Below are 141,811 nucleotides of genomic sequence, written 5' to 3' on the forward strand. Positions count from 1 at the left end.
TAAATAAATATGCTTCAGATATGAAAGTAAAGCAGGAGTCCTGTGGCACACAGTGGTGAGCGGCAGTACTGCTGTCAGAAGCTCTGCTCACAACCTGAGTTCAGTCCCGACAGAAGTGGGTTTCAAGTAGCTGGCTCATGGTTGACTCAGCCTTCCATCCTTCCGAGGTCGGTAAAATGAGTACCCAGCTTGCTGGGGGTAAAGTGTAGATGACTGGGGAAGGCAATGGCAAATCACCCTGTAAACAAAGTGCCAAGTAAACGTCGGGATGTGATGTCACCCCATGGGTCAGTAATGACCCGGTGCTTGCACAGGGGACTGTGTGTGTGTTAAGTGCCATCAAGTCGCTTCCGAGTCATGGCAACCCTATGAATGAAAGTCCTCCAAAATGTCCTGTCTTTAACAACCTTGCTCAGGTCTTGCAAACTGAGGGCTGCGGCTTCCTTGATTGAGTCAATCCATCTCTTGTTGGGTCTTCCTCTTTTCCTGCTGCCCTCAACTTTTCCTAGCATGACACAGGGGACTAGCTTTACCTTTCCTATCATACACAGGGGACTACCTTTACCTTTTACAGTGGCACCTTTAACAAAATTTGTTTCATGAGTCAACGCTTGCTTCATCGTATGTGAGAGGTGAACATCCGTAAGAGTATCCTTATTAAAGGATGCAAAGAGACGTTGGCTTAAAACCAGATCAAATCGAAGAGAAACCAGGTGTTCTGGCTCCAGTCTTCAGCCTGTTTCATAGGGTAGCCGTGTTAGTCTGTAGTAGCTCAATTCGAGTCCAATAGCACCTTAGAGTCCTATAAGGTTTTCAGGGTATGAGCTTTCGAGCGTCAAAGCTCCCTTCGTCGGATACAAGTAGGAATGGAGATCCCTGAATCCTGCTTGTATCTGACAAAGGGAGCTTTGACTCTCAAAAGGTTATACCCCCCAAACTGAGCTTTCCTACAGCAGACCGATGCAGCTGTCCTCTGAAGCTGTCATCCTTCTGCTGTGGGTAAGAGACAGCTGAGGCTCAGAGTGAGTAGTTCACCTAAGGCCATCTGGTGAGTCTGTGGCGGAGGTGAAGATTGGAGTTGGGATGCAGGGCTGAATGTCTCCCTTTGAATGGGGACTCAGAGTTTTGCCTGCTTCTTCCAAAACCCTGGCTGTTCATCCATGAGTAGTTTTTCTTCAAATAATGACAATCAGCAAACCCTTTGTGGGGATTCAAATGTTACCCACGATACCCCTGGACAAGACCAGACCTGCTCTTGTGTAGAAATGAAGCAGCTGTGTGAGAGAGAGGCTGATTTTGGCAGCTTTCCCCATTCTTCAGCTACTTTGTGGGGGGGGGGGTCTGGATGCTTCTGCCTCACAAGGGCGGCAGGATCTTTCCACAGCAAATGGGCGGTCTTCGATCACCTACATTCATCTAGGCAGCCATTTATCAAGGAAGACCTCAGCAAATATGCAAGGTGTTCAGTAAATAACGCTCTGCTCATCTGCGTTTTTTTATGATAAAAGGGTGGAAATTTATATGCAAATAGGCCTTAGCCCCTGGGGTTCTGGAAAGATGCCAAGGCATTCTGTCTCTTTCCCACTGCCGATTTGGAGTTTTAGCCTTGGCTGCAGGAGCAAAATTCACACCTCTTGCAAGGCAGACAGATGGAATCTTTACCACTGAGACACTGCTGCTCGCTCTGGTACATCTGGGGCGAGCTTTTCCAGGCAGAGGGGTTTGTTTCCTTGTTTCAGAGTTTTTCATGGGCATATAGGGCATTTTCATGGGCAATGGGGCTCAGCTTTCCAGCATGAGAGAGCACCCACTTTGATGCACTTCTCCGTTTCAAAACTTTCCTCGTTTCATTTATTGCGACATCTCTGCTTAGCCTGACCTCTTTACTAGAGTCATGTGGTGCTTAAAACTCATTATTTCCCCACTGAAACAAGAAGTTAATTAAAAGCCCTCTATAGGTTAAAAAAAAAGTTTTGATGAGTTGTCAGCAGTCTTGCCGAGCTGGTGCAGAGATAGCACTAAATGCAGAGAGGGGAGGGGGCTGTGACTCAGTGGCAGAGCATCTGCTTGGCCTGCAGAAGGTCCCCGGTTCAATCCTCCGCATCCCCACTTAAAGGGATCAGGTAGGAAGGAGGGGACAGGAAAGACCTGCGCCTGAGACCCTGGAGAGCCACTGCCAATCTGAGTAGACAGGAGTAACCATGATGGACCAAGGGTCTGATTCAGTAAAAGGCAGCTTCATGTGTTCTTGAGGGTTAGAAGGGGATAAGGAGGTGCCCACGCTTCCCCAGCTGGTGGCAAGATAAACCATTTGCCCACCCTGTGACCTCCTTGCTGCCCGTTGTTCCTTGTGGTGGGACTCAATCTCAGCTCCTCATCTGCAGCAGTCATGCTGTGGGTTCACCTTTCTGGAGCTGCAAATGGAGTCCTCCATTCTAGAAACGAGGAGCTTGTTGCCCTTTAAAGACATGGAGAAGCAAAAAAATAATAATCACTTATTATGCTGTGTGAATGGCAGGTTGAGCTTACCTATCTGTTCCCTAGCTGGGCAAATCCTGGGCTCTCCTCTCCAGCGTGGTGTAGTGGTTATGAGCGGTGGTTTGGAGCAGTGGAGTCTGATCTGGAGAACCGTGGTTGATTCCCTACTCCTCCACATGAGCGGCGAAGGCTAATCTGGTGAACTGGATTTGTTTCCCCGCTCCTACGCATGAAGCCAGCTGGGTGACCTCAGGCTAGTCACAGCTCTCTCAGCCCCACCCACCTCACAGGGTGTCTGTTGTGGGAAGGGGAAGGTGGTTGTAAGCCGATTTGATTCTGCCGTAAGTGGTAGAGAAAGTCGTCATATAAAAACCAACTCTTCTTCTTCTTCTCCTGTATCCCTGGCACAAGGTCTTTTCTCTGACCAGCACATCACAAAGCAGGTCCGCTTGCCAGCCAGCTCCCTGGCACTCTCTCCCACCCCCTTCACATCTGTGATTTCTGAGCAATCTTGGCTCAGCGGCCCAGGAAGCAGGCTGCTTTCTTGGCTTTGCCACCTGGCACTGGCCTTCTGCTGCCTGGTCAGTCTCTGACTGTCCCCCTATAAGTGTTGTGTGGCAACAGAAGACTACTTTCCTCAGGAGGTGGTGAGCTCTCCTTCCCTGGAGGTTTTTAAGCAGAGGCTAGTTGGCCATCTGATTCTATGACCTTAGGCAGATCATGAGAGGGAGGGCACCTCTGCCATCTTCTGGGCATGGAGTGGGGGTGTATGGGGGGAGGTAGTTGTGAATTTCCTGCATTGTGCCAGGGACTGGACTAGATGACCCTGGTGGTCCCTTCCAACTCTATGATTCTACACCGAAGCTAAACTGTGGCCATTAACGCATGGGTAGAGAGTCACTGGTTTGTTCCTCTCACGTCTCACACTTTCCTAATCCAGGAGCAAAAACTGAATGCATGAGAGGGACTTCAGTGGTCGGATGGGCGGTACAGGGCCTGGCTGCCGAGGAAGGCCATCTGGCAGCTGCCAGCCAGCCCATTTCCCCCAGGTGTCCACCGCTGCCTCTCTCGGCCTTCCACCTTCCCTCCTCCTGCTCTGGTGCCACTGCCTCTCTCGGGGTGCATGCAAACAGAGACAGGAGTTGTGGTGGTGTTGCTTCCTACGCACGTGTGCTACCAAACAAGGGTAGCTCTTCTTGCAACCCACCCGAGAGCCCCGACTCCTGGGCCGGAGGCCACTGGGTTAAAGGCCTAGAAAAAGACGGTTCTCCAATGCCCGAGTAAGGCCACTGCGATGACAGAGGAAGATGAGCTGGAAGGAGTTCTGGAATCAGCCAAGCTGCACAGAACGAATTCCAAAGCTACGGCAGAAATTGTGCCTTTGCAACACAGGGACAGATGGAGCTGTAACTCTTGGCAAGCGTCTCTCCCCCCGCCCCTGCCGCCCCCCAGCACTGATGGCCGCAGCATCGCACAGGAGACAGCAGGCAGACAGGTGGTTGGTTGTCACCCGCTTCCAAAACACATGCGCTCATCCTGAAACGAGAGCCAAAGAAATCCTTAGGTCTTTCAGCCACAATCTGCTCACCATGGGGCACGTTCTGTTATAAGCGGGCAAGGCCCTGGCAGATGCGGGCATCTCCCTGGCACACCTCTCCTTTCTAGGGCAGCTGGCCTCTGGCCCCCCTCCCTGGAAGAAAAGGGGTGGCAGTGTGGGGGGGAGAACACTTTCTGCTGGAATGCCCTGAAACAGAGGTTGTGTGGGAAGAAGTGGGTGAACCCCTGGGGGGCTGCTTACTGGCCAGAAGGGGGGCCAACTCAGGGAAGGAGCAGCCGGGGGTCAGGTGCCCGAGCACAGGGGAGAAAGAGGCCCTCTTGGCACGTCAAAGCAAAAGCATGGGCATTTCCCAAGGCTTGCAGTGGCCTTCTGCCAGGAGGGGCCCGGAGCCCCCCAGGGCCTCCCCTCCATGGCTCTTCTTCCACGGCCCCAGCAATACCGGCCCGCCTGTCTGCAGCCGAGTTCTCCCATTCATAAAACAATCTAGCAAAGCCCAACTCCTGTAGGAACCCTGGGGGTGGGGAGTTTGAAGCTGATCCCCCCCCCCCAAGACTTCCCTGCCAGCTCAGAGCATCCCTCTGGGGAAAGGCTGCCTGTGCTGCAGGCGACACACTGCGGAGGGGGGAGGGTGTCCCTCTGGCAGTGAGAGGGCCTGGGTACTCTTCGTGGAACAGCTGCAGTCGCCCCCCCTCCCCCGCCACAAGCAGCAGGCAAGTCGAGGGCGCGACTTGGGGCAGTGTGTAGCAATGGGGAGCCTGGAAAGGGGGGGAGTAGCTTCATTGCATAAAAGCGGCGGGGGGTGGGGAGGTGAACCTCCTACCGGTGCTTTCCCGCAAGGTCTGCCAGGCAGCTTGCAAAGCGGTTTCCAAGCAAATGGAAGGCAGGCAGTTAAAAGTAAAAACCCTGTCATTGGTGGGGCCCTGGCTCTGGTAGAGCATCTGCTTGGCAGACAGAAGGGCCCATGTTCAATCCCCGGCATCTCCAGTTAAAGGGACTAGGCAGGTAGGTGATGTGAAAGACCCCTGCCTGAGACCCTGGAGAGCCGCTGCCAGTCTGAGTAGACAATCCTGACTTTGATGGACCCAGGGTCTGATTCAGCAGAAGGCAGCTTCCTGTGTTCACTCCCATCAGTCACAGAATCTCATCCTTAAAACAGACCCCACCCCACCCCCAATTCGCACGTCGTATTATAACTAAATCGAAGTTTAATCGGCGGGGCGGGGGCGCTCGCTCCACCCCCAGCAACGTCCCCAGCTGCCCCGCCCGGCCGCCGCGCTCTTCGCACGCTCAGAAGCCACAGAAAGCCAGGGCGGCGCTTCCTCTGCGCCCGGCCCCGCCCCCGCCCGCTTCAAAGGCCGGCCGGCCCCGCCCCTCCCGCCGAGTATCCACCTCATCCGGTAGGCGTGTCGCGCGGACGAGCGGCGGGCCAATCGGGGGTCGCGGCCGGGCGGCGCTCGGCTCCTCGGCCACGCCCCTTTGGAACGCTCAGCGGGTTTGATACATTTCTGGTTCCATTGAGAAAAAGAGGGGGGAGACGCGCGAGGGCTCCGCTCCAGCCGCGGGGGAGAGAGGAGCGGGGCCGAGGACCCCGGGGTTGCACCCCCCGCCCCACCCACCCACCCCGGGGCCCGGACCCAAGAGGGAGTCGCTGCTGCTGCTGCCGCCGGCCGGAGAAGCCGCGCCAGGCTGCCGCTGGCCAGCCCCGCTCGCCCGGCGCCGGGGGGGCATGAGCGCCGCGCGCCTCCCGCTGCAGCCCGACCCAGCCGCCGCCGCCGCCCCGCGATGTCCAGGAGGAAGCAGAGCAACCCCCGCCAGATCAAACGTGAGCGCCGCCCCCAAGTGCATTGCTCCCCCCTTCCAAAGTTGGTGCCCCCCTCCCCTTCCCTCCCCTCCCCTCCCCTCCCGGCTTCTTTCCCCCTTTCCGAAGCAGCCCCTCCCCACAAGGGGGCTCCGGCGGCTCCGGCACCACGACCCCCCCACCCCACTTCACCCCCGTCCAGGGCAGAGCCGGGGAGCGGCGGCGGCGGGGTCAGCCAAAGGGGACCCCCCCCCACCGGGGGTCGGTTTCGGGGGAGGGTCGACGCTCGCCCGCAGCCTTCGGGGCGGGGGGGATCCAGAGGGGAATCGACTGGGCTCCCCCCGTCCCGAAGGCTGCGAGGGGACCGACCCTGCCCCGAAACCGACCCCCGGTTGGGGGGGGGTCCCCTTTGGCCGCCGCCGCTCTCCGGCTCTGGACGGGGTGGGGTGGGGTGGGGGGTCCCCCGATGGGAGGCGGGCCGGGCGCGGGGCGCTTCCTCGGGCTGCCAGTCCCGGCCCGATAAGATCGCCCTGTCGGGACGGGCTGAAATTGCGATCTTATCTGCGCTTGACTCACTCCCGGCTCTGGCGGGGGGGGGGGGGAGAGAGAGAGAGCGCCGTCTCCGGGGACTCTCGTGGCGGGGGCTGGCGGGGGGCTCCGCGCTGGCGCCTCTGCAGAGGGCCTTCCTGCCCCCGGCGGGGTTGGCTCGGGCGAGCCTCTGCGCGTCTGCAGAGTGCCTTTCTGCCCCCCCGCGGGTTGGGCTCGGGCGGGCCTTCCCCTCTCCAGCCGAGCTCGGGACCGGCGTCGGGGGTCCCACCCGCGGCCCCCTTTCCCGGGCAGATGGCAACCGGCCGTCGGAGGAGGAGCTTCCCGGACGCGCGTGGCCAGGAGCCGCGCGGCGAAAGTGCGGAGCCCGCCCGGGCCGGCCCAGGACACGTGTGTGGGATTCTTGACGCCTTTCCCCTCTTCCCTCCCGAGGAAGAGCGTGGGGTGCCTTTGCAAGGGGGAGCAGGGAAGGGGGGGTTCTATGTGTGTAAAGCTTGAGCGACCCCCAGGCCTTGCTACAGGCTGGCCTGAGCCCATTTATGCACGGGAAGTTTTGCCTTGGATTTGCCGCTCTCTAGATGCGCATTTTCCCCATCCAAATTCTCAAAACTCAACAATAAGCCCCCCCCCCATGCAGAGTTCTGAGAATTAGGATGGGGAAAATGTGCATCTAGAGAGTGGCAAATTCAAGGCAAAATGTCCCACGCATAAATGGCCCCTGTCTGGAAAAACACCCCTGTCTTGAGTGTGTGCTTGGGGGGGGGGGGGCGGAGGTCCTGGCTCACTCTGCTAGATTGTGTTTGATTTTTAGGTAACCACCCCCCCATCCAAAGCTTGTGGCCCCTTTTCTGTCCCCCTCCTTGTCTGTGCTTGGGCTGGTTCTCTCTTCCTCCCACCCCACCTATTTCCAACCCAAATAAGATTCTGGAGGGCCTGATAAACATCTCCAGGTTGGAGCTGGATCAGCCGGCTCCTTCTTTGGCTCTCCCCCAGCTGATAATGGTGTCCCGGATTTAAATCTTCAAGGATCCCAAATTGATCGAGCGCGGAGAGTCCGGTTTCAGTGCTGGCGAGGAGACCAGTGACTGCTGGGTTTGTGAGCGTGCTTGGGGGGTGGGCAGGGGGGGATTTTATATCAACGGCAGGAACTTTTCCACTGGCTGGCTGGGGCTGCCTTTGTCTTCCTTCCCTTCCTCCCTCCCTTTCCTTCCTGAAGAGATCTTGGCTCCGATAAGGTTCACAGAGAGATGCCCGGATAGCGCGGCGGCCCCTCCTGAGCTAATATTGCTTTATCTTTTCTGGGAAATAATTGCCATCCTAAGCTGCATCTACCTGTTTGCCTGCCTGAGGTGATTTCTTCAGCTGATAAGGCCACAGCAAACTTTATTTTTTGAAAAAAAATTGGATGAAAGTTCTTTTCTCCAAAGAGACATTAACTTTTCTTGATACCAAACTTTTTGCTAACTTCGTCTCTGCTTTTGAAATTGGCGACTGTGTCCTTGCTGGGGGGGGGGTCTTTTAGGGTAAGAGGCCCACCTCTCTCTTCCAGGTGTCTCCGACAGGAGAGATTACCCGTCATAAAAATGGATCGTTCTATTACATTTCTAACCTTTCCTTCACCGAAGGCTGAGAGTGGAACCCCTCTCTCTTCTTTCATCCGTGCTGCTTTCACAATAGCCCTGCGGGGGAGGTCACACTGAGAGTGTGGTCACTTGGAGTAAGTGGGGTTTGGATCCAGGTCTCCCCCGATCCTGGTCGGACCCTCGAACCACTACCCCCATACTGGCTCTTGGTTTGCACAATATGACTTTTATCTGTGACAGGCAGGAAGCAATGATTAATTGGAGCCACGATTCACCAAAGTTCCTCACCCAGCTTTGCCCAGGGTCCTTCTCTAGCATATGTCTTTATGCCAATGTGGGGGTCTCTTCCCCCACCAGGAGCTGGCATTGGGAATGAGAGCCCCCAGGTGAGGCTTCCAGGTGGGACTGAGCGCAAGTAATTCTTGCACCTCTGCATGGCCTTCAGTTGTATGAACAGCCTCTGAATGGTCTCTGGTGAACTTGTGATTCTTGTGGAAAGAGCAGTCACATTCATGCAGTGCTTGGGAGTAAATTTGGCTGGGAGTAAATTTGGGGTTGGGGGTAATTATCCAGCTGACAATCTGGAAACAGGTGTGAGGCTTTTTGATAAAGGGGTGTCTCTTATTGCTGTGGGGAGAGCAGGGCACCCTACAGTTTTCTGCCTGGCAAAGTTGAACACAAGTCTGTTCCCCCCCCCCCCCCCCGCGGCCTGGGATTTTTTCAGAACCTCTGGCCCTTCTCCCTGGCATTGGTGCCGCAGGCCCAGCTACAGTTCTGTGAGCCTCTTCCTTTTCACTAGATGTGGTTTGTTTGGGTGGTGCGTCTCGCCACTCCCCCCCCCCACTTTCAACTTTCCACCCTGCTTCGTCTTGCAGGAGTTGTTAGGTCTTTGTGAGCGGCTGTTATGCATTAATTCCCGGCTCCTTCCTTGTCACCCCTCTGCGACGTCCTCTGCTTAATAAGGAGCCAAAGGTGCTCTGAAGATGGATTGGGGTATTCCCAGGGATGGGCAGCTATCGGAATGCATTAACTGGCTCCAGCTTTCTGCAGAGATGTGAAGAAACGATACAGTGGTTGGTGGGGGGAGTTGATCTGGGGCCAGATGGAGATGGCCAAAACTGATGAGCGCCGGAAGATGGAAGACGTGGAGGCTGTCCTCTGTGTGTGCGTGTGTGTGTGGGCATGAAAATAGCCATCTGAAAGTATGCAGGCAAGAGAAATAGGTGGGTGTTTAAAAAAAAAAAAAAAACCTGTTCTCTTTCTTATTTGGTTTCTCCGGAGGGGTGGTGGAGGAAAGAATACACCAACTGAGGTTCTTCTAGCCCAAGGCGGGACCTGTTTTTAACAAAACAGATGACTGGCAAATTCTGTGCTGGCCATAATTAGACGAGCAAATGGAGAATAATACTGCTGATATCATACTGCCCTTGTACAAATCTCTGGTGAGACCACGCTTGGAATACTGTGTCCGGTTCTGGTCACCACACCTAAAAAAGGATATTGCAGAGCTTGAGAAGGTGCAGAAAAGAGCAACCAAAATGATCTGGGGGCTAGAGCAACTGCCCCATGAGGAGCGGTTAAAACGCTTAGGGCTGTTTAGCCTGGAAAGGCGGTTAAGGGGAGACATGATAGAGGTCTGTATATTTGGCATGGTGTGGAGAGTGGATAGGGAGAAAATCTTCCTCTCATAATACTGGAACATGGGATCTGCTGAAGCTGGAGGGTGAACAATTCAAAACTGATAAAAGGAAGTATTTCTTCACACAACACATAGTTAAATTGTGGAACTCCCTGTCCCAGGATGTGGTAATGGCTGCCAACTTGGAAGGCTTTAAGAGGGGAGTGGATATGTTAATGGAGGAGGGGGCGATTCATGGCTACTAGTTAAAATGGATGCTAGTCATGATGCATCCCTATTATCTCCCATATCAGAGGAGCATGCTGAATATATTAGGTGCTTTGAAACACAGGCAGGATGTTGCTGCTACAGTTGTCTTGTCTGTGGGCTTCCTAGAGGCATCTGGTTGGCCACTGTGTGAACAGACTGCTGGACTTGATGGGCCTTGGTCTGATCCAGCAGGGCTTTTCTTATGTTCTTATTGCTCTCCTCCCCCCTCTCCCCAACCAAGATGTACTTCTTTTAGTTTGCCTCGGTTGCTTCTTGGCTGCACTCTTCAGACTCCCCCCTCCCCCTTTGGCTTGATGCAAAGGCAGATAAGGGGAGAGGAAGCCTGATAAAGTGAAAAGATCAGGCACTCGATTATATTTAACCAGCTGGTTGACAGAAGGTTTTCTTACGATGCAGAGCACTGGTCCACTCTCTGCAGCCTTTTATGGGCAGGGGTGGGGAAGGAATAATTCTGCTAGTGTTGTTAACTCGTGAGAATCAATAACTGGCAGCTCCTGGATCGTACACACCTGAGTCCGCTCACCACAGGGCCGTCTCCTGTGAGCAGAGGGGGGCTCTCCAAAGTCTTTCCCAAGCCCTTCTGCTCAGAAATCCTACCTGCAGCCTTGTATGTACACAGCGTGCACTCTACTTTGAACCGGTCCTGTTGAGACTATGCCACATCAGGCACCATGGCAGTTAGTAACACCATGGTTATTCTTCTTAACCATGGAGCTTCGCCCCTGTTCCCAGTGGCATTTCTGGTGTGAACGGGAATTCCTCAAAGTGGCTCCAGAGTCCATTGAGAGGTGTGCTATCTCTTGTGTCATCTGGTGACAACCCCCCTTGCATTTCCCCCCCTCTGCAAGTACCAACAAAGGGGAAACGTCCCAAAGAGCGATCCCTTTATCCAGAGGTGGTGCTCGAGGATGCAGACAGCCGCACCCTGAAGGTCATTCTCACTTCCGCTTTGGGAGGGGTCTTGCAGAGGCACAAATCCTGGCAGGGAGACATGGTTCGTAAGGCGCTGAGCGTAGCTCCAACCTGCAGGCCTGCAAGAGGTTTCTTTCTTAGAAGTAGGGTGCTTTTTTTTTTTTTTGCAATAGCCCTTAAAGCTGCTTATAAGCACTCAAAACATCCTGTGACATCGTAAACATTTAAACATAATTAATTGAGAAATTCCAATCTGACAAAAGGAAGTATTTTTTTCACACAACGCATCATTAAATTGTGGAACTTCCTGCCCCAGGATGTGGTGATGGCTGCCAAGAGGGGAGTGGGCATGTTCATGGAGGAGAGGGCTATCCATGGCTACTAATTAAAATGGATGTTAGTCATGATGCAGGATCAGAGGAGCATGCCTATTACATTAGGTGCTGAGGAACACAGTCTGGATAATGCTGCTGTGGTTGTCTTGTTTGTGGGCTTCCTAGAGGCACCTGGTTGGTCACTGTGGGAACAGACTGCTGGACTTGACGGACCTGGGTTTGATCCAGCATGGCTTTTCTTATGTTCTTATGTAATGAATGATGGGCACTGAAATTAAAAAGAGCGAATCCGTCATGTCAGTCGCTATGCCCAGTGTCTGCAGTTTTGACCGATACCCTAAAAATCTCGCTAGAACAGCTCAGGCAGGTTTGCATTGAGAGGGATCTCCGTAGGACAGCCCTACCAATCCCTATTCTCAGTAAGGCTGCTTTCATCTAAGAATACCTTTAGCCCTCTGGATTACCATCTTGCAATGTGGTCTTTATTTCAAAGAGTGGGTTTGGTGTGTATGCATGGTGGAAAGTGTTCCCTACAGTATCCTGGTCATTTAGGACTTTTTAAGGTCAAAGCTGGTGCCTGGAACTTGTCTTGAAAACCGGCGGGCAGCCAGCGAGGATCAAGGAGGATTGGGGTGCCGTCTGCTTGGCCATCCGCTGGCAGGCGGCTGCGTTCGGGTCTGGCTGTTATTACCAGTATCATTTAGTTTATATCTTAGTTGCCTGTCCAGAAAGCTGCTTGGGGCAGTGGACAATTAAAAATTAAACCAATACAATTATAATTAATAAAAATCACACAAAGCATAAGTCAGCTCATTGGTTTAAAAAAAAATAACAGCCACCTAGCATCGAATGATGAGGCCACACCCAGTCAAGGTTTCCATGCTGTTTTCAAGGGCAGGCTTGAACATGGTTTGTTGTAGTAGTCAAGAGGATGGCAGGGAATTCAAGACAGTGCCCACGTCTTTCATCTTCCAAAAGAAAGCAGCTGGCGTATCAGATTAATGCCGTGGCAAATGCTTAAGCAGTCAAAAGCCATGTTAGATTTAGGCCGTAAGCCTGATGGTTAAAGATGCCTGTGGGGAGGGGATGTGGCTCAGTGGCAGAACATCTGCTTGGCATGCAGAAGGTCCCTGGCTCAATCCCTGGCATCTCCAGTTAAAAGGACCAGGCGTGTGAAAGAGCTCAGCCTGAGATCCTGGGGAGCTGCTGCCAGTCTGAGTGGACAATACTGACCTTGATGGACCAGAGGTCTGATTCAGTATCGGGCAGCTTCATGTGTATAGAACTGGCCTGTCCCCTGTTTGTGCACCAAGGAGAATCAATCAGCATCTCTGCCCTGCCTGGACTGAGCTTCGGTTCCTTCACCTTCAGCTCCTCCAGGGCTGATTTTGCTGACTGATGCAGAGGGGCAGCCAAAATAGACTCAGGCGTTCTCTGTATACCGCAGGATTGAGAAGTCATCTAAACCAATCTTGCCCAGTGGTTTCATTGGGTGTGAAACACCATGGGATGGTTTCCACTGGGAAGAACGGTCGTCTCCTAGCACCGCCTTCTAAAACTGTCCCATGAGTTTGGACTGGCACCAATGCAAAGAGGTAGTTTGGATACTGCAGGTCTGTTCCTTCTACTGGAGGAAAGCATTGCCACTGGCGGGATGGATCAGTGGGATCGACCCTGGTGTACTGTCTGCTGCCAGCTTGGAGGGCTTTAAGAGGGGAGTGGACATATTTATGGAGGAAAAGGGAATTCATGGCTGTTAGTTAGAATGGATACTAGTCATGCTGCATACCTATTCTCTCTAGTAACAGAGGAGCATGCCTATTACATTGGATGCGGTAGAACGTAGGCAGGATGGTGCTGCTGCAGTCGTCTTGTTTGTAGCTTCCTAGAGGCACCTGGTTGGCCACGGACTTGATGGGCCTTGGTCTGATCCAGCAGGACCTTCCTTATGTTCTTATGTTATGTTCCCCAATCAAGCATTCCTGGATGACACCCCTTTGGCCAGGAATGACCCTGGTCTGTAGTTCCCAAGGGTCAGGCGGGGGAGGGCAGGCATCTTTTCCATCGTTAGATGGGCCTATGCAATGATGCAGCAATAATGACCAGCTTGGTACTTAGTAGCCTCTCTCTACAGAGCTTTGCCACCCAAAAAGGGGCAGCGACCACACGGGCATGCAGTGGGGCACATCGTGCCAAGCACTTTGACCCCATTGCTCGAGTGAACAAGTAGACAGGTAGAGGTTCTGGATGCCTCTGCTGCAAGCTCTGTCCTATGAATACATACATGAACACATGAAGCTGCCTTATACTGAATCAGACCCTTGGTCCATCAAAGTCAGTATTGTCTACTCAGACCGGCAGCAGCTCTCCAGATCTTTCACATCACCTACTTGCCAAGTCTCTTTAACTGGAGATGCGGGGATTGAACCTGGGACCTTCTGCATGCCAAGCAGATGCTCTACCACTGAGCCACAGCCCCTCCCCAAAAGCAGAGTCCAAACTGGGTGGCACGAGTTCTCTGTTCCAGTGGAGTGGGGGTCACTGGGTGTGTGTGGGGGAGGTAATTGTGAATTTCCTGCATTGTTCAGGGGGTTGGACTAGATAACCCTGGTGGTCCCTTCCAACTCTGTGATTCTATTCTATGATTCTATGTCTTAAAATTCCACTGATCTGGAAGATGGAGACTACTGTGCATCCCTGCTCCACAGGGAAAATTTGGCGGGGACCAGCTCTGGTGCTGAGCCAGGGGAGGGGCTGTGGCCCAGTGGGTAGAGAGCATCTGCTTTGCCCTCAGAAGGTCCCAGGTTCAAGCCCCAGCATCTCCAGTTATAAGGATAAGGTGATGTGAAAGGCCTCTGTCCGAGACCCTGTAGAGCTGCTGCCGGTCTGAGTATACAATACCGACCTTGGTGAACCATGCCCTACCAGAAATTTTGGCAGTCTTTAAGGTACTAATGGACTCTTGCTCATTTCTACTGTTTGTTGAACCAAGAGTCTGATTCAGTATAAGGCAGCTTCATGTGATCCAAGCCTTTAATTTGGGAATGCAGAGGGAGATGGAGGTGGCTGGGGGTGGCAGAGAGAACCAGCAAACCCCTGCTTTGGAGCGCTCTTTGGAGGGCCGGGCTTCCTCCACCAGCCAACCCTCCCTGCTAAAATCTTGCTGTCCTTCCTTGGTGTGCAGCCACAAGAGGTGCGCACCCTGTAGAGGTATGGCTGGTAATTGCTTGCGCTATTAGGAGCTTTCAAAGACAGGGCCTGAGAGTTGAGTGTCACTTTCATTCCCTCTTTCTTTCTGGCTGGAACTGAGATGTTATGAGCAGTTAAGGCATTAAAAGCTCGATTGTAACTGGGAGCTGATGGTAGCTGAGATAAGAACCTCCGGCCATCCAGTCATTCGGTGGTTTTAATTTTTAAGCCCTCTCTGCTCTCCTAGGCTTTTGCCCTGGCAGTTTGCTAGACATGGTAGTTGTATCCTGGTGTGTGTGTGTGTTTTAAAGGTTGCTGGAAGTCAATTAGATAATTGCAACCTTAAATATTAAGGTTATGCAAAAAACCCGTTTCCCCACATTTTCTCCCCCCCCCCAAATCATGTGGCTTTTTTTAAAAAAAATGACAGACCTCCTGTAACATCAGGATGCATCTGGCAGTGTTTGTGTTCTCTCTCTCTCTCCTTCTCCTCCCCTGTCTCTTTTGTTCGGCTGTTTGATAGATGTGGACAGCTGATAAAAGAAGAAGAAAAAAAAGAGGCAGGGAACTGATCCCTAGCCTAGATAGCTGGTTACATTTATTAACTTCAAACGGGGGAGTGTGGGCACCGAGAGAAAATGATCAAACCTTCTTGGCAGCTGCGTGTGTGTATTTCTGCATGCCACGCTGGTCCTGGCTCTTTAGATCGGGGAGCTGATACAGCCGGCAGATTGATCTAGTGGCGATTGTGGGTCTGTGTGTGCCAGGGCATGCAAGGGTGCACTGGTGTGTTTTTTTAAACAACCACCCTGACATCTGACCACGAAGTGAAGTTTTCTGGAGCCCTTCCCCTCCTCCTCTCTTCTGCCCCCCTCCCCTTCCGCTTTACTTTCTGCCGAAGCAGATCTGAGCTGCTGATAAGGAGAGGACTTGATCTCTCCTCTGATAAAGATTGCCAAGTCTGATAAAGGTCTCCTTATCTCTGCCAAACAGACTGCAGCAGGATTCGCCCTTCTACAATAACAGGCCCTGGAAAGGGGGAGGCAGAAGGGCTCCCGACGATTCGTTCCATTGCAAATGTGATTAATGCAGGCATTTTAATTATCTGATGGAGGTGGCAGGGAGAGGCTGGGCCCTTCCCTGCACTCCTCCTGTAAAAAAAAAACCCAACAACATCGCCCACCACGTATATATAACTTGATTTCTCTTCTGGGTCTGTTTATCAGACCCAGATGTGGCTTCGTTCAAAGTAAGCTTTTAGATCCTTATCTGCCGTTCTGCTAAGTGTAGCGAATACGTCTTTTAATCAGCGCAGAAGGCGGCTGAGTCTGGGAGGTGTGCCGCTCTGCTTTCGTAGCTGCGGCGTGGGTCTGGGGATGGGGGTGTGTGTCTTGCCTCTCTCTTTAGCTACTCTGCACTTTGGACCGGACCCCTGTTATCCTGTCTCGGGTGAGTAGCCCCCATTTGCAGAGATGAGCTTCACGGACCCTTGGCAGGACCACTCGGTGGCTTCACGTTAAGACCCCTTCGGAAGACGGGAACTTTGTCCCATGCTTCTTGAGCTGGCTAAAGCAAGCAATCGAGAGCTGTGCCCCATGAGATCTGAACTCTTTGTTTTCGTGTGAACATTATTTTTTTTGTAAGCTGCCTTAGGCTTTGTGGAAAGACAAGATAGAAATATTTTAAATACCTTAAATGAAATAAATTAATACTGGCATGGACTGCCAGTTCCATGGACTGCCCAAAAAAATAAATCAGAGGGTTATAGATCAAATCAAGCCTGAACTGACCCTAGAAGCTAAAATGACTAAACTGAGGCTATCGTATTTTGGTCACGTCATGAGACGACAAGAGTCACTGGAAAATATAATCATGCTAGGAAAAATTGAGGGCAGCAGGAAAAGAGGAAGACCCAACAAGAGATGGATTGACTCAATAAAGGAAGCCACAGCCCTCAATTTGCAAGATCTGAGAAAGGCTGTGAAAGATAGGACATTTTGGAGGACTTTCATTCATAGGGTCGCCATGAGTCGGAAGCGACTTGCCGGCACTTAACACACACACAATACTGGCATGATGAGATGTTGTTGGACCGGGGAAACCCAATGGAAGCGCAGCAGATACCCATCTGGAATCTGCCAAAGATGGGCTCTTGAGCAGGACTTCAGGACAGATCTTTAAGAGCCGCACAGGAGTTGATTGCATCCTGACCCCAGGAGCCAATGTGGGGCACTGGGGAGAATGCCAGACTAGGAATGTGCAGGCTTGAGTTCAAATTGTTTCCTTGCTGTGAAGCTTGCTAGATGGTCACGGGCTGGTGACTCTCAGCCTGTGTTGTTGGGAGGGTAAAATCACTTCCCCGGCCTGTGCTCTTTTGAGGAGGGAGAGGATGAAAATGGGATGGGTTGCGGTAACGTCTGGTCCACCCATTCCTTTCTGGATAGATTACTCTTTTGCTACCTTCTCTACTTTTGTTTAGCGAGGGGAGACTCAGTTGTCCTAGGGGCTTTCTTTCTCTGCCCCACTATCTTACCTTGCACTGTTGTTGAACTGGCTGTTTGGAGGTTTTAACCATTGATTTCTTGTTGGTTTTGGAAAGCTACCTCCGAATCCTTTTGTGAGGTACATCATGAATATCTAAACAGGGGGCTGCTGTTCTGTACCCAAGTATTTCAGAGCTAATTTCTTTATCCTTCAGAAGCACTGATAAAAGGAGTATTGACCATTTTCCAACTCTCCGGAGTGCATATATAGGGACCCCGAGTACATTGTGTATTAACTTTCATGGTTGTAGATCCTGCAATGGTTTCCAAATAAGCAAAATCAATGCTTATTTCATCCTGACCTGAATGGCCCAGGTGAGCCCGATCTCATCAGATCTCGGAAGCTAAGCAGGGTGGCCTCCAGTTAGTATGTGGATGGGAAACCACCACAGAAGTCCAGGGTTGCTCTGCAGAAGCAGGCAATGGCAAACCACCTCTGTTTGTTTCTTATCCTGAAAACCTTAAGGGGTCACCATAAGTCGGCTGCGACTTGATGGCGCTTTCCACTACCAGAATCAACACAATGTGCTCTCCAGCTATAAACGTGGCCCAGAATGCATGTTTACTCGTGAGATAGTCCTACTGAGGTTGGCTGGTTTGCCTCCGTTTCTCCAGTCTAAAAGGAAAGGATGGGTCTCCAGCGTCCTTGGAAGCCCTGCCCTTTAATTTCATGTGCTTCCCCCGCACATGCTGAGAAGCACATCTTGCTTATTACTCATGATTCTGAATGGGGCTGTGCTGGTGACATTTTGGCATGTTGTGGGGCCAAGCCTTGGGGAGGTGCAGACTCCAATTAAGCCCTCCTTGTAGCCTTCCTGATGATGTAAAGTCTGTTGAAATTATTTGATTAATTGATTCAGAAACTTGTATGCCACCTCTCCAGAATCTGCTCAGAGTAGCTCACGACCAGAAGAACTAAGCAGTAGCAACAAGTAAATAAGGACAGTTCAGTTTTGATCATGATGGGTATCCGTGTTAGTCTTTCTGTAAAAAGGTAAAGGTCCCCCGTGCAAGCACCGAGTCATTCCTGATCCATGGGGTGATGTCACATCCCGATGTTTCCTAGGCAGATTTTGTTTACGGGTTGGTTTGCCAGTGCCTTCCCCAGTCATCTTCCCTTTACCCCCAGCAATCTGAGTACTCATTTTAAAGACCTCGGAAGGATGGAAGGCTGAGTCAACCTTGAGCCAGCTACCTGAAACCAACTTCTGTCGGGATCGAACTCAGGTCGTGAGCAGGGTTTGGACTGCAGTACTGCATCTTTACCACTCTGCACCATGGAGCATCCTAGTCTGTCTGTAGCAGTAGAAAAAAGCAAGAGTCCAGTAGCACCTTAAAGACTAACAACATCTCTGGCAGGGTAGGAGATTCCGTGAGCCACAGCTCACTTCTTCAGATTTTGGTATTGGCATAAATGTAGCATAAAACAAACGGATCTGTCTAAAACAATGTGGATAAAACAGTCACCTGGCTCAGAGCTGCTAAAAGGGATAGATGGACCCCCTGAGTGAAAAGCAGTGTTTTGGTCTGTGGTTGCGACAAGCCAAGCTTTAGGCCCTGGACTGCGAATATCATTTTGTTTAATATAGGAGCTAATGAAAATGATGAGCATTTTTTCCCCCTCCCGTGGCAGCAGGAGCCAACCTGGCATCTATTTTTAGCTTGCCCAAGCCCTAAATGTTCTCCTCCCTCTCTGCTGCCTGAGTGGCACTTTGAGCATCATTTGCTGGCAGTGATTTGCATGCCTTCCAGTGGCTGGTTAACCATAGAACCCCTTGCTCATTCTGATTAGTCACCCCTGTAGACTCCGAGTCCCCAGAAGTCACTGGCTCTCAAGCATGCTTCTGCTGCCACCGGTCCCCGCAGGCTTCTTAGTCACTGACCCGATTACTTGGGTGGGAAAAAGACCCTATCTAGTTTGTTTGTTTTTTAAAAAACTTCCCTACTTTGGTAGACTTCAGACAGTTCTTATTACCTGCCGGGCTACCAGGCAACTGGATATTTGGAAAATAAAGCTGCCTTATACTGAATCAGACCCCCTCTGGGTCCATCAAGGTCAGTCTTGGCTACTCAGACTGGCAGCAGCTCTCCAGGGTCTTTCCCATCACCTACTGGCAGATCCTTAAAATGGAGATGCCGGGGATTGAACCTGGGCCCTTCTGCATGCAAAGCAGAGGCTCTTCCACTAGGCTATCCAGGTCAGGGCCAAATAAGCATTGAGTTTGCTTATTTGGAAACCATTGCAGGATCTAGAAACCCTGAACGTTAAAACAATGTGCTCGGGGTCCCTACATATGCACTCCGGAGAGTTGGGAAATGGTCAGTGCTCCCTTTATTGGTGCTTCTGATGGATAAAGAAATGAGCTCTGAAATGCTGGGGGTGCAGAACAACACCCCCCTGTTTAGATATTTGCAAAGGGCTTTGGGAGTAGCTTTCCAAGACCGACAAAGGCTTGCATGCTTTTTATTCTGGCAGACGTCTTTGAGAACAGGAGCCGGCTTCATCAGACTCCGGCCTCTACGGGGCTTCAAGCCCTTCCCTGTTGCTCTGAGAGGTGTGAGCAGCCTCAGGGCCCAGCCCTTGAACTCTTGATCTCCCAGCAGTGCTGCGTTCTCTCTCTTCCTGGGTGAGCATCCCTTGCTTGGCATGACTTGAGGGCTCTGGGCACCGTCTGCTGCTGGGGCAGTGCCCTACTGGTAGAAGAACCCGTTCTGCTGAATGCCAAACACATGCCTGTTGGCAGCTTCTTGGCACGTAAGGGGCTCTGCAGCGGTGATTCGGGAGCTCTCTTGGAGGCCCCTTGGTGATCCACAGCCATGCTGATCCACCGATGTTTCCAGGGCTGCTGGGAAGGAGAAGAAAGATACCTGCGTTTTCATCTTTCAGCTTGTGTGCAGGTTTTCTTTAAAAGGTATAGAGTGCAGTATCCTGACTTCCTCCTGAATTGCTTGCCATTATGCAAAAGCAGGTCCCTTTCTACGCCCTTTAGGACTGTTCCCTTTGTTTGGTTTGGGGTTTTTGGCACGCCTCTGTGGATTATTCCTCCCTCATCTTGCATTAGCACAAATTGGAGGTACCCAGGTATCCTGATAGGAGGGCAGTTTGCCAAAGTCTGGAGGGCAGGGGTAACTGGATGTGTAAACACAGGCACCTGATGTGTGTCTTGCCTTTACGTCCAGCAAAGCTAGTTTTCTGCAAGTCACTGTAGCCAAATTTGGCAATTTCACCACGAGCAGCATACATTGATGCAAACGGCTCTTATGCTTGTTTGACTTGCTCCTAATAATTCCTGTTCAAGATGGCTTTTTGCACAGGTAAATAGGACTGTACTGTAATGAAATGGTCAGAAAGTTGCATTGGTCAAGGGATTGAGACCGTGGCCTCTGCTAGTGTATTGCTGCCTATCGCTGTAAGTCTGCTCTAGACTAGGTAATTTCTTCACCGCTTAGCGTGTCATGTTTAAAAGCTCATGCTTTGTTTCAACTCCATTTGAGACGTCTGTCTGTTTTCAGGCTTCTGTAGTCCAAACCCGATTGTGCTATTCATTGGATGCCCCATGCTGTTGATGAATTACACCATGTAGTTCGCCGTGAGCCTCAGCAAGAAAGGCGGACTATAAATAACCTAAATAATAGTTGTAGTTTTCATCCAAGGAGCTCAGGACTGTATACAACTTCTCCCCCCCCCCCCATTTTATCCTCACTGTCACCCTGAGAGCTTTGTGGGCAAGGTGAAGATTTCAGTCCAGGTCTTTTTAATCTAACAGCGACACGTTTATTAAACGTCAAAATTAGTTGGGCATCAGGGAGCCGGATTTCAGTGCCGTGAAAATCTCTCATCCTGACCAACAGGAAAATGTTGATGCCTCCTCATCTGAATAGTGAGCTTTTTACTGGGTATTGGCAGCACGTTTTCAATTTACCTAGAGACTCATAGGGGCTAGAAGCTTGTCTGAAATTCAAATGCGCCCATAGTTAAGATGAGGAGTTTTGCATCCCGTTCTGGTGTCTGTGCTTGTACGCTTGCAAGTTGCAATACAAAATCCGGTTGCCCCAGATATTCAAAGCTTGCTCACGCCACTGGGTGAGCAAACTCTCCCCCTCCCCTCCTCTGAGTCACTGGCCACCTAGTGAGTCAAAGAGTGCCACGGGGCAAATTGCAACCTGTCCAGATGAGATGAGAGGGCTTGAGAAAGGCTGATGAGGGAGAAGTTTTGATTGTGCAGAGATAGCATTTTGATGACTATCGCGGGTTTTCTGGAGAAGTTTAGGGTGTTGAGAGTTTTATTCTCTCGGCAGTCTGATGATAAGAGACAGCAACAGGTGGGTATCTTTGTTGCATCATATGAGGCAGCCAGAATATCTGGAGGCAAATGCACAAGACCTACACGGAATCCTTCCAGTTGTATAAACATCTAAGATTGCATAGATTAATTTGGGAAACCAAGTCTGCAGTAACAAGCAATGCATGGCAGGATGCTTAATTTTGCTTTCCTAAAGGTCTTAGCTAGTTTGGGTCTGTTGGGTTTAAGAATGGTCCTTTAAAAAGTTTAATTGCCAGTGAACTGGTAAAGGGAAGCACATTTGAACATCTACTGGGAACTGAATCTCCAGAAGTTTCTTGTGGATCTTGGCCAGAAACGGCTTGCAACGCAAATTTAAATTCCTGAAAGCTGTGTCTTTTCGCCTGGCTTTTGCAACCCCGAGCGAAGGCTGTGTGCAGGAAGAGGAGGGCCATGATTGGGATATGCTGTTAGATCCCACAACATTTATGGATGCACAGTCAGTCTCCATAGCTCAGAGCCCTGGGCACATTTCTCTGATGCTCAAAGGTTTTTTCATTGGCTCATTGTCTGTTTTCCAGGAACAACTAAAGTGCTGACAGTCGAGGCCCTAAATGGCTTTCCAGCAGCTGGGGCTCTGATTGGCGGACCCCCTTCCAAAAACCTTTCCAGGAAAAGGACTTTTTTGTGGTTGTGCCTTGTTGGCAGAATTCCTCGTAAATCTGTCATAGTTAGGATTGCCTCCTCAGCTTTGGGCAGAGTGGAATTTTGGGAGGGGATGGAACTCAGCCAAGGTATGATGCCAGATCAGAATCTGCACTCTAAAGCTGTCATTTCCTCCAGGGCAAATGACCTCTGTAGTCTGGAGATCAGGTGTAATTCCTGGAGAACTCCAAGTCCCACATGTGTGTGTCAAGTCGCTTCCGACTCATGGCGACCCTATGAATCAAAGCCCTCCAAAATGTCCTGTCATTAACAGCCTTGCTCAGATCTTGCAAATTGAGGGCCCTAGCTTCCTGTATACAGTCAATCTATCTCTTGTTGGGTCTTCCTCTTTTCCTGCTGCCCTCAACTTTTCCGTACATGGCTGTCTTTTCCAGTGACTCTTGTCTTCTCATAATGTGACCAAAATACGATAAGCCCCACGTGGCAGTTGGCAATTTGTATGATTAGCCATGGATTTTTTCTGCTCTCTTCCCTTTTTGTGTGCTTCTTTCTGTGCCTTTGATTTTCAACTGCCTTACTTTGTGCTCCAGGCCCCATCATTCAGTTGTGTTTCCATTTTCATTTTTATGGTTGTCATCATTCTGTTGTTCTTGTGCGCTGCCTCGCACAGAAAGGCAGCACACACATTTTAAAAAGAAGATTAGTCCATGACAGCCGTGGAACTTGCGCTTTCCCATTCTCGTGTGTGTGTGACTAATTTGGGCTGGCTTGGGTTTCCAGCAGCCAGCAGCATTCATGAGTTCGCGAAGGAGACGCCACACCAGCCTCCAGATTCTCAAATGAATGCCGGCGGGGAAATTTGCATTGTGGATTAACCTGCAGATTTTGTAATGGGAACCGATTGCAGCTCTAATCTCTGGGAGTTAATTTTAGGATTATGCCGAGTTCCAGATAGTTCAGAGTGCCCCGCAGAGTTCAGGTTGCAGCCGAACTGAGCCGAACGGCAGCCTGTTCCAGCGGATGGCGGCAGCTCCTCCAACGGAGGTTCTGATCACTCAGGCCCGAAACCCCATTCAAGGAACATTATCAGCAGAGGTGTTAAGAAGTTCCATCTGAGCAGCATCTGATCTTGCTACCTATATGTATGTGTGACTTCTGACATTAATTCCGTCTAATCTTAAATCCTGTCTGTATGGATGATGTTAACTCTTTCCAGCCTGGGAGGTCCTTGAAGAATATAAAAACAGGGAATGGGAGCCAAGCATGGGAGACAATCTCAGTGATGGAACCTGGGGCGGGGGGGCTGTCCCAAAGGCTGAAGCTGGTCTGTGTGTGGGTAGGGGGGAATGAAGGTGGCAGAAAACTGTTCCAAAATGGGTATAACATGAATTATTCTGAATTGTACTGGGTGGTTAATAGCATGCAAAGTTTAGAACTCTGCAGACCAATATTCACAAAAAGTTTGTTCTTAGTTGTTAATTTGCATCTTGGATTATTGGAATTTGCCAGGAGTCGTTAATTTCTTCTTGGGGGTAGTTGGTATATTGATAGTAGGATAATTCTTTTGAGGATGGTGGGTTAAAAAAAGTATTCAGTGAAAATCATCAGGAAATGACGGTGTCCCGTCCCCCCTGTCCCCCGAGTTCATTGCTGTAGCAGGAAATACCTGAGTACAGGCTTGTTTGAGATTGCTGCCCCCATGCAAAGAAGACTCTTCTTCCTAATTGCAGATATAAGGAGGCTGTTTGGGGTTATCGGGGTGAGGGGGAAGCCTTTTGTACACACTCAGATACGTTCATATGACTTCAGGTGTTGCATGCCTGAACTCAGGCACTGAGGAATGGGTTCTGCAAAGAGACCTCATTGAGTGCTGGCCCTGGTCTCTCTCAGACCTTTTTTTCCTCTAGAGGTAGACTTCCTTACAGGGGGCTGAAGAATAATGTGCAGGGGGTGTGGGGAGTACAATCTTCTCTCTGTGCATGTGTCTGGAATGGCCCCGAAGAAAACATGCGCTTGGTGTCTCATAGGGAATGCCACAGCGGGCAACTAGTAGGTATCTCTCTGTGTCTTTATTTTTTTTCAGGATTTCTCCTTTGCAGTCTCTAAGATACACCTTCAAAGGTGCATGTGATCAGTTAGGCACCGATGCCGCCTTCTTCTCTGCAGCCTTGGACGACAGTCAGGCTTGCCAAGGTAAATTGGCCTCTCTTTTTCTTCCTGTATTTACCTTTGGAGCCTGATCTCGTCAACTCTTGGAAGCTAAGCAGAGTCAGGCCTGGTTAGTTCTTGGAAGGGAGACCACCAAGGAAGTCCAGGGTTGCTATGAAGAGGCAGGCAATGGCTAGCCACCTTCATGTTCTTTACCTTGAAAACCCTATGAGGTTGCCATAGTTGGCTGCAACTTAACAGCACTTTGTGTGTGTTAAGTGCCGGCAAGTCGCTTCCGACTCATGGCGACCCTATGAATCAAAGTCCTCCAAAATGTCCTATCTTTGACAGCCTTGCTCAGGTCTTGCACATTGAGGGCTGTGGCTTCCTTTATTGAGTCAATTCATCTCTTGTTGGGTGTTTACACACATACATGTACCCTAGGAGGTTTGGCCTGCACTTTTCTTGACTTGGGGGGGGGGGCTCTTATTAGGGCCTCCAGCTTGGTGTCCTTCACCGGGTGAGTGTGCACGTAGTTTTTTTGGGGGGACCCCCCTTTTGCCCTTGTCTTAATCTCACCAGGTGAGTGAGTGTGTGCATACTTTTTTTGGGAATCCTAATCTGCCCCTGCTTCGCAGATCTTTTTCTTTTGGGGGAACTAGAGAGTTCAGCCTGCATAGAACAACTCCCTCAACTTGGGACGTCTGGTCTTGCATCCGGTTTGTGAAAGGGAGGTTCTGTCTTCTCCTTGCTTTAGCTGAAGAAAGACTCTACATTGTTCTGCAGAGCTGTGTGTGTGTAAAGGATGAAGCACTGACAGGAATGTAGCTGTTGACCTTGGGCTGGAATAGGGTTAAGGAGTGAGCAGCTCTGAGTCATTCCAGATAAGGGCCTTCCACTGCCTTTTTCTCCTCAAAAATATTTGTTATCTCTGCTCCTCTCCCATCAACATACTTTGGTGACATCTCACTCTTTGCCAGCAGAGAAAGGAAATGTCTTCTTTCTCATTTACTAATCTCTTACTTTCATAATTTCAGAATTCACCAGTCCTTGTCGTTGGCTGGGGTTCCCTCTTCTGTGTCTGAAAGCTAGGCGTCTTTCACACATGCGTGTGCGAGCTTCGCTTGATTGGCAGCTGAACGTGTGAACATACTCGCTGCCTGTGAGTGGGCACAGATGTTCTGTCTGTAGCGGTCAAACTCAGCAGTCGTTGCTTGATGTAGAAGTCCTCACGTGATGACGAGCGTGCTCGTACTGATGACCTCACACTTTCAGTTCAGTGTGTGAACTATTTCAAGAGGTTGGGGCTAAGCTTCTACTGTTTAGCAACCAGCACTTGAGAGGATAATAGGCAAATGCTAGATGTGGGAGTCACACCTTTCAGGAGGGTGGATGCCCTGGGCACCTGGAAGGATAGTACGTCAGCCGGCCCACGCTTTTGGCAACCCCTATGCATTTCGCATGCAGCTCCATCAGGGGGAATCTAATAACATGGGAAAACAACACGGGAAAATAAATAGTTGCCATGGTTTCAGGGTCCCCAGTCATAAAACCTGACACGTGACTTGATGTTCCTGGCTGAGAAAGGATGGAGACCTCTGCCTTGGAGAATAGCCACTGAGATCTGCTGGGCACTAAGGGCAAGGCAGCTGATGTTTGGCTCAGCCAATCTGGCGGCCTCTTACTCCCTTCCTAACCCAAGAGGCGGGTGCGTGGAGTCGCCACCGGGGCCGCAGAGGGTCCTGAGCATGGTCAGCCTTTCTGGTTCAGCCAGCGTGGTATTGAGGTCAAGAGTGGTGGTTTGGAGCGGTGGACTCTGATCTGGAGAACAGGGTTTGGTTCCCCACTCCTCCACATGAGTGGCGGATGCTAATTTGGTGAACCGGGTTGGTTCTCCCACTCCTACACATGAAGCCAGCTGGGTGACCTTGGGCTAGTTACAGCTCTCTCAGCCCCACCTACCTCACAGGGTGTCTGTTGTGGGGAGGGAAAGAGAAGGTGATTGTAAGCCGGTTGGATTCTTCCTGGTAGAGAAAGTTGGCATATAAATGCCACCTCCTCTTCTTGGTGGTGGGTGTTCTGCTATTCTTTGCGTTCTTCTGCCTCCCTCCCTCCTCCGGTCCAGTTCTAACGCTCCGGCTCTCTGCAAAGTGCCAGATGGGAACACTTCCTGTCAGCCCAAGTTTAGAGGTCCGTGCGTGTTTAAATCAGCATCAATATTCCTGACTGCAGTACTCTTTGCAGCAGACAAAGTAAATACGCTCCTTCCAACAGAGAGGGTAGGGAACGTGCCACATGTACTTCTAATATTAGCTTTCCTTGTGATCGTTAACTTAATCCATTGATTGGCATCAGCCGCTTTGCCACTCCCTCTACAGGAACTGCTTGTCGAAGGCAAAAGAGCTCCCCGGCAGTGGTATCAACCATTCCTTTCCTGTTTAGAAAAAGGCTGCAGGTGGCAATTTTAAGCTTGCATTTGGGAACCCTGCGGGGGGCTACAGAGACAGCAGGAGTCATCTGAGGACATTGAGTGGTTGTGGGGTTCTTGTAGCGCTTTGGAGCTCCTTGCCCTGTCCCAGAAGATTCGTTAACAGCCATAATTAAAACAGGTGAAATATTCTGAGCCATCCCAAGGCCTGATCTGGCTGAAAGGGAGCCTGGGAAATGGTGTGATATTTTAGTGCTGGGTGGGGTACGATGCAGTACTTAAACACATGGGAACACATGAAGCTGCCTTCTACTGAATCAGACCCCTCTTGGTCCATCAAAGTCAGTATTGTCTACTCAGACCGGCAGCAGCTCCCCAGGGTCTCAGGCAGAGGTCTTTCACGTGACCTACATTCCTAGTCCCTTTAACTGGAGATGCCGGGGATTGAACCTGGGACCTTCTGCATGTCAAGCAGATGCTCTACCACTGAGCCACAGCCCCTCCCCACTGAAGGTATGGCCCCATCTAACAGGTAACTAATTGGGGGAGGGGAGCAGGTCTGCCCCATAGGTTGTAGGTCTAGGGAACAGGGGGGATGGGGGGGAGCAATGGGGGCAATTAAGGTGCCTCAAGAATGGCTCTGTGGATCATGAAGCTGCCTTTTACTGAATCAGACCCCTTGGTCCATCGAGGTCAACTCCGACTGGTAGCCACTGTCCAGGATCTTAGGTAGAGGTGTTTCACATCACCTACTACCTGGTAGCCAGGTCTCAGGCCCTGTCTTGAGATGTTGGAACTCCCTCCCACTTGAGGGAACTTGGCACCCTCCCTGCAGGCCTTCCAGGCCTTCCTTTTCTGAAAGGCCTTCAGATCAGATTGACTTTGGGGATATTGATTATTCCCTTGTGCTTTTTAGATGCTTTCCTGCTGTCCTGTATTGATTTTTATAGTGTGATTGAATGTGTCGACTTGTGAACTGCCTTATGGACCTTTGAGTGGAAAGGTGGCCTAAAAATAGGCTAAGGTCTGTGCAGTGGAATCATCCTCTTGCTGAAATGCAAACACCCGTGCGTGGGGGTCCGCCCGAGAAACTGGAAGAGCCAACGTGAAGCATGGTTTGGAGAGAGCAGACAGGGAGGAGCTTTTCTCCCTCTCTCATAATACGAAAACACAGGGTCATCTGCTGAAGCTGGAGGGTGAGAGATTCAAAACAGATAAAAGGAAGTATTTCTTCACACAACGCATAATTAAATTGTGGAACTCCCCGCCCCAGGATGTGGTGAAGGCTGCCAACTTGGAAGGCTTGAAGAGGGGAGTGGACATGTTCATGAAGGAGAGGGGTATTCTTGGCTACTAGTTAAAATGGCTACTAGTCATGATGCATACCTATTCTCTCCAGGATCAGAGGAGCATGCCTATTATATTAGGTGCTGTGGAACGCAGGCAGGATGGTGCTGCTGCAGTTGTCTTGTTTGTGGGCTTCCTCGAGGCATCTGGTTGGCCACTGTGTGAACAGACTGCTGGACTTGATGGGCCTTGGTCTGATACAGCATGGTTTTTCTTATGTTCTTAATCTGCTCATTGACTGAGCATAGGAATCCTTGCAAGGCCTTTCTAGGAAGTCAGACTCAGAATTACATGTGTGTTTGTATGTGTGTATGAAGTGCTGTCAAATCACAGCTGACTTATGGGTTTTCAAGGCAAGAGATGTTCGGAGGTAGTTTGGCATTACCTGCCTGTTGTGTAAAATGCTTGTCCATGCAGGTTGGGGAAAACAACAGAGTGCTGTGTGGTTTGTTGAACACACACACACACACACACATGAACACATGAAGCTGCCTTCTACTTAATCAGACCTTTGGTCCATCAAAGTCAGTATTGTCTACTCAGACCAGCAGCAGTTCTCCAGGGTCTCAGGCAGAGGTCTTTCCCATCACCTACTTGCCTAGGAGCCTCGTGGCGCAGAGTGGCAAGCTGCAGTACTGCAGTCCAAGCTCTGCTCACAACCTGAGTTCGATCCCAACGGAAGTTAGTTTCAGGTAGCCGGCTCAAGGTTGACTCAGCCTTCCATCCTTCTGAGGTCTGTAAAATGAGCACCCGGCTTGCTAGGGGTAAAGGGAAGATGACTGGGGGAAGGCACTGGCAAACCACTCTGTAAACAAAGCCTGCCTTTAAACGTCAGGATGTGACATCACTCCATGGGTCAGGAATGACCCGGTGCTTGCACAGGGGACCTTTACCTTTTTTTTACTTGCCTAGTCCCTTTAACTGGAGATGCTGGGGATTGAACCTGGGACCTTCTGCATGCCAAGCAAGTGCTCTACCACTGAGCTTGGGCCCCTATGGTGATTCTGTTTACATGCCAGCCATGCCTGTGCTGGTACTGCAGCTAAGATTCAAGTCCAGCAGCGGTTTGGAGGTATGAGCTTTCAAGAGTCAAAACTCCTTGAAAGCTGATGCCCTGAAAATCTGGTTGGTCTCTAGGGTGCTCCTGGGCTTGAATCTAGCTCTTCCACACCAGACCTACATGGCTGCTCTCTGAAACTCTTGTTAGTGTCCCTTCTTGCCATTCCTTCAGATCCTGTGCAGTACAAGCCATTATGGATGCAATGACAAAGAAAGCGAATGTGATCTTGGGGTGCATCAACAGAGGCATAACATCCAAACTGCAAGATGTCATAGTTGTGCTGTACACTGCATGGGTCAGGCCGCACCTGGAGTATTGTGTGCAGTTCTGGAGGCCTCACTTCAAAAAGGATGTGGACAGAATGGAGAGGGTGCAGAGGAGAGCGACGAGGATGACCAGGGGCCTGGAGACCAAGCCCTGCGAGGAAAGGCTGAGAGAGTTGGGAATGTTTAGTCTGGAGAAGAGGTTGAGGGGGGACACGATCACTCTCTTGTTGAGGGGGGACACGATCACTCTCTTTAAGTATTTGAAGGGCTGTCACTTAGAGGAGGGCAGGGAGCTGTTCCTGTAGGCAGTAGGATAGGACTCACAATAATGGGTTTAAATTGCGGATGGAAAGGTACTGGCTGGATATTAGGGGGAAATTTTTTACAGTAAGAGTTGTCCAATAGTGGAATGGGCTACCAAGGGAGGTGTTGAGCTTCCCCTTACTGGCAGTCTTTAAGCAGAGGCTGGACAAGCACTTGTCAGGGATGCTCTAGGCTGATCCTGGATTGAGCAAGGGGTTGGACTAGATGGCCTGTATGGCCCCTTTCAACTCCATGATGCTATGATCTTGACCCATTGCAGGCCTCAGCAGACTCTGCAAAGAGGGCTCTGGGTTACTCACCCTTCTGAGAAGAGTGAAAAGAGGGAACTAACCCCCCATCTCTTCTTTCTGTCCTTTTGGATCTGGATTGATTCATCTGGCATTCTGGCTCATCCTACACCCCTCCGGTATACCAACCCCCCTCCTCTTCCTCCTCTTCTCCTGTGGTTTTTTTTTTTTAAGCGTGGAGTTCAGTTGCTCGCTCACTCCTCTGTCTCCCAGCTGAGGCCTCTCGTTGCAGGTTTCAGCGGATATGATAATGCGGAAAGTTGAACTGGCCCCATTACTGCGCCACTGATGGTTGAATTGATAAGGGCTTGATAATGGTGGAGATAGCCAGAGCTCGGTAGCCAATCGCTCAGCCGCTTCTCCCATTAACATTCCCCACCACGGACCGGCTCGGAGCTGCCTATCTGCTCTCCATTTCCACTCCTCCACTAGATAAGAATGGAAATACTGACTTCATAGCTCACTGATTAAAGTGTCTGGATTTCTTGATAATACACAGATAAATTATGTTTTTCAAAAAGAAGGTAGGGACGGGAGTGCGAGGGCAGAGGGAGGGGGAAGCAGGGGGGGAAACAGCCTTGAGTCCATTTTTCCCTCCCTCCTGCCTCCTGGGCTCTGCCCTGTGTCTCGGCTATGGCGTTCAAAGAATAGGACGTAGCCAGACAATTAAAAGACTTGCATGCTTGTGTGTGTGTGTTGTTTCCAGCACTATTGGAGTTGCAGAGAGGCTGTGAAGTCTCCCTCTTGAGCTGACCCCGGCCGGTCTCTTTTGCTGAGAGAGGAGTAAACCTCGACAGTCCAGGTTTGTCTGCATGGCTGGGAGACGAGGGCGTTGTAGGTCAGGGGCAGCTCGGATCTGCCGTGGTGTCAAATCACAGCCTGTGTGTCTCGTGCACATTCAGTTGGCTCTCCTGGCCTCTAGGCGGGAGGAAGCCATTAAAACTCAACACGTTCAAAGGAAGAAAATGACTTTTTTCTGGTCCGGTGCCTTAACTCCTTTGGCAAATGTCCCGCCACAGACAGGGTTTTGCTTCGGTAGCTTCTAATAAAGGTACCTCACAGGGTAACACTCCCCCCACCTCCCAGCATTTCTGTTCGGATGAAAAGGGCTGGTGTAGCATAGTGGCCGAGCTGCTTGAGATGAGAGGTCCTGAGTTCGAATTTCTCTCTTGCACCAATATCAGTGGGTGGTCTTTGTGCCAGGTCCAGCTGCATTCTCTCAGCCTTGCCCTTCCCACCTTATAGGGTTGCCAACCCTGGATCTAGATAAAATAGATACTAGTCTTGATGCATACCTATTCTCTCCAAGATCAGAGGAGCATGCCTACTACACTAGGTGATCTGGAACACAGGCAGGACGGTGCTGCTGCAGTCGTCTTGCTTGTGGGCTTCCTAGAGGCACCTGGTTGGCCATTGTGTGAACAGACTGCTGGACTTGATGGACCTTGGTCTGATCCAGCATGGTCTTTCTTATGTTCTTATGATCTGGAGATTCTGGAGATTTGGGCGCTGGAGCCTGTGGAGGGCAAGGTTTGTGGGGAGAGGAGGGACCTCTGAGGGGTATAATCCCATGGAGTCCGCCCTCCAAAGCAGCCATTTTCTCCAGGGGAACTGACCTTTGTAGTCTGGAGATCTATTGTAATTCTGGGAGATTGCCAGGCCCCGCCTGGAGATTGGTAACCCTACCTACCTTGTAATGTGTGCAGAAAATACCTATCTTGCAGAAGCTGCTGAAGGGTTACAACCAGGAAACATTTGTGCATTAAAAAAAACTAAATTGCTGTGAAAATACTAAGGTTTCTTGTAAATGGTATGAGCTTTGTGATGCATCTGTTCGGACATGGCGGGGAAACAAGATTCTTCAATAGATGGATCATTGGCTTGTTCCAGCAGGCCCACTCTTGCCTCCTTCATAAGATCAGTGTGTTGCTTGTGATCCACGCTCCCCTGTGCCCATGTGAAGTCTTGTTACTAAGATTCTCTTCTCATAAGCCCGGATGCACATGAACTCTTTTACTCTCCCAGGCTTTGGGAGTTCTTGTCAAGAACCGAGAGGGAACAGACCGCAACATTCATTGCAGGTAGGCCTTCTTTACAATGCATTGCGGTTGGCCCCTGTGGGATCATTAATTCCCTTTAAAGTGCCTAAAGTCTACTCTGCCCTGTACAAACATAAAGAAGTCATGACAATAACCTGAAAGATGGAGACAGACGCTTGGGAGCCACTGAGTTCTTTTGACTTCCTGCCATGTGCCAGTGTCCTTATAATACATTATTTTTAAGCTTCTTTGAGAGCTGTGGGGTAAAGGTGTGAGTATTTGTGCGTCGTTTTATATCCCATATTGTGTGGAGTGGCCTTGAGTGGTGGGGTGTGCCTAGAAATTGTCGCCAGCAAGGACATGTGTCGCGTGCATTGCATTCGGAAGTCCTGACTGCAGAGTCACAGAGTGAGCATCGTCTCTAACTGGGTGAAATTTAGGATCTTTCCATAAGAGCTTATGAAGTTCTCTTCTTCTGTGGTAGAGGTCCCCAGAACTAAGAAGGGGGGACACGGGCAACTTGTGCCTTTCAGGTTGGCTTGGAGGCTAACCTTGGCTTCATCTTCACAAGGTAATAACTGGGGTGTGGGGTGTGTGGAAAGGGCCGTCAAGCCAAAAGATATTCAAAGGGGGGGTTACCATTTCCTGCCTCTGCATAGCAACCCTGGACTTCCTTTATGGTCTCCCATTCAAATACTAACCAAGACTGACCCTACTTAGCTTCCGAGATCTGATGAGACTGGGCTAGCCTGGGCCATCCAGGCCAGGGCAAGGTAATAACTGGGTTTCTTGAAACTGGGAAGGAGTTTATCCCTGCATCTCATTGATCCAGGGGTAATTTGGCGTCCCCAGTTATGTGTGGTCCAGGGCTTAGTGTGGGGTGGATTCTTATTCTCCCCATTTTCAGTGCCTATTTGTTAGAAACGTTTTGATTTTGGTTTGAGTTAATCAGGATAAACATTTGAAACTTGTTCTGTACGCCGAGTCCCTAGCCCGCCATCATTGTAAAGTTGAGAGACTTCTTTAGCATGTGCAGAGAAACTCTTTCGTTGTGTTGTGACTAGCTACAGATTTATTGCAATCCTTTGTTTTAATACTTGTTATATTTATGTACATTAAATCATTTGCTGAACTTTTTATCAAAGGCTTTTAACACAGCTGTTGGTGTTGGCATTTTAAAAGCCCTTTGGAGGGTTAGAAATAATTTTACCGCTCTATTAAACATCCTGGTCTTGTGAACAAAAAGATGGGTGCCAAAAACAGCTTCTTGCATTTTCTACCAAAATGAGCAGGAATTATTTCTGAAGGAATATTTTATTTAAAAAGGTAAAGGTCCCCTGTGCAAGCACCGGATCATTCCTGACCCATGGGGTGACATTACATCCCGACATTTACTAGGCAGACTTTGTTTGCGGGGTGGTTTGCCAGTGCCTTCCCCAGTCATCTTCCCTTTACACCCCAGCAAGCTGGGCACTCATTTTACCGACCTCAGAAGGATGGAAGGCTGAGTCAACCTTGAGCTGGCTACCTGAAACTGACTTCCGCTGGGATCGAACTCAGGTCGTGAGCAGAGCTTGGACTGCAGTACTGCAGCTTACCACTCTGCGCCACGGAGCTCCTCAATTTTATTTTATTTTATTTACTTATAAGTTTATCCTATTTCCAGCCACAAATTGGCTCTCTGACTAACAGCACTTGAAATCCAATAGAAATTCCAATTAAAACGAGTTTAATTACCTGATCGACTCCTTAATGTTCGTTTGGCATGTTGAGGTGTGTGTGGGTGTGCTTGTTGGATGCGGAAGATAACTTTTTTTTATTCTTCTCTGTTTAGTGTTCGTAAAGAGAGTGTTCCTCTTCATTCACAACTAGATAAATTCGCTAGCCAGAAATCTCTCTGCTAGGAGTAACCATGTTTCTATGGCAGGTGTGTTGGTGTTTTGTGGGTAAATGGTCATTTAAAAAGTGAGTGGACTCCTAAATCCATGAATAAGTACCTTTTATGGATCCTGAAGGAGGGGTTTGTTCGTTTGTTTTTGCTTGGGAAAAAACACTCTAGTTCCTAAATGTTCTAGGTTGACTGACCTTTGAAAGTATCTCTTGCAAATCTCAAATTTTCTTCCCTCTAAATTTTACAACTAAAGACTAAGCTGTATAAAGTTCATTTTCAGTGTGCTGCCCCATTTCAGTTGGGCTGTTCTCCTCTTTTTTTTTCTTTTTCAAGAACTGCGATAAAAAGCACAGATAAGTCCAGGGCTGTTTTGTGTAGGAGTTGATATCTACGTTATCTATCTCCCTTTTTCACTCTTCGAGCCGCTCTGTTGTTTTTCACTCTTTATCTCATTCCACCAAAATGCCAAGAACAGAAAACACACAAACCCCACTGCCTTGATAATTCATGGAACTGGTGATAAAATGTTACCATTAAATTAAAATTGCAAGTTGGTTTTTTTTTCCTTTTTGCAAATGAAGTCCAAACACAACCTGGGAAACAAAAAAAATAACCATAATAATGCTTGCCCAGGAGAGAAAAACAGCTGACTTCTTATCCTGTTGTCATGTAATAAGATCTGGAACGGGAAGATTTACTCACATGATGGGGGGGAGGGTTCTTCTGTTCCAGCCCCACCCTGCAAAATAACAAGGAATTATTATTTTGAGCAAGTAGAGATATTGCCCAATAGTTTGGTAAGAATGGACTGATCCTCTATGACTTTTTCCTCTGCAATCCCAGCTGACGTTAATGGAATTTGAAAAGGGGGCATGCAGGGTGTTTCATAAGGTTCTCCCCCCCCCAGTGTATGCCCGTTTTCAAAAAACCAAGCACCTTTCTTCATTTTTACTTTCTATAGTTGTGGCATATATCTGCATTGAACATACAACAGGAAGCCAGTCTGCCTACTGCCTGTCATTATTTTCAGAGATGTCTGTGTCCAGGAATTTGGAAAGCAAAGAACCCTTTCCCTTTCACATTAAAAGAAAGAAAAGAATTAAGGGTGTGCTGTGTAGGAAAGACTCCCTGACCTTCAAGGCCATGTTTTGTCACTTTACTACCTTGCATGCCCAGTTACTTGAGTGTGCTGCTTAGTATAGTATTTGGGCTGGCAAATCCAAGTTGGGAAATTCCTGGAGATTTGGGGATGGATCCTGGGGAGGATGGGGTCTGGGGAAGGGTTTATTATCAGAGTGTGACGGAGTAAGACTTGCCTGTCTTCAGAGGAGCACCCCTTCATTCCTGTGTGAGTCTGTGTTCTGAGTGTGCTTCCTCAGGCAAGCCTCAGCATTTTTAGGTGTGCACCTAAGATGCGTTGAGCAGATAATTTTAAAATGTTATCTATGAATGAAATGTGCTCCCTTCCAACTCTTGTGATTCTATGAAATAAACCTGTGTGTATTCACCTCCCTGATATAACAGCAAACCGGGGTGTATGAGTGTGTATTAAATAGCAAGATTGGGTTTGCATTTTTATAATGTGATGAAATGGCCCTTAGATGTTATTTATTTATTTTTTATTTAAAACATTTTGTGTTGCCTTCCCACCCGATCAGGATCCCCAAGGCAGCACACATAAAAACATCAAAACATTTTAAAAATTAAAAACAACAATTTAAAGTTATAAACTAATTCAATAAAAACACATAACAAACAATACTTGAGGAGGGCTAAAAACTGTTTATTGGGGGTATGCCAAATAAAACAAAAGAAGTCTTCACTGGCAGGTGGAAGACACCGATAGAGGGAGACAGACGAATCTCCCTGGGGAGGGAGTTCCAAATGTTTTGGTGCCCCAACCGAGAAATATTCAGTGAAATAATTATAACTCCCCCTTCCTCTGACAGTTATGTACTAGATTTTTCTGCATAGCTTAGGGCAGGAGATGAGTGGATGAGGCAGACCTGCTGTGTGTCTTCCCGGGGTGTCCTGATTCACTGTAAAGAGCAAAGGGCGATGTATCCTCTCTAGAAAGAATAGCAGCGGAATATGGACGCAGGATTTCCCGGAAATGAAAGCCATGCAGCAAGTCCTCTTGGCATATATGTCTACAGTACAGAAATAAGGAATGTCCTCCGGATAGGGTTGACAGGTTCCTCTTCTCAACCTGCGGGAGATTTTGGGGGCGGGGTTTGGGGAGGGGAGGGACTTCAATGTCATAGAGTTCAATTGCCAAAGCGGCCATTTTTCTCCAGGTGATCTGATCTCTATCGGCTGGAGATCAGTTGAATTAGCAGGAGATATCCTGTTACTACCTGGCAATTGGCAACTAGGGCTGTTGAAAAAAAATTCAGTAAAATTCGGATTCGGCAAAATTCGGCTCGTTTTTATTCGGGAAATGCCGAAGTCCGAACTCCCCCACTTCGGGTCCATGGAATTCGGCATGAGATCCCGAGTTCGGGGGAAAATTCGGCCGAATAAAGCCATTAAAAACACAATCGTGCCTTTCCGCGGCTCCTGGGGGGGTAGAGGTCCGAAACTTTCAGCGTAGCTTCAGAGGACCCTTCTTGCAAGAACCCCCAAGTTTTGTAAAGATTGGGTCAAGGGGGGGCTGAGATATGGGCCCTGAAAGGGAAGTTTGCAAACCATTCAAACCAACATGTTTGCAACCATGCAAACCATGCAAAGCAACACGTTTGCAACTATGCAAAGCAACACGTGACGCCTGGGAGTGTGCAAACCATGGAAAGGGACAGAGGCACGCTAAAGGAGCAGGAGGGGGTGGAATTTCCCCTTTTGCATCGGACTCGGGACCAGGCAAATGCATTCTTTAAGTCACAATTTGAAAACCAGTTTTGAGCAAGCATCAAAATAGACCTAACCAATCTTATGAATGAGGGAAAACCTGAGGATACACAACTGAAGCCCCCCCCCCCAAACCAGGGAGAGAGAGACTGGAGGGGGCACACATACCCCAGGCAGAACGGGCGAAAGCCCCCTTTGGCTTCCCCTCCCAGAAACTGCTCCCTCCCCATACACACACAGAATTTGATTTCCCCCCCCCACACACATACAGGGGGAAAAGTATAGAGAAATGCCCCAAAACGGGTCTTACTGTGGATGTCTTCTGTTCCACCTTCTTCGTACCTGCCCTGCCCTTGCTCCCCGCAGCTCAGCTGTTTGTCGGGTCTGGGAGCTTTGGGCGTGGGCGGCAAGCTGTGCTAATTGCAAACCCCCGTTGTCAGAGATGCACATTAAGGAGGGGGGACCACTTTCGGGGCCCATATCTCAGCCCCTCCTGACCCAATCTTTACAAAACTTGGGGATTCTTGCAAGAAGGGTCCTCTGAAGCTATGCTGAAATTTTGGGGGCTCTACCCCAAAAAATGCGCCCCCTGAAGCCACGGAATGGCTCGAATGTGCACACTCACCCCTCCCCCAAGGGGGATCTCTCTCACACACAAACAGATACTCTCTCTCTTTCTCTCCCTGGGCCGCGCAGCAGCTGGGCTCATGCACTCAATCGTGACTGATTGGCCAGAAGAAGACCCAGCTTGGCCACCGATTGGCCACGGGAGAATGCTGCTTACTAACTGACAGTTATGTTGCTGTGCCAAAACCCGAATTTGCCAAATTTATTCACCGAACACCCCGAACTCGCTGAATTCGGCTCCCCGTTTCCCCGCCTTTTTTGAGTTCGGATCCATCCGAACTAAAAACCGCCAAATCGGGGAATTCGGCTGTTTTTCGGTTCAGGATGAACCGAATCGACAGCCCTATTGGCAACCCTACCTCCAGAGTGGATTGTCTCCCTCCCCCCCCCCCCCGTCCCCGTCCCGGTGTGATGAACGCCCTCTTCGCTCTGGGAGGTAGAGGCCATGCCATAGGGTTGCCAAACTCCAGGTGGTGAAGGAGAGGAAATCTGGCTGGAGTTATTACAACTGATCTCCAGCCGATAGAGATAAGTTCCCCTGGAGGAAATGGCCGCTTTGGCAATTGGACTCTCTGGCATTGAAATCCCTCCCCTCCCCAAACCGTCCTCCTCAGACTCCGCCCCAAAAACCTCCCACCAGTGGCAAGGAGAGACCTGGCAACCCTATCATGCCAGCCAGCGTGACTTCCCTTCTGGAAGTGATCCAGGCTCGTGAGTATGATACTGATGTTGGAATTCAGGGCTGGCAACCTGAAATAAAAGATTTTTTTTTATTTTGACTTGTAATAAAGATTTCCAAAGTGGTGCGCAGAAAGCTAAAGCAACCACGTTGCAATGCGTCAGGAAAGATCATAAAGCTGTTTCAAGCAAGCAGTATAAAATAAAGCCCCACCAAGCAATAAATATGGAGCAGAAATTCAGCTTTAGAAGACATTTAAAAAAAATGAAAGGCACTTTCATTGGCATTCAGGCAAGTGAATAGCAGTGGTGGAGTCATATGTGTACCCCCCCACCCCCATTCCTGACTTGTGGGGTTCTCAACAGAAAAAATGCTGTGCCGTGTGGCCCAAGGAAGCATGTGCTACATGCAGGCTGTGGTCTCTGGTCTCATTTTCTGGCACAACAAGATGGGCGCTGGTGATGCGCTACAAGATTCAGCTTGCTCCCAGCTGTGGGTGGCCGAGGAGGTGACAGGTATTTCCTTCTGGGTCCACACAACTACAGGCCTTCCTTGAGTAATTTCATCTCTACATGGTATATGGAGCAGTTGTACTAGAGAAGGCCTCTGCAATGAGAGATTGCTGAATTACTGATGAGCTGCATTTTAAAAGAATGCGATGTCTGTTTGGGATGTGGGATAACCGCTACCCTCTTCTTCCCCATTATATAGATATTATTTAATTATTTTTATGGTTAATTTGGTGTAATCAGCATAAGAACTGGACTGTGAGAAGAGATCCATTCTGAATGGAAGTGGGTTCTGGTGGTACTCTGCAAAAAGCTCTTGGGATTTCCTGAAATGCAATGCAAATGTTGTTACTAGTACTGCCTCGTACCTGCGAGCACTTTGAAAAGCAATCTTGTCCCATAGCTCCTCTTTTTAAAAAAAATTAATTTCACTTTACAGTGGGGGTAGGGAAGAACGCATCTCTCTTTTCCAGGCCTTCCGTTTGCCTCCCGATTCCAAACTTCTCCTTCTTGTACCCCTATCAGATGACAAGCCCAGCATTGCATTAAAAGTCGCCTCCATCTTTTTACGAAGCAATCTCTTTCTATCCATCTGATGTGTCTGAGGACTGGGGGATAGCTCTATTAGAATCTTTTCCTCTCTTAAAATCTATCAGTGCGTTATCGGCCCCCATCTGAAACGTAAAGTCACTTCATTGCTATTGCCCTTGTATTTTCTTTCTCATTATTCGTCGCCTCTCTTCTTTCCTTCTCTCCCCCCCCCCACCGCTTCCCTTCTTCGCTTGATATGATGTGAGCTTTCTCTCTCTCTCTCTCTCTCTCTTGCACTATTAGTATTAGTAATCGCGTCCCCTGAAGTGAAACAATCTTTTGTAATCTATCAGTGGTTTATCAGGCCTATCTGAGAGCTGAGAATGGCCGGCCCCTGAGATGGCGCCATACTCGAGAACTGATAAAGTTACAGAGTTCAGTCCGTGATGAATGTTAAGTAACTGCACCCGCCTCAGATAGGATATGGACTTGGCAGAGAGAGCAGCTCTGTCTGAAACCAATCTCCCTGATAGCAGAAGCAGGACTGTTTTTTCTCAGGCTGTGGCTCTCCTCCTCCTCCTCCTCCTCTCTGTGCCCCTTCTCCTTTCCTTTCCCTGGAGATTTGGGGGAACAGGATAGGGAAGGGGGGTTTGCTGAAGCCAGCCCGAAAGTTCAGCTCCTCTTTTGACCTCTGGACCGGCCATCTTGTGTCCAGGGTGCCTCCAGAATGTTTTGCAAAAGTTTCCTGGGTTTCTCACGGTCATCTTTCCTCTCAGATACGTTGAGCCAAGAATAATGGTTGTAATTAGTGTCAGCGACAAAGAGATATTTCTGTCCCACTTTGGGGGACTAACAGTGCAGTCCTTTGTAGAGTTACTCCTGTCTAAAGGTATTGATTTCGATGGGCTTAGAGTGGAGTAACGCTGCATAGGTGCCTTTTTTAACAGGCGCAGATAGGGTTTGCAGATGTGATTCAGTGTAAGTTAGGAACCGAGGAGGCATTCTTCTAACAACGTCTGTACAAACCCCCAAGCTCAAAATGCATGTTAACTTTCAGTTATTAGGCAGGACTGTGAGTACAGATTGTGGCATTTTACTTTTAAAAATTACTTGGGTAAATAATAACTTCTTTAAAGGGCATGTGTCCCTTTTGAACATTACAAGGTATACTTGGGGATTTGGGGATGCCCAAATTTTATATGTGAGGTCATCTTTACATTAGAATTCCCCACTCCATCAGTGAAGCAGGCATCGGAGGAGAGGGAGAATTCACCTTTTCTATCCTTCTTTTGAGTTTGACTTGCGGGCTAAAGGGGGTCATAGGGCGTAATTGTTCTGTGGCAAACATTTGAGCAATAAGTCGGCTTTGCAGTTTCTTCTTGGCCGGGGGGGGGGGGGGTTCTCTTCAGTTGGGCATGCACATGAATGGGGCCAGAGTTAAAAACTGCAGCATTTCCCTCATTGTTCACTTTGGCAGACAGCAGAACTGCTTTTCTGGCTGCACCTCCAATCTACGACTGTGCTTCGTTCAAGCTGTGGGTGTATCCACAATGCGTACTTATACTGGCTTTATTCCATTTAAAAAGTCAACCCCCCACCCCCAAATCCTCAGTGTTGTGAGGATGCTGAGGAGCTACTCAGAACTTGCAGAGCTTGAGTTTCCAAAGGGATGACTGCTAAACCAGTTTAAGTGTGGTGTAGATGAAGATCGCCCGCAGGCCGTTGGCACTTTGTGCCAATGTGACGGTTGGCTTGGCCGAGGTCCGGCTCCAGAAAGCTGCTCGGCTGAATCTTTGCATTGCCTTTAAATTAAGCATGGTGTGTGTGTGCGAAGCCTTATCAGCCTTCAGCATCTTCCTTCCCTCCGCGATGCCTCCCACCCTCCCCATACTTAGCCTTTTTAATCACTAGGGGTACACGGGACGGGATAATGCATAGATGGCGCCCGGGTTGCCATGGAGACCCACGTGAAAGGTCAGGCCGAGTTTATCTTGGCGCGATAGAAAAGGACTCCTTAATGAGCAAGAGGGTGCTTCTTTGGCTTTGGGGCTGGGCGTTGCCCGAACATTATCAACTGCTCACACCAGACTGATATTGAAATTATCTTGGACAAGTTTAAAGTTAGGGCAGGGACGGGAAGAGAGAGAGAGAGACAGAATGAGCCAGAAACCAGCCTGCGCTGGAGCATGCCAGCTTTGTGGTGGGCTGATCTGATGCCAGGGTCTTAATATTGGCTCTTCTGTCATCCATATTAGGTCTGAGCCAGTTTCCGAGGGCAGACCTTTTTGGTGCAAGCAAGGGAGTTTGTGGGACATGAAATGTCCTCCGCAGGTTTCAGGCACTTCATGGGGATGAAGCCCATTTTGGTTTCTGTTATCTGGGGAGCTTGTCCTGGTCAAGTGGCGATTGCCAGAAGCTGTTCAGGCTCTGTTTTGAGAGGAAGAGCATGGGATGATTTATTTGGTGTGTTGTTCAGTACGGACCAAGAGTTAAATCTCAGCATCAGAGCCCTGCACGCTTAAACCAAAGATCCATCAAGTCTAGCATCCTGCTTCGCTCGGCAACCAACCTGGTGATTCTGCAAAAACCACACAAAGTAGGGCGTGAAAGCTACTGCCCCCTCCCCAGCACCTGGCATTTATAGATACACTGCCTCTGAATGTGGAGGTTCTGTTGAGCAATTCTGTTGGCTAAACAATTCCACAGATTTCCCCAATGCCTTTTTAAATGCCACCCTTTAAAAGGTCAGCAATCCTCACTACATCCTGCAGCAGGGAGTTCCATAATTTGAGTCTGCAAAGGGTGAAGAACTACTTGGTTTGTCCTAAATCTGTTGCCAATAAATAACATTGGGTGACCCTGATTTTCTAGTGTAATGCTATACCAAGGGGAGGGGAAAGTTCTCGTTGCATCTTGCACAAAAGCTTCTGAGTCTCCAGAGAGAAGAGAAACCTCACTCTGGGCAGGAGATTTCTGAACTGCAATGATTTTGGCATCTTTGTGGGCCTTCTATCTCCGCTTTGTGTCTGGCTGAGGGCTCTTCTTTCTCTCTTATCTTGTGCCCAACTTCCTCTTTGGCGGTATCTGTCGCTATCTCCTCACTTACCCATCTCCCCTAGCAGATAGGGGCTTGTCTGTGCACTGCTGCTTGGGCTTATTGTCCCCTCCATGGTGAGAGACCCCGTCCCTCAAATGGGACACATTCGATAGCTTCGGGTTCAGGAGAATATTCGGCTCTGCTTTGGTTTCGGTGGCTTAAGCCCGCAGACGGAGTGGAGAAGCGGTTTCCTCTCTCTGAGGGCTCGATGAGTTCTTGAGAAGGTAGACTTTCCTGTCGAAAGTGAAGTAAGGCATTCCTGTAATTGTAGTTCTAGCAGCAGAGCCGTGTTATTTCGCTGCAGTAAAAATAAACAGATTTGTGGCTCTTTAAAAATGAACGTGGTTTTATTCCAGCATAAGCCTCTGTGGACTAGATCAGGGGTCTGCAAACTACGGCTCCCGGGCCGCATGCGGCTCTTTGGCCCGTTGAGTGCGGCTCTCCGAACTTGGTTCGGAGCTCCTGCTCTTGCGCCTGCTCTCGCCGGCAGCCGGGCTGCGGAGCCGGTGCACCTGAGAGAGAAAGAGAGCGGGCGAGCGGGCGTGCTGTCTCTCCCCCCCCCCACCGTGGAGAATGGCCGGTCCCCCTTTCCCTTGCCCTCAATGGTTGGGAGGCTAAAGCCTCCCCTCCCCTCTACCCGTGCGATTGCTGGGCGGGCGGCTCGGCGGTTCCTGCCCCCCGCCTATCAGCTGTTGGGCGGGGCGGGCTTCCTTTGGTAGACCTGGCCTCCGGCTGAGTCCCATTGGGAGGCCATGTCTACCCACTGGCTTTCTTGGCAGTAGACCTGGACTCCGAGGAGGGGAAAAAGTCCCCCTTCAGAGGCCAGGTCTACCAATTGGCTTCTATGGGCCTCCGGAGGCCAGGTCTACTGCCAAGAAAGCCAATGGGTAGACCTGGCCTCCCAATGGGACTCAGCCAGAGGCCAGGTCTACCAATAGGCTTTTATGGCGGTAGACCAGGCCTCCAGACGAGGAATCCAGACGGGGAGGGGGAAATGGCAGAGACTTACAATTTAATGTTTATCAATAAATAAGATCAATATTAAGTATGATATCAAGTTTTATTCAGTGTACCCATAGTTTAATTAAGACTTAAAACTTTAATTAAAGTTTATTAAGTTAATAAACAGTGTACCTACCTATATAGTTTAAGTTTAAGAAATTTGGCTCTCAAAAGAAATCTCCATCGTTGTACTGTTGATATTTGGCTCTTTTGACTAATGAGTTTGCCGACCCCTAGACTAGATGTATCTGAAGAAGTGGGCCCTTAGTTCACAAATCCTAATTCCGGAATAAAATCTTGCTAGTGTTTAAGGTGTTGCAAGATGCTCATTTGTAGTAATTGCAGCAATTTTCTTTTCCTTGTTAAAAGAACCGGATCTTTGTTAAGCCGATTTCGTCTGGCTGGCTTTCAGAGCCTCCAGCAGCTGGCTTGCAGGTACATCTGGCAGCACATTCGCCCTTTCCTTTTATAGAAGATGCAGCAGCTGAGTGCCAAGGGAAGCATTCAGCAGAAGCCATGGGGAAGAAGCTCATTTTGGGGCTGTATTAGCCGAGGTGAGGAAACCTCACAGGTGAATTTTGCTCCTCCTTGTCCTCATGCTCTGACTTTCTGCATGCAGGGAGTAGGTTTCTTTTTAATCATGGAGGAGCGATTCACGTGTGGGATTTTAATGTAGCCTGCTACCTAATATACTGGTTTTGAATATGTTGTATAGGAGAGCATTCAGACATGCCTTCTGCCATCTATAGGCTAAAGCAGTATTGTTCAGAATAGGTTCAGTTGCCTGTTTTTTGCTTCTTCTGAACATCAGTTCTTATTCCCACATTAATTTCTCCTTCATGCCTGTCCTGTGACGCAACCAAATACAGACAATTTAACCTTGCTCCGATCTCCCGCCTTGCTTCAGCTTCTTGTGTGAGCCAAAAACCACCCGTCTTCCCCCTACTCAGCCTGAACTATTGAGCTGGCTTGCAAGTATATATATAAAAGCTGTGTCATCTCTTTTGTGAGGACCAACCAGAATATCACAGAATAGCATGCAAACTTTTGAGTTCCCTAGGACTCTTCATCAGGATGGATATTTAATATTTATTAAAGGGAGAGAAAATGAGTTGTTTGAGACTATATTGGCAAAGCCTGCACCCCAGAATGGGTTTGTTTAGAAAATGCTGGATGCAAGACAGGTTTTCAAGGTGCACCTAGTTCAGGGGTGGGGAACCTTTTTTCTGCCAAGGGCCATTTAGATATTTATAATATCATTCGTGGGCCATACAAAATTATCAACTTAAAATTAGCCTGCTATACTCTTGGGCAGTTCTAGCAGCTCCATAGCTAATGACTCTTCTTCAAGGCAGAAAAAAGGTTCCTTTTCTCGGCAAAACAAACACATCCGCCTTGAATAGAGGCTATTCCTGTCTGCGGGAGGGGGCGGATCACCAGTCTTAGATCCTTCTGAGCTAGAGATCTGCCAGGACCCATGAAGGGCCAGACCAAACGCTTTCGCGGGCCTTATACGACCCCCGGGCCTGACGTTCCCCACCCCTGACCTAGTTGCTTGGGAAAAGGAGAGAGGAGAAAAAGTTAAAATGAAAAATGGTGACTAGACAAATGTCTCACCAGGTTTTGAGAAAACCTAAGTCAGGGGTCCCTAGCCTGGTGACCGTGGGCTCCATGGTACCCACAGACACCTTTCTTGGCACCTGCCAAGAGTTTTTAGAAAGTGGGTGAGGCCAGGTGGGGCTCCTTCCCAACAGGAACTCTCATTGGCCAATGGAGGTCAGATTGGCTGTGCAGACTAAAATAGCGTTGTTTTATTCTCTCATTGCTCTTTCCCAGTGTATTATTAAAAATTACTCCTCTTGTATCCTGCACTTGGGTTTCCTGTGTGTGTGTGTGTGTTGCTTTGCCTTGCACACTGGCCATTTCGTGGTTGCGCCCACCACCCTGGGTCAGAATTCCAAGGTGCCCGCAGGCTCACAAAGGTTGAGGATCCCTGACCTAAGTCTTTTAAGCAGCTCTGCATCCCCCCCCCTTACCTATATCTTTTTAAAAAGAAAGGTTTTTTTGACCTGTGGGGTTGTCCAACACCATGCCTGTGAAGAAATTAGGAAGAAATTTCTAACAGAGCTGTTCCTCAGTGGAACAGGCTTCCTTGGGAAGTGGTGAGCTCAATCAGCTTAGGCAGTTCATGAGAGGGAGGGCATCTTGGCTGTCTTCTGGGCATGGAGTAGGGGTCACTGGGGGTGCGGGGGGGAGGTAGTTGTGAATTTCCTGCATTGTGCAGGGGGTTGGACTAGATGACCCTGGTGGTCCCTTCCAACTCTATGATTCTTCTATAATTCTATGCAGGGCTATAATATTCCCATTTTACAGATGAGGGACTTGAGGCTGTGTGTGCATTCTCTTATTTGTATCCTATCCTTCCTGGGCACTCAGGCCAGCATTCAAGCGGCTTCTACCACTGGTGTTCACAACAACCCTTTGGAGTAGGCTATAAGTGTGGGATTTGCCCAGGGCCACTTCATGTCCGAGCAGAGATTTGAGGCCTGGCTCCCCCACTCCAGTGCCATCTGCTGCATGGGATAAAGAAGAACTACCCCCAAACTTGCCCAGCAGTGGCTGAATAAGGAATTGAATCCAGACCTGTCCAAAGTCTGCTCTCAACCCCCCTGGACAAATACTGGGCCTTTTGTCTGCCTCGTGCGCCTTCTGGGTTGGAAAGGGTCTCACCCTTCCTGGGTCTGAGTGTGAAATGAAAAAGTATGCTGAAACCTCTTGTCTGCTTAAAAGGCTTTATTGTCTGGTGGGAATGACCTCGGCCGACTGCCGGGGAGCAAAGCCTTCTCCCCGGAGACATTGTTTGATCTCTCGTGGGTGGGTGTATCTATCCTCTCCTGCTATCTTTGCTTCACAGCACAGCTATGTTTATGTTCGACATGTTCCTTCTCCAGGGAGCTGCAGGTTTACTCAGAGGAGGGCTTTCTTGTGATACTGGGGTGGGCAGGGGGTCTTTTGAAACCTGCCCCATTACGCAGCTTCAGGGAAAAACTTCAAAAACACTTTCTCCCCCTCCGTGGCTCTACCACACAATTGGCTCACACGAACCTGTTTGAGGCAGGAGCCCGTCCCACCTCCCCTCTCCCCTCCTTTCTGCCTCACTCATCAGCTTGACAGGTACATAGAGGGAGGGGCACAGTGTGGGGGGGGCAGGGGAGAGAGAAGCTGTCAGTTGCCTGGCTGAATCGCTGCCTCCCCTGATCTCCAAGCTGGTGGGAAAGTTTGAATCTGTTGCTATTTTCTATCTCTTATCGCTTCTTCTTATCGTTTCTCTCTTGTCTACATGCCTGCTTGTGGATTGTCCAGGGTCTCTCTCTTGGCAGCACAAGGGGGGGGGGGAATCATCTCTCTCTCTCTCTCTTGCTATATATACTCCATATTCTTTTTAATTTACTGGATTAATGAGAAGGATCAAGGAAAGGTTTATTGTTCCGATGCCGAAAGAAGTTTAATTTGAGTGAAATGATCAAATGATTGCATGTCTGATGGTGGTTTGTGCTGACCCCCACACTTCCTGGAGCCAGTGTTTCATGTGCCTCTCGGTCCGAAGTAGTCTGTGCGCCGACATTGTTCACGGCAGGGCATTTTCTCGACAGTCTTGGAGACTTACAGAAGAGCAATGTCTAGCCTCTTAATTTCATAGAGGAAGCAAGCTGGCATGGGGGACTCTCCTCTGCACAGAGCATTGAAAAGCTGTCAAGGACCATTGGCAGAAGTTGAGGGCGAAGGATGGGCCATGTGCAGTAGCGGTAATTGCTGCATAGGATTCAGACCTCTCCTTTTGAGGAACTGCTTCTATTTGGGGGGGGGGGGGAGGAATTACATTTTTCCAGTACTTAAAACTACAGTGTATTGGTCCTGGGAAAATGTGATTCTTTCTCTCCCCACCTCAAAATGGGACCATTTCAAGATTTCAACCAAGATTTCAAGATTCAGCCAAGATGTGGTTGAGGATCTTTCGAGAACGCCTATTGGGCAATGCCTGTGATGTGATGAATGATGAGCGGCACGACTCCCTCTCGGTTCATGCCTTCACCACCTTGTCACCCAATTCCCAGATGGCAAAGGAGTGACTCTGGACTGGAGCTGAGAATTGTTAGTGTCAGGGTCAAATGTGGAGAAGGACCCTGGCTGTTTTATGCCACCTCTTCAGACTTGGACGCTTAACTCGGCTGCCTGAGGAAATTAGGCTAACAAGGCTGCTATCCCTTAGATTAGTCTATTTCACCTCCTATACTTGGAGGCCAGCGGTCTCCAGCCTTTTAAAGCCAGCAGGGCATCTTTGGCGTTCTGACATGGGGCGGTGGACAGGAGCAAGAGCCAACCACAAGATTTCTGGGAGTGAGATTTTATTTGTTTGCTTGTTTGTTTCATTTGAACCCCACCGTTCTCCCCAGTGGGGACCCAAAGCAGCTTACGTAATTCTCCTCCATTTTAGCCTCACAACAACCCTGTGAGGTAGGTTAGGCCAAGAGTGTGTGACTGGCCCAAAGTCACCCCAGTAAGCTTCCATGGCACGAGCGGAGATTAGGATAGAACTCTACCAGTAACTCTTCAGCATTTCAGGTGGAAGCTCTGTTTAACAGGACACCATTTAATCTATACAGCCGGTCAGACGCTCTGCTAGGTAGAAGCTCACCTAGCTCTGATTACTTTATGAAAAACACTTGGCGAGCACCAGGAAAGGTGTTGGCAGGCGCTGTGGTTTCACACAACACATCGTTAAATTGTGGAACTCCCTGCCCCAGGATGTGTTGATGGCTGCCAACTTGGAAGGCTTTAAGAGCGGAGTGGACTTGTTCATGGAGGAGAGGGCTATCCATGCCTACTAGTGAAGATGGATACTATTCACGATGCATTCCTATCCTCTCCAGGATCAGAGGAGCATGCCTAATATATTAGGTGCTGTGGAACACAGGCAGGATAAAGGCTGCTGCAGTCGTCTTGCTTGTGGGCTTCCTAGAGGCCCCTGGTTGGCCACTGTGTGAACAGACCGCTGGACTTGATGGGCCTTGGTCTGATCCAGCAGGGCTTTTCTTATGTTCTTATGGTCTCACTGCAGAGGGGGATTAAGGTTGAGAGGAGAGAGATTGACTTGCCAAAGGCACTTGGGGCAGAGACATAACTTGAATACAGGAGCTTCCTGGTTCACGCCCTTAGCTGCAACACTACTATTGCAGTGGGTTAGGGAAATGCTCTGAACTGATCGCTGGGATAAAGCCGCAGAGACAGGGTGGAGCCCTGCCAGGAGCAAAGGAATTGAGAGAGGCACCACAAGAACGCTTGGTTTGTCTGCGTGCTTTCCTTTCACTGTTGCGTTGGCCTTGCCACATGATTGTGTGGGAAAAGCCAGCTGAGAGGTTGTTTTAAGCTCTTCAGGATTTGTTGCAAATTCCCGGGCTTTGCCCTGACCTCAGTACCTTTAATTTCCACACAGTGCTGGCCTTCAATTTGTGATCTTACTTCACAGTGGGAGACATGTTCACCAGTAACCTTTTTCACACGTCACTACAAGTCACTTTTGTATACCTCTTCAGCCTTGCAAAATGAGGAGGGGCTGTGGCTCAGTGGTAGAGCCTCTGCCTGGCGTGCATAAGGTCTCAGGTTCAATCCCCAGCATCTCCAGTTGAAGGGACTAGGCAAGTAGGCGATGGGAAAGACCTCCATCTGAGACCCTGGAGAGCTGCTGCCGGCAATGCTGACTTTGATGGACCAAGGGGGGTCTGATTCAGTATAAGGCAGCTTCATGTGTTCATGTGAGCTCTCAGGTGGCTTTTGGCAGGTGGTATAGGGTGGGAGTCTGCATTGTAAATATTTGGCCAGCAGGAATATAGGAGTGTTGATTTTTTAAAAACAGCCCTTAAGGTCATGTGGGGCTGCCGAGTTATGGGGGTGATGTGCTTGGCTCCTTCCCTCCTTCTTGTCCACCTGCCCTTGACCGGAGCTTGGACCTTTCTGGCATCATTTCAGGACTCAGGAATAGCCAACCTGAGGTCGCTCAGCCTTTCAGGGAGACGTGTCTTCTTCAAAGGATGCTCTGCTAATATTGAGTATACTTGAGTTGGGGGAAGGGTTTTTTTTGCTGTTCAGTGATACTTCCTTTTGAAAAAGGAAATGTTTTGCAGCTATTTAGTTTTTGATGGATTAGATTTTTTTAAAAAATATATCTGAGTAGCCTTTGTGTGAGTGAGTTTTATGCAATTGATCGGTTTTTCTGTTAGGACTTGCCTTGAGCCCTTCAAGGGTAGGAAAGGCAAAACAAAAGTTATAAAATATAACAAGTAAAAATGTGAACTCCACAGAGAAAGGCAGCCCACTCCCGAGTCATCTTGCTGGATGTGCCGAATGTGGAATCGCCCTCACAAATGCAAAATCATGGTCTTATTTGTGAGAGGGAATCATCTAGGGTAGGAGGTAGTTGTGAATGGGCTGCCTCCGAGGGTGGTGGAGTTCCCGTCTTTGGAGGTCTTTAAGCAGAGGCTGGATGGCCATCTGTCGGGAGTGCTTTGATTGTGGGATCCTGCATGGCGGGGGGATGGTTGGGGTCACTGGGGATGTGGGGGGAGGTAGTTGTTAATTTCCTGCATTGTGCAGGGGGTTGGACTAGATGACACTGGTGGTCCCTTCCAACTCTATGATTCTAGGGCAGCCACCCCTCGGTTCCCTAGACCTATCGTAGGTGATCCTCACCTCACCCATAAGCATGCTTTAAAATGTGGGGGAAAGCCCACCTGGCTGAAAGTATAGCAAGGTCACAGAAGAACCTTAAGGGCTAACTAATCCATGGCAATGAAGCTGAAGCTGCTTTTTTGACAGATTCCTAACTCCAGTGCTGCACAGAGAGGTCCTCTGCATTAAGCAAGCATCTGTGCAGACGAGCGGCAAGTTCTTTGTCTCAGGAAAAGGTATGCCACCTGCCTGCCCTGTCCACGCCAGTAGAGCACCTGGTGTGGAGCCCGAGGCTTTGAAAAGGGCTAATTAGGTGCCCAGGGGTAACTGGGGAGCTTACAGGAACCCACTGTTTGGCTCAGTGTGGTTATTTCATGGATTCTGCTCTGTTATCTTCAGCTTGAAGAAAATGACTGACTGCCCACATTTTAAACTATGTCTGTCTGTCTGTCTCTCCTTCTGTCTCTTTTTGTCCAAAATTTCCCCTGTACCTTGTTGATGATCCAAATGACCTTTGCAAGAGTCTAAAAAGTTATTGTGGCAAAAATCCAAAACCAGATTAGTTCTGTGGCATTTGCAAATTTAGAAGCGTTCTTTTCCCTGTGTTGGGGGAATACATATATCTACCGACTGCACAGTATACCCCCTTCTGCACCCCCCCCCAAACTTTCAGTTTCTTAAAAAGAAAACATGCTTCTAGACATCATGGAGTAAAAAAAAGGTAGTCTTCTGTTAAAATCATGAAAGCATCAGGGCTGTTTCTTCTTGCCTGAGAAGGGAGAATGTGTTTAGGGTTGGGCTTCAAGCGAGCTTTCTCGTTGTCCTTCCAGAACTGCCGTGTTCCGTCCTTTGATTCTGTGCTGCCTGAATTCTCCATCTGTTGCACTCCCAGCCTGCTCCCAAATTCTCATTTTTTGTTCCTTTCGTGTCAGGGAACTTTTGTATATGATTTCTTAGATTATTTTGGCAAAAAAAGCAATAAAGCATATGCAAATTAATTATGCACAAGTAATTTTGAATTACTTGTGTTATGCATTCCAGGATTAGAATTTTCATACCATGCTCAAGCTTTTTGCAAAATGAGGTGTGTGTGTGTGGGGGGGGGGGTTGTACAGCATTTTCAAGCAGGCTTTCTCTTGGGCTGAGAATAACAGGAACTGCGGTAGACAAAGGCCATCCTTTTCAGGATGTGCTAGCGTTTGCATGTTTCTTTCTGTTGGACTGTCGTGCATGCCAGACTAGTACCTGTGGGTCACCTACTCATCCAGCCACTTCCTGGACTTCACACAGCTTAATTTTACCAGGCAGTGAACATTGACTTTGTGAAAATACTTTCCAGCTTCATGGCTGTACAGCATCTGTTCATCCAGGTATGGGTAGCCACTCTTTGGGAAAACGGGACGCATCGGTCAGGGGACCAGAGTAGCAGCCGGAGCAATCCCTGTCGAGCCATGTTTGCTTTGCTTTTACGGTGCTGCGGTCTACCCAGATAAGCCACGTTTATCATGGAGCACTTTTCTCCTGGTGTTTTTGATTCAGTCACTTTAGGGGGATGGGGAAGTGTACGAGTGGGAGATAAATGGGTGGCTCTCCTCATGCTCTGCCATTTCTTCTTCCGTCATCATCTCCACCCTGCCCCACCCTTCCGGTCTCACAGTTCCCATGCCCTATATCACAGGGGGGAAAGGGAGCTGTTTCCTGGATTAATTGGATTTCAGAAGTTCTGCAGGTTTCCAGCCAGGGTGCCAGGCCCGGATAGTCGGTCTGAATCTTGAGCTGTTTTCTGGATGCTCCACAGTAGTGGAATTTTCTTGCTCGGCTTTTTGGGTCAGCGCTACATGCCTGGTGATAAGCTGCCTGGACATCTGGTGGTTAATGTTGGCCTGGTTTTTATCTGTTTGCAATAAACCTTTAATTTATATGTTTCTCCCCTTGACACAACCCTTTAGAGTAGAGGGGACTAGAAACTTGTGATGGGGTTCAATGACGGACAGTCTCCGCTCCAGTCCTTAGCAACTAGGATTTTTGCTAGCAAGAGCTAAGGAAGACCCTTTTCTGACCAAGATGCTGAAGAAGAGCTGCTAGTCAGAGAAGGCAGTCCTGAGCTAGATGGACCAATAGTTGCACTTCATATAAGGCAGCTTCTATGTTCATCTTTATATTCCTATAGAAGCCTTGGCAGGTTAATATTATCCCCAAAGCAATTATGGGAATTGAGGGTCTACTGAACATATTTTTATCCTCTGCTTCCTACAAGGAGCCAGGGATAGCTTACATAGTTTTCGAGGCCTTGTTTTATTTATTTACCAAAAGCAGCTTCCCTTGTTCTCCTTTCCTTCATTTTTCTCCACACAACAACCCCGGGAGGTAGGCTAGGCTGAGAGTGTGATTGGCCCAGGGTCACGCAACAAGCTTCAGCGGCTGAGTAGGGATTCATACCTAGGTCTCCCAGATCTTAGTCCAACGCTGTAACCACTACACAACACCGTCTGTATGGCAGTGGTCTCAGCCTAAGTGTTGGGGCTCTCCTGTGAGTCAGGAGCCCCAATGGCTGGATTTTTGCAGCCTTTGCTGCTAGTGTGCATGCATAGAGAGCAGGACCGCCGCAGGTCTTGCTGCTGTCTGCTAAGAGGAGAGCCGGGCGGTGAGGCTAGACTTCTCAGCAGTGGAGAAAATTCCTTCAGCCCTTGTCTGGTTCTGGCGCTTGGCTTGTGTTCTCTTCCCTGGCCCTTTTGGACTGCTGTGCGTGGCCTTGACAGGGGTGTCACCATAACTCGGGTTCCCCTTCTTCCTATCATGTGTCTCCGCTGTAATGTTCTTGCAGCTCGGAGGGTTCTGAAGAGCCCCGCTGTGAGAAAGATTATGAGAGGGAGGTCATCTTGGCCATCTTCTGGGCATGGAGTAGGGGTCACTGGGTTTTTTTTTGGGGGGGGAGGTAGTTGTGAATTTCCTGCATTGTGCAGGGGGTTGGACTAGATGACCCTGATGGTCCCTTCCAAGTCTGTGATTCTATGACACCGAGACCACTGAGGTCACCCGGTCCATCTGCAGAGTAGAATGAAAGGAACAACCTTTTAGGGTGGTGCAAAGGTGACCTGTGGAGCCCTTTGCCACAAGATTGCCATGATAACCGCTGACTCAAAATGGCTTTAGTAAAGGATTGGGTTGAGGATACAGCTTGCGGCATCTCGTCTTGACAGTCAAAATGGCAGCCTCCCTTTTCAGTAGTAGATGGCACGACTCCTGTGAAGGAGGCCGGCGTTGTGCCTGGCTTTGGCATCAGGTGGCTCATTGCTCTGTCCCAGCGTGGCCATTCTTCAGGAAAATGCCTTGTTCCAATGCTTTCTTCCAAAAATTTCTTCTGCAAAGCCCCCGAGGGGGTGTGCATGATTTTTGCGCAAGTGCGCATGCATCGAGGCTTTGGCAGGAAATGATCCAAGTTCCTTGTATGCTTATGGCTTCCACAGACTAGCTGAACCCCTCCCCAGTCTGCACCCCCCCCCTCCCCCCCCTCATGGGTTAATGGAAGGGGCTCGGGGGAGCAGAAAAGCCAGTTAGCATCTGCACAGTGAACTTCGTCGCATCATCTCAGATTAATGCAAGTTCTTCTTTACAATCACTGTAATTTAAAAAAGAAATCCTTCCTTGTTATCAAAAGGGGGGGAGGAGAGAAGGAGGGGGGAAGAGAGTCCAGTTAATCGTTTAAGCGGAGTATCTTGGAAGTGAACGTGTTCTGGGCTCATCCCCTCTCTGTAAAGCCAGCCTTCAGTAATTTCAGTTTTTAAAGCATGAAAAAAGGGAGTTGATGAAATTCCACTATCAGCACTGAACCAATATGCAAAATATCTCGCCGAAAATCAAATAGCTATTATGTTTTCATTTCCATTTCGGCGTATTTGCTTAATGAAGAATAGACAGATCAGGCTGACGGAGGGAGCCTGCGTGAGGTGATAACTCCTCAAGGCTTCCAGCAATCCCACAGAAATGACGCTCCGCTCGCTGCCTTGGCGGCTGGCGCTCTCCTCGGCTTTCCCCCCCCCCACATACCCCAGCCTCGCTTTCTCTTCCCACTCCCTCCCTCCTGCCTTTTTAGAAAACCCAACCGTCCGGTTAACCCACCCGGCTGGGCACGGAGAAGCTGCCGGCTGCTGTTGGCCAGCGGGTAGCTGCCAGCGTTTTTGCAAGCAATGGGATGCTTTGGAGACAATAGCGGGTTTTTAAAAGGAAGGGGGAGAGAGATGGGTGTTGTAGTTAATTTTACAAGTCAGATGAATTGGGAGGGGGGGTTTCCAAGCCTGATCTGTGGGCCTCAGCCAAATGCCTGCAATCTAGCCCCAAACGAGTCTCTCTGAAATAGCAAATTGGCTAGTAATCCCACACACTTGGGCACATGCCTACAATTTGCCTTTCAAGCCAGTATGGTGTAGTGGTTAGGAGCGGTGGTCTCTGATCTGGAGGACCGGGTTCGATTCCTTGCTCCTCCACATGAGCGGCGGAGGCTAATCTGGTGAACTGGGTTGGTTTCCCCACTCCTACACATGAAGCCAGCTGGGTGACGTTGGGCTAGTCACAGCTCTGTCAGCCCCACTTAACTCACAGGGTGTCTGTTGTGGGGAGGGGAAGGTGATCGTAAGCCCGTTTGATTCTGCCTTAAGTGGTAGAAAAAGTCGGCTTATAAAAACCAACTCTTCTTCTTCAACCCCTTTTCTCCCCCATCTCTCTGGGACTGTGGGGAATAGGGAGGGGACCTTTCTGGACACTGTTGTCACCCCCGCTGCACGACCCTTGAACCACGGAGCTCCGGAGGCTGGGTCAGAGCCTTCTACCTTTACAGTGTCGAGGGTCACTAGCAGCGATGGCTGCAGATTTATCACCTGAGTTTGCAAGTGCCTGCCAGGCAGGGACAGCAAGAGGATGTTGAGTTGTCATAGGTAGAAGGGACACCTGTTTGTGCCAGCATGGTGTAGTGGTTAAGAGCGGTGGACTCTGATCTGGAGAACCGGGTTTGATTCCCCCACTCCTCCACATGAGCGGCGGAGGCTAATCTGGTGAACTGGATTTGTTTCCCCACTCCTACACACGAAGCCAGCTGGGTGACCTTGGGCTAGTCACAGCTCTCTCAGCCTCACCTACCTCACAGGGTGTCTGTAGTGGGAAGGGGAGGGGAAGGTGATTGTATGCCGGTTTGATTCTTCCTTAAGTGGTAGAGAAAGTCGGCATATAAAAACCAACTCTTCTTCTTTTTTATAGGAATCTGTGGCATTTAAAAAAAACTGCATAGGTGCCGAGTCCCTCTGGAAATGTTGCTCTCCTCCTGTGGGCTCCAGAATTTCACTAAAGAATCTCTCTTGCCAGTTTCAAATTTGTCTGCTCCATCATAAGGGCTAGAACCTCGGTGCTTTAAAAAGAAAAAGAGAGAAACAGCAGCTACGTTCCTCAGGATGTTGAACCGTTGTGCCGTGTACCAGATGGGAACACCAAACGGTTCTTGCAGCAAACAAGGAATGTGCACGGCCCTGCATGCTGTTGATGAGGTGAACATAGAGCCCCCCGAAGCACAAGGCTTGCACCACCCATCTTTAAAATGGGCAGCCTCTGCATCGTGTGGCACGCTGCCCGCCTTTGCCCTGGAAAGGCAAAAATGAGACTGGGGAGGGAGGGGGCTGGCACCCGCCATGGGTTTCTCCAGACCTCAGCCACTCTCTCTGACTCCAGGCATGTATATTTACGTGGGGAGAACAAAGACCCCATAATCTATACAAAGCAGACAACAATGAGCGTGGATAAAGAGCCTGCCGGAGAAGGGAAGGCAATTTATTCTAATTCTACTAATTTCAGTTCCAGCACAATTAAAAAGGCTCTGATAATATTCAGAAACAATCGCCGGCTAACAAATCGTTTCTCTCGCTGTAAATGAAACATCGTTAGGCTAATTTTTTCTTTCACGGCTTCCCGGCTCTTGGGTTCTGATAAAGTTAACCCCCTCTCCTCCTCTTCCATCTGTAACCCCTCCCCTGTCTTCACCCGGACGGAGGAAGGGCAGAGTGGCAGACCTCAAATGTAAAAAGCAGCCATCTTTTCGGCAAGGAGGGACGGCCTCGCCACTGAGGCCAGCTGGGCATTGGCGTGGGGACCAGCAACGGAAAAGGGGACCCTTTGGCCGGTTCTTGAGGATGTAACCTAAGTATGCCTCTGAATCTTCAGGAACACATGAAGCTGCCTTATACTGACTTGGACCCTTGGTTCATCAAAGAAGAAGAGGAAGAGTTGGTTTTTATATGCCGACTTTCTCTACCACTTAAGGGAGAATCAAACCGGCTCACAATCACCATCCCTTCCCCTCCCCACAACAGACACCCTGTGAGGCAGGTGGGGCTGAGAGAGCTCTAAGAGAACGGTGACTAGCTCAAGGTCACCCAGTTGGCTTCATGTGGAGGAGTGGGGAAACCAATCCAGTTCACCAGATTAGCCTCCGCCGCTCATGTGGAGGAGTGGGGAATCGAACCCAGTTCCCCGGATCAGAGTCCACCGCTCCAAACCTCCGCTCTTAACCACTACACCACGCTGGGGAGGAACAAGATTTTGATTATTTCATGTTCCTTTTAGACCAGTCAGAACCAGAGGGTCTGAAAAGGAGTGTGACTCGTGTCCCACTCGCTCAAGCACAGTTGTAATGCCGGCATTCCCGGTGCCCACCGACACCTTTCCGAGTGCCCACCAAGAGTTTTTAGAAAGTGCGTAGAGCCAGATGGGCTCTTGCCCAGCAAGGCTTCTGACTGGCCACTGAAGACCAAATTGGCTGTGCAGATAAAAATACTATTGTTTGCCACTGCAGTGTTGGTTTTACTCTCCTTCACTCTCCTTTCCCATTATATATATTAAATATATATATTTAATACCCCTCTTCCTTCCTGCACTTGGGCTTCCAGTATGTACGTGGCTCCACCTCCCGTGGCACCCATTTTGTGGTTGTGCCCACTACCCTGTATCAGAATTCCAAAGGTGCCCACAGGGTCAAAAAGGTCGGGGACCCTTGCTGTAATGGGTGGGGTGAAAGGAGCCCAGGTGGCAGGGAGGGGCCCATGACCACCCCTGTGGCCGAGGGCCCATAAAAACCCCAGAGCAGATTTTGTGAACACATGAAGTTGCCTTATACTGAATCAGACCCTCTGTCCATCAAAGTCCGTATTGTCTACTCAGGCCGGTAGCGGCTCTCCAAGGTCTCAGGCTGAGGTATTTCACATCACCTACTTGCCTCTTCCCCTTTAACTGGAGATGCCGGGGATTGAACCTGGGGTCTTCTGCATGCCAAGCAGAGGCTTGACCAGTGAGCCACAGTGTGCAGAGGTCCCAACTTCACATATACATTGATGGGATCTGTGCTGGCAGCAACAGACCAAGAAAGGGATCTTGGGGTGGTAGTGGATAGCTCAATGAAGATGTCAACCCAGTGTGCAGCTGCTGTAAAAAAGGCAAATTCCATGCTGACCATAATTAGACGAGGAATAGAGAATAAAACTGCTGATATCATACTGCCCTTATACAAATCTATGGTGAGACCACACTTGGAATACTGTGTACAGTTCTGGTCACTGCACCTAAAAAAAGATATTACAGAGTTTGAGAAGGTGCAGAAAAGAACAACCAAAATGATTAGGGGACTAGAGCAACAGTCCTATGGGGAACGGTTAAGACGCTTAGGGTTGTTTAGCTTGGAAAGAAGGCGGCTGAGGGGTGACATGATAGAGGTCTATAAAATTATGCATGGTTTGGAGAGAGTGGACAGGGAGAAGTTTTTCTCCCTCTCCCATAATACTAGAACACGGGGTCATCTGCTAAAGCTGGAGGGTGAGAGATTCAAAACAGATAAAAGGAAGTATTTTTTCACACAGCGCATAGTTAAATTGTGGAACTCCCTGCCCCGGGATGTGGTGATGGCTGCCAGCTTGGAAGGCTTTAAGAGGGGAGTGGGCATACTCATGGAGGAAAGGGGTATTCATGGCTATTAGTTAAAATGGATACTAGTCGTGCTGCATGCCTATTCTCTCTAGTATCAGAGGAGCATGCCTATTATATTAGGTGCTGTGGAACAGAGGCAGTGTGATGCTGCTGCGGTTCTCTTGTCTGTGGGCTTCCTAGAGGCACCTGGTTAGCCACTGTGTGAACAGACTGCTGGACTTGATGGGCCTGGGTCTGATCCAGTAGGGCCTTTCTTATGATTGTGCAGAGGTGTTGATTGGTGTATGTGATCTGGAGAGCTTCTCTGTGTGCGTTTTCTGCAGGGTGATGGCCTCTTGCTCGTGCTGCGTTGTGGTATTTTTTGGGTCATGTCAGGTGAGCTTCTTGGATCTGTGGGTGGATTATCCTGCCTCGGGGCTCTTTCTGAAGTATAGAATCTACCTGCAGAACAGCGGCATGCGCTTTTGAAGTACAAATGGCTCATGAGCTGTGTGTGTGTGGGGGAAGATGCTACCCGAGTCACAAAGTTAGACAAACATGACCGTCTAGCCACTTTATCACTGGTTGAGGAGTCCTCTCTGGCAGCTCCCGTTTAAAACCAGAAACCAAATTCAGATAGGTATCAAACAAACTCCCCAAAACAGGGTGGATGCAAAATATGATAACAATAAAAATAAATATCTTAGCTAGTGAAAGAGAATAAAAATATGTCCATAAGGGAATTAAGACGGGCTGGTGCCCTTTTCAAAGAAGACCTCCGGATTTTGAAAGTGCAACAGTAGTATTTTTAGTTTAGAAAAAGACGGGTGGGTGGCGGACATATGGTAGAGGCTTCTAAAATTATGCATGGGGTGGAGAATGTGTATATAAAAGAGCTTTTTCTTCATCCCTTATTATACAAGGGCACCCAGTGTAGTTAGAGTCAAGAAAGGGACCACCAGGGTCATCTAGTCCAACCCCTTGCACAATGCAGGAAAGTCACAACTACCTCCCCCCCCCACACCCAGTGACCCCTGCTCTATGCCCAGAAGATGGCCAAGATGCCCTCCCTCTCATGAACTGCCTACGGTCATAGGATCGGTAATAGTCATTGCAGACAAAAGGAAATATTTCTTTACTCAACGACTAATTAAACGGTGGAACTCACTGCCAGTGGATGCAGTGATGGCTATGAGCACAGATCCCTCTAAAAGGAAATCAGTCCATCAATGGCTGCTAGCTGTGATAACAAAAGGGAACCTTTGCAGCCAGAGGCCGCAAACCTCTGAATGCCAGTGACGACCAGTTCTGTGGATGGCCCTGACTTTGGGCGGACTTGAACCCAAACGCGCTGCAAAGCTGTTTTGCACGGGTGGCAGGCCCAGTTTAAAGAAGGTACCAGGCAAATGCAGAGTCCCACAGGACAGCGTTTATGCCTCGCCAGAGTTGGCCAGTGTTACCTCAAGGGACTGTAAGTGGCCAGGATTAGGAGTCCTGAATTGCATCCTTTCTTTCATTATCAATGAGCAGCATGTCATTTGGTCTTCGTTTGGGGATGCAGGTGGGCGGATTCGTCTCCTGGCATACCCCCCGGAGGATGTGAAGATCAGAAGAGGAGAACCTCCGGGTGATCCCTGGCCTTAAGAATATGCGGCTGTCCTCGACAAGAGCCAGGGCCTTTTTGGCCCTGGCTCCAGCCTGGTGGAATGCTCTGCCTGGTGACATCAGGGCCCTGTGGGACCTAAAAGAGTTCCACAGGACCTGTAAGACCGAGCTTTCTCGCCAGGCCTGCAACTGAGGACAGACGCCAATATCATCTTTACTGGCCTCCCCTCCTCCCCTCTGAATGTGGGAATAGAATCATAGAATCATAGAGTTGGAAGGGATCACCAGGGTCATCTAGTCCAACCCCCTGCACAATGCGGGAAATTCACAGTTATTTCCCCCCCACATTCCCAGTGACCCCCTACTCCATGCCCAGAAGATGGCCAAGATGCCCTCCCTCTCATCATCCCTCTCATCATCATAGGATCAGCATTGCTGACAGATGGCCATCTAGCCTCTGCTTAAAAACCTCCAGGGAAGGAGAGCTCATCACCTCCCTAGGAAGCCTGTTCCACTGAGAAACCGCTCTAACTGTTAGAAAATTCTTCCTAATGTCTAGATGGAAACTCTTTTGATTTAATTTCAACCCGTTGGTTCTGGTCCGACCTTCTGGGGCAACAGAAAACAACTCAGCACCATCCTCCATATGACAGCCCTTCAAGTACTTGAAGATGTTTATTTGAAGATGGGAATAATATAGTTTGAAGGGATGTCACCTGTACGACACTTACAGTATACTTGGGAATTAGTGCACCAACTTTATGTACTATTGAATGTTATTCCATGTTTTAAATGATGCTACCCACCCTGAGCCGGCTTGCTGGGGAGGGCGGGCTACAAGTTTGAAAATAAATTTTAAAAAATAAAACAAATCTTTATCCCCGGCCCCGGTTTTTGTGCTTGCAGGCACCTTCGGTGACATGGAGGAAGGGGAGGAAGCACCTCTGGAGGATAGCAGCCACTTGGAGAGAGAGAGCGGCGCCTCGGACCCCGAGGGCTCCGTGGAGGGCGAGTCATCCCATTCCCCTTGCAGCGAAGGTAAGTTCCCTTTTGAGCACAAAGCTGGGAGTAAAGAGGGTCTGCTCTGCTTCCTCATGCCCGGCGTCCTCACCCTGAAAGTGTGAGAAGTTGCCATAGAGTTATTCCATAAAGAGGCAATTTGCGCTTTCGAGAGATATCTGACGAAGGGAGCTTTGACTCTCAAAAGCTCATGCCACCCGAAATCTTGTTGGTCTCTAAGGTGCTCCTGGACTCGAATCGAGCTGGGCGTTTGGAGGTGGTCTAGTTGGGTGTGCACAGTGCATGTTTGGGGGAGGGGACGAGGGAAGCGGGTTTGCAGAAAGGCCAACTGCTTGTTTGACAGCAGACTTCGACCCTCTCCTGCCCGCCCCCCAAGTTGGTCTGCAGAAGGGAAACAAGAAGTCCCTTTATCAGATTTTGGAGCCTGTGGCAAAATCCTGGGGTGGGGGTCTGGTCTGGCGGGGGTGTGTGAAGAGCTCCAAAGACTCCAGCTGAGTGCTGCACCTGGCATTAGTGTGCCGCGATAAAAAAAAAGAAGGTGATAGCGCCCGATAACACTCCGGCTGCAATAACTGCTGCTCCTGTGGCGAATAGCAAAAAGCTTTCAGTGCGATGGATAACAATCAATATGCCAGCCACTTTGATTTATAGCCAAAAATAATGGGACTTTTATCCCCGGCGATTGATTTATTTGATGTTAATCATCACCCCCCTCCCTTATCACCTGTATTAATAATCGCCAATGGCCGGTGACGTCACCCCGGGGGCGCCCTTTGTGGCGCCCATCGATTGGGACTAGGGTTTATTTTTGTGGCGGTTTATTGAGCTTGGATGGAAAAGGCAAACATGCACTTTGGGCGCTGATCTTTCACGCTGTCTTATGCAGATAGGCTTATCGGCAGCATCTCGAACTGCCCTTAATGGGGAAAATAATTGCCGGCCAAGCTGCTATGAGCACGCCACAGGGATCGCGGCCCCAGGAAGCCGGCTGGAGGGCTGGGAGAAGGGGGGAACGGCTCAGCCTTCTGAGTCACCAACCGTCGCTCGCTTCTGATGTCATAAGCCCTATCCTCTCTTGGTCCTAACGTGTGCCCTGCACTTCCACGTGTGTGCCACGCAAGCCTATTGTTGGAACATCTGGGACTTTTAGCATCCACTGCCTTTGCAAGTTTCTAACCCTGACTGGCTGAGAGGATAAGCTGGAAAACGTATGGCCGAAAGCCAAGAAGCTACAGTGTTGTTTGCTGCGTCCTATTGCAACCAGAGGCTGAATAAATTATGCAAATGCATGACATCTATAATTTGTCTCACACAGCTGGATTTTGTGAACTGTCTTGAGTCCCCTTGTGAGGAGAAATCATGGGACACGAATTTCTAAAATAAATAATATAGTGCAAAAACATCAGGATCAGATCAGTGGCCCACCTGGTCCAGCATCCTAATTCACACAGTGGCTAACCAGTTGCCCTGGAGGGCCAACAAACAGGACTTAGAGGGCAAAGCCTTTCCTCGTGTTGCTTCCCGGCAATGGCATGCAGTGGTTAACTGCCCATGGATAAGGAGGTTCCCCTTATCCATTATGGCTAGTAGCTATTGAAAGAGCTCTCCTCCGGGAATCTTTCTTAACCCCCTGTTAAAGCCAACTAAATTTGTGGCCCCCACTGCATCCTTCAACAGTGAATTCCACAATTTAATTATGGTAGATTGAAGAAGCATTTATTTTTGTCCGTCCTGAGTCTGGTGTCCATCAGTTTCTCTGGGTGCCCCCCGAGTGCTAGTATTAAAGGCAAAAGAGGAAAATGTTCTCTCTATCCCCTTCCTCCAACCCATGCAAAATTTTATAAATCCTTATCATTCCCCCTCCTTCCTTCATCTTTTTTCAGTAGAAAAGAGCAAGAGTCCAGTAGCACCTTAAAGACTAACAACATTTCTGTCAGGGTATGAGCCTTCGTGAGTCAAAGCTCACCTTTGGCTTTCCTTATAGGGAAGGTGCTCCAAAACCTTCATAGAATTATAGAGTTGGAAGGGACAACCAGGGTCATTTAGTCCAATCCCCTGCACAGTGCAGGATATTCACAACTACCTCCCCCCCCCACACTTCCAGTGACCCCTACTCCCTGCCCAGAAGATGGCCAAGATGCCCTCCCTCTCATCATCCCTCTCATCATCATAGGATCAGCATTGCTGACAGATGGCCATCTAGCCTCTGCTTAAAAACCTCCAGGGAAGGAGAGCTAACCACCTCCCGAGGAAGCCTGTTCCACTGAGGAACTGCTCTAACTGTTAGAAAATTCTTCCTAATGTCTAGACGGAAACTCTTTTGATTTAATTTCAACCCATTGGTTCTTGTCCGACCTTCTGGGGCAACAGAAAACAACTCGGCACCCTCCTCTATATGACAGCCCTTCAAGTACTTGAAGATGGTTATCATCTTAATCATCTTGGTTGCCCTCTTCTGCACCTTTTCCAACTCTGCAGTATCTTTTTTGAAACATGGGAAACTACAGTTGTAGGGTGATATTCCAGCAGAAGCTCAGCCATAGATCCATGCAGTGGTATTACAATATTGACAGTTTTATTTCAACCTTTCTTAATAATCCCCAGCACGGAAGTTGCCTTTTTTTCTCCACTGCTACACACACTGAGTTGACATTTTCATTGAGCTTTCTGCTACAATCCGAAGATCTTTTCTTCTGTCAATCTCAGCCACTTCAGACCCCTTCAGCCTATATTTAAAGTTAAGGTTTTTTGCTCCAATGTGAATCACCTTACATTTACCCACACTTACCTTCATTGGCCGTGTTGTTGCCTACCCACCTCTTTCTGGAGCTTTCTAGAGTTCGTGTTTTCACTATCTTGAATAATTTGGTATCATGCTCAGACTTGGCCACTACGCTGCTCATCCCCCAGATTCCAGATTACTTATGAACAAATTGAAATTATGTATTGTATCTGGGTGACAGAATTTGGTACAGGATGTAAACGTCTGCTTTTAAATAGTGTACAGAATCTCACAAAAATTTATTTTACAGAATTGTCTAATTTAAAAAAAAAAAAACCTCTCCACCTCCCTAGGTAGCTGATTCCACTGTTGAACAACTCTTACTGTAAAAAACCTTTTCCTGATATCCAGCCAGTACCTCTCCGCCTGCAATTTAAACCCATTATTGCGAGTCCTATCCTCTGCTGCCAACAAGAACCGCTCCCTTCCCTCCTCTAAGTGACAGCCCTTCAAATACTTAGAGAGCAATCATGTCCCCCCTCAACCTCCTCTCCTCCAGACTAAACATTCCCAACTCCTTCAGCCTTTCCTCAAAGGGCTTCTTGGTCTCCAGGCCCCTGATCATCCTCATCGCTCTCCTCTGCATCTGGTCCATTCTGTCCACATCCTTTTTGAAGTCGGACCTCCAGAACTGCACTCAGGACTCCAGGTGCCGCCTGGGAAGGAGCGTTCAGCCCTGTAAGTTTGGACAGAGGACCTGAAGGAGCACCATGGGATCGAGACATGTGGTCAGCTGATGCCCCCTGTTACCCAGCTGCCTGCTGTATCTTCTCCAGGGGCTTTAGTGACATTCTGCTGTTTCCGTTTCAGAGGCAGAGCCCAAAGAGAATGCAGCAAGTCCCAAGGAGCCCGATAAGCAAGAGATTCTGGAGGAGCCACAGGAGCCGGACGCATGGAACGGGCCAGGTAAATCCACTCCCCTGCTTTTCAGTCTCTCTTCTCCTTCTGGCTAATCCAGACTCTCTTGGGTGGTAACCAGATGCCCGCCTCAGGGCTTGGCCACCTTTCAGTAGAGGGAACTGGCATAGTTCAACAGAATGTCCAGTGAAGGACCACGTGCCTTGCTTGGCACAGGTCTGCACAACCCTACCGTGGCGACACACTGATTCAGTGAACCGAGCCCTCACGGTTGCTAAAAACAAGGGTGATCAGCCAATGAATTTTTTTTTGTTTAATTCCGCTGATCAACCCTTTCCAGAGGATTCTCCAGGAAGATGGTAGTTTCTTCTGAGAATGAGAGAGCATACATGAACACACATGAAGCTGCCTTCTACTGAATCAGACCCCTCTTGGTCCATCAAAGTCAGTATTGTCTACTCAGAGCGGCAGCAGCTCTCCAGGGTCTCAGGCAGGGGTCTTTCCCATCACCTCCTTGCCTATCACTCTGCCCCATGACGCAGAGTGGTAAGCTGCAGTACAAGCTCTGCTCACAATCTTAGTTCGATCCCGACGGAAGTCGGTTTCAGGTAGCCGTCTCAAGGTTGACTCAGCCTTCCATCCTTCCGAGGTCGGTAAAATGAGGACCCAGCTTGCTGGGGGTAAAGGGAAGATGACTGGGGAAGGCACTGACAAACCACCCCGTAAAACAAAGTCTGCCTAGTAAATGTCGGGATGTGACATCACCCCATGGGTCAGGAATGACCCTGTGCTTGCACAGGGGACCTGTACCTTGCCTAGTCCCTTAAACGAGATGCCAGGTATTGAACCTAGGAACTTTTGCATGCCAAGCAGATGCTCTACCACTGAGCCACAACTCTCCCTCACAGCCTATCATTTAATTGAAAGAAAGGCTGCCTTTTGTTTTTAGGAGGACGAAAGGCTATCTTCGATATTTGGTTGACACCTAGGGTTGCCACCTCCTGACTGGGAAATCCCTGGAGATTTGTGGGTGGAATTTGAGGAGGGTGGGCTTTGGGGAAGGGACAGACCTCAGCAGGGTATAATACCATAGAGCAGGGGTGTCCTCATTTGTGAGGAGGGCCGGATATAACATAAATGTCTCTTGGTCGGGCCGAAGATGCGTAACAAATAAATAAATAAATACAATAAACTGTAATGCCAGGTACTGGATATACAAACTTTATAGAAGACACAGGCAAAATCAATTAATTATATTGTTTTTTTGCTTAAAACACAAACAAGTTTACAACAAAAAATTCTTACAGCATTTTCTTTTATTTAATAGTCTTATTGTTATTGTTTTAAGAATGTTTGTATTTTAAGTAAACAAATAAGTAAAAATAATATTATTAATTGGCTTTACCTGTGTACTCTATAAAGTTAATATTTCCCTCTCCTATGCACGAAGCCAGCTGGGTGACCTTAGGCCAGTCACAGCTCTCTCAGCCCCACCTATCTCACAGGGTGTCTGTTGTGGGGAGGGGGAGGGAAGGTGATTATAAGCTGGTTTGAGTCTCCCTTAAGTGGTAGAGGAAGTCGGCGTATAAAAACCAACTCTTCTTCTTCTTCTTGTCCTGGCTGGCCTCAATTCGGCCAGTTACTTCTGTCAGCGAGGGCATTTCATTTCATTTGCATTTCAAAGATTATGTGTAATCAATTCTAGTGTGTGTCCCCTATAAAGATAGCCTGTATTTTCCCCATCTGTATTCTGACCTTAAGTTTGTATAGACCTACTGACCCGTTTGCTTTCTTAATAAAATTTTAAAACTCTCTGCAACGTCTGGAGTAAAGTTTTGCTGAAATGCAACAAGGTACTGAAGTCTGACAACTTCACTGTGTGGTTCGGGCCATTTGATTCCTCAGATCACCAAACGCAGCTTAGGGTTTGACGAGAATCGTCCGGTTTGCTTTGTAAAGTGGCCCAGAGCCGCCTGACAGCTTCTCCATAGCCTGGATAGGGTGGAGCGGAGCCTGCATTCCTCCCCACCCCATGGCTTTCACGTGGCTCCTCCTATCATTGGTCTTCTTTCCCCTCCCCAAACAGCCCGGTCCAGGAAGGGAAATGTGTTTCACAGCCAGGCCGATATCTCTCCCCGTCCCTTCCTGGATGCTTTGGCCGGAAATATCAGCCAGACGTCCCACCTCCTCCTTAGTTATCTATACTTTCCCACCCAGCCCTTTGCCCTCAGTGGACTGGTGTGAGGTTTGTTCTGCTGCTAGCCTTCTTTGGCAACCATCAGCCTTGGCCAGGGCAAACCTTCAGCCCCAAATCCTGCCAGAGCACCCCCTCTCTCCCTCCCAGGCAGCCAGGGATGTTCAGGCCTCTGTGCAAATCTGGAAATGACTTCGTGTGTCCTGCCTGGGTGTTTGACCCACCTGATGGGTTTTGTAGTGTGTTTGGTTTCTTTCCCCAACGTGTTGGGATGTAATCTGTGCCCAGTGGAGTCAGCAGAGCATCCTGCCTGTGGGGTGCATAGAATCATAAAACCGGAAGGGGCTGTACAGGCCATCTAGTCCAACCCCCTGCTCAGTGCAAGATCAGCCAATGTAGGTCACTCTGCAACTCCATAGCCTGAAAGACGTGTTTTTCTCCCACTCCCTGCTGATAGATAGATAGATAGATAGATAGATAGATAGATAGATAGATAGATAGATAGATAGATAGATAGATGTGGGTGGGTGGGTGGGTGGGTTTATATATATCCACCCTAATAAAGAGTTCTGGAGATTTTGAAAGCTTGCACATAAAAGTCACTTTGGTTGGTCCCAATAAAAGGTATTATGTGACTTTAGTCTTGCTATGGACAAATGCAGCTACCTGCAACTTCTTTTTAGCAAACTGCTCTTTACCAAAAAATAAAAAGTAGTCTTCTGCCACTTGAAGACGAACAAGATTTTATTTCAGCATCAGTTTGCTAAGGCTTTGAGAAGATTTTATTCCAAAAATGTGAGAGCTGGCTGTGGTCGGCGCTCTGTGCATGCTCAGACGAGCTCTCCTCCTGGAGAAGACCCCAGTGAATCTCATCCAGTTGGTGAGGTTGAATATATTTCCTGGGGCTGAACCCTGGTGCACCCTGCCTGCAGGGAGCGTCAGGAAGGGTGCGTTGTTTCCACACCTTCCCTACCCCCCCTCTCCCACTGGACTTGGTTATTTGCATTCTTTATGTAAAAGAGATTTTATTATCGTTGCTGCGCAGCCCATCTCCACTCTGGTAATTGGAGTGATATTAATTTCTGTGTGGCTGGGAGCTGATGTGAGTCCGGCGATGCCGCGGCGATAGGCTTTTTCCGTCTTGCACTAACCGCCGCGATAGGCCTTCTATCAGTCTCCGTGCAGGCACCGCACTTATCAGGAATGGAACGGGCAGGGGGGGGAAAGGGAAACTTTTGAGCAGCCTGAATTTCTTCTTTATCTGGCAGGATCCGCCGTGTGTCAGCAGTGGCAGTCTGGGAAGATGGTGTGTGGAGGCTGGGGGGGGGGAGAGGGGGCTGTGTGTGTCTCTGCCTTGGGGGGGGGGTATTGTGCTGCTGGTCCTCGGTGCCGTTAGTAACCCATAAACACATGAAACTGCCTTATACTGAATCAGACCCTCGGTCCATCGAAGTCAGTATTGTCTACTCAGACCGGCAGCGGCTCTCCAGGGTCTCAGGCGGAGGTCTTTCACATCACCTACTCGCCTGGTCCCTTTAACTGGAGATGCCAGGGATTGAACCTGGGACCTTCTCATGCCAAGCAGATGCTCTACTCCTGACCCACGGCCCCTCCCCAAAGGCTCTCACATGAACACATGAAGCTGCCTTCTACTGAATCAGACGCTCGGTCCATCGAAGTCAGCATTGTCTGCTCTGACCGGCAGCGGCTCTCCGGAGTCTCAGGCAGAGGTCTTTCACATGACCTACTCGCCTAGTCCCTTTAACTGGAGATGCTGGGGGTTGAACTTGGGACCTCCTGCATGCCAGGCAGATGCTCTACCACTGAGCCACAGCCCCTCCCCATTCTTCGGGATTGCCACTTCTCTCCCATTAGCATAGCTGGCCACTTGTCAAGCTGCTCCAATTGGGCTTACTGGGAATCCCCAGATTCTGGATGCTTCCCTGCAGCCCACGTGTCACTTACGCCACAGGTCAGCTGAGCACCGAGCACCCGGACGAGGGGCCAAGCCTTCTTCCCAGCCCCTTGACCCTCTGGCTAGGAGAGACTGAAAGCCCCAGGCAGACATGTTGCCAACCCTAGGGCAGGACAAAGAACAGCAGGGAATATGAGACTGCCGGTTAAGGAGGAGGGCTATGGTTCAGTGGAAGAGCCTCTGCTTGGTATGCAGAAGGTCCCAGGTTCAATCTCCAGCATCTCCAGTCAAAAGGACCAGGCAGGAGGTGATGTGAAAGACCTCTGCCTGAGACCCTGGAGAGCTGCTGCTGGTCTGAGTAGATGACTGACCTTGATGGACTGATTTATCTTTAAAAACAAAAGAATGTACAAAAAAAGGGGGTAAGAAACCCAACCTTAAAAAAACGAAAGCCGGGTACCCAAGGTTGGGTGTGGGGAGGGACCTCAGCAGGGTATAACGTCATAGATTCCACCCTCCAAAGCTGCTATTTTCTCCAGGGGAAGTGATCTTGGTCGTCTGGAGATCAATTGTACTAGCGGGAGATCTCCAGGTGCCACCTGGAGGTTGGCAAATTACCTGCCTTAGACGTTAAAGGAGGTACTGAGGAAGAGGCATGGAGCTGCTGTTTTCAGTGGCAGCAGCGTGTCTGCCTCAGCTTTGGGTTCCAGCCGGAGCCAAGGCTAGGACCAGCATGGCTACAGAGTCTGCTGTCCCGGTGCAGCCGGTGGCAGTGTTCGGTAGTGGGGGGTTACCCTGCCCCACTGATCCTGTTGAAAAGCAAACCTTTTCTCTTCCGAGTGCACGCTGGAACAGTTGGGCAAGGGGAGAGCAAACGGCGCTCTAGCGTGCTTTTGTTGGCACTGTGCAACGTGTAGCTGGAATGAGAAAGTCAAGGGAAGGAGAAGAAAATGAGAGGGATTTAAAAAAAAAAAAACTTTGCTATGACCTTGTTTGCCAGAGGGGTCTCGGCTGCTTTAAAATTCTGATATGCAAATAGCTGATAGCTATAATCTATAATCCTCAACTTGGGAGCGTTTGCAGATGTAGCAGCCCATTCCATTTGCTTCCTGTTCTCGTAAATCTCGCTCAGAGGCAGAACGTGGCATTTCCAGCGGCTGGGAGCTCCAGTTACCTCCAGCCCTTTGGATGGCCTGTTTAAAATTGCCCCCCGGAGGTAAGAATAGTGGGAGGGAGGAGGCTGCCAAGTGTCCAGGGTTGCTGCTTGCCCTCTAGCTAGGGGTGGGGCCCAGTCTGGGCTGCAGACAATGGCAGGAGCCCTTTGCAGGTTCATGAGATGAACGATGGAGGCTTGAGAACAGACTAGCCTTAAAATGATTTGGGAATTGAATGTGTTGCATCATCATTGAGAATGCAGTACACAACCGGCAGCGTGCGAGTCAAATGCCAGGCCCAGCCAAGGCTGGATGGATGTGCTTAAGGTGAAACGAAATAATTCGCCACCAAGGGGGGCAGAATTTGGCAAATTTAATTGAACCATATCTGCATTTCCGTGTTGCCTTATTTATTAGCGTAAATAGGGCCCTGCTGGATCAGACCAGTGGTCTACCTTGTCCAGCATCCTGTGTCACACAGTGGCCAACCAATTTTCCTGGAGTCCAGCAACATGGCATAGAGGCCGAGGCCTTCCCCTGGTGTTGCCTCCCGGCACTGGGATTCAGAGTTTGACTGCCTAAGAATATAAGAAGAGCCCCGCTGGATCAGGCCAGTGGTTCATCTCGTCTTAGGGCTGTTTAGCCTGGAAAGAAGGTGGTTAAGGGGAGACATGATAGAGGTCTATAAAATTACGTATGGTTTGGAAAGAGTGGACAGGGAGAAGCTTTTCTCCCACTCTAATAATACTAGAACGCGGGGTCATCTGCTGAAGCTGGAGGGTGAGAGATTCAAAACTGATAAAAGGAAATATTTCTTTACACAATGCATAGTTAAATTGTGGAACTCCCTGCCCCAGGATGTGGTGATGGCTGCCAACTTGGGAGGTTTTAAGAGGGGAGTGAACATGTTCATGGAAGAAAGGAGTATTCATGGCTACTAGTAGAGATGGATGCTGGTCATGATGCATGCCTATTCTCTCCAGGATCAGAGGAGCATGCTGAATATATTTGGTGCTGTGAAACACAGGCAGGATGGTGCTGCTGCAGTTGTCTTGTTTGTGGGCTTCCTAGAGGCACCTGGTTGGCCGCTGTGTGAACAGAGTGCTGGACTTGATGGGCCTGGGTCTGATCCAGCATAGCTTTTCTTATGTTCAGCGTTCTGTTTTCATGGTAGCCAGCGATGCGTCTCAGGAAGCCCACAAGCAAGGGCACAGAAGCCATAGATATACCGCCTCTGAGCATGGAGGTTCCATTTCACCATCATGCCTAATAGCCATGGATGGGCCTGTGTCCTGCCCTTGCTATTCAGATACTGGGAAGGTGCTGTGGTGGGTGCTGAAAATCCATCCCTGAATGCCCAGCATCTTGCTCAGAAACTCCTTCGGTTTCTGAAAATTCAGTAGGAATTACTTGTGTGCAAAAGCACTTTGCACTGATCTTGGGATGATCGATCGATTCTGGCCCAAATGCTGAGGAAGCTCTTTGCAGAGTCTTTGCCACTTTGCAAGCAGCTTCGGTTCTGCCGCACCTGTTGAGGACACCTTTTTTTCTCACAGAGTGTACAAACTTCTGTTGTAATCACTTGAACCACATTTGTGCTTAATTGGGAGGCTGATAAAATACCAGCTTCCTGGCTGAAATCGGCTTCTAGCTTGGTGTTTCCTACAAGCTTTTGAAAACTTTTAGGGAGGAGGGGGGAAACCAGCTGAATAAGCGCATCTCTATTGATGTCAGAACATCTGGACACATGTGTAAGATGTCCTCTAGGCAATTCTCTACTCGTACCACCTGATGACTCCAGACCTGCAGACACCTGACCCTAGTTGGAGCCTTTTTCTGGCCCCTTGTGCCTCTCTGCTGCTGGTGGAAAGTACGGTCATGCTGCAGCCAACTTAGGGCAGCCCTGTAGGGTTTTCAAAGCAAGAGGCAAACAGATGTGGGCTGCCATTGCTTGCCTCTGTGTAGCAACCCCGGACTTCCTTGGTGTTTTCCCGTCCAATTATTCACAAAGGCCAACCCTGCTTAGCTTCTGAGATCTGACGAGATTGGGCCAGGTTGAGCCATCAAGGTCAGGGCTGTTTTACTACCCACTTTTAAAAGTGCAAGGAGGGAAACCGAAATATCCTTAAAACATACAACTTTGATGGGGTAAACATACAACTTTGATGGGGTACTACCTCATCCTTTTAACTGGAGAGGCCAGGGATTGGACTTGGGACCTTCTGCATGCAGTAGGGTTGCAGATGCAGTAGGGTTGCCAGGTCCTACATGGCCTCTAGCAGGAGCCTCATCCATGTGGCCATGAGGGGTAGCTTTTCTTGCACGTGAGACAACAGCCAAGCATCGTCAGAGGTTGTTGCAAGCCCACCTCCCCATTGATCCAGGCCCCATTGCGAAGGGACCGGAAAAGAAGCCCTCGCTGCAGCATCTCCTTTGCTGAGTGATGTTTATGCCTGGCCGATAGTTCAAGGCGCACACACACACACACACCCAGGCGCTTCCATCAGGCCCTCGGAATACCAAGCAGCCCCTTCAAAGAAGGGAAAAATAATTAGTAGGTGCTGAGCTGCCTTCCCAACCTGTAACTCTACCTTGTATTTTATTGTCCTATTTCCTTTTTATGGGCACCTTTATTTTCACACCCCATCAAATATTCAAATAGATTGGCGACCCTGGAGCCTCTTTATGTGGGGCCGTTTGTCACGTTTTATACCCTTTTGTCTCTCGGCAAAGAGCTTTAACTATTAATTTCGGGGGCGAAGGAGAGGGCTTCGGGCTGGCCTCCTTTTCTGCTGGTATATCAGAAGCAGCTTCCTTGCAGACAACCTCTCTCTATCTCCCCCCAGCCCAGAAGCCCCTAAGATGAGCAGGCAGATGTTCCCACAGATCCTGCTAGCCTGCAGGGGCAGCGATAGGGTTGCCAACCTCCAGGTAATAGCTGGAGATCTCCCGCTATTGCTACTGATCTCCAGCCGATAGAGATCAGGTCACCTGGAGAAAATGGCCACTTTGGCAATTGGACTCTATGGCATTGAAGCCCCTCCCCAAACCCCGCCCTCCTCAGGCTCTGCCCCAAATACCTCCTGCCAGTGGCGAAGAGGGACCTGGCAACCCTAGGCAGCGACCTGGAGCCCAGGCCAGGCTCTGCTGGGACATTCATCTCTGGGTTGAAAGCAAAAGGTGCCATAAAGCTCACCACCCACCCACCCCGGCACTCAGCTGGAGGGGATTGTTAGTACAGCCCTGGCCCAGAGACTCTGGGTGAGCCTGCCCTAGGAAATATCATTCAGGGGGGTGGAAAGTGCCGTCAAGTCTCAGCCGACTTACGGCAACCCCTCAAGGTGTTTTCAAGGCAATAGACGTTCAGAGGTGGTTTGCCATTGCCTGCCTCTGTGGAGCGACCCTGGATTTCCTTGGTGGTCTCCCATCCAAGTGCTAACCAGGGCCAAACTTGCTTAGCTTCCGAGATCTGATGAGATCAGGCTAGCCTGGGCTATCCAGGTCTGTTGGAGGGTGGGAGGGCAGGAATCCACCAGTCAGGCCCCCGTCCATGCTGGCCAGAGCTAACTCCCCTGACACACAGACAACCCGACAACTGCCTGTTTACTTAAAGCATCTAACCATCAGATAATGATATACTGCTCCTAGATATGGAGGGTCCGTGAAGTCGTAACAGCTAATAACCACTGGTTGACCGGATTGCTGGGTAAACTTGCTGCAGCTGCAGGCTATCCAAGAGGAGCCAGTTTGCTATCTAAAGCAGCAAACTTTTTCCTTTCTCTATTTTTGTTCCATCTTCCCCCTCCCCCTTTTCCTTTCTTTTTTATCTGTGCTGTGACTCCTGTCTCAGTAATCTCTCCCTGCCTGAAGTTTCTGTGCAAACCTCAAGGTTTATTATCGGGCGGTGCAGGGCGGCGTGAGGCGGGACAGCCCGTTCTGACGGACAGGGCAGGGTTGGCTACGATCTTCCCGATTATCTGGTTGCATTTGTGTGTGCGTGTGTTGTTTCTTTCCCTTCACATTGGTATGTGTGGGTGGGAAAAAATTATTCCAGCTATTTTCTTTTTATCGCTTGGAACAGAGTTTTACGCTAGATAGTCCTATTTGTTTTAGACTGCCCGTGCTGGCGGGGAGCGTAGGGGGGCTAGCAGTGGTGGGAACACTGTGCTCACGGTGGCCTTGATCCACCAAGCATGAGACATTCCGCGTAGCATCCAGCCGTTGATGTCCCCTGGACTCTCCTTCCCCTCTGTACATGGTCAGAAGAACTCTCTTCCTCCGTACTCTTTCTGATATTCTGGTGCTGAGCATTGGCATGGTGGATTCTTCAGTCTCAGCTTTGCATGTACTGCTGGAATACTTGGGCTGAACAGCCTAGGAAGGGGTTTTTGATGGGGGGGGGGAGAGGTGGGTTATGCCAGTGCCGATAAGAAACTGGCGCAGAAGAGAAGAAAAGGCGGTGAGGAGTCCCTCCTTTTATGAGACACAATAACCCCCACCTTGGCGGGGGAGATAGGATCACGGTTCATTCCAGGCCTGAATGGGCCGCCCTTGCTGCCAGGATATGATCAGACCCTCCAAAGCCCCCCTCCCCTTTGTCCCTTCTCCTTGGAGCTGATGGTATCAGGGGCTGCTGGGCCAGGGGCTGCTGGGCGATTATGAGAAATTCTCTACAGGGTGCATTGGGGGGGGGAAGGGGGGGAGGATGGAAATAAATAAGTAAACGGATGCAAAACGGAGAGAAAAAGGGAGGGCTGAGCAGCATCAAGGCTCCTTTGGTGCCCGCGTCAACAAGAGAATTGGATGCCCTGACCTGGATGGCCCAGGCTAGCCTGATCTCGTCAGATCTCAGAAGCTAAGCAGGGTCGGCCCTGGTTAGTATTTGGATGGGAGACCACCGAGGAATACCAGGGTTGCTGTGCAGAGGAAGGCACTGGCAAACCACCTCTGTTAGTCTCTTGCCATGAAAACCCCAAAAGGGGTCGCCATAAGTCGGCTGCGACTTGATGGCACTTTACACACACACACAATGCAGGCAATCCCTTGCCGGGACAGGTGTCATTTGACCAGCTCACACAGCACCCCCCCCCCCCCGAGCGGGACTTGTCTACCGAGCCGAAGAAAATCCCCGACCCAGCTCACTCGATCAGCAGGTTTTCACAGCAGATCACTTGCCAGATCCAGCACCTGCGAAGGACGAGGGCTGCTCAAAGGAAATAGCTGGCAACCCCGTGCACCCCCCTCCCCAGGAATGCATGGTTGGCCATGCCCCCTGGCACAGCCAGCAGTGGGCCTGGAGCAGCTCAGCCCAGCCCACCCCCTTGGGGAGCCTTGATGTGGCAGAGAACCCTCAAGCTGTGCTTGGAACATTGGGCTGAGCATCACCTCCAAAGGACTCCTGGCTGCTCCTGTCCAATCCCCTCCCTTATTCCCTGGCACACACTTTTGCCTGGTTCTTCCTTCTAGGATGGCTGTGTGATACCCGCCTCCCTCAGGCAAACTTTCCAGAGGCAATGAGGGTGAAGTCCCTTGGTTATCCCTCTGCCCTTCCTCCTTTGTCTCTCCCCCACCCATGCACCGTGTCAGATTGTAAGCCACTGAGTGGGGGGGAATCTATCTTTTCTGCAGATTGATGCTATATAATAATACACGGTGGTGGTGGAAAGGGCCATCGAGTCAGAGCTGACGTATGGCGACCCCTTCGAGTTTTCAAGGCAGGAGACATTGAGACGTGGTTAGCCATTGCCTGCCTCTGCATAGAGGCCCTGGACTTCCTTGGTGGTCTCCCATCCAAGTACTAACCAGGGCCAGTTCTGCTTAGTTTCCAATATCTGACGAGATCAGGCTAGCCTGGGCCATCCAGGTCAGGTCATAATAATACTTATATTCAACTCTGAAGATTGGCAGTGGTCACCACACAACTGGTCTAACTGTCATGGCTTCCCCCTAAAGAATCCTGGGAATTGTGGTTTGGGGAAGGGGCTCTCTTATGTCCGAGGCCTGCAGCTCCCAGATCTCGAGTGCCTGTTGCAGCTGTCAAAAGAATTTCAGATGGGTTTTATATTTATAATGTGAATGTGCCCGTCCCTACTTTAATTGCTGATGAACTGGATGTCAGACAATTTTTCTGTCACCTGCACAGGCTGCTTCTGGGAGCTTCTAGACATCAGTGGAACAGGCTTCCTCGGGAGGTGGTGAGCTCTCCTTCCCTGGAGGTTTTTAAGAAGAGGCTAGGTGGCCATCGGTCAGCAATGCTGATTCTATGACCTTAGGCAGACCATGAGAGGGAGGGCACCTTGGCCATCTTCTGGGCATGGAGTAGGGGTCACTGGGTGTGTGTGGGGGGGAGGAAGTTGTGAATGTCCTGCATTGTGCAGGGGGTGGACTAGATGACCCTGGTGGTCCCTTCCAACTCTATGATTCTAAATCCACTCTGCCATAATGCAAACCGCACTGTATTAAAGTGCTCAACTGTCCATATCCTGCAGAGAAAAGGACACGAGTCTCCGGCTGCCTCGGTGGCCGTGGTTACCAAGGCTGTTTGGTGTTCTTTTCCCTTTTTCCAAAGCCTTCCCCGAAAACTCTTAGTGTGGGGTTGGTGGTTGGTTCCGCACTTGGGGTGGGTAGACAGGCCCCATTGCTACACAGGCTTGGTAAGAGCTTCTCCATTAATGGGGTCAGGGTTTGCGGCGATAAAGATTTGCTGTTGTTAACTGTGTCAAAAAATCAATAAATCCTCTGCGATGCTTGGCTGCGATAGTCAAGAAGAAATCCCCGATAGCCAGCTAAGCGGTGGGGGCTGAGCACACACTGGCTGAAAGGAAGTGGGAGGGGGGGACTTTGCATCAGAGGAGACCCTACAAAAGTGGCGAAAGGTGGAAGGGATCAGGGGCATTTGAACCACCGGCTCGCTACAGGAGATTGCTCTGCTGCTGGGGTGCCATTTTGAAATGAATCGCAGCCGATAGATGCTCACAGAAGGTAACTCAGCGGATCGGGTGCCGCGAGGCACAGGTGAGGGGCCGTGTGGAGGACGAGAGAACCGTTCCTCTTTGGGAGGGGTAGCTCCTGGATGGGCTGGACTTTGCCGCACCCTGACTTGCTGATAACTCTCGCCAGCTGCCTCTTGAGCAGAGAGGCGCCGCAGCTGACTTTCGTTGGACCAAGAATGGCTGCAGCGCCCTGCTTGTGAGGTGGGGCGGGCCTTTCGCGCCTGGCTGTGGCTCCCTCCCTTTCTGGTGCTGGTTGCTCGTGTTCAAAGCGCTTCTAGGGTTGGACCTGGCCCAGTTTGTCCGAGGCTGTCATCTCATTAGGACTTGGCTTAGACAGGCAAGGCAATTCGGGGAGATGACTCTGCCCAGAGAAGCCATAGGGTCCCGTGTGTCCATTTCTGAGAATATGCCAATAAAGGTCGATTGATTGATTGAGTCCAATGTGTCGGTGGGATCCTTGTCCTCTCCTGTGGGCTCCCAGTTCCACAGCCTTTTTGCTAACAGGGGGCATGCTGTGGGCCTGGGGAAGGGTCTCCGCAACCCCCTTCTGTCCTCCTGCTGCTCTAATTGAAGACCCAACAGCTCCTTTGTTATTCCCAAGACTGCCCCTGATTACTGGAGCACCCAAGCTGGCAAAGCCGGGATAATCTCCTTAGCCCCTTTGGAGAGATTTCCTTTTGTGCAGGAAGGTGAAGAGTGAAGACGTTGCTTGTATGCAGCTTAAACCCTCTCCCAATCGCCCCCTCCATCTTATCAGGCCCGTGCTATCCTGCATCATTTCGCTAGTTGAGTTGTCAGGGGTATGTGTGTGTGTGTGTGTGTTAATATTCTGTCTGCCTCGTGTTTGCAGCTTGTTGGAGAAAAATAATGTTTGAAGAAACAGCTTAAAACACGGGACTTCTTTTTGCAGAAGCGGAACAAGCTCCTCCTACTCTTGTGGCTGCCAGGCCTGGCTTGTTAATCCTCAGCTGGTGGTACTCCAAATTATATTGAAGTCCCTCCCATCCCCAGCTGGTGGCCGAAAAAGAGACCTACTCTTTTGGGGCTGCTACGTTGCTCTGCTATAGTGAAAAGCTGCTGAATTGGAAATTTATATGCAGGTTTGATACTGTCGGACTTGGAGGCGAGAGGGTTGTTAGTTTCCCAGGAAAAGGAACTGTTGCTGCTCACAGGTTTACATACATCAGCCGGAGGAATGGTCTGTCTGCATCCACACAGAGGGGATCTTGAAACAGTAAAAGATCCCCTCTATGGATGCAGACAGACCATTCCCCCAGGTTCAGAGAATCATAGAGATGGAAGGGACCACCAGGGTCATCTAGTCCAACCCCCTGCACAGCTGTTTTGTTTTGTTTGTCAGGGTTCTGCACTGTAACATTATACCACTTCTCTTGGGAACCCGTCCTTCCTTTGTGAGAATCCTTTGGTCCCACTCCTTTACACACACGTGCAATTCTGTAAAGGTTTTGTCCACACAAGCATGTGATGCTTAAGGTTGCCGACCCCGGGTTGGTAAATTCCTGGAGATTTGGAGGTCTGGATCCTGGGAAGAGCAGAGTTTGAGGAGGGGATGACCTCAGCAGGGTATAATGCCTTGGATTGCAAGATGTTGGGCACTAGCAACTAATTGTGGGAGAGCCAGTGTGGTGTAGTGGTTAAGAGAGGTGGTTTGGAGCGGTGGAGTCCGAGCTGACGAATCGAGTGATTCCCCGCTCCTACACATGAGTGGCGGAGGCTAATCTGGTGAACTGGATTTGTTTCCCCACTCCTACACATAAAGCCAGCTGGGTGACCTTGGGCTAGTCACACACTCTCAGCCCCACCTACCTCACAGGGTGTCTGTTGTGGGGTGGGGAAGGGAAGGTTATTGTAAGCCGGTTTGATTCTACCTTAAGTGGTGGAGAAAGTCGGCATATAAAAACCAACTCTTCTTCTTCCCCTCCTCCTCCTCCTCCTCCCTGGAGCAAACTCCACTAAAGAACTGTGATTTAAAAAAAAAAACCTTGCAAAAAACGTCATCTTCTCCATACCCCTCCACCTCTATTGGCCTGTTCTGTACAGACACACAAGTGGAGCCGGCCTCTTGGGAGCCTCTTTTATTCACAGCACTCAGGTTGAGGCCAAACGGCCTGCTTCCTCACACTCTGCAGTTCCTCTCCCTGCAGGGCCGTTCTCCCCTCTGGAGCACTTCTCCTTTTCAGTAAGCACAAGTAAAGCCGGGGCCACACCTGCTAACAGGTTAAAAAGAAAGAAGCCCCCTCATGGACTGCAGTGCACATGCAGTGAACACTTCGCTCTAACGCACTTTATGGGATGCCAGCAGGGCCCCATGGCAGCATGTCGATTAAATGTCCATTTTTGGAGGAAGCATAGGCATTATGAGTATGCATCTGGCTATTTGTTTTCTTATTACCGTTATGTATTAATATTTTATTGCAATATTTTAAATATCAATTTACATAAGAACATAAGAAAGGCTATCAGATCCATCAAGTCCAGCAGTCTCTTCACACAGTGGCTAACCAGGTGCCTCTAGGAAGCCCACAAGCAAGATGACTGCAGCAGCATTATCCTGCCTGTGTTCCACAGCACCTCATAGAATAGACCTGCTCCTCTGATCCCGGAGAGAATAGGTGTGCATCATGACCAGTATTCATCTTGACTAGTAGCCATGGATAGCCCTCTCCTCCGTGAACATGTCCACTCCCCTCTTAAAGCCTTCCAAGTTGGCAGCCATCACCACATCCTGGGGGAAGGGAGTTCCACCATTTAACTATGAATTATGTGAAGAAATACTTCCTTTTATCTGTTTTGACTATCTCACCCTCCAGCTTCAGCAGATGACCCCACGTTCTAGTATTATGAGAGAGGGAGAAAATCTTCTCCCTGTCCACTCTCTCCAGACCATGCACAATTTTATAGACCACTATCATATCTCCCCTTAACCTCCTTCTTTCCAAGCTAAACAGCCCTACGTGTTTTAACCACTCCTCATAGGGCAGTTGCTCTAGTCCACTGATCATTTTGGTTGCTTTTTTCTGCACCTTCTCAAGCTGTAAAGGTAAAGGTCCCCTGTGCAAGCACCGGGTCATTCTTGACCCATGGGGTGATGTCACATCCCGACATTTTCTAGGCAGACTTTGTTTTACGGGATGGTTTGCCAGTGCCTTCCCCAGTCATCTTCCCTTTACCCCCATCAAGCTGGGTACTCATTTCACCGACCTCGGAAGGATGGAAGGCTGAGTCAACCTTGAGCCGTCTACCTGAAACCAACGTCCGTTGGGATCGAACTCAGGTCGTGAGCAAAGCTTTGGACTGCAATACTGCAGCTTACCACTCTGCGCCAGGGGGCTCCTTCTCAAGCTCTACTTAATGCTTTATGGATTGACATAAGCAGAAATGTAGCTGATCCAAGGAACATTGGGCCCTAATTTTCTTTAAAAACTGGGGAAGATTATAATGGCCATTAGCTAGGATGGCTAAATGGAACCTTCACATTTGGAAGCAGCATACCTCTGAATGCCCCTGCTGATGGGCCTTCTTGGGATAGCTGGATAGTCAGCGTGGGATACCAGATGTGGGACTAGGCACACATAGGGTGTGATCCTGCAATGCTGTTCTTACCTGTTAGAAAGAGAACAGGTTGGAGGCCAACAAAGAAAAGTTGTTCATATACAAACAGGTCACCAGACTATGGAACTCATGGCTACTGGATGTTGCAAATGTCTAGATAAGCTGAAGTAGCCACAAAAGCATCTCCCTGGGCAGGAATGGTTGATACCATTCTGCATGTAAACGTTCCAGCCCGCATCTTGTTGGCCTTGCTTGGAAAATGAAGTTGTTGAGTGGTACAGTCTCAGTGCAGCTTTAGGATTTCCTGGCCCCACCATTGTAGACTGGGATCCCTGTTTCTTCCGCAGCATCTGAGTGGAACCCCAGGGAACAGAAGCTTTCAGACTGTCCCTTCCCTGTTTTCTCCCCCCCCCCCCGCCGCCCCAATTCCTTTTGTAACTTTATTATCGCAAGCGTACAGGCTGATACCAGCCCAATTTGGTTAATGATCCCAGAGATAAGAATTATTCCGATAACTTCCAGGCCAGCTGGCTTGCAGGAGCCAATCGGATCCGGCTTTGCCAGGAAGCTGATGGATAGATAAGATAAGGGGGAATTGTATTAACCTGCAGGGTGGTGAAACCGAGAGCCAGCACCACCGATCCCGAGATTAGGGGCAGCGAGAAGCGCGTGCGCGCACTGAGAGAGAGGGAGAGAAATGGACTTTGTGCCTTGTGATAATCTGCAAGATTGTTCTGGCCATTAGCTAGGCTGGGCCTGGCTCTTATTAATGTACACTTCATAGCTTCTTGTTTTCTTTCTGGCAGTTTGGATACGGTCCAGAGAAATGCAGTGGGTGCCACTCTGTGTGCCCCCTTGGAGTACACCTGGGCACCTGCTGGCCCTCCTTGTTCTGTTGAGGTGTTCCTTGTGTGATGGTCATTGGTCTATACCTAGAGCAGAAGGAAGTGGAAGAAACCTGAGGTGGTCAAGTGCACCCAGCCATTGTAAACAGCAGGGGAGGGGGAGATGCCGTCTTGAGCGCTCCACACAAAAGAAAAAAATCCCTGCAAGCAAATGAAGAAAATTGACCTATCAAGGAAAAAAAGATTTTCATTCTGTCTACTCCAGTTTGGGCTAGCCTGGGCTATCCAGGTCAGGACCAACTTCATCAGATCTCAGAAGCTAAGCAGGGTTGGCCCTGGTTAGTACTTGGGTGGGAGACCACCAAGCAAGGCCAGGGTTGCTACGCAGAGGCAGGCGATGGCAAGAAGAAGAAGAGTTGCTTTTTATATGCCAACTTTCTCCGCCACTTAAAGGAGAATCAAACCGGCTTACAATCACCTTCCCTTCCCCTCCCCACAACAGACACCCTGTAGGCAGGGCTGAGAGGTAGGCAGGGCTGAGAGAGCTCTAAGAGAACTGTGACTCGCCTAAGGTCACCCAGCTGGCTTCGTGTGTAGGAGTGGGGAAACAAATCCAGTTCACCAGATTAGCCTCCGCCGCTCATGTGGAGGAGTGGGGAATCGAACCCGGTTCTCCAGATCAGAGTCCACTGCTCCAAACCACCTCTTTTAAACCCTTCACCACGCTGGCAAACCACCTCTGACAATCTCTTTCCTTGAAAACCCTCTGGGCCTGCCATAAGTCGGCTGCGACTTGATGGCGCTTTCCGCCACCGCCGCTCCAGTTTGTGTTATGTCTATCTTGCAGGGAGTTTTCCATGCAAAGGGGCATTTTAAAAACAAATGATCTACGGTTCTGACTCTGCTGTCCCACATCAGTCAGATCAGGCCTAAGTCCAGGCTGCATAAGGCACTGTGGGTGGGACTACAGGTGAACCTTTTAATGCGCCACGCCCTGAAAGTGTCACAGCCCTGGTGCTCACCTTCTCCCATCTTCCAGCTGTCTTTCACAGATGCAGGCAATCACAGGCTATGTGTAGGTGATTTTCTCAGAGAGAAAAGCTAAGGAGGCCAAAGGGAAAGCTCAGTGGAAATTAGGGCTTGAAGAGAAAGAGCAAAAGGCACAGCAGTTTGGGGGAAGAATTCTGGGCACATAGAGCAGGGCCGGAGGCCAAGCAAAACCTCCTAAGAGAGCAGGGAGGGAATTGTGATGTCAGGAATCTCTCACACATTTGCGTATTGTTGACTCATTCACAAGAGCATTAAAAAAAAAAAACTCTGCAGTTTCCTACCACACCAAAACTGTGCAAACAGATTTGCACAACCGTAAAACTCAGACGGGGCAGAGAAATATCTCTAGATTTCAGACGGGGAGCTTTGTGTTATCCTCTTGAGATAAAACATAGCAGAGTGTCTTGTGGCATTTCGGGGGGGTGGGTTTAACTGATTTACTGTGCCTTGGGCTTCCCTGAGCCACAGCCTACTTTGTCAGGTGCATGAAAACATTATATATACATGTGGTGAGAGAGGAAAATAAATTCCAAACCGTGAGGCCAAAAGGCTGTGAAATGCAAGTGGTCAAATATATACACAGTTTAAAGCCAGGCAATGCAATAAAACAATCAATACAACAAAATCCTGCTTGTTGCTAAATTTATAGCCAGCAACATCAATTAACAGCAGAATGGAAAAGGTTTTCCCTTGAAGGGTCAAGGAGGACTGGGAGGTGCTAAGGTGGATTTCCTTTGTCAGGAAATCCCACTGGCGGGGTTCTTTGTGGAACAGCGGACCAAACTCCCGTCTGAAAACGGGATGCGTTAGCACTCTCCAGCCTTCGTTCTCCTTGACTTGAGTACCTTCTTTGCAAGAAGAAAAGCATTTTTCTCACAGTCATCAGGCAGTGGAAGTGGCGGTTTCAGCTTTGAGCAGTCCTGGCCGTGGGCTGCAAGGAACTAGCCCGAGTTCGACTGCAGGTGGTTCCTGCTTCTCTCTCATGTGGGTGAGAAAGAGCTTTCTTGGCTGGCCAAAACGGGCTTCTGTAGAAGGGCTACTGGCCTGAATGCTGCAGGGACTCGCTACTGTACAACTTCTCCGTTTCCGCTTTGTTTTCCTGACTCTCCATCCACTTGGCTTTTAATTAGGGGCATAATTCCTGTCCTGTCTTTTTTAAAAAAAAATTTAAAATTTTTTTTTGCAAAATCCGGCAGAGCCGAAGGGAGGGAAGTGGCCTGCTTGGCCTGCCCTATTTTTGTCCCCTTGCGTCTGGAACGGTTGCCTTCTTTATCAGTGGCCGTGTGTTTTCTCTGGTGGGGATTGATACACAGAAGATGGAGTGCTCTGACATGGAAAGTGTCAGGCAAAAGGCTGTTATCTCGGAGGCATGGTCTCCTGACCCAAACGCAACTGATTAGCCAGCAAGAAGCAGGAGGAAAGCTGGCAGTTGTTGGGCACAAAATCCGCTTGTTTGCCAAGCTGGCCAAGACTTGTCGATTAACCCTAAGTTGGCCGCTTCCCTCTCAAGGCTCTTACAGAATAGGGAACTCTTTGTTGTCGGCAACGGAGAGCAGAAAGTGGGGCTTGCATGGCATGGCAGGAACCATAGCTTTTGCAGGGCATAAGACAGACATGGGTGGCTTTGCTTTCCAAAAGTTGAAGGTGATTTGCAAGAGAGCTTGCAGGCAGATTCGGGTCAGAGGTCTATAAAATTATGCATGGTTTGGAGAGAGTGGACAGGGATAAGCTTTTCTACCTCTCTCGTAGTACCAGAACATGGGATCATCTGCTGAAGCTGGAGGGTGAGAAATTCAAAACAGATAAAAGGAAGTATTTCTTCACACAACACATCGTTCAATTGTGGAACTCCCTGCCCCAGGATGTGGTGATGGCTGCCAACTTGGAAGGCTTGAAGAGGGGAGTGGACATGTTCATGGAGGAGAGGGGTATTCATGGCTATTAGTTAAAATGGATACTAGTCATGATGCATACCTATTCTCTCCAGGATCAGAGGAGCACGCCGAATATATTAGCTGCTGTGAAACACAGGCAGGATGGTGCTGCTGCAGTCGTCTTATTTGTGGGCTTCCTAGAGGCACCTGGTTGGCCACTGTGTGAACAGACTGCTGGACTTGATGGACCTTGGTCTGATCCAGCATGGCTTTTCTTATTTTTTCTTGTGTTCTTATGGCATTTGTTTCACACGCTTGCAGGACTCCTTTGACCAGCCGTGGCAATGAGTCCAAAGAAATGGTGTGTACGCACCATGGGAAATGAAGCTCCTCTCAACCAGCTTCTGATTCTCTTAGCTTTTGTTGCACACCTCTGGGCCAAGATAGCCTTGCCCTGAGTTGGCTTCTTGTTTCTCCAGCAGCAGCAAACTCTGAAAATTCATTTTTGGAAGTGATGCAAAGAGCATCTTTTGGGCTGGGATGTAATTCTTAGTTCAAGATTCAAAGTAGAACAGAAGCATTAGTCAACCCAATGTATGTTCTTGCAGTACATTTAACGCATGAAATTCAGACCTTAGAAATACAGAAAGCGATTTAAGCATCATTTCTAAAATGTGCCTACGTGTTTCTCTTTCTATGGAAACCTGCCCAGGTCTGTCAAGAGCTCAGTCTTCTGATGGCAAATACTGTAAACTCCGGGGAGCCGTTTTGTTCAGATTGTGAATCCATCTGAGTTTGAGGTTTGTTTAAGCCAACCTGAAATCATTCAGTGGTCTTTTTTTTAAACCATGGAAAGGAACTATAGATTTTTTTCCCTATCCAGTTGTCTAAGCCTTATAAGATTCCCTTAGAGAAAGCAACTAATTAATTATGATCTTAGGCAGTTCGTGAGAGGGAGGGCATCTTGGGCATCTTCTGGGCATGGAGTAGGAGTCACTGGTGGTGTGGAGGTGGGGAGGTAGTTGTGCATTTCCTGCATTGTGCAGGGGGTTGAACTAGATGACCCTGGTGGTCCCTTCCAACTCTATGATTCTATGAAGTGGTGTACAACCTAAATTTCTCATTGGAATCCTTTGCAGACTTGCAACAGATCCTGAATGGAACTTCTAACAGTTTCACAACCTTGGAGGGGGTGGGTTGCTGTTGTATAAGTGGAAGAAACCATTCTGCACTTCCAAAATGAAGACTGAATTTGAGCCAACGCTCTCCAGGGCTTAGTTCTGGCATCAGATTTGAATGCTAAAAATGCCTTCTGAACATGCACGAAGTGCTCTTTTATTTATTTATTAAAACATTTATATTCTGCCTTTCCTCGTGGTTCAAGGGAGCTTACAATAATAGTTAAAAACTGGTTTGCTTCCATTGACGCAGGCACAAAGTAGCCCTAAATATGAACATATACCAGGCCAAAGAGCCCACTTCCAGGCACATTTGCTGAGGTCGGCCGCCATGCATAAGACAATATGACAGCGTTCTTGCATTTCTTCCTGGTTTGAAATTTGAATTACACGAAGCAGGATTTTTGGCTGGTCTCCGAGCTTCCAATTATGCTCCTCGTCTTGGCTCATCTCAAATCCAAAACCACAAGGGATTCTCTTCTCTCTCTCTCTCTCTCCCGCCCCACCATATTTTCATTGGATTTTGCTCTGATTTCTTAAAAAAAAAAACCCTGAGGAGGGGCATTCTGAGAAAGAGACGTCTGTGAGCCAGGCCTTCTGCTTTGCTTGTCCTACTGCCCTTCAGAGCCCTTCACGCCAATTGCTGGGCGAGGGATTAGAGATGCTGGAAGCCCCGTTGCCCCCTCTCACCTTCAAGAGCGAGTAATCCCCAGATCGAGTTCATCAAAGCCCTGGATTCTTACCATCAGCTGGACTCCTGAGGGGCCGGCCTGGCTTCTGTTCTGGACAAAGGCTGGATTTTCTCTTCCTTTCCCTTTATCCAGACACCTGTCCTGGCAACAAAGCTATGGGGGTGCCCTTCTGCAGTGTCTCCCTCCCAGCACAGTTCGTTCAAATTTCTTGAATGCAAGTATCCGCAGAACAGCGTATAATCCCCATAAAAACATGTGGAAACAGGCAAAATGCAATGGAGAAACTGTTCAAACCACAGCATTGAAAACCAAAGTAAAAATCCACAAATGGCATAAAATGCGCAAACCAGTCCTGCGATTCCATAAAAACCCAAACCAGTCGCACAGCCAAGCCAGCCATTTGTTCCCGAATCACCACCTAATGTCAAAATGTGTCGTTTCCCCTTGTGGCTGCATCAGCAAAGCTTCATTAATGTTGGGAACAGCATGTAACCCATAAAATAACATGAATGGCAAGTGTATCAGACCATGCCCAGAATGTCTATGCTTCACTGAAACCCGTTCATGAAAATAAAGCTTTTTAGCAGGTTGGTGTGATAGAAATGTACATTAGGAGAAGCCCTCATGAGACCCTGCCTATTGCATTGAGAAGCATCTCTTTTGCTGTTTGTTTATTTGCAGTCATAGGGGGGTTGACTCCCAAATGAGTTTCCAAGACTGTTCTTCAAATGGCTGGAAAGCAAGCTGTACACAATTACAAAATAAGATCTTAAATGAGGATTGGGCCTTAGTGTTTAAGGATGCAAATCATAAATGTTCACCTCGCTTCTTCCAGATACCCTTCAACAGAACTTTCTCCTTGCCAGACTATTTCCACTGATTAGAAATTCCTAAGTTCAGACTAGCTGTCTTATTGGTGAGATGCAATGCCCTAAACTCAGCCGAGACACAAGAGCGATACTATAAAATTACTGCAGAAGAACGAAAATGCCCATTTTGCCCAGATCAAATAGACTCCCTGGCCCACATTGTTTTAGCATGTCCACCAAAAAATATTGCACAAAATAAATATATCACTACCTGGATAAATCAGCTAAAGAGATTTTCTGAGAAGCGGATACTGCATTATCTGCTGTCAAATAGATTGGTCAATTTCATGAGAGATGAGGCAACTTTTCTCTTTATCGCGTCAAGGAAAAATTTAATTTCATTTCCCCTTTTTAAAGTGTGAAGTGGCTGATGGATAGCCAGTGGCTATTAAATCCAGGGGAAGGAAGGAGTTCAGAAAAGACCCCCCTCTCTTTGTGGTGAGGGCCACCCAGAGGAGGGCCCCCAGTGATTATCTGATGGGTCAGCAGGAGAGGACTTGGTGGCCCATGCACGCCAGCATCTGAAAGCATCCTGTGGAGTAACCAGCTGGTGGGTATGATTTCCAGCTGGTGGGGGGCAAAGAACCAGCCAGAAGGGCTGGTGCCTCCATGCCCTGCTTGGCTTCCAGAGGGCATTAGGCTGGGCCATGGCTTTGCTGGACTGTATGGGCTTGGTTGAGCCGTTTAGGCTGATGGACGAATCTTCCTACCCCAGTTCACACGCGGAGGAAGGCCTGACCTGAGTGACACTGTCTGCCAAAGCAATTGCACCTGTGTTGTGATAAGCACCAGTTCACTGGAGCCGTTGCCTCTCTGCCACCCTGGTGCATTTGATGTACATTGGTGAAAGGAGCAGTCTGATTTCAAGGACATGTTTCCCACGCAGGAAGTTGGCCCTCGAACCCAGCCAGCCTCCTTCCTGGACCGCCACCTGTCCCCCAGGAATGCCTCCCTCTTTAGAGGGAGTGGGAGAGAGAGATCTGCAGGGCCTGCCCCCTTCTCAGGGGTTTCCGATGCACACTGAGGGGTGCAGGGCATCTCCACTTAGCCTCCATTGGTGTATTGCTTAGCTGCCATCTTATCTGCCTGCTGAGAGATGAAGGTGCAGCTAAAACATTTTAGGGCGAGTCTTCCTAACCTATTTACATGTTATCTCACCCATTAAAGCCTCTCTTATCGGCCCATCAAGGCCATTAAGGCTAGAAGCGGCCTCAGTTGAGGGTCCTAATGAAGCAGAAGAGAGGCTCCCTTTGGATGGAGGAATGCCAGCAAGCTTTGATCTTTTTTACTGTACGGTGGGGCTGGTCAGGATAGTGGGTGGGGGGTCGTGATGCGATGGAGATGGTGTCTACCCAGGGTAACCCCCAGAATTTGGGGGGAAGATTTGTTTGAGGGCTCGTAACGTGGTAGAGAGTGTTGTTGCTGCTGGTAAGATGTCACATTCAAGAGATGAACTTCTAGTGCTGAAGGACCCATATTTTTGCATTATGCAGAAGCCTAATTGTTTTAGAGGAGGGGTGCATTGGTCTGAAGCAAGATCATATTCTTATCCCTCCCTTCTAAGGAGCTCAGGGCAGCGTAGATGGTTTTCCTGTCCTCCGTTTTGTCCTCATAAGGGCTTGTTTTTAATATACGCATAGCGCTTTGTAATAAATATTAATTTATTGTTTAATTGCATTTTATTTCACCCAACCTTTTGGGTACTTAACTGAGTAAGGATTTGAACCCAGGTCTCCTGGGTCTAGCCGGATACTGCTGCATTTAATTTGGTGACCAATTAAAACAGCTGCTCCTGGTCTCGCCTTGTCTACCCTTGCGTCTCAATCGTTGCTGTCCTACATACACCCACCAGAGTCGGTAAGAGCACAGCCTAATGTGGTGGTGTGAATATGCATTTACTCTTCCTCTGGAAACCTGTATGTCTTGTCATAGTTTCTGGGGTAGTCCTGACTCTGTAAGGAGCGCTTCCTCCGAAACAATGCTTCTGTTGCTTATGACGATATTCTAGGCTCCATCTGACAGTTTCCTAATATTGCCAAACCAGCCCAGAAATCACTTAACATGATGGCGGCTATCTTGGCCATGGGTATCAAGGTGGGCACCTCCAGGCCTGGTGGAGTAGAGTCTGTGTGTCAGCTGAAGAGACCATTTCCAGCTTTGGGCCAGGGGCGAAGCAGACCAGATTGGTCACAGACTCGGAGCCATCAATGTGTTAATCAAAAACGGAAAGCCCAGTTTCTTTTTTTCCTTCCAAAGGGGTGCCAAGGTCACAGGCGGTGGAGCACCACTGAGGCGGAGCATGCGCAGTTCGGGGAGGGGGTAACTCAGGCTGTCCCCCCCCCACAGAATAAGGCACAAGTCCAGGAGGCTTTTGTTCGAAAGGAAGTGGCTGACGTGGGAAGTGGTTTTGTAGGCAATGTGGGAACTGCCTAGTCATGCCACCTCCATGGCTGTAAGAAATCGAAAACCCAACAGCATGTGGAGACCTAACTTAGTCAGAGCACCTTTCCTTAGTGACAAAGCAGGCCTTGGGGACATTCAATCAATCAAGTTTTATTTCGATACAATATCAGCTCTGAATAAAAATCAAAGTTAGGTTAAAATAATAAAATAATATAAGTTGATGATTCTGGGAGGGATGATTTGAACACATGAGCACATGAAGCTGCCTTATACTGAGTCAGACCCTTAGTCCATCAAAGTCAGTATTGTCTACTCAGACCGGCAGCAGCTCCCCAGGGTCTCAGGCAGAAAAGGGTATTTCACATCACCTCCTACTTGGTCCTTTAACTGGAGATGCCAGGGATTGAACCTGGGACCTTCTGAACTCCAAGCAGATGCTCCACCACTGAGCCATGGCCCCTCTGTGGCTTTGAAGATTTGAAGTAGAGGAGGAAAGATCTTCTACGGGGAAAGGTTTTCAATTAGCCATTTACGAATCCCACTACACCGGAGGCAAAATTTGGCTACTTGAATGGTTACGGTATCTTCCGAAAGGAGTCTGCTAAGAGAAGGGAAACTTTAGCTTCTTCCGATCTCCCAGGAAAGGATGACAATATGGGGAGAATATATTGCGATCTTATGTCATTGTAGAAGGGAGCCTTGGGAACATTGTCTGTGTGTGTGTGTGTGATTGCCTTCCCTTTCCCAACCTTTTTTCTTCTTCTTTCCTTGCCCTCTTTCTGACAGGTGAACTGGAGCTGACAACTTCTGAGGGCAACAGCAAAGTCTTTGCCAGGCAGAACGTGCCCGAGGGCTTGTCCTGGGGTCCGTACCAGGGGAACATCCAGACTGAACCAGCGCCTTCTCCAGGGCACGGCGAGACGGTAAGAACCCTTCCGGCAACATGGTCTGTCTGTGCATGCCCGCAGCAGGATTCAGGGCGGGGGGCTGAGGCTGCCCTTACTTTTCCTTACAAAGTTTATGATTAGTTTCCCCCCCAAAAAAAAACTCGAGAAAGCAAAAAACAAACACACAAAACAAAACGAGAGACACTGTCCTTCAGTGTTACTCTTCTGAAGATGCCTGCCACAGCTGCTGGCAAAACGTCAGGAAAGAAAATACCAAGACCACGGTCACACAGCCCGGATAACCTACAAGAACACAAAACAAAGCACAGAGATTAAAAAAAGACTGCACTGAATAATAATAAAAATAAGGAGAATATGACATACCATTTCTTGTGAATCCATGTACATATAGCAACAAATAACCAATATGCAAAACATGTTCTTGTGTTATAACGTAATGAAGTCTTAGCCAAAAGTGATTTGTGTTGGGCTGAAGGCCTTGAATATCCTCATATGCCAATGAAACAAATCAGGACATTTTAAAATAATCTGCGTAGCTGGTTTTGAATGCCCCCTTCCCACATTAACAAGTTAGCCCAGGGGTGTCAAACGTGCTGCCCAGGGGATGGATCTGGCCCCATGAGAGCACCTATCCAGCCCATGAGGCAGCCCCCCCACACACACACATACACACACATTTCCAGTATGGGCGGGCAAGCTTGCTGCAACCTCGAGGCAGCCACCCCTCTAGTCTGGAGGCATCAATGATCAAAGACTGTTAAATAAAAGAAAATACTGCAAGAGTTATTGTTTTAAGTATGTTTGTATTTTAAGTACAAAATAAAGTAAAAAATAATATTATTAGTTGGCTTTGTCTTCTATAAAGCCTGTATCTCCGGTACCTGGCATTTTTATGGCACGCATGGCCTGGCCTGACCAAGTGACATTTATGTCACATCCGGCCCTCGTAACAAATGGGTTCGACACCCCTGAGCTCGCCCATCAAGGTGAGGGTTGCAGCCCAGTTTATCATGTTGATATTAGTTTCTGCCTACAGAGAGTTTGGTTTAACAGGGAGGGGGGATTAATTCAAAACTGTGGTCCCCTGCCTACACAGAGCCATCTCAGGACTACGTCTTGGCCAAGCCTAAATCGGCCCTGATCGGCTGGAAAGGTGGCATTAAAAGGTCTTAAATAAAAATAAATGAATTAATTAAATGAGCACTGAAAGGGTTGCCATGCCCAGATGGAAGAGTCTTGTGGCCTTCAAAGGACTGCTTGGTTGCCTGTCATTTTATGCTTCTGCAAGCATCTTGTGTGTGTGTGGGGGGGTGACTCCTGCTTCCTGTTGTTTTTTGCCTATGGGCCTGATACATTTCTGTACAAAGCAATAGCTGATGTTTAAAGGCGGCATCCAAACGACAGCGTCAAGACGTCCGTTTCCATCTCTTGTTGTGTGCTGTCACAAGATGATTTTAGCACCGCCCAAACTGCAGAGTGATGTTTACGAGCATGCAAAGTCTCCATCAGAGTGATGCAGCTTCTCCTGCTTATCTCCTGAGTAGATATCATAGGAGGGTTATATCCCATCAGCTCCAAGTTTTTAAAGGTTCTGTTCTCAATGGGTCTGCAGTGTGTTTTGGAGATCCAGGCTGGAATGTCTTACTGGCTGCGCTTCTTACAGAACTGTCTGTTGTTCTATTTCGCCAAGTGGGACTCTTTAACATGGTCATAAATAATCCAAAGTCACGCGTGGGAGCCCAATTTGCAGGTGACCCTGAATTGTCCAGGATGGTGAAAATCCCAGTTCATAACAGGAAAATGTAAAGTGATTCAGATCGGAACAAAAAAAAAACCCCTTGACTTCACATATACACCAAGACTGTCCCTGTCCCAAATTTTGGATCACAGTGGATAATTCCACGAACCTGTTAACTCAGCAGGTGGCAGTTACGGAAGTAATCCACTCTGAAGGTTATTAGGGAAAGCGTTGTAAATAAAACAGCCAGTATCCCAGTTCCCCTACTTTAAATCCACGGTGTGTTGTCATTTGGAGCACTCTAATGTCTGGTCACTTCATCTCTGAGATATCATAGAACTAGAAAAGTGCAACTGGAACGAGGGGATCGGAGCACCTTTCATGCTAAAAAAAGCAAACAACTTGGTGGGGTTTCCATTTAGAGAAAGGCAACTAGAGGGGGACATGACAGAGGTTTATGAAGCATGGTCGGTCAGGAGAAAGTGGGAGAGAACGTTCCGCTTCTCCCAGAACACGGGAATCCAGTGAAATTAGTGGGTAGTAGATTCAGGATGTTACGTGAAGAAGTACTCCCATTAACTTCTGGAATTCACTGCCACAAGATGAAGTGATGGCGTTAAAAGGAGAGGTTAGACAAATGCATGGAAGAGGTTTATCAGCAGCCATGATAGCTGAATGGAGCCTCCAGGTTCAGAGGCAGTGTATCACTGAATACCAGTTGCTGAAGGACAAGGAAATGGGGGAGGTTGTTGCCTTCAGGCCCTGCTTCGTGTCTGGGAGTATCTTTTTGGTCATTGAAAGAAATAGGATGGCGAACTGAGACAGGCCTTGGTCTGATCCAGTTGAAAAATTCTTACCATGAAAGAGGAAAAGGGTTTCTCAGGCCCTGCTTTCCTCCTGTTAGCCCAAAGTCATCACTATAAAAACATGAAGGGAGGGGGGTGAGTGTCCCCTGAACCCCCATTTCCTTCCCCAAAGGTTGTCTCTCTGGGGCTTCTTCTGCCCTTGAGCTGGCCAATTCCTAGCAGAAAAGCCAAAGAAAATCTAACTCAAGAGATGGGACAGTAGAAAGGGGTGTGGTGTTTGGGGATTTGCTTGTTTGTTTTTAATCAGGAGGGAGAGAGATCATTGTGCACAAGGTCCCTGTCTTGACTCACATAGAGATATTGCAAAATCTTTACAAATAAATGCTTAGAATAATATAAAAATAGATGCACCCTCAAAGTGCTACGGGCATGACTTCTAAATAAACGCAGAGCTCAGCAACACCGCAGAATTTAAGAGAAATGCTCATTTCATCCATCCTCCTTAAAGAGGGGCTGGAGAGGAGCAGAACCCCCACCCCCATGAGCAGGAAGTAAACGGGGCCTTTGTGGCCCCTGTGGGAACAGACTGCTGGACTTGATGGGCCTTGGTCTGATCCAGCAGGGCTTTTCTTATGTTCTTATGGAGGATAGGGCTATCCAAGGCTACTAGTCATAATACATATCTATTCTCTACAGTATCAGAGGAGCATGCCTGTTATATTAGGTTCTTAGGGAAAAAAGGCAGGATAATGCTGCTGCACTCATCTTGTTTGTGGGCTTCCCAGAGGCACCTGGTTGGCCACTGTGTGAACAGACTGCTGGACTTGATGGGCCTGGGTCTGATCCAGCAGGGCTTTCCCTAGGTTCCTATGCAGGATGGGGCTATCCATGGCTACTAGTCCAAATGGATACTAGTCATGATGCATGCCTATTCTCTCCAGGATCAGAGGAACATGCCTGTGATATTAGGCGCTGTGGAACACAGGCAGGATGGTGCTGCTGCAGCCGACTTGGTTGCGGGCTTCCTAGAGGCCCCTGGCTGGCCACTGTGTGAACAGATTGCTGGACCCGATGGGCCTGGGTCTGATCCAGCAGGGCTTTTCTTATGTTCTTATGGAGGAAAGGAGTATCCTTGGCTACTAGTCAAAATGAATACTAATGATGCATACCTATTCTCTCCAGGATCACAGGATCATGCCTATTATATTAGAGGCTGTGGAAGAAAGGCAGGATGGTGCTGCTGCAGTGGTCTTGTTTGGGGGGCTTCCTAGAGGCCCCTGGTTGGCCACTGTGTGAACAGACTGCTGGACTTGATGGGCCTGGGTCTGATCCAGCAGGGCCTTTCTTATGTTCTTACATTCTTGTGCTCTCGTTGGTTTGGTCCAAACCCAGCCCACGGGTGGGGTGGGGGTCCCCTACTCCCAGGCCCTGGCCTCCAGGTGAGTCACCTCCTCTTGTTGTCCTCCATCCGTGTAAAGAGCCTGCCCAAGATCCTGTCTCCTTAAGAGAAAGAGGGGACAAAAAAACCCGAGAGGTGGGGTCTGGCGGGAATCCGTCCAGCTCTTGATGGTGCTTGCGAGAAATAATGGGACAGAAAGTCTTGGCCTCTCCTCTCCCTTTCTCTTTCTCTGCGCCTCTCGGCTCGAGCCTCCCCATTTATCTTTTGCCGAATTAAATCCTTGATTAACCCTTATCTTGCCAGTTTGGCGGCTATCTCTCCTGTGGCGCCGTATGTCCAGACAACCGGTACAGGATGATTGATTTCTTAAAGATATGCCGTTGCTTTTTTCTGATACTTCATTTATTGTCTAAATATTTTTGCTCCCATTTCAGCAGCTTCCCTTATCAGGTTGTGCTGACGATTCCCAGCCCTGCCTCTCCTCCCCCTTCCTTTCTTTTGCCACTTGCTTCCCTTTGCTGTCTCTGCCCAGAAGGAGGAATCGCCATTCTCCATCTCAGAAAGTAACTGTTGGTCTTTCTGGCTTGGAGACAGGGGAAGGTGAGGGGGTCTTTGGGGGAAGGCAAGTTTCCCAGCTTCACCTTTCCTTTGGTACCTGGGCCAGAACAAGGAATCCAGTTTGGGATCCTTTCTTGGGGGCGGGCAGGGAGGAAGATTGGTTGGCTCAGAGGTGTCATAAACCAGTGACTTGGGATTGGGGGATCAATAGGGTTGCCAGCCCCAAGTTGGGAAATCCCTAGAGATTTTGGGGGTAAAGCCTGGGGAGGGGGCTCATTGGGGTATAATGCCATCGAATCCATCCTCCAAAGCAGCCATTTTCTCCAGCGGAAACCGATCTCTGTTGTTTGCGGATCAGTTGCAATTCTGGGAGGTCTCCAGGCCCCACCTGCAGGTTGGGTTGCTCCAATCATCCTTACAGCACTGAGCCTTATTTTTGTGGTGGACCACCTGCAGGTTGGCAAGCCTAGATAGCAAACTGAGAATCAACCTTCCCCCACCCCGTTACTGAGCTATGACCAAAAGAGGGGAATATGGAAGGGGGCGGGCTAGCTAGAAGCCCACTGACCTGCAGCGGCCTCAAGCAGGCCAGAGGGCCCATCCTGACCGCTATAAATGCAGCCGGGTCAGCCTTGCTCACTAGTCTGAATGGTTCCACATCCCTCCAGCCTCAGGGGAAGCCTGTGGGTTTAGCCATTCTGGCAGAGGGAGGAGGGCTCTACATCCCTACCATATGAGAACCATCTTCAAGTACTTGAAGGGCTGTCATATGGAGGATGGTGCTGAGTTGTTTTCTGTTGCCCCAGAAGGTCTGACCAGAACCAATGGGTTGAAATTAAATCAAAAGAGTTTCCGTCTAGACATTAGGAAGAATTTTCTAACAGTGAGAGCGGTTTCTCAGTGGAACAGGCTTCCTCGGGAGGTGGTGAGCTCTCCTTCCCTGGAGGTTTTTAAGCAGAGGCTAGATGGCCATCTGTCAGCAATGCTGATCCTATGACCTTAAGCAGATGATGAGAGGGAGGGCATCTTGGCCATCTTCTGGACATGGAGTAGGGGGCACTGGGTGTGTGTGGGGGGGAGGTAGTTGTGAATTTCCTGCATTGTGTAGGGGGTTGGACTAGATAACCCTGGTGGCCCCTTCCAACTCTATGATTCAATTCTACCTTGGTCCTGGGGCAGAGTGGGGGAGGCTTGCTGGGAGCTGAGCTGCTTCAGACTTGCTGGCTTTGACTCCCGATGGCATCGCTGGGCAGCAAAGGCCACGGCCCCCTCCCCACTGACTGCTCAGCCAAATCTGTCATGCAAATAAAAACATGCCCTCTTTGAAAAGGAGGTTCCCCCCACTCCTGGATGCATGCCACAGCAGTTTAGGACAGCCCCCGGCCCCCTCGGCTCTCTGCAATCGCAGCAGTGGTCTTCCCCCCCCCCCCACTTTCTTTCTGCAGGGAGGCCGAATCCTCCCAAAGGTTACTGATTAACCAGCATGGCGGTTCCCTTCCCCTGTTTGGCGAGGGGTCTGGGCTGCCCCAGATAAAGCGTCCCAAGCGGATGTTGCTCAGATAGAGTTTCCGATGGTTATCTGGGCCTCTGCAGATCCGAGACAGCGACCTCTTTGTTCAGGGGGAAACAAGGAGGGTTTCTCAGAGGCACCTCGCTGCCCGTCCTGCTTACCCACAGTGGGGCTGGCATGGAAGCTGCCCGGAAAGGCAGCCACACCTCGGTTGCCAATGTTTGTCTGTCATGGCCCTTTTATCCCCCCACACACAAGCATTGTGGGGAAGAAATAAAGGGAGACTGTTGCAGAACCAGCCTGGGGTGGTTGTGGGATGGAGTCCTTTACGGGGGGGGGGCAGGTTTTGCTGTTTGGCTCGAGAGTCCTTTGGAGACCTGGTAAAGGAGGAGAAGGAGAAGAGTTGGTTTTTATGTGCCGACTTTCTCTACCACTTAAGGGAGACTCAAACCGGCTTACAGTCACCTTCCCCTCCCCACAACAGACACCCTGTGGGGTAGGTGGGGCTGAGAGAGCTCTTAATAGAACTGTAACTTGCCCAAAGTCACCCAGCTGGCTTCGTGTGTAGGAGTGGGGAAACAAATCCAGTTCACCAGATTAGCTTCCACCACTCATGTGGAGGAGTGGGGAATCAAACCCGGTTAACCAGATCAAAGTCCACCGCTCGATGAAGAGGCAGGGCTAGCAGTGCAACAAAACGGGCCCCTTCAGACGTAGTTGCCTTTCCCGGTCTCTCGTGAGTCCCAGGTGTGAGCTCGACAGCTTCAACAGGCTTCCTTGTGAAGACCTGTGTGCAAACCACTTGTGGTACGCACCATCTGAATGGGAAAGAGCTCTCCAGAGGATATTAATGTTGTTAATGCTGTGTCGGGCCAGCTGTGCCCATTGTCTGCAGGGGATGTAAATGCCCAACCGCTCCTGCTGGGTACAGAACTCCAGAAAGACACCCTGTCTGGCCAGAGAGCATGCAGGTGGTATGAAGGCAGTGCACCCAGGCCAGGGGGAGAGCAGAAAAAGCTTTGAGTGCAAGCGTGTGTACATGTTGCAACCCACCACTGTGAAAAAGGATAATGGGCATCTGAAAGACCACAGCCTAAGAACATTTCCACTTGCCTTGAAAACAAAAGCAGACTGAAAATAAATGAGTGAATATGCCTAGCGGAAGACCTGCCTGGCCAATTCTGTGGTGTCCAAAGGAGATCAGAGGACCCAGTCAGGATGTACACCCCATCACAACTCAAAAACAGCCCAAAAGTCCAGCTTCCTTGGGCCCGGCGAGGCTGACCTGAACGTATTTGTAGAGGTTAGGGATGGTTGTGTGGCTGGCAGAGAGCGGTGGCTCTCCTCACGAGTAGTAGAAGTGGAATAAATTATGCATATAAGCCAGCATGTGACTGCTTTGCATAATTAATTCAACTTAAGCTTGAATTATCTCAGATATGAGAGCCAGCGTAGTGTAGTGGTTAAGGGCGGTGGTTTGGAGTGGTGGACTCTGATCTGGAGAACTGGGTTCGATTCCCCACTCCTCCACATGAGTGACGGACTCTAATCTGGTGAACTGGGTTGGTTTCCCCTCTCCTACACACGAAGCCAGCTGGGTGACCTTGGGCTAGTCACAGCTCTCTCCGCCCCACCTACCTCACAGGGTGTCTGTTGCGGGGAGAGGAAGGGAAGGTGATTGTAAGCCGGTTTGATTCTTCCTTCAGGGGTAGAGAAAGTCGGCATATCAAAACCAACTTTTCTTCTTCTTCATTAGCCTGTGCCTAATTGTGATTATTTGTTAAGTGTTCGAGAATGGCATTCTCAGAGAAAACGGCTTGGTTATGGGCTGATGTGGGCAGGGGGCATTCCAATGAGAGGGGCAATGGTGGGGCCCGCAGTGGCTGGTTAGGGAGTGGGAAGGGGGTGCATCTTTCACTCCCCTGGGCAGGGCCGCCCACCACTCCCTTTGTGGGCTGGAAGAGATCCATCCAGGGGCCAGTGTGGCCAGCTACCATTCAAAGTGCTGAAGCGGCAGGTTGGAGAATCACCCCCCTCCACACACCCTCCCAGGCCTATGGGATAGACTTGTTTCTGCAGAGAGGTCACTCTCTCTCTCTCTCTCTCTCTCTTCCCTACATACATACACACAGTCCAGAATTAGGGCTGCTACCTTTCCTGCCATGTCAGCAGTGTGTGTGCGTGTCAGCGAGAGAGAAGTGTGCACATGTGTGTGTTTTTTTATCAAGCCGTGAACACTCTGCTCCTTCAAGTGATAAGCCCTAAACCGACCAAGACTGTCAGTCTGAGTTGGAGGGTTTAGAAATATTGGGACGAATAATTAGATTTCATATCGTTACTGCTGCAGCCATCGAAGGATCAGGCAGATTAATTTTTTCCCCTTCTCTCTCTCTCTCTTTTTCCCTCCTCTGCTCATTAATATTCATTAGCGGCACATGAAGGCAGAGAAGAGCCGAGGCCGAGAGCCAGCAAAGTGGGGGGGGAGCGGGATGGGGAAGCTGAGGCAGCCCTCGGTCGGAGGCATGGGTGGCTTTCCCAGAGATTCCTTACGCACACTCCCTTACAATTGCCCCCTGCCTGAGAAGGTTTAGCCACCGCTGCCTTTTCTGCATGAGCACCTTGTGTCTCATCAGGGCCCTGGCCTCCTCAAGCTCATTTCTACTCCCAGCCTTACCCTTTTTTATAGCGCAGGTATTCATTCCTACACAATGAATTCCACCTCTTCATGCATGAGGGTCTAGGAAGCCCACAAACAAGACGACTGCAGCAGCATTGTCCTGCCTGTGTTCCAAAGCAGCTAAGATAATAGGCATGATCCTCTGATCCTGGAGAGAATAGGTATGCATCATGACCAGTATCCATTTTGACTAGTAGCCATGGATAGCCCCATCCTCCATAAGAACATAAGAAAGGCCATGCTAGATCAGACCCAGGCCCATCAAGTGCAGCAGTCTGTTCACACAGTGACCAACCAGGGGCCTCTAGGAAGCCCACAAGCAAGACGGCTGCAGCAGCATTATCCTGCCTGTGTTCCACGGCACCCAATATATTTGGCATGGTCCTCTGATCCTCGAGATGATAGGTATGCATCATGACTAGTATCCATTTTAACTAGTAGCCGTGAATACCCTTCTCCATGAACATGTCCCCTCCCCTCTTCAAGACTTCCAAGTTAGCAGCCATCACCACATCCTGGGGCAGGGAGTCCCACCATTTAACTATGAAATTAATGCTCCTCTGCTGTAACAACATCAGGGACATTTTTAGCCAAACTTGGTGCTGATATAAGGGTGTCAGAGGAGTATGGCCGCATGCCGTCCTGCATCTTTTGAAGAGGGCCAAATCTCTCTGGGTCACTTTGAAGGGCTGCTTGGATGTTGGTGCATTGAGTTGTGGTGGTGGAGAGCCATTTGGGAGAGAGGATGGAGGGTGCTGGACCAGAATCCCATTCATCGCCCTCCAGGGCAGACTGCTAGAAAAGTCATCTTGCCCCAATAGCCTCTGTTGAGAGCCAACATGGTGTAGTGATTAAGAGTGGTGGTTTGGAGTGGTGGACTCTGTTCTGGAAAATCGGGTTTGATCCCCCATTCCTCCACATGAGCAGCAGACACTAATCTGGTGAACCGGGTTGGTTTCCCCACTCCTCCACATGAAGCCAGCTGGGTGACCTTGGGCTAGTCACAGCTCTCTCAGCCCCATCTACCTCACAGGGTGTCTGTTGTGAGGAGGGGAAGGGAAGGTGATTGTAAGCCGGTTTGATTCTTCCTTCAGTGGTAGAGAAAGTCGGCATAAAAACCAACTCTTCTTCTTCTCCTCCTTCTGCACATCCCTTTTGCAACATGAAGACCGGGTAGTGTTGCTCTGGGGACCAGCTTTGGCCTCGTGACTTCTAGTTGCTGGTCCCTAATCTCTTCCTAGGTTCCTTCCAGTCTGGGAGGCAGACTGGCCCCTAGAAGCCTCCCCCCCCGTTCCCTTCTTTTGCACAGGGCCTTTCCGGTTGGAAACAGGGAAATGTTTCCCGTTGGGTCAGTCTCAGACATGGGCCTCTGCCACTCCGGTCTCTCCTGCCTGGCAGCCAAGGTCTAAACCCGATTTCCACGTCATCACGGGAGGGAGAAAATGCTATGTGGTGGGCAGGCAGCCCCCTTTGTGGCCTCGGGCTCCCCTGCTCGCTTTGCCTGGTCCACGCCGGCCTCCTCTTCCTGCCTCCCCTGAACATCTGTGGCTGCGTCAGCAGCACAAAGGCTGGACGCCTGGCTCAGGAACGTAGGCGCTTCCTATTGTCTTGCGAAAGTGGTGTAAAGCTGCACCAGTCCTGTCGTCCCCCCCACACCAATCTCTTTTCCTCCTTGCCTTTAGCTGAGGTGAGGGGTGAAGTGGTCGTTTCCTTTGCAGCCTGCCATGGTCGCCCCGGGTTAAGGAGAGGAGGAAATAACAAGGTTGTTGTGTTTGCAGTCACGCTCCGAGGGATGTTGGCGGGCCTCCTGGCCGGCCGGGCAGCAAGCAGCGGGGTCAGCTTCCACACAGGAGGGGCCAGATGGCGGCTGCGTACTGTGGCCATGTAAAGTTTTCTGCTGCCTTGGTCCTCTCCCCTCCCCGCCCCAGCTTGAACCTAAGAGTCTTTTGTTCAGAAGTGGCTGTTCCGTACAAATGATGGTTGGAGAGCATCTGGCTGTAAGAGTCCCCCCATCTGGATCCAACCAGTGGTCCGTCTTGTCCAGCATCCTGTTTCACTTAGCAGTCTGTTCACACAGTGGCCAACCAGGTGCCTCTAGGAAGCCCACAAACAAGACGACTGCAGCAGCACCATCCTGCCTGTGTTTTACAGCACCTAATATATCCGGCATGCTCCTCTGATCCTGGAGAGAATAGGCATGCATCATGACTAGTATCCATTTTGACTAGTAGCCATGAATACCCCTCTCCTCCATGAACATGTCCACTCCCCTCTTCAAGACTTCCAAGTTGGCAGCCATCATCACATCCTGGGGCAGGGAGTCGTTGACGGGCCAGTCTTCCATGAGTCTGATGCCCTTTGAAAGCCACTGGCAGTGGATCCCAAAATGCCATTCCATGTTGAGTAAAGAAGGACTTTCTTTTGTCCATCCTGAGCAACACAGGTGGTGTTCAGCATCCTCTTTGAGCCCTGCCACTGGCCACGGAGGCCACAGAGGGGATGGGAGTACCTCACTTGTGGGCAACAACATACCCTGATCAGGCTCTGGCTTTTCTGGTCCACGTTAAATTGACTTTGTTTCTGTTGGCAGCCGAACCCACCCGTGACCTTGGTGTTAGAGGATGAGAACTTCTGGATCTCGAAGCTGCCTTTGGTTTCCGGAGAAGGCGAGGCCAATGTGGTGATCTATAAAAAGGGTGGGTATTTACATGGTGGCCTCTTTCCTGGGGTGCTGGGAGGTGAGGGAGAGAAGTAAGGTAGGAGGTGTTATCATATTCTGTAAGATCTTGAAAGGGGGCAAAGGGAAGTCAGTGCAGGGGATTGGACTAGATGACCCTGGTGGTCCCTTCCAACTCTATGATTCTATGATAAGTCCTCCTTCAGGATAGCCTGGAGTTCTCCATCTCTTTCTGTGTGTTTTTTGGGCAGGCAGAGGTTCCCTCCTATTCCCTCTGGTTAAGTCTGTCTTGGGCTTGTGTAATGCATAAATTTGGGGTTTTTTGACCACAGTGGCTGGAAGCTGGTCAACTTATTGGTACATATGGATAGGGCATTTCTTATTTGGAATATCTCGCCTAAAATTCCAGCACTGAGTTCTCAGCCCAATGCAGTCAATAAAGACAACAGTATACATTTTTATGGACACTGGTCAGGCTTTAGAGAAGAGTATTAAAATGCAAAACCTTGTCTAACAGCCTGGGTGAAAACAGAATGTTTTCACCTGCTGCCTGAATGCCAGTCAGGTGGTGTGCCAGATGAATGTCAAGAGAGGAGTCATTCCTCAACCAGGAACCACCACCGAGCAAGCCCCGTCCCTGGTCACAGCCTGCCTCACATTTGCTGGAGAGGGCCCCATGAGCGCAGCTTGCAATGGCGACCTTAACTGGAGGGCAGAGCAGAATGGGGGCAGGTGGTCCTTCAGGCAGCCCAGTCCCAAGCTGGGAGGGCTTTAAAGGTGAGCAGCAGCTCTTGGAATTGTGCCCTTTTCAGCTGAGGGATGAGACGATCCCTATATTCTGGCCTCTATGGACCAACCTGCATTTCGGGTCTTTGTATGTGCCCCCCTACAGACTTACACAGACATATATGGACAGCTCCCTACTCCCAAGGAGCTGGCAATCTAAAATGCACAACGGGGGAACACAACTTGGGGGAACACTGGGGGGAAGGAATACCATTATGGGTGTTTAAAACTTTGCTTCTGTTGAGAACGAGAAGAAAGGGACAAGCCTGTCTTACGAAATGGTGGGCTTTAAGGAGGGATTGAGTGGGGATGTGTGTTCAAGGAGGGCCTACATATCTGGGAGGGGGTCTACAAGGCAGAATGAGGGAGAGACCCTGGGGGGCTGCAGGTGGCAGAGCAGAATTCAGCAGCTGGGAGACTTTGGGGAGAAGCCAGCGGTTCATGCCGACATAGATGGACGGATGGGCTAATGCTGCCTTCTAGGGGTGGCTACTTGTATTGCAAGCTCCAGAACCCTTGCTTTTGTTGCCCCTTCCGTGCCCCCCCCTTCTCCAAAGTACTCACAGCTGTACTGCAGGCTTACCACAACCTTGTGAGGTAGGCTTGGCAGTGAGTCTTGGCCTAAGGCACTCAAAACATCCATTCTCAGATACTAAGAATTTTATTTCTTGAGCATCTCTCTTCTACATAAATACATCCACAAACCCAAAAAGAATTGCAGGAGGAGATGAAGGGGGGATAGGAGAGACGTTTGCCCTCCCCCCCCCCCCGCCACATATGGTTGTGGACTTCACACATGCTTGTGGTCACATCATCACAAAGATCTTTCTGGTGTACAGTCACACAACTAGGTGGTGCTGTACCCACTCTCACGTGCAGTATTCCCCCTCCTCACCCCCAACTGTTCCCCCTCACCTCAAATTTCCACCCCTTCTGCTGTGGCAGAACAGCCCCAGAGTGACCTGTCTTATCGTGCCGTAGATGACTCGATCTGGTGCAAGACCACCAAGGCCATCCCGGAAGGAGAACCCCTGAACGCTTTCGTCATGGCCGAGCCGATGGGCATCCCCAACCACGCGGTGAAATCCGAGCCTGGAGATCCGGCTTGCCCGGCGGTGCTGCCCTCTGAAATACAGCTCCTGCCACAGCAGGCGGGCATGGCTGCGATCCTGGCCACGGCGGTGGTAAACAGTACGTATGATGCCTCCTTAGCGATCATCAGAGGGAAGGGGGCATGGTATAGCCTGATCTCATAAGCTAAGCAGGGTCAGTACTGGGATGGGAGACCACCAAGGAAGGCTCTGCAGAGGAAGGCTGTGGCAAACCACCTCTGCTCCTCACTTACCTTGTCACCCTAAGTCGGTTGCAACTTGGCGGCGCTTATGTATGTACGTAACAGATCGTCCCAGTGTGGAAGCCAACGTCCTTCTGGCTGTCGCACTTGGGCTGGGGCAGAAAGAGAGAATTGTGGAGACGTAAAAGGGGGAGTCGCCTGGTCATGTCTTTTCCGGTGAAGCAGAAGGGGGCATGGCCAACACACATCTGTCAGCAATGCTGATTCTATGACCTTAAGCAGATGATGAGAGGGAGGGCATCTCGGCCAACATCTGGGCATGGATGAGGGGGTCACTGGGGGTATGGGGGGAGGTAGTTGTGAATTTCCTGCATTGAGCAGGGGTTGGACTAGATGACCCTGGTGGTCTCTTCCAACTCTATGATTCTATGACATCATGTTCAGTGATGTAACGGGCCTGGCCTGCGCATGGTCCTGTTGCCACAACAGCGTGTAGCCTAGTATGCAAATTACATAATTGACATGCAGAACACACCCTTTTACTACCACTTTCTTCTCATCGTACATTCCTGTTCTCTCCCCCCACCCCGTTTCCCTTCCTTCCAGAGGACGTTTTTCCTTGCAAAGACTGCGGCATTTGGTACCGCAGCGAACGGAACCTGCAGGCTCACCTCATGTACTACTGCGCCAGCCGCCAGAACATTGCGTCACCGGCGGTCGACGAGAAGCCCAAGGAGGCCTACCCCAACGAGCGCGTCTGCCCCTTTCCACAGTGCAAGAAAAGCTGCCCCAGCGCCAGCTCCCTGGAGATCCACATGCGCAGTCACAGTGGTACGAGGGGAGCAGGAGGCCAACCTGTCTTGGTCTCGGGATTTATTTATTGGGGAGGGGCCATGGTTCAGTGGTAGAAGGTCCCAGGTTCAATCCCCGGCATCTTGAGTTAAAGGGCTAGGCAAGTAGGTGATGTGAAAGACCTCCGCCTGAGACCCTGGAGAGCCGCTGCCGGTCTGAGTAGACAATACTGACTTTGATGGACTGAAGGGGGTCTGATTCTGTCTTAATTAAAGGCAGCTTCATGTGTTCATGTGTTATTTAATGTATTTATTTAAAACATTTTTATGCCACCTTTCCACCCTGCGTGAGAGCCAGCATGGTATAATGGTTAAGAGCGGTGGACTCTTCTGGAGAACCAGATCTGGGTGACCTTAGGCTAGTCACAATTCTCTCCGAGCTCTCTCAGCCCCACCTACTTCACAAGGTGTCTGTTGTGGGGAGAGGAAGGAAGGCAATTATAAACCGGTTTGAGACTCCAGGTAGAGAAAACCAGGGTATTAAAAACCAACTCTGTTTCTTCTTCAGTCAGGATCCACAAGGAGGTGGACATAAAAAACATTAAAACGTTTGAGCAATTAAACATATAGTTAAAATTATAAAATAATTCAGTTAAAAACACATAACAAACAACACTGGAAGAAGGGCCAGTGGCTGTTATTAAAGATATGCCAACCAAAACAAAACAGTCTTCACCTGCTGGCGAAAGACACTGATAGAGGGAGACAGACGAATCTCCCTGGGGAAAGGAGTTCCAAAGTTTTGTTGCCATGACTGAGAAGGCCTTTCTTGGGTTGCCACCTGTCTAGTTGCAGATGGTGGATGCAACCAAAGTGTAGCCTCCAAAGATAGAATCATAGAGTCGGAAGGGACCACCAGGGTCATCTAGTCCAACCCCCTGCACAGTGCAGGAAATGCACAACTACCTCCCCCCCCCACACCCCCAGTGACCCTTACTCCATGCCCAGAAGATGGCCAAGATGCCCTCCCTCTCATCATCTGCTAAAGATCATAGAATCAGCATTGCTGACCGATGGCCATCTAGCCTCTTCTTAAAAACCTCCAGGGAAGGAGAGCTCACCACCTCCCGAGGAAGCCTGTTCAACTGAGGAACCGCTCTAACCGACCGGAATGAATGGGTAGGTTCATATGGGTGGAGGTGGTCCTTAAGCTATGTTAGTCCCGGGCCGTACAGGGTTTTCAAGGTCAGTACCAGAACCTTGAAGTAAGAACATAAGAACATTAGAAAAGCCCTGCTGGATCAGACCAGACCCATCAAGTCCAGCAGTCTGTTCACACAGTAGCCAACCAGGTGCCTCCAGGAAGCCCACAAACAACCGCCGCAGCGCCATCCTGCCTATGTTCCACAGCACCTAATATATTCGGCATGCTCCTCTGATCATGAAGAGAATAGGTATGCATCATGACTAGCATCCATTTTAACTAGTAGCCATGAATGACCCTCTCCTCCTCCATGAACATGAGCTGGGAAGCAAATGGAAGCCAGTGTAGAAGGAGCAAGACTAGAGTGATGTGAACACATGAAGCTGCCTTCTACTGAATCAGACCCTTGGCCCATCAAAGTCAGTATTGTCTGCTCGGACTGGCAGCGGCTCTCCAGATCTTTCACATCACCTACTTGCCTAGTCCCTTCAACTGGAGATGGCGGGGATTGAATCTGGGACCTTCTGCATGCCAAGCAGAGGCTCTACAAACTGAGCCACAGCCCCTCCCTAGGAGCTGTGATCCCTACAATGGCCACTGTGGGCCCTTCCAGGTTTTGGGGTGGAGGAAGGTAGGAAGTCACGTTGCTGGTGGGTCGAGAAGGGCGGTTAGGGGGCCGAGAAAGTGCCCAGCCTCACCAGGGGCTCTTTGCTCCGGGCTTCTCTTTCAGGGGAGAGGCCTTTCGTCTGCCTGATCTGCCTCTCTGCCTTCACCACAAAAGCAAACTGTGAGCGCCACCTGAAGGTTCACACAGACACCCTAAACGGTAAGCCAAGTTCGCCTTTGGGGTCCAAGCAGGGGGTCTCGCAGGCGGGATGCCTGGCAGCGTTTATCAGCGACAGCGCTGTAGCATCAACGGGGATCACGGTGCTTCCCAAAAGGTGGCTGGCTGCCATTGAGCAGGGGAGTCGGGGCCTGGGTAGGTGGTGAGCGCTTGTGCAACTGGCCCAGGTGGGGAATGGGAGCACTGCTGTAGGTCCCCACAATGCGTCGGGCTCAGCCCCCCTCTTCATGTGTGATGTGTTGGCGTGCTGGCAACCCCTCACGCTTGCCCTCTGTGTTTCTCACCCCACCTCCAAGAGAGCCCACCTGCCTGAGAGAGCCAGCATGTTGTAGCGGGTAAGAGCGGTGGTAAGACAGCCTGTGAGGTAGGTGGGGCTTTGATCTGGAGAACCGGGTTTGATTCCCCACTCCTACACATGAGCGGCGGAGGCTAATCTGGTGAACTGGGTTTGTTTCCCCGCTCCTCCACATGAAGCCAGCTGGGTGACCTTGGGCTAGTCACGCTCTCTCAGCCCCACCTATCTCACAGGCTGTCTGTTGTGGGGAGGGGAAGGGAAGGTGATTGTCAGCCGGTTTGATTCTCCCTTAAGTGGTAGAGAAAGTCGGCATATAAAAAACCAACTTCTTCTTCCACATCTTGGAGACAGACCCATAGTTCAGTGATGGCTTTGCATGGCAGAATGTCCCAGCTCAGTCCTCGCCATCTGTGGAGAATAGGGTGGTGAGCTGCTAAGAATCGCTGGGGGTGCCTTTACAAAGGTTCCCTCTTCACTCCACCCAGCCCCAACCCAAGCCTCGTGTTAAAGGGCCCCAGGCAAGGGTTACGGGGGTCGGACTGTTGCCCCCGTGGCCCTGGGAAGAGCTGTCCTGGGACCCTACTCTGTGCAGTACTTGGGTCTGACTGGGTTTGAGGCGGCTCCCTCCGCTCACGCTCCGTGCTGAGTCTCCCCTGTGTCCACAGGAGTCTGCCACAGTTGCGGCTTCATCTCCACCACCCGAGACATCCTCTACAGCCACCTGGTCACCAATCACATGATTTGCCAGCCGGGCTCCAAGGGGGAGGTGTACTCCCCCGGTTCCTCAGTTCCTGCCACGAAAACTCTGCCCCCAGGTAAGTCATGTTCTCCAGCGCTTGAGAGATCAGGTGTGCGGGGACCGTCCATCTCGGCCCTTTCAGTCCAGGCATGCTTCGATTGGCAGCTCTGCAGTGTTCCTGCAGCTCAGAGCTGCCGGACGGAAACTCTCCGGACCCAGAAGGGAGATTGCTTAGAATCATAGAGTTGGAAAGGACCACCAGGTTCATCTAGTCCAACCCCCTGCACAATGCATGAACACACACACCCAGTGACCCTTACTCCATGCCCAGAAGATGGCCAAGATGCCCTCCCTCTTAAGGTCATAGAATCAGCATTGCTGACAGATGGCCATCTAGCCTCTGCTTAACAGCCTCCTGGGAAGGAGAGCTCACCACCTCCCGAGGAAGCCTTCTGAGGAACCGCTCTAACTGTTAGAAAATTCTTCCTAATGTCTAGACGGAAACTCTTGTTCAAGCCCGTCCTTTTCTGACTTCTCCTTTCTCCTTGCAGGTCTGAGCACGCCAGGCCCTGCTCCCACGCTCAAGTGCAGCTTCTGCGGCTACGTGGCTGACAGCTTGCCCGGCCTTCAACAACATGTGGTTTTGCACAGCGCCGCAGCAGCAATTCTGCCCGGCTCAGAGCCCAGCCCTGCCCCGAGCCAGCCAGAGACCCCTGTCAAGCTGGTTAAGGCACCCCCTGCCGAGGAAGCGGAGGATGGCTCCCCACAACAAGAAGGAAGTCCCTCAGCCTCTTCGAGCGATGCAGCCCCTTTGGTGCGGGTCAAGGAGGAGCCCCTGGATGACGGGGAGGGCCACAAACGAATCTCCCCAGTTGCTCCCGAGCCAGAACCAGATGCCGCCTCTCGAGCATCTTCTCCACACAGCCTGCCATCTGTGAGGGTGAAATCCGAGATGGCCAGCCCCACACCGGGGTCCAGCCCGGTGCCAAGCGAGCAGGGGTCGGGCACATCTGGAGGCACTATATTTCTGCCGCAATACGTGTTTGGCCACGAGGCCACGGTAGTTCCTCAAGCGTCGGAGATCTTGGCGAAGATGTCGGAGCTGGTGCATAGCCGACTGAAGCAGGGCCACACTGGGGTGCCCCCCGCCCTCTTCCCTGGCACCCCGGTGCCCAAGGGTGCCACCTGCTTCGAGTGCGAGATCACATTCAACAACATCAACAACTACTACGTCCACAAGCGGCTGTACTGCTCCAGCCGCCGCGTGTCGGAGGAGAGCCCACCTGGCCCCCGCAAGCTGAAAGCTGCTCCTCTGGCAACCCCGAAAGGCCCCCCCGCGCCCGGGGTGCGCCTCTCACCCCAGGCTCCTGGAGAGACTCAGGTGGTGCAGGAGGGGGAGACTGGGAGAGGCACCCCTCCACCCGCCGCAGAGATCAAGCAAGAGATCAAGGTGGAGGACAGGGTGATGAAGGCGAGCCCCTCCCCTGAGGCTGATGGTGCTGGGCGGATGACCGAGGACAGCCAGAGCCCGGGGGGCAGCTCCGTGGAGGAGCCGGACGAGGACCCCAGCCGGACCGTGTGCGAAGCCTGCAACATCCGCTTCAGCCGCCACGAGACGTACATGGTGCACAAACGCTACTACTGCGCCTCCCGCCACGACCCGCCCCTGCGCCGGAGCAGCGCCAGCAAAGCGCCCTTCCTGCCACAGCCAATCCGCACCCGTAAGCGCCGCAAGCTGTACGAGATCCACGCTGCCGCCAGCCAGCTGGGCAGCACCTCGGACGCCCCGCGCCCCGAGGCGCCCCCCGTGGTGCCGGCCCTTATCTCTGTGGTCAAAACCACCCCCTCGCCCAGCTCGAGCCCCGATGCCGAGGGGCCCATCGACCTGAGCAAGAAGCCCCGCCTGCACAGCGGGGGGGAGGTGCTGCCGGCCTCCCTCCTGCCCCTGGCAGACTACCACGAGTGCACCGCCTGCCGCATCAGCTTCCACAGCCTGGAGAGCTACCTGGCCCACAAGAAGTACTATTGCCCAGCCACGCCTTTGCAACCCAGCACGCTGGAACAGCTGCAGAAGATCAAGGGGGCCGTCCCGCCCCTCCTGAAGCCCCGGGGTAGCCCTGACCAGCTTAGCGAGGAGCACGAAGGGGTGCCGGTCAAAGTGGAGAAGGCAGCCACCTCCGTGAGCCCTGTGGCCCCGCCGGCCCCCTATCCCGGCATGGACTTGCTTCAGCAGCGCTACCTGGACGCCAAAGCCCTTCACCTCCACGCCGCTAAGGTGACCCTGGCCGTGTGCCCCTACTGCCCGCTGAACGGGGCGATCAAGGGGGACCTGGCGGAGCACTTCCGGAACGCCCATGGCCTCTTCGTCGCCAAAACCGTGCCCGGTGCCACTTTGATAGAAGCCACGCGGACGCTGGCCGAGAGCAGCTTGCTCCCCCTGCCTCCCACCGCCTCCCCGCCACAGCCCCTCCCTCGGTTGCGCAAGGACAGCTTCAACGGCAAAGAGGCCCCCGCCCCTTCAGTGTCCAATGGGAGCCCGCGGCCTACTGTCTCCCCCCAGCCCGTCCTCCCTGCCTCCCCTTCTGTCCCCTTGACCGTCTCCCCCCTGCCGGAGGCTGCCCCTCCTGGATATACGGACAAAAGCGTGCAGACCCCACCTGGCAAAGGCCCCCCTGCCCCCATTGCCAACGGCAACCACCGGTACTGCCGCCTGTGCAATATCAAATTCAGCAGCCTGTCAACTTTCATCGCCCATAAGAAGTATTACTGCTCTTCACACGCTGCCGAACACGTCAAATAGCACTTCACCTGCTCCTGGCTATGCCAGCGTGGAAGCCTGGCTCCCTGGAGCCACCGGCCCAGGTGGACTCCCCCGCAGCCTTGGGCCCAAAAACGTGGAAGGGTTGGCTTGCACTAGGGGTACACAAGGGGAGCCGGTTCTCCTGCTGGCGCCGGCAAGGGGCAGCCAAGCGGCGCGCAGAGCTGGGGGCGGGTTGACTGTCCCTCAGAGTCAGAGGGAGGAGGCAGTGAAATGCCCTCCTCCTAGCAAGGCTGCCGTCTGAGTGGGGAGGCACAGGGGCAAAAGCACCCACGCCACCCAAGGCCTAGTCAGATCGAAGGCTCTTTTGCCCCCTTTCCCATCTGGGGAGCGGCAGGGGGAAGCTGGCTGTGCTTCAGCTCAGCTTTGGGTGGGCCGTGGCCCCTCCTGGTTCAGCCTTCTGTGACCTGCGCCCCGTCAGTCTGGGTGTTCGAGAGCAGGCACGTTGCAGCCAGAAACCAGGGCAAATGGCCCTGGGTGCCACTGCCGAACGGGAGCCCCCCTTCCTCTTCTTTTTGCTAACACCCCTCCCAAAGTGGCTCCCGTTTTGCGGAGTGTCAGAGGCCCCCTCCTCCACTTTCCGTTTCCCCCACTGTCTGCCTTCGCAGGACAGGCCTGGCTCATGGGAACAGCTCTGCTTTTGCTTCTGGTGGGAACGCGGCTGCCGCACCTGGAGTTGGCCAGAGATTCTTTCACGGTGGAGACAATGGGCCGGGACAGAGTCACAGGCCACCAGAGGTGGGGGGTGGGTGGGTCAAAGGCAGCAGACGGAGTATAAGTGTTTTAAGAAATAAATAAAATAAGCAGGTTGGGCCGCAAACGGTGTACAGACCTGTCTGTTGTTCTGGAAGACTTAAGACCCAGATAATGCCACGTGGCACCGGTTAGTTCTGCTTCCCTGGACTTGTGCACTTAGCGGGGCTCTGTAAGACCCCCTGACTCGGGTTTCAGCCAGTCCCCAGCTCCTGCCCCCTCCCACTTGGAGAAGGGTTTCTCACGGGCAGTAGTTCAGTTTCCTCTTAGGATACCATCACGAAAGCTCACCTGGATTCCAGGGCCCAGACCCTGGCTCCAGAGGCTGACTCGGCGCCCCTTTGTGGGGGTGCAAGCAGGTGGCCTTTTCCTTCTTTTTCCTTTTCTTCCCCCCCCCCCTTTGGTCTGGTTGTCACTTTCTGCAGAGCAAGGGCTGGGGGTGGGGGGAGAGGCTGCATTGGGTGTGCATTACTGCCCTTCCCTTCCCAAATTGTTGTCCGGTGGGTTGATGTAGAATTGATGTGGACTGGAACAGAAATGCAAACAAGAGAGCACTGAAGAGGAGGACAAATTCTCCCCTCGGGAACTGTGTGTATAAGTGTGTACATAAATAAATGTCTACGGAATCTGAGCCTCTGGTCTGCCTTGGCATGCGCGTGGGGCGGGGCAGGGGGAAATGTTTGGGCGTGAAGCGAGGGGTTCTTTCTTGCCAGTGGCATTCTGGAAGTTGATTGTGTTGATTCAGCCATGCCGGAGAGTCATCAGCACGTCAGATTTCCCCTCCTGAGTCAGGTCCAGGGCCCGTCGAGTTAGCACCTTGCTTGGGTCTGATTAGATGTCTTGGGGAAAACCTACTAGCAGTGTGATGCAGTAGCTAAAAAGGCAAATGCGGTCTTTGGCCGCATCAGCAGAAGTATAGTGTCCAGATCACACAAAGTGATGGTATCGCTTTACTCTGCTCTAGTTAGACCTCACCTAGAGTACTGTGTTCAGTTTTGGACACCACAATTTAAGAAAGATGTAGACAAGCTGGAACGTGTCCAGAAAAGGGCAACAAAGATGGTGAGGGGTCTGGAGACCAAATCCTATGAGGAAAGGTTGAAGGAGCTGGGTATGTTTAGCCTGAAGAGGAGAAGACTGAGAGGGGATAGGATAACCATCTTCAAGTACTTGAAGAGCTGTCATAGAGAGGATGGTGCCGAGTTGTTTTCTGTTGCCCCAGAAGGTCGGACCAGAATCAACGGGTTGAAATTAAATCAAAAGAGTTTCCATCTAGACATGAGGAAGAACTTTCTAACAGTTTGAGAAGTTCCTCAGTGGAACAGGCTTCCTTGGGAGGTGGTGAGCTCTCCTTCCCTGGAGGTTTTTAAGCAGAGGCTAGATGGCCACCTGTCAGCAATGCTGATTCTATGACCTTAGGCAGATCGTGAGAGGGAGAGCATCATGGCCATCTTCTGGGCATGGAGTAAGGGTCACTGGGGGTATGGGAGGGAGGTAGTTGTGAATTTCCTGCATTGTGCAGTGGGTTGGGCTAGATGACCCTGGTGGTCCCTTCCAACTCTATGATTCTATGACCCACTGACAACATCCCTCCAATGCGGTCTATTCCCCAGCATCTAACAGTCTAAATCCAGATGTCCCATTCCGCTATCACAGTTAGTATCCAGGGATTGACTTATCCTCTATAAATGTGTCCAACCCCTTTTTAAAGCCATCTGCACCAGTGCCCATCACTACCTCAAGTGAGTACAAGTCAGCCGCCCATTGTGTGAAGTACAGCTTCCTTTTAACTGTTTTGAATCTACTACCAACCAGTTGCAGAGGTGGACCCTGAGTTCTTGTATTATGGGGTGGGGAGGGGGTAGTCAGAGAGTTGGCAGTCATAGGTAATCAGGGTATGACTCTTAATGAGATATTCAAGGGTCTTGGCAAGAATCAGCACGAAGGTTCCATCATGGTGGGATTGACTTATGGAGATGTTGGGGATTGAACCTGGGACCTTCTGTGTGCCAAGCAGATGCTCCCCCACTGAGCCACGGCTGTCATTAAAGCACCTTACAAATTCTGAGAACCATCAGAGGCAACTGTGTCTCTGTCCACACAAGGGTGCAAAGCCTTAGCTTTGCACCCTTGTGTGGACAGAGACACAGTTGCCTCTGATGGTTCTCAGAATTTGTAAGGTGCTTTAATGACAGCCGTGGCTCAGTGGGGGAGCATCTGCTTGGCACACAGAACGTCCCAGGTTCAATCCCCAACATCTCCAGTTAAAAGGCCCAGGCAATAGGTGAAGTGAAAGACCTCTCTATGAGACCCTGGAGAGCCGTTGCCAGTTGAACAGACAATACTGACCTTGATGGACTGATAGTTTGATAAGGCAGCTTCATGTATGTTCATGTAAGTTTGTTAGAGTGGAAGGAAGGCTGGAGAGTATGGCTGTTTAGCGGGACATGGGTGGTGGATTTCAAGGGGAGGAATATGTGGGAAGGGGTGCCGTTAGTATGGGATCACTCCAAAAACCAACAGGCAGTTAACAGGAAATCCCAAACCCACAAGAAGGGGGCATGCTGCCAATATCCAGCTGCTGAGGAATTCAGCATCCTTTGCAACACTAGTATTATATAGGTAAAAGGTTATTTTCGCTGTATTTGCTGGTCATGAACCGTAATAAATACCTTTGACTGACTATAGGTAAAAGGTTGGCAACATTGCTAGACATAAATTGCACATAGTAATATTGGTGGAGTGGGAAGTGTTCCAAGGAATCACTCGGGCTGCTGCGCATGCATACTCTCTCCTGGGTTGGATGCTTTCCAAGATAATTGTGAGCGTTGCATTCTGCCTATTACTGGCGGACGTCCATTCCGAAGAGAGCAAAGGCTTGCTAGTCTTGCTTGTAGTTTGCAGTTCTGGCCACAGGGTGGGGCCAAAGCACTGCTGGTGGCATCAAATGGTCCATTCCGGCGACCTCACTGGCAAAAGCAACCAAGTGGAGATGAATTTTCTGTATTAATTGGTTCTTGTAGGTTATCCGGGCTGTGTAACCGTGGTCTTGGAATTTTCTTTCCTGACTGTCCTTCAGTGTTACTACTCTGAAGATGCCTGCCACAGTTGCTGGCGAAACGTCAGGAAAGAAAATTCCAAGACCACGGTTACACAGCCCGGATAACCTACAAGAACCAATGAACTCTGACCGTGAAAGCCTTCGACAATATTTCTGTATTAACTTTTCATGAATACAGAGCTGAGCGCTAGAGAGCTTCACTGGAGCCATAATTCAGAGCCAGCGTGGTGTAGTGGTTAAGAGCAGTGGTTTGGAGCGGTGGACTCTGATCTGGAGAACCGGGTTCGATTCCCCACTTCTCCACATGAGTGGCGGAGGCTAATCTGGTGAACCGGGTTGGTTTCCCCACTCCTACACATGAAGCCAGCTGGGTGACCTTGGGGCAAGTTACAGTTCTATTAAGAGCTCTCTCAGCCCCACCTACCTCACAGGGTGTCTGTTGTGGGGAGGGGAAGGGAAGGAGATTGTAAGCCGGTTTGAGTCTCCCTTAAGTGGTAAGAGAAAGTCGGCATATAAAAACCAACTCTTCTTCTTCAAACACCAGAGCATCAGAAGTAAGAATAAAAGGACATTGGGCGTGTGTGGAGTGCCTTTGTATCCTAATGAGTTTGGGCAAAAGGTTTCCACAATATTCTCCTGCAGGCTTGAGCCATGGACTCTGCACTAGAAAAAGGGTTTTCTGGGGCTATGGCCGGGTTCTGGAGAAATCCAGGTGAGGATTGACACATAGGGAACATTGGGTCACAACGTTCCATATTACCGTTACTTTTCAGGGATGCTCTAGGCTGATCCTGCATTAAGCAGGGGGTTGGACTAGACTCTATGATTCTATGGAGCAGGAAGAAAGCACAGGAATTAAACTGCCATTGGCTACAATTCCACTCAACTTTTGGCAGCCATATCAGGTCTGGACTTTGGCTGGTTGCTGAGCAACACCTTGGCCTAGAGGCCTGGAGCAATGTTCTGGAAAAGTGTTGTACTGGAAGTTGGCTGTTGTACTAGTTGGCTGTTGCACCCATAGAACCTGCCAAGCGGCAGGAGCTTTTCTAGCTGACTGACTCTAAGGAAGGAAAGACACCCAAAGGAACGAGGACCAGCCCTGTTGAGTCTGCATCTACATGTATCTCCAAGGGCTTTGTACATCTGGGCCCAGAGCAAAGCACTTCGGGGGAGGACCTTTCCAAGAACCCGTGGCCAGCATCCAACTATGTGCCAAAGCATTATGGGCACTTAATTTTTCTTAAGAGGGGGTGGTGACTTTTGATGATTCCCTTCCCTTCCACAGTGCCGTTCCTGAGGCACCCAGAAACAACACTTGGGGGTTTTCAGTAGGCTGGAGTGGGAGGAGGAACTGGCAAAAATCACCACCCCCTCTGAAGAAAGCACCCTTGTGTCTTCAGAACTGTCTGTCTGGATTCCTTTGCCATCTCAAGGCACGTGCCCAGGAGTTGACTCTTGATTTGGGACCATTGCTCTTACCCAGCTTGGTAATTTTGATACTCTTGCATTCCCTCTTTCTGAAACTAGATCTGTTGGCTGCTTCTTCCACGCAGACCATGGCCCGGAGCATCCAGTTGCATGTGGCGCACATGGTGCTACAGTAGGCAGTGGTTCAAAGTGATACATTAAGCACAACGGCACAGGCTGGAAGCAAGGGCGGGCTGCTCGTTTCTGCTCTGAGACTGCTGGTAGCGCTGGACCTCCCCAGCAAGACCCAGCAAAACCTGTCCTCGGGCAAGGCAGATGCCAAGGAGCCTGAGAGACATCAACTACTTCAGCCGCGGGAGAAGGAGCAAGTCTGGGGTGGAGGAAATAAAGGATCTTCCTGGGTTTTTCCAGTGCAATGACCGAAGATGCCATTCCTGGTGCAGGGAGAGGAGAAAGGGCAGACTGGAGAGGAGCCCTGTGCTGGCCTGAAGATGGAGGAAGGCAATGGCTCCTTCTGTGGGGTGGGTTTTGTAGGGGCAACCTTTGTGCTGACTTCCCCGCACCCGTTGCTTCACTGCCTCTCTTTCTTACCCCTACTAGCCTCGGAGGTAAGCTGCACCGAAGGAATTCTGTTGCATCCCGCTGAATGTTTTTAAGGTTGCTATTCACGCCTCAGAATGGCTGTCAATGTCGGGGGTGTCTGGCTGAAGTGCAAATTGTATTGCTCCTGGTTCAAAGTACGACCCGAAGGCTCCATCAGTGGCCCTGTGATGGACAGGACCGTGGTTGCCAAGGCAACTGTAGAGCCGTGTTGCGGGCAAAGGGAGCTGAGAAGGAGCCAGCATAGGCTGGGGGGGGGGGCTTGCCACACCGGGCAGTTTGAGCCCCCGTGGGCTAGCCCACTTCCGTCTCACCCTCCTGCCCTGGAGCTCAGGAGGCCTGGGGGGGGGGTGTTCTCCGTTTTCTCCACGCGACAAGATGATGAGGGAGGTTAGGCAGAGGAAGACTGACCGGCCCCAAATCGCCCAGCAAGCTGTGTGGGTTGGCTGGGGATTGGGGCCCAGGGTTACCCTCACTAGATGGGTCACGTGCAGAAGATTCAGAAGGTCTCCTTGGAGAAATGGAAGCCCTTCCTTTACTTTAATGATACTGTTCATATGGCCAATTCATCCCTGAATAATGTCACGCTGAGATAAAAAATTAAAGAAAAAGAAAAGGAACTATCTAGATAACACATAAGAAAATTAGTATTTTTTTATCTTAATTGACCGGGGGGGGGGGGGAAATGGGGCAACTGCCAATGTAGTAACGGAAGCCCTTACAGGGAGAGAAGAGGAGGGTGTTTCCTCATGGGACATGGTCACTGCACCATGCAAAGAGAAAGACTTTGCATACCAAATGGTACCTGGCAACTTCCGGAAACCCTCCCCCTCCCTTGAAATCCTCCACACCTCGCCCACAAGAGTGGTAAGAGCAAGGGACTCTTTTAATAGTATATCGTTTGACAACAGCGTGTATTTCAATCCTGTTCCTAAATTCCCACGAGAAACCGCCAAAGCGGCTGGCGTCTCTCAGGCTCCTTGGCAGCTGCCTTGCCCAGGGACAGGTTTTGCTGGGTCTTGCCGGAGAGGCCCAGCGCTACCAGCAGTCCCGGAGCAGAAATGAGCAGCCCGCTCTTGCTTCCAGCCTGTGCCGTTGTGCTTAGTGTATCACCTTGAACCACCGCCTACTGTAGCACCATGCGCGCCGCATGCGACCCAATGCTGTGGTCCACAGTCTGCATGGAAGAAGCAGCCAACAGATTTCGTTTCAAAAAGGGGGGGAATGCAAGAATATAAAAATTATGAGAAGGGCTTGAGCTGCTTAACACGGGTAGGGCCAGAGCGAGGTGTAGAATGCAAATTCTGCTCTTAATTGATTTGCTACTGACTGTTAGGGAGGGAGGTCTCTCCTGCTTGCCTTCTGAGATCTGTCCCTTGGCTGCTGGTAATCCCCCACACACACACATACTTTTGAGATAGTTTCAGAGGAATAAGCCCTGCGGAACTCTGTAGGACTTACTTCTGAGTAAATATGCATAGGATCAGGATACAGCACATGAATGTTCCTCTTGTGACTTGCACTTGAAGCCATACATTACTAACATCCCAAAAAGAGGCATTCGCTGAGCTGACCATCTTTTCGATGGATTCCTACGGGCGTGAAATGCGGGGTTTAATGTTATTAAATATTTTTAACCTTTACTTAGCGCTTCTAATAAATTATTTTTTTAATATTTATATATGTATATTCTTTCTACCCAACCTTGGGTACCCAGCTTCTGTTTTCAGGTTGGGTTTTATTCACCTCTTTTTTCTTAAACAGTTTGTTAAACCAATTAATATCCGGCCATCATTGCTTTTGAGAAAATAGCATTGGCAAGCATCGAGGGAGATCTCTGCCAGCAAAACGAAGTTGATTTAATTAACTTTTTTTTCACCCTCCCCAACTAATTTCCCCATAAATGCTCTCTGAGGAGCTCCCACCCCCTAAAAAATGTGGATGGGATTCCAAACATTGGTTGGAAAGAAACATGGTCTGATTAAAGCCGCCTGAAGGAAAAAGAAAAACAGGAAGATCTGCAAGCCACAAATGTGGTTTCCTCCTCCCAACGAAGGTCATGCAAAGATTGACTTCATGACCGGCCTCAAACACCAGCAAATCAGAATGTCAATCTGGAGTGAATTCCTAAGGGGTTGGGGGTGGGTGGGAGTCATTCCTGTTATCTGTGTCTCTGCCAGCTCCTAATTTTAATGGCATTGAAGCAGGAATGAATGTGTCTGTATATTCCCTGTAGTCGGTGAAACTATAGCCCTCTTTCTGCCTTAGGTTTCTACTCCCATTGGCTGACCTACTGTCAACTCACAGAATGTTTGCAGACATTCCAGTCGCAAGCATTCCAGTGCAGTCCAATTGGTGCCGAGTGGCAGGGAAATCTTGGAGCAGAATGCTAGGATTTACCACTCAGGGTGGTCAAACAGCTTGGCCTGGCCCCCTTGATAGTTTCGCACAGAGCATATGCTAAGATATAATGACGCCTATCAGTAGTGGGTTTGTGTTGGGGAGGGTGTCCCAGATTCATATCCCGTTCCCAAGCCACCGTCTCCCAGCCAACATTCTTCAGAGGGGAAGGCAAACAACATAAGCTTTGTGCGGAAATGAAGAGCGCCCTGCTGTCAAACTCCACAGAAAGGTTCCTTCCCAAATATGTCGTGAATGCAACATTATAACCCCTGACTGCTAGGCTTGGCTTTCCTCTGGCCCAGGGGTGCATCAGGCCCAGGGGCCCTTTGAGCGCTGTTATCCGGCCCGTGAGCCAAGGCAGCCAGCCACCCCACCCCTGCTTCCGTGTCTGGGCTGCGGGGGGGGGGGGCTTCCAATCCACGCTGTTTGCTGGCTGGGACCTCCTTGTGAAGGTCTGAGCCCACAGGCAGCGGGGATCAGAAGGCGGGGGGCTCCAGCCCAGCACTTGGATCACCCTTCCCCACCGTCCCTGAAGTAGAGGCTGCTGGAGAGGGTGGTGTATGTGCTGGGCTCACCAGCCGAGGCAGCCACCCCCTCCAGTCCCAAGCTGGGCTGGCGAGCCCGCTGTGGTCTGGTGCACATGGCTGATCTGCGCTGGTGCACATGGCCCGGCCTGACCAGGTGACATTTATGAGCCCCTGGAGAGCCACTGCCGGTCTGAGAAGACAATACTGACTTCAATGGACCCAGGGTCTGATTCAGTATAAGGCAGCTTCATGTGTTCATGTCAGATCATGCCCTTGTAACAACTGAGTTTGACACCCTTCCCCTAGCCTTTCTTTCTGCAGCCAAACTCCCCTCCTCGCCTTTCCCCTCCTCTCCTGCAGGCCCTGAGTGGGGAAGTTGATTTCAGAGCAGTTGAGCCTCTCCTTCCCTTCCTGATTCCAACACATCAGGTTCTGCTCTTCACAGCGAAATCATCGGGGGCTCTCAGCAGTGCACGGCGCCTCCTGCCACTTCCTTGGCTTATCGACGATTTCTTGAACACATGGACACATGAAGCTGCCTTCTACTGAATCAGACCGTCGGTCCATCAAAGTCAGTATTGTCTACTCAGACCGGCAGCAGCTCTCCAGGGTCTCAGGCAGGGGTCTTTCACATCCCCTACCTGCCTAGTCCCTTTAACTGGAGGTGCCAGGGATTGAACACCTGGGACCTTCTGCATGCCAAGCAGAGGCTCTACCACTGAGCCACAGCCCCTTCTTCTGCCAGTCTGGGGTGCCTCTGAGCCCAGATCCTTGGCATCCACTGGCACTTTTCGTGGGGGAACTGAGGAGGCCGTTGTTCATCAGAGATAACTTCTCCCATCTTTTCAAAGTTTCTTCCTTCCGTCTTCTTTTTGCTGCATCATTATGACTATGGATAATTATGTAACACTCCTGTCTGTCTGTTTTAAGTGAAAGCTTCCAGAATATTCTAGACCTATTAGCATTTCTAAAAGGGTGGTTGAGGTGAGATTGGAAAGCTATTGAATTGATTCTTCCCTGCCCCTTCCCTGTTCTCTGCCAGAGAGAAAGAAAGTTTTTTTTTAAACTCCAGGTGAAGGTTTTACTCAGTTCAAACCACCAAAGAAAAATGCATTTCTCCATAAGCTGGAACTAAGAACATATCAAAGGTGCCTTGCATGGTGTGGTGGTTAAGAGTGGTGGTTTGGAGCAATGGATTCTGATCTGGAGAACCGGGTTTGATTCCCCACTCCTACACACGAGCGGAGGAGGCTAATCTGGTGAACTGGATTTGTTTCCCAACTCCTCCACACGAAGCCAGCTGGGTGACCTTGGGCTAGTCACAGCTCTCTTAGAGCTCTCTCAGCCCCACCTACCTCCCAGGGTGACTGTTGTGGGGAAGGGAAGGGGATTGTAAGCCGGTTTGAGTCTCCCTTAAGTGGTAAAGTCGGCATATAAAAACCAACACTTCTTTTATCATCAAACACATTTTAAATTATTAACCTTATGAGTTTTAGTGGCTTGCTTTATTTGCATAATTTCACCTAGGAGCAAAAATCTGGAGTAATTTTAAAAGCCAGCAGACTTTGTTTGTAGATGTCCAGTGTTGCAGCTGGTCTGAGAGGAAACATTCCTTCTTCTTTTTTTCTCCCATGTACATGTGGCAATGCCTGTTCTAGGAAGGTATTTGTATTAAAAATAATTTTAGGTTTTTTTGTTTTAAAAAATCTGTCTCCTGGTAAATGGAGAGGTGGGCAGCTTGTAACTGATCAAAATGTTTAAATCAATCTATCAACTAAGTGTTTCAGCCTGACCTTTAGGGAAATAAATAGAAAAGAAATAGGGCAGGCTATACATTTGGATCAAAGTTTGGGAGCTGTGAGCAACTGGTGCTGAGTATGGAGATGGGAGATTCACTTGCAATGGAGCCCTGCTTTCCTTTGGAAATGAGTTGTTTTTCAGCAGATTAATTAGGCTTAATTAGCAACTGTTTATGCAGAATGCTTGACAGCCATAAAGTGCTGCTCTTTGGAGGTCTTTCCATGTGTGAGAGATTCCGGGAAATCTTTATTTAACATCAGCTTATCCCTGGAGGAACTTTGCCTGATGGGAAGAACAAGAGCATCTATGCTCCTGGGCAGTCTTGCTGAACTCAGCAGGGCTTACTTAGGAGTAAAGAGGGATAGATTTGGTCTGTAGCTCTCTGCCTCCCGGAGGAGAAATCTGGTCAAATTGATCAGCCCCTCTGATCCATGCAAAAGACCCCTGGTTTAGTCCCTGTTGAAGGGGTCACAGGTTGCAAGGAAAAGAAAGACCCCAGCCTGTAATCTTGGGGGGGGGCTGGCAGTTATAGACTAAAGGAACCACCAGTCTGCCTTATTCTGTCACAGGGGTTCCTGCTTCCCTCTGTTAAATGGGCACAGAAGTGCATGGGTTGTCTTCTTAGGCAGATGATGAAAGGGAGGGCATCTTGGCCATCTTCTGGGCATGGAGTAGGGGTCACTGGGGGCGTGTGGGGGGAGGTAGTTGTGAATTTCCTGCATTGTGCAGGGGGTTAGACTAGATGACCCTGGTGGTCCCTTCCAACTCTATGATTCTATGTGCCCCAGGATCCTCTTCCATGGTGCAGAGCCTTCTGGGGTGCAACATCTGAATTGTGCCCAACAGCTGCTGGACCCTTAGGAAGGGGTGCTGCCGCTTTACCTGCTCTCTCGGAAGCACTTTGCTGGGCCAGGCTGGGGCTTCTACCCAGTGTTACAACAGCAAAGCAACTGGAGTCTTGCAGCGCCAAAGCAAGGCAGCACGTCTGCGCCAGGACTCCGCTCCCTGACCAGATGCCCCTCCGCCTTGAGGCACAATGCGTGACTAGGCTGTCCATCAGAAGGGGCTGCCTGCTGCAGCTCTCCCTTGTCTACCCGCCACACTTATTCAAACTGCTCCTTGCTGCCAACGCAGTTCCAGATGGGCACAGACGGCATACTGCCTTGCTGAGAGCCTCCGTTGCCAGCTTGGGGACTGGATGCTCCCGAGTGCCGCACAGAATTGAATCCTTCCTTATGATTCACAGCCGAGGCTGAGGGATGACTGGGCAGCCAGATTTAGCAGCCTGGAGAAGAAGGGAGAGATCTGGAGTTAGTGTGGGTCTGTATGCTTTATGTGATCTGGAAACGATTCGTCCCATCCCCCTTGTGGGATGTCCTCTACCTGCCATGGATTGTCACATGAAATCAAGTAGAGTCTGCTCTGAACCCCGGTTTGAATCCCCACTCTGCCGCGGAAGCTTGCTGGCAACCTTGGGCTAGTCACATACTCAGCTTGTCCTCCCTCACAGGGTGGTTGTGTGGATAAAACAGAGGAGAGGAGAAGATTCCAACTCTTGTTGCTTCACCTGCTCAGAATCCGGATGGCAAATAATTCTCATCCCTTGTCGAAGGCTTTCATGGTCAGAGTTCATCGGTTCTTGAAGGTTATCTGGGCTGTGTGACCGTGGTCTTGGTATTTTCTTTCCTGACATTTCGCCAGCAGCTGTGGCAGGCATCTCTACAAGAACCGATGAATTCTCATCCCTGTTCCTGAGAGATTTGGAAGTTCCAGTCTGCTGATTTTTCTTTCCCCACTCTTATTTCCTCGGAGCATATCCTACCTGGCTCTTGGATGCCTGATGGAGGCTATTCTCTTCGGAGGGCATTTTCACCTGGGAGGGTTCACATACTTGTCTTGTGCTGTTCATAAATGCTGTTGCTGGTGGAAAGACCACAAAAGAGAAATCAAAATGCGCCCAGTGATCTGAGGAAGTTGTGTGCTTGCACTGCAGATAGCTGGGAGCCAGCAATGATTTAGGACTCCCAATGGAAAGGATTTTGACTCAGTGGTGACTCAACGGTGTCAAAAGGCAGTATTCAGGGACTGGGATTGCCTCCCGAGGGGTCCATGGAAGACAGCATCCCCCACTCTGTGCTTTTTGCAATGCATCTCTGTTCCTCTCTGAACATCAGCAGCAGGCTCCATCCTTAACATCGCTGAGGCTTAAATGCCGGCTCTCTACTGGAACTGAGACCCTGGAGAGCCGCTGCCGGTCGGAGTAGACAATACTGACTTGGATGGACCAAGAGTCTGATTCAGTATAAGGCAGCTTCATGTGTTGAAATGCCACTGGATATGCTAGGCTGACTCACGCCCGTCCCCACACAGGAAGCAGATGTTTGGGGAGGGGCTGTAGCTCAGTGGTACAGCATCTGCTTGGCATGCAGAAGGTCCCAGGTTCAATCCCCGGCATCTCCAGTTAAAGGGACTAGGCAAGTAGGTGATGTGAAGGACCTCTTCCTGAGACCCTGGAGAGCTGCTGCCGGTCTGAGTAGACAATACTGACTTTGATGGACCAAGAGTCTGATTCAGTATAAGGCAGCTTCATGTGTTCATGTTGGTGGGAAAGGCCTTGTTTTGAGAAAATAACCACAGTGGAAGCCCGGGTTCCTAGCTTGCGACAGCTTTCCTCTACACGCAAGTCACTCTGTTCTGCTCCTCTCCTCCCCGCACAGACCTGGCTGGCATTTGGAGGCTGCAGGAGTCCTGCGCTGTCCCACAAAGAGGTGCTTCACCAGTCAGGGGGTGCAGAGGGCAGCTGTGCTGCAGGATAATAACACCTCTAGAAGATAATAGTAGAGAGGCAGAACTTGCAGAGAGCCCTTCACAAAGCCCAAAGGGCAGCAGGCAGGCCACACTCACGTGCAGACTCTGCCCCAGGATCTGTTTTCAGTGCTAGGCCTCAGCAGGCATGGCTGGATAGCAGTGACTGTGCCCCTGGGCAAGTGCAGAGAGCAGCGTGGTGTAGTGGTTAAGAGCGGTGGTTTGGAGTGGTGGAGTCTGATCTGGAGAACCGGGTTTGATTCCCCACTCCTCCTCCACATGGCAGAGGCTAATCTGGTGAACTGGGTTTGTTTCCCCACTCCTACACACGAAGCCAGCTGGGTGACTTTGGGCTAGTCACAGCTCTCTCAGCCCTACCTACCTCACAGGGTGTCTGTCCTGGGGAGGGGAATGTGATTGTAAGCTGGTTTGAATCTTCCTTAAGTGGTAGAGAAAGTCAGCATATAAAAACCAACTCTTCATCATCATCATCATCATCATCTCCTCCTATTGCAGGCTTAAATTGGTTGCTTGAGTTCTCTGAAGCTGTTTCCTGGCTGATCGGACCACATGCTGCTCCTCCCCATTCAGCATTTCATCCTTGTTGTTTCAGCCATCCCTGGCATGCAGAGGGAAAATGTCCTGGGCTATATGCCTTCTTTTGGCTTGTCTGCTGCTCAGAAAGAAAGCCATGCTCCAGAGCAAGGGAGGCAGAGGGCAGGTCCCTGAATGTAAAGAGGAAAAGAGTTCCTTGTTTGTTCAAGTGGCATTAGTCATGTCTCAGAGGCAGAGCATCTGCTGGGCATTCAGAAGGTCTCAGGTTTAATTTCTGGCATCGCCAGTGGAAAGGACACAAGAAAAGCCCTGCTGGATCAGACCAGTGAGGGTCCATCCAGTCTAGCAGCCTGTCTCACACAGTGGCCAACCGGTTCCTCCACAGTTCCTCTACTACTGAGCCTCAGCCCTTTGCGTTACTTTTTCCTCTCTTCTTCCAGTAGTGTGGATGTCTTGGTGGTGGCAGGTGTTTACACCTCGCCTTGGCTTCCATATGAACAGGGATTTTATCCCCTTTTTGCTTTCCCCTCATTTGGTTTACTCCCTGGAATTATCTGAAGCTGTTGGGCCTAAAAAGATCTTCCTGCCGTTCAATGTGGCTGGGATTGTTTGGCTTGATCTGGCTGGTGGGAGAGTAAGTCTGCCTTTGTGTTGTAGGTCTGAGTGGATAACCACTGGCTTCTTATGCAGTTCTGTGCTTCCAAATCTGCAGATGTTTCAACAACTGAAAATTTGTATGCATTTAGTATTTTTACCTTGTAAACCACCTTGAAGAGGTCTCTGGAGAAGCAGCAGGGAATTCTGTAAACAAACACCCACAGGTGGAGAGCCAGTGTGGAGTAATAGTGTTGGTGCAGGGAGACTTGGGTTCAAATCCCTGCTCAGCCCTGAAGTTGGGTATGTTGTACCAGCCCTCCCTCAGGGGGTTGTTGTGAGGATAAAATGGTATTGGTGTGTTGTTTGATGTGTATATTTGTGCTAACTGGCTATGCAGTATTTTAGATTGTTTAGTGTTTGTAACAAATGCCTAATAAAGGTTCTATGATAATGATGAGGAGAACACCTTATATGTTGCTCTGATCTGTATGGAAAATGGGTAATAGCAGGATTGTGATTTCTATAATCGAGGAGTTGGTATTTGCACAAAAACAAAGCATTAATGATTCATTCCTTGATTTCTTTCTTCTGTTTTCCCCACAAAACGCAGCCTTTCTCTGTTTTCTCTATTACAGGTTTCTTCATACTGTTTTTCTCCCATTTCCAAAATGGGTTGGAGTTGCACTTAGAAATGAAGGGGGTCGGGGTCCTCTGAGCTTACCAGACCAAATAGCCACTAGGAAAAGTACCAGACAGCAGCTCTCTCTTTTTGGAAAGGGTGTTCAAAGCTTTGAGCACCTCCCCAACCCCACAGACTTCAGCACTGGTTAATTGCAAGCTGCCGGAGGCATCAGAATAGCCTTTCACAGCATAGTCCAAAGAAGCCTCTCTCCAGTACATTAACTCGATAGGAGAAATGAGATTGGGGGGATGTAATGTATTTGCCTCTTGCTGTAAAGTGCACGACACATTAGATGCATTTTCAACTCTGGCATGGCTGTGTTTTTCCCCCAAAGCTATCACTCAATTTCCATGCCGGGCTTAGCAGGGTGCCCAAGATTCTGGGGCCAGAGCACAAAAAGAGGCGGAGAGGAATGAGCCGGCTGGCTGTGCCACCCACATCTTTCAGCGGCTGTTCCACCTCAGCAGCCTTTTAACCTGCAAGACGGAGCAGGGTTCCTTTTCTAAGCCAGGCTGGTCCGCTGTCTTTTTATCTCCTCAAAGGCGGCTTTGTCTGTCAGTCATTTTCCTCTACCAAGCAGAATATTTCTCTTAGGGGATGGATTGTCCTCGTGTGCTGGGGGGTGGGGGGGAGAAGGCTGAATGCCTGGTGGGAACTGCACAAAGCTGGCTGCATCCTTAATCTCCTTCTCCTTTGAGATGCCAGTTAGAGGCAGCCTTTCCCTGGCCAGGTGATATGATGCTTTCTGCTGTGTGTGGTGCTTCTTCCTGCATCCCCTGTTTCTAGTAACACAATTGTTAACCCTCTTGGCATCCCTCTGGTTGTAGCAAGCCTTCCCCAGAGAACTGGCAAAGGGGCAGGAACCTGCCAGCCATCCCAGGCAATCTGCTGCAGCCATGAAAGGGGAGAGCCTGGCAGGAAGTCCAAGCCCAGCACAGAAGCCAAGATATCCATGCAAAGAACGGGTTATGCTAAAAGATGCCCTACCACAGCGTTGGAGACAAGGGTGAGGTTTCCATATGCTTTTTTATTGCAAGTGATTTCCTCCTGCCACAGATGTGCTGGGTGAGGAGGAGAACGAGCTTTTTGATTCCTGTCACGACGGTGCATTTACCGCTCAGTAATATGGTTATCTGGAAAGACCCTTATCCTGTTTTTCCGGCCTTTGCGATTCAGGACCACGGACAGTGCCTATGAAGCTGCCTTTTTAAGCCGCAGAAAGGAAAACCTGCTGTGATCTTCCATTAGCCGCCTGTTGCTTTTATCCCTGAGCTTTTGGGAGAGCCGCCTGTCAGCATGTCCCATGCGAATGCAAGCCTGGATTTAGAGTGGGGGCATCAATCGCTCTACCCCCCCTTCCCCCCCCCAGGATCAAATGGAGGCCTTTGACACTAACTTGGAGCGGGGGGGGGGGGGAAATGATCCAGGGGATAGTAACTTCTTCTCCCTGACTGGAAAATCATGCAAACATGTCCAAGGCTCCTGTCATGAGTCCACCAAGGCAAGTGAGAAGCCTCATACCTTTGGCAGAGTTTGGTATCATTTCGGGCTTTTAAGGAAGATTAACTTCTTGTGCGCACTCACACATACCCGGGATTAAGACGAAAGCTGGGAAATGGTTAGACGGTATTTGATGAAGGCTCCAAAATTCTCCAGAGGGAGAATTCATTGACTCAGATCCTTTCTGACTGCCTGTTCGTCTCCTTCACTTCATGCATTCTCTTCCAAGCTGAACAGCCGCCCCACTCCCCATCTCCTCTCCCCAGCGGGTCCATCTGCTGCAGAATTGGCAGATCAGATGGCCCACAAGCGGAAGAAAAGAGACCAGTCCTTCCCCCCATTTCTGCCCACTCCCAGCACCAGTCATAAGAACGTGAAAACATTCCAGGATCCACTGCCTCTGAACATGGAGGTCTCATTCTGACACCATGGCTAATAGCATTCATATACCGCTCCTCCTCTAATCCTCTGCCCTGACTGGGATGGCCCACACTAGCGTGATCTCATTATATCTCAGAAGCTAAGCAGGGTCAGCTCTGGTCATTATTTGGATTGGAGACTACAAAGGAAATCCACGGTTGCTATGCAGAGGCTGGCGATGGCAATGGCAAACCTCTTCTGTTGGTCTCGTCTTGAAAACCCTACAGCATTGCCATAATTTGGCTGCAACTTGACAGCACTTTCCACCACCACTTCTAAACTTTTTTGTAAACCATTCAAACTAGTGGGCTTAATTGCATCCTGTGGCAGTGAGTTCCGTAAGTGAATTGTGCTTTGACTGTTACTTATCTGTTTGGTTTAAGGGCCAGTTTAAAAACTAAAATAAGCAAAGCAACTGAACGTGTCTGTTTGTCCGACACCATCTTGAAACTCAAATTTTTATCTCTATTTTACTTAAATTTATGATTATTTCTCAGTGTGCTTTCTGATGGGTAGGTTTGTGCTAACTGGCGTAGTGTTTTAGATTCTTTTGTGTCTGTAACAAATGCCTAGTGAAGGTTCAGTGATGACGATGATGAATTGTTGTGCAAAAAACGAGTATTTGTCCATCCACCAGCAGAATAAAATAGGGTATGCATGTAAAAGTATGCTGAATTTGCATGGCTAATATGTTTGAATTAGCAGCATTTTTGCACAGCTGCAGTTTTCCAAAAACCTGATGCTGACCTGGTCACCAGTCATTTGAGTGGTTTGGTACTGAACGGAATAAGACTTGTTGATTGGCTCCCATTTCATTACTGCAGCGGAACATGGTTTCAGAGGTTAGCCGCGTTGGTCTGCAGTAGAACAGCTAAATTTGAATCCAGTTACACCTGAGAGGCCAACAGGATTTTCGGGGGATAAGCTTTCCAGAATCAAAGCTCCCTTTGTCAGATACTTCATCTTGTATCTGATGGGGAGCTTTGAGTCTTGAAAGCTTATACCCCCCAAATCGTGTTGGCCTCTACTGGACTTGAATCAAGCAGCTGAATATGACATGTTTGACTATCAAACACATTGGCTGTGAAATTTGTGGCATCCCCGCTCTGGAGAAACCTGTCCGTTGGCAGTTCCTGAAGCCCCATGCTTCCTTTCTTCTGCTTCCCTTCTTGGAGTGATATGGCGACCTCTATTCTTCCTCTGAAGTTTGTCCATTGACTGGGTCACTAATCATTCCCTATCTCCCCCTAGGAATGGCTTCTTATTCTTACATCCCAGGGCCCTGCTAAGGTTGAGGGGATATCCCCCATCCATTCACATAAGTTGTTAGAGGACTACGCCAGCGTTCAGGTTTTGCAGGTCCCTTCATCAGGCAGAATATATAAGTTGCTCCCGAGAAAGACCTCCTTGCATTTCCTTTTATGTCGGCTGCCCTTTGCAACCGGCAAGGATGTTCCTTCCTTGGCATTGCAAAGGAAAATCACCAAAGCTCCCGCTGGCCTCGCAGAGAGAGATTGCTATCAAGAGTGAGTGTCTGATCTGCATTAACTCCAAGCTAGCCCCTGGGCGGGGGGTGGGGCTTCCTCTCCCCTAGGCTGGCTCCAGTCCCCAGGACTTGGTAGATTCTTGTCTTGTCCCTGAGCGGTGAAACCTCTCCAGGGACTAGCAGGCTGCTCTGCCCCTGTGCTCCTGCTGGCAAGCCTGCCGGTCTCTTCTGTCACGGCACTCTCTTGGCAGGCTGTGCTGGAGGGGTGTCCTCTGAGCCAGGCTGTGCCTTGCCCTTTGGCTTGTTTGCGTTTGCTCATCCCCAGGCAAAGGAAATGTCATTTCATTTTCTCCATGCAAAAAGTAAAGTGCAGGGCATGATTCCTGATGGGTTTTTATGCACACACGCACACAAAGGCTGTTATTGTGCTATGATCCTTGGCTCTGGTGAACGCAGCCAAGTCAACCTGGATCGCCCCACCCCTCCAAGTACTCCTGAAACTGAGCTAGGGTGATATCGTGGATAGACTGGGATCTGGAAGACCCAGGTTCGAATCCCCACTCTGCCACGGAAGCCAGTCACACCCTCTTAGCCTGACCTGCCTCACAGGATTGTTGTGAGGTAAAAAGGAGGTGAGGAGAACTGTGAAAGCCACTTTTGATTCCCATTGGGGAGAAAGGCGGGGTATAAACAATAAAATAAATAAAAAAGCAAGCACTAGCTAGCCCATGCGTAGACTCAGTTTTCTCTTGAGCAAATCAGATACATACATAGGGTTGCCAGGTCCCTCTTCGCCACTGGTGGGAGGTTTTGGGGCAGAGCCTGAGGGGGGGTTGTGGAGGGGAGGGACTTCAATGCCATAGAGTCCAGTTGCCAAAGCGGCATTTTCTCCAGGTGAACGGATGTCTATCGGCTGGAGATCAGTTGTAATAGCAGGAGATCTCCAGCTAGTACCTGGAGGATGGCAATCCTATACATACCAGGGCCACCCATAGTCCACATGTATCTTTTTTTCCTTCTGGAATTTGAGCCTGGAGCAGTTTCAGAGCCTGGAGCAGTTTCAGTTGAGGAAGTGGAAGGAGCCCCTTCCTACCTGAGTGCTGCTGGAAGCCCCCCTCCCCTGTTATGGCCCAAAAACACCCTGCCAAGAGAGAGGGGCCCCCTCCCCAAATTTCAGTTGTGGATTATGCCCAGCTAGCCATGGAGATTTTTGCACAAGCCCCACTGGTAGGAATGGGGGCCATGCAAGACCCTGATTGTTCAGTGGGGCTCATTAATGGTGGGGCAAACAGATCGTCTCCCTCTTTCCTGTGCCAGCCATCACATTAGCTTGGGTCAGGCCTGAATGGCGTTAGCAGCCAGGCAGGGCTCCTGTCCCCCTTTCTCGTCTGCTGTCAGAGTGGGGGTCATGGGATCTTTCCCATGCCTGGTGTAGTGGTTAAGAGTGGTGGTTTGGAGCGGTAGACTCTGATCTGGAGAACCAGGTTTGATTCCCCACTCCTCCACATGAGCGGCGGATGCTAATCTGGTGAGCTGGATTTGCTTCCCCATTCCTACACATGAGGCCATCTGGGTGACCTTGGGCTAGTCACAGCTCTCTCAGCCCCACCTACCTCACAGGGTGTCTGTTGTGGGGAAGGGAGGTTGATTGTAGGCCAGTTTGAGTCTTCCTTAAGTGATAGAGAAAGTCGGCATATAAAAACCAACTCTTCTTCTTCCTCCATGGCCCCAAAAACAGAATGCCTTGCAAGAAATGGTGATGCCATAGGTCCATTGAGGTGTGGGGGAAGCCGCAAAACAGGCGACCAGGTGAAATCAGCAAAAATATTGAGCTTGGTAAATTGTTCTTCCATTGGACTTTCAGAGGGCCAGGGAAGCTGTGGGTTTTTGTACTTATAGGCTCAGGAACCGTTCAGCCTGTTAGGTTACTGAGATTTGGGCCTGATTCGGACCTGGCCTCATGTCTCAGAGACTCAAGAGTACAGCGTTAGGCTACATGAACGCTCTCACTGTCTCATTTCCCCTGTCTGTAAAATGGGAACAGAGGTTATCTACCTCACAGGGCTGATGTGAAGAAAAGCACTGTGAAGACTGTGAATGGTCTACATTGTTCCCAAACCTCAAACAAAGCCAGGATTGGCTCCTGCCCTTTGGGTGATGGAAGCAACTTCTCAGATGTTTGCTCTTGCGAATGAAAGTCTTCAGAGATTAAGGCATTCCTGATGTTAGCAGTATAATTTTAGTTTCTTGATTCATTTTTACACATTTCAAGGAATGAATCTGGAGCTCGGTGACAGGCTGGAAGCCAGCGTGGCAGCTAGCCGGCTCCCTGAGGAAAGCTTCCCATTTACCGTGCAAAATGTGATTGAGCTTATTCTAAATTCGATAAGAAAAGTCTAATAAGCAAAGCCAAGAGGTTGGCCAGTTCACTCCCCGATGCGCTCAGACGCTCAGGGCCCGTATGCGCGCGGCATGATTTGAAGCAGATTCAGACTTCTGGTTTTTTTTGCAGGAATGAGAAATATCCTGTCCTTTTTGTCTATTTGATTGCAGGGTTAGCATTCTGAGAGCCAGCATGGTGTAGTGGTTAAGAGCGATGGTTTGGAGCGGTGGCGTCTGATCTGGAGAACCGGGTTTGAGTCCCCTCTCCTCCACATGAGCGGCTGAAGCTAATCTGGTGAACTGGATTTGTTTCCCCACTCCTACACACGAAGCCAGCTGGGTGACCTTGGGCTAGTCACAGCTCTTTTAGAGATCTCTCAGCCTCACCTACCTCACAGGGTGTCTGTTGTGAGGAGGGGAAGGAGATTGTAAGCCAGTTTGATTCTGCCTTAAGTGGTAGAGAAAGTTGGCATATAAAAAAACAACACCAATAACAACAAGCCCCAAAATGTGGTGATGGCTGCCAACTTGGAAGGCTTTAAGAGGGGAGTGGATATGTTCATGGAGGAAAGGGCTATCCATGGCTGCTAGTCAAAATGGATACTAGTCATGATGCAGACCTATTCTCTCCAGGATCAGAGGAGCGTGCCTATTATCTTAGGTGCTGTGGAGCACAGGCAGGAGGATACTGCTGCAGTCGTCTTGTTTGGGGGCTTCCTGGAGGCACCTGGTTGGCCACTATGAGCAGACTCCTGGACTTGATAGGACTGGGTCTGATCCAGCAGGGCCTTTCTGATGTTCTTATGATGCATACCTATTCTCTCCAGGATCAGAGGGGCATGCCTATTATATTAGGTGCTGTAGAACACAGGCAGGATGGTGCTGCTGCAGTCATCTTGCTTGTGGACTTCCTGGAGGCACCTGGTTGGCCACTGTGTGAACCGACTGCTGGACTTGATGGACCTTGGTCTGATCCAGCAGGGCTTTTCTTATGTTCTTATGTTCTCCCCTCCGTGTTATTCACCCTGTTCCCTGCAACAAAAAATTTGGAGGAACGCCCCCTGACCCTGCTAGATTGAACTGTTTAGCCTCCGAATCAGGATCTGACAGCAAAGATGGAAGGAATTCAGAAACATGGATCCACTCTGCCACAGAAGTTTGCTAGGTGATCTTGGGCCAGTCATACACTATCAGCCTAACCTACCTCACAGGGTTGTTGGGAGGATAAAATGGCGGGCAGGAGAACAATGAAAACCACTTTTGGTCCCCATTAGGAAGAAAGGTGGGGTGTAAATAAAGTATATAAGAAAATTCTTCAGCGCTATAGCTCCAGAGCACATGGTCTTCGCTTGTCATGTCTTTCTCTCTGGCATCCTGGGCCCTTGGTACTCCATCACTGTCTCTTCTGAACTCATGAGGGTGAACACATGAATACACGAAGCTTTCTTATGCTGAATCAGACCCTTGGTGGTCCATCACAGTCTATTGTCTATTCAAACTGGCAGCAGCTCTCCAGGCTGAGGTCTCCTCAGCTCTCAGACTGAGGTCTTTCTCCACATCTACTGCCCGGTCCTTTCAACTAGAGTTGCTGAGGATTGAACCCAGGACCTTCTGCATGCCAAGCAGATGAAGAAGAACAGTTGGGTTTTATATGCCTACTTTCTCTACCACTTAAGGAAGACTCAAACCAGCTTACAATCACTTTCCCCTCCCCACAACAGACACCCTGTGAGGTAGGTGGGTCTGAAAGAGCTCTAAGAGAACTGTGACTAGCCCAAGGTCACCCAGCTGGCTTTGTGTGTAGGAGTGGGGAAACAAATCTAGTTCACCAGATTAGCCTCTGCCACTCATGTGGAGGAGGAGTGGGGAATCAAACCCGGTTCTCCAGATCAGAGTCCACCACCCCAAACCACTGCTCTTAACCACTACCCCAGTAGTAGATGCTGTGCCACTGAGCCACAGGCCCTCCCCACAGCCCCCCTTCTGCTTCCGTTCCTGAATGCCCCAAAACTGTTCTCTGCATGCTTTCCAATCTCACATCAGGGCAGCAGCTCGGGCAGTAATAACAAGCCAATAATTGCGCTCGTAGGTCACTGCCCTACCTGAGCTGCAAGTATGTACCATTCCCCCATGGAGATAGCTCCTTCTCTCCGGATAATGAGAGCTAGCAATACCTCGTGGCCCTTCAGTACGGAAATTAGCCTTGTTGCCAACTGCCAGAGACGACCTCCGTCTCTGCCTCCCTCAGATGAACCCAAACGCCGCTTCCAGCAAGGCCTCTTGCTGCTAATTATAGCTTTCACCCGAATGGGGCAGCCAGCCCTTCTGCTTAATTGGAGTTCTGCACCAGTTTGACCCCTCCACTCCCTGCATGTTCCTGGTAAATGAAATGCCCTGTGCCCCGTCATCCCCTGGGCACTAATGCCTGATCTTGGACCAGCAAGGTGAGTCTGCCTTAACTGTTTGGCAAAGTAAGGTGGGGCACCAGACAAACACACACGCATGAACCTGCCTCCTACTGAATCAGACCCTTCATCTATCAAGGTGAGTTTTGTCTACTCAGACGGGCAGCCACTCTCCAGGTTCTCAGGCTGGGGTCTTTCATATCCCCTACAACCTGGTCCTTTTTACCTGGAGATGCTGGGGATTGAACCTGGGACCACCTGCATGCCAAGCAGAGCCTCCTCCACAGGAATCTACCTTACACTGAATCAGACCCTTGGTCCATCAAGGTCAGTATTGCCTACTCAGACTGGCAGCAGCTCTCCAGGGTCTCAGGTGGAAGTCTTTCACATTACTTACTACTTGGTCCTTCCAACTGGAGGTGCTGGGAAATTGAACTGGGAACTTCATAGGCTGTTCCACTGAGCCACAATCGGAAATGCATGTTAATTGTGAGTAATTGTTATGGAGAAGAAGGCCAAGAAAACCTTGGCTAGCTCAGTTCAGATCACAAGAAAATGGCAGGTAGACGTGCCAGTCTATTAGAGAAAGAATCCAAGCCTAACAGTAGAAGGGCCCTGATAAAACCTCCCCAGGTGACCAGCAAACTTCCTGATTTCTCCTGAACTCTTTTTTTTTTTTTTTTTTGCTGGGGCCTTTTTGGCTAGCTTTTACTCTGAAAAGTGAACCCAGAAGCTCGCTTGCTACTATGCAATGTTTTCATTCAGGGACGGCATCCTCTTTGCCCCTCAAAATTACACCTGCCTGTGAAGAGGTTGGTGACCAGCAAGCAAAAGCAGGGCAGGGAGAGACAGGAGGTGTGCATTTGGCCAGACACCTGGGGAGCAAGTTGAGTCTGAGAGGGAAGTCCTGGGCCCGTGTGCCAAGCAGAAGGTGCTGCTGCATCCCCCTGTGGCAAGCCTGTCCTCGGCCCAAAGAAAAATATTCTCCTCCTGTTGTCTTGAGCTCAAAGCAGCAGGTGAAGCACAATCTTAGAAACACTTTCCTCTTTCAGCCCCTGGCTTTCCAGGGCAAGGAGTCTCTCCTGACAAGCTTCTTCCTCCCCAAAGCACTGAGCTCCTCCTGTCCCTACACCCAAGGTTTCTGCCTTTCCTCTGCTCTTTATTTTGCCAAGCCCTCTTCCCCTTCTGGGCTCAGCTTCCTTTGTCACCCCCCATCATACCCTTGAGTTTCTTCTTGGCCTCCCTGGGCCTTTTGGAAACTCTCCCACTGGCTTTCTTGTCATGTGAACATGTGATGCTGCCTGATACTGAGTCAGACTATTGGTCCTTTAAGGTCAGTGTTGTCTACTCAGACTGGCAGCCGCTGTCCAGGGTCTCAGGCTGGGATCTTTCACACCACCTAATGCCTGGTCCTTTTTAATTGGAGATGCTGCTTGGGCTTGAGATAGGGCTGTTGGGGGGGGGGAAATTCGGATCCGGCAAAATTCAGCCCATTTTTATTTGGGAAATGCCGAAGTCCAAACTCCCCCGATTCAGATCCGTGGAATTCGGCATGCAATTCGGAGTTTGCAAATAAATTCAGCCATTTAAAGCCATTAAAAACACATTCACACATTTCCGCGGCTACGGGGGGGGGGCATGTTTGGAGGTAGATGTCCCAAACTTTCAGTGTAGCTTGAGGGGACCCGTATTGCAAGAACCCCCACGTTTTGTAAAGATTGGGTCAGGGGGTCCCGAGATATGGGGCACGGAAGGGGTCCCCCCCAAAATCGCCCATTGGAATAAAGCTATAAAAAACACATCCGCGGCTTTCCACTGCTCCGGAAGGGCATTTTTGGAGGTAGAGGTCCCAAACTTTTAGTGTAGCTTGAGGGGATCCTTCTTGCAAGAACCCCCATGTTTTGTGAAGATTGGGTCAGGGGGTCCCGAGATATGCGGTCCCCCCATCTGCCCATTGGAATGAATGGGAGCAGTTGGGTGACCTTGGGCTAGTCACACTCTCTCAGCCCCAGTGGTAGAGAAAGTCGGCATATAAAAACAACTCCTCCTCCTCCTTCACCACCACCCCAGGACCCTCTGCATGCCAAGCAGATGCTCTTCCACTGAGCCACGGCCCCTCCCCCAAACTTCAAATGAAGTTGTCAGTCCTCAAGTTGGAAAAACGCTTTTCTTGCCCTCTATGGAATCATTTGTGTGGCTATCACAGGAAGGAGACCAAAATTTCATTTTGCCAAAAATGGAGTCCACGGCCTTGCAATGTTTAAAAAAGAAAATGAAAGGGCTTGGAGGGGGGAATATTTCAGCCAGACACTACTTGCATTTAAACAAACGCCATCTTTTCTACTACAGAGCATTCACCCAACATTTTCTGTACTGCTGGCCTGATAAGTAAGGATATCTCAAGCTCCTGAAACTGCTGAGTGACAGCTGCCCATTATTGTCTCAAGGAGACAAACTTATGCTCCATGCAACCCCTACAGAGACTTTGCAACACCCTAATAAGAAGAGAGTCTTACAAAATCCCCTCCTCCATTATCTTATTTACGCAGGTTGATGTCTTGTTCTGGCCTTGGAAAAATGCCCCGCTTGGAAGCATCTTTTTTCCAGCCTGGAAAGTGCGCTCCGGGGTAATTGCAGTCAGAGATTGCGAGCCATGCTAATTACTTTTCTCTTTCAACAGACAGGGAAGCAGGCTCTGAAAATGTCTCAGAAGCTTGAAATAGCTGTGAAATTTCCAGGATGGGCAGTTCTGTTCCCCAAGGCCTCAGAAAACTGCCACCTCAGCCAGATGGGGTGGGGTTTGGCCCATCATCTGCTGCCAGCAGACTTTCCCCAAAAGCATGCCTGCCAACTCTCGGAATGCCAACAGGTCCTTTCTGCCTCCATGCCCTTTCCCCGTGCCACCGCATTTATGGCCTTCTTTGCAGTGGCCTGGACATTCTCTTGCATGGAAAACCCCATGAGGGGTCGCCGTAACTCTGCTGCAACTTGACAGCACCCCAGTAAAAGAAGCACAGTAGATACAACCAGTGTGTTCTGCCCCTTCTGGACTCCAGAGACTGCACAGTCCTGACTGGGAGCTGGTGCAAACCAGGTCTGGCATCTGGACACTTCCTCTCACTTGCAAATTAGCAGCACCATTGTCATGAAGGTGCCGAAAAAGCTGTGGTTTGGAGCAGTGGACTCTGATCTGGAGAACCAGGTTTGATTCCCCACTACTCCACATGAGCGGCAGTCCGGCAGATGCTAATCTGGTGAACCGGGTCAGTTTCCCCACTCCGCCACATGAAGCCAGCTGGGTGACCTTGGACAAGTCACAGTTCTTTTAAGAGCTCTCTCAGCCCCACCTACCTCACAGGGTGTCTGTTGTGGGGAAGGGAAGGTGATTGTCAGCCTGTTTGAGTCTCCCTTAAGCAGTAGAGAAAGTCTGCATATAAAAACCAACTTTTCTTCTTCAACATGTGTGTCTGGGCCACTACCTGGCTTTCCCTTCCCTCAGCCCTGGGAAGAGGCTTAATTCGACATACTACTTAATCATGAGGTAAAGTCTACCAGTGAGTAAAGCAGGACCTTTCCAATTCTGGCTTCCATCCTAAGGAACAGCCTATCAGAGGAAGTATACCAGGTATCGTCTTCATATACCTTGGTTGTCATTTACAGAACTTTTATGGGGAGGGTTGCTATTTTTGTCATGGAATGGTCACATTTATTGTTTCTGTTTAGTTGCTGCCCCACTCCTTCAGCAAATGCACTTTGTAAAATGGACATACTATCCATTATTTGGGTCTTTGGGGGGAAAGGTGTCTCATATTCCTGGCAAACAAATGCACTGCCCACCTCCCAGGCAGGCAGATGGAATGCCAAGTGTTGGAAGGCACCTGCCTTGTGGAAAGGATCTGGATTTGCCCACAGAGATACCCAAGCTTTGCAAAGCTCCTTTAAACCCAAGGGGGGTTCTAATGCTGGTGAAATGGCCCCTTTTGAGCCTCCCACCAACTCCACACACCTCTTCCCTAATAGAGTGATGGAAAGTCTATTAAATTGGTCTTTTTTGAGACGCCCAATTTGTTTTTGTTTTTTTTGCAGTAAAAAGGACAGGAACTGTTTCTGCACACTAAAGCATTCCAGCTACAATAAGCAAGATGAAAGAGCTTTACACATTTTCAATTAAAAGTACATTTAAATAGAGAATCTCTCCCACTCTTCCCTCCCCCCCCCACTCCACCTCCCCCCCCACCGCCGCCCTTTTGGGTCCTGACAGAGGGAGGCATAAATCCATGTTTTTTTTTCTTTGAACTTTCAGGCTGGATTGCGCTGGGGAGGGCGGAATGGCTCATCAACAATAGTTTCAGAGGGAATCTGACTTTCAGCTGGCATGCTTCACATTGTTTTGATTCTTGTGGGGTTTTAGATGAGCATTTTAGAAACTGTTCAGAGTATTTTAGGGTTTGGTTTAATGTATTTCTAGGTTTTGTTTTTGTGTTGCAATCTACCCCAAGCCCACAGGAGCAAATGGGGCTTTTTTAAAAAAAAGGGAAGTTTATGCAGTTATTGCCCGTGTTTTGCTTTTCTTCTGGCACAACCGGCTGCTTCTGATGTAACATTTTGTGCTTGCAGATTGTCTTTTAAAATGGAATATGCGGAGAGACTCCACCTACGTATGCAGATAAGCCCTGCCATGCCAAGAAGAGCTCCTTGGAGGGGGAAAATACACATTTGAGAAACCCATGAGTAGCAATAACTGCAAAATTATGTGGGGGAAAGCATGCCCCCACAGCAGAAGTGAGAGATGAACATCCCAGTATCCTGACTGCAGCTTCTGTTCCAGCAAATTGGAATAATTACTAATTCCAGCATGAAAATTTCACAAGCAGGGTCTCTGTCATCTTCAGTTGTAAGTCCACAATATTATTTTCAGGAAGGAGCTTCGGATTTGCCTATTAACATCCCCTGGAACCTGGCAAATTGGACTACTCCAACATACTTGGGGCTGCCCTTGAAGACTGCTCAGAAAAGGCAATGGGTACAAAATCACGTGTCCTGATTGTTCTCCCAGGCTAGCAGGTGTGCGCATGTTACACTAATGTCTTGAAACAGCTATGTGGGTTACCTGCCGGGTTCTGAGTTCAGTTTAAGGTGCTGTTTCTTACCGGTAGTGCCCTTCACAACCTGACCCACATATCTGAAGAGCTGTCTCTCCCCACCGAAGCCTGCATTTCCTCTGTTGCTGCACTCACCTGGAGGGCATGGGCTACTACAGGTAGAGATTCTGGTGGTTGTGACCCTTCTAGTCCTTCAGTTCAGCCTGCTCTTCACCCCCACCCCCCACCCCAGTTAACCACATGCAAATCCAGCCCAGGGCTGAAGACGTATTGGGCCCAGTTAGTGTTGCCAACCTCCAGGTAGTAGCTGGAGATCTCCGATAGAGATCAGTTCCCCTTGAGAAAATGGCCCCTTTGGCAATTGGACTCTATGGCATTGAAGTCCCTCCCCTCCCCAAACCCTGCCCTCCTCAGGCTCTGCCCCCAAAACCTCCCCCTGGTGGCAAAGAGGGATCTGGCAACCCTAGCCCCAGTAGTGAGGAAAAGGTGTGCCATTCCTCTGCAGAACCACTCGTTAAAACTGCCCTGGTGGGTCACACTGAAGGAACATCTATCCCAGCATGCTGTCTGCAAGTGTGGCCAGCCAAATATCCCAGGGAACTGACAAGCAGGGTGAAAGGTCAATAGTTAGTCCTGCTCCCAGCACCCCAAAGGTGGAACAATATGGTGGGTGGGGCCACTCATGATGAGTGGTACACGCTGCAAAACGGGTTGTTTAAGGGCACCGCCCTGATGCTCTCTCTTGTGTTTTTTGCAAAAAGCTTTGGTGGGCCTTAACTGTGGATCTATTTCAGCTTTCTCCTCTCCAAGGCTGCTGCTTTCTACTGCGTGATATTTCAGCTTGAGGTGTTTTTTTTAATATTTGCTTTTTAAGCTTTTGTGCAAGCTAGGATATTGGATTTGACAGCGAGGTGACATATGATTTTTGTTTTTAAGAAACGCATTTCAGAAAGCTCATGCATCATTTATTGTTGTTGGGGCTGGGCAGAGGGTGCCCCCTTGCCCGGGGGTTTGGTCAAGCCTTTGATTCAGCTGGACTTTGGTCCAGATTTTGGATTCTCCAAAGGAACATGCCTAAAGATCAGAGAGGTCTTCCCCCCCCCCACCAACCCCCCTCCAGTCTTTTGAGTCAGCTTCCCAAGCAAGAAGGGACAGTAGTTGAAACACAACCTGAGTTCTCAAGAAGGGTAAGTGAGAATTTCATTGTGCCCTTTCCTCTTATTTGCAGTCCTGATTGATAGTCTTGGGGGCTGCGCATTTGACAGGTGGGAGGGCAGGTGGGCAAAGCAGGAAGCGGTCTACGTACAGCCACAGAGGGCAGCTGACCACCTTTGCTCTGGTCCTCTGATGCAGGGGAAATCCCTAAGCCAATAGGTTGGGTCTTCCAGTAAGAGCGGTTCCTCAGTGGAACAGGCTTTCTCGGGAGGTGGTAAGCTCTCCTTCCCTGGACGTTTTTAAGCAGAGGCTATATGGCCACCTGTCAGCAATGCTGATCCTATGACCTTAAACTAAGAGAAAAGCGATTCCACCTAAACATTAGGAAGAACTTTCTGACGGTTTGACGGTGGAATGTGCTGCCTCGGGGAGGGGGTGGAGTCCCCGTCTTTGGAGGTCTTTAACCCAGAGGTTAGATGGACATCTGTCAGGAGAGCTTTGATTGTGGGATCCTGCATGGCAGGGGGTTGGACTTGATGGCCCTTGTGGTCTCTTCCAACCTTGTGTGATTTTTGATTTGTGAAGAACTTGAAGGGCTGTCATATAGAGGATGGTGCTGAGTTGTTTTCTGTTGCCCCAGAAGGTCGGACCGGAACCAACGGGTTGCAATGAAATCAAAAGAGTTTCCATCTAGACATTAGGAAGAACTTTCTAAGAGTTAGAGCGGTTCCTCAGTGGAACAGGCTTCCTCGGGAGGTGGTAAGCGCTCCTTCCCTGGAGGTTTTTAAGCAGAGGCTAGATGGCCATCTGTCAGCAATGCTGATGCTATGACCTTAGGCAGATCATGAGAGGGAGGGCACCTTGGCCATCTACTGGGCATGGAGTAGGGGTCACTGGGGGTGTACGGGGGAGACAGTTGTGAATTTCCTGCATTGTGCAGGAGGTTGGACTAGATGACCATGGTGATCCCTTCCAACTCTATGATTCTATGATTCCTATGGCTCCATGCTCTGGCCCAAGCTGGCTCGAAGAGCCCTCGGGACTCCAGTCCCCGTGGACCCGAGTCCTGATGAATTTCTTCCCGGGCCAAGCTGCGATTCCCGCTAGTCATGTCTCAGCTTCCCAGATGTGTCTACTTGTGGTAGGCAGAGAAGGGCGGGAGAAAACAGCTAGTGTTGGGTGCTCAAACCACGCTGAAACACAGCTCCTTCTCCTGGTGGGGTGACGTCGTCATCCCCGGCCCCAAGGTAGCTGGGTCCTTCTCTCTCACCGACTTCGATGGGGCCGCTTCCCCTTTGCTTGGGCGCCGGACGCTGGGCTCCCTCCTCACGCTGTAGCTGCTGGAGGCCACGTAGAAGCTCCGCTGCGACGGCTCTTCCCCCCCGCATTTGCAGAGCTTTTTGAAGGCGAGGCAGAACTTCTGGGACATGAGGTTGTAGATGACGGGGTTGACTGCGCTGTTGGCGTAGACACAGACCCTGCAGAAGAGGAGGAACCAGCGGTCCAGGTAGGGGCGATCCACGAAGGAATTGACCAGTACCAGGGTCCGGTAGGGCATCCAGAGCAAGGCAAAAAGGACCACAACCACAGCCAGCATCTTCGTGACCTGCAGAGAATGAAAGGAAAGATGTGTAGACCAGGAAGCAGCTGGCCTGCTTCTGAGCTTGGGTCTCTCTTAACTAGGGTTGCCAACCTCCAGGTACTAGCTGGAGATCTCCTGCTATTACAACTGATCTCCAGCCAGTAGAGATCAGTTCACCTGGAGAAAATGGCCACTGTGGCAATTGGACTTTATGGCGTTGAAGTCCCTCCCCTCCCCAAACCCCGCCCTCCTCTGGCTCTGCCCCATAACCTCCCGCCGGTGGCGAAGAGGGACCTGGGAACCCAACTCTTAACTGTTCAGAATTATTGAGTACATGTGATGTTTTCTTTCCTTCAAGAAGCTCACAGAAATAGAATAAATGGCTGTCCCTTCTCCAGTTTAGCCTCTCAACGACCCCGTAAGGTGGGCTAGGTTGAAAGAGTGACCATCCCGTGATGCCTGTCAGAGTAGCTGATCCTGAGCGAGCTGTTATTTATTTATTATTATTTAATTCATTTGTATCTTGCTTTTCTCATCGATGTGAAGCCAAAGTGGCTTGAATCGTTCTCACCTCCATTTTATCATCACAGCAACCCTGCGAGGTAGGTTAGGCTGAGAGAGTGTGACTTGCCCAAGGTCACCCAGCAAGCTTCCATGACCGAGTGGGGATTCGAACGTGGGTTTCCCATATCCTAGCCCAATGCTCTAACCATCACACCCCACTGGTACAAGGCAACTTTGAATTACCTGTGAACTTGCAGAATACTGGCTCTAGCACAGATATCTCCCACAGCTATTCAAACATCTCTAAATCCCAACAATGTTTTTGTTTTTTTCCCCTTCCTTTATGCTCCAGCTATCTCTCCAATGAGGACCCAAATCAGCTCACACCGTTCTCCTCTCCTCCATTTTATCCTCATGGCAACCCTGTGAGATTGCAATTTTTGTCTCCTCGTCACAGTGGGCAGCCCAAC

General features: G+C 50.0%; 2 protein-coding genes and 1 non-coding gene across 3 annotated transcripts in view; 1 reads left to right on the forward strand and 2 right to left on the reverse strand.

Annotated features, from left to right (window-relative positions):
- Nucleotides 1-5,796: 5,796 nt before the first annotated feature.
- Nucleotides 5,797-109,627, forward strand: ZFPM1 (zinc finger protein, FOG family member 1). Its single transcript, XM_056862389.1, has 10 exons — nt 5,797-5,858; nt 60,058-60,189; nt 63,764-63,859; nt 89,337-89,473; nt 100,737-100,842; nt 102,591-102,800; nt 103,510-103,734; nt 105,629-105,724; nt 106,703-106,852; nt 107,328-109,627. The coding sequence occupies exons 1-10, from the start codon at nt 5,819-5,821 to the stop codon at nt 109,574-109,576; spliced, it is 3,441 nt and encodes a 1,146-aa protein (XP_056718367.1). The 5' UTR covers nt 5,797-5,818; the 3' UTR covers nt 109,577-109,627.
- Nucleotides 26,806-26,877, reverse strand: TRNAV-GAC (transfer RNA valine (anticodon GAC)). Its single transcript has one exon. It is a non-coding gene; the product is annotated as a tRNA-Val (tRNA).
- A 30,811-nt stretch (nt 109,628-140,438) lies between the features above and the next one.
- Nucleotides 140,439-141,811, reverse strand: part of LOC130488752 (thyrotropin-releasing hormone receptor-like) — a 3,848-nt gene continuing 2,475 nt past the window's right edge. The window contains exon 3 of the mRNA XM_056862390.1: nt 140,439-140,861. Coding sequence (XP_056718368.1) covers nt 140,439-140,861 — 423 coding nt within the window. The remainder of the gene's footprint in view (nt 140,862-141,811) is intronic.

Source organism: Euleptes europaea, chromosome 17 (assembly GCF_029931775.1).
Source record: "Euleptes europaea isolate rEulEur1 chromosome 17, rEulEur1.hap1, whole genome shotgun sequence".
NCBI classification, from domain to species: Eukaryota; Metazoa; Chordata; class Lepidosauria; order Squamata; family Sphaerodactylidae; genus Euleptes; species Euleptes europaea.

Bases quoted from the DNA above. Each gene is read 5' to 3' on its own strand.
- ZFPM1 (XM_056862389.1), top strand. From the start codon at position 5,819: ATGTCCAGGAGGAAGCAGAGCAACCCCCGCCAGATCAAAC. The intron at 103,735-105,628 runs GTACGAGGGGAG...CTTCTCTTTCAG, and splicing joins CCACATGCGCAGTCACAGTG to GGGAGAGGCCTTTCGTCTGC. The intron at 105,725-106,702 runs GTAAGCCAAGTT...CTGTGTCCACAG, and splicing joins TCACACAGACACCCTAAACG to GAGTCTGCCACAGTTGCGGC.